The following is a 144179-nucleotide window of genomic DNA, read 5'->3' as shown; positions in this document are numbered from 1 at the left end:
GCACTGCTGTCGATGCAGAATTGTTAACAGCAGAGCACTGCTGTCGATGCAGGATTGTTAACAGCAGAGCACTGCTGTCGATGCAGGATTGTTAACAGCAGAGCTCTGCTGTTGATGCAGGATTGTTAACAGCAGAGCACTGCCTGTCGATGCAGGATTGTTAACAGCAGAGCACTGCTGTCGATGCAAGATTGTTAACAGCAGAGCACTGCTGTCGATGCAGGATTGTTAACAGCAAAGCATCGCTGTCAAGGCAGGATTGCTAACAGCAGAGCTCAGCTGTCGATGCAGGATTGTTAACAGCAGAGCACTGCTGTCGATGCAGGATTGTAAACAGCAGAGCACTTCTATCAATGCAGGATTGTTAACAGCAGATCACTGCCTGTCGATTCAGGATTTTTAACAGCAGAGCACTGCCTGTCGATGCAAGATTGTTAACAGCTGAGCACTGCTGTCCATGCAGGATTGTTAACAGCAAAGCATCGCTGTCAAGGCAGGATTGCTAACAGCAGAGCTCAGCTGTCGATGCAGGATTGTTAACAGCAGAGCACTGCTGTCGATGCAGGATTGTTAACAGCAGAGCACTGCCTGTCGATTTAGAATTGTTAACAGCAGAGCACGGCTGGCGATGCAGGCTGGTTAAAAACAGAGCCCTGCTGTCGATGCAGGATTGTTAACAGCAGAGCACTGCTGTCGATGCAGGATTTCTAACGGCAGAGCACTGCTGTCAATGCCGGATTCTTAACTGCGGAGCACTGCTGCCGATGCAGGATTGTAAACAGCAGAGCACTGCCTGTCGATGCATGATTGTTAACAGCAGAGCACTGCTGTCGATGCAGGATTGTTAACAGCAGAGCATTGCCTGTTGATGCAGGACTGTTAACAGCAGAGCACTGCTGCCATTGCAGGATTGTTAACAGCAGAGCACTGCTGTCGATGCAGGATTGTTAACAGCAAGAGCATTGCCTGTTGATGCAGGATTGTTAACAGCAGAGCACTGCTGTCAATGCAGGATTGGAAACAGCAGAGCATCGCTGTCAAGGCAGGATTGCTAACAGCAGAGCCCTGCTGTCAATGCAGGATTGTTAGCAGCTGAGCCCTGCTGTCGATGCAGGATTGGAAACAGCAGAGCACTGTTGTCGATGCAGGATTGTTAACAGCAGAGCTCAGCTGTCGATGCAGGATTTTTAACAGCAGAGCACTGCTGTCAATGCAGGATTGTTAACAGCAGAGCACGCTGTCAAGGCAGGATTGTTAACAACAGAGCACTGCTGTCGATGCAGGATTTTTAACAGCAGAGCACTGCTGTCAATGCAGGATTCTTAACTGCAGAGCACTGCTGCCGATGCAGGATTGTTAACAGCAGAGCACTGCTGTCGATGCGGATTGTTAACAGCAGAGCACTGCTGTCGATGCAGGATGTTAACAGCAGAGCACTGCTGCCAATGCAGGATTGTTAACAGCAGATCACTGCCTATCGATGCAGGATTGTTAACAGCAGAGCACTGCTGTCGATGCAGGATTGTTAACAACAGAGCATCGCTGTCAATGCAGGATTGTTAACAGCAGAGCACTGCTGTCAATGCAGGATTGTTAACAGCAGAGCACTGCTGTCGATGCAGGATTGTTAACAGCAGAGCATTGCCTGTTGATGCAGGATTGTTAACAGCAGAGCACTGCTGTCAATGCAGGATTGTTAACAGCAGAGCACTGCCTATCGATGCAGGATTGTTAACAGCAGAGCACTGCTGTCGATGCAGGATTGTTAACAACAGAGCATCGCTGTCAAGGCAGGATTGTTAGCAGCAGAGCCCTGCTGTCGATACAGGATTGGAAACAGCAGAGCACTGCTGTCAATGCCAGATTCTTAACTGCAGAGCACTGCTGCCGATGCAGGATTGTTAACAGCAGAGCACTTCTATCAATGAAGGATTGTTAATAGCAGAGACCTGCCTGTCGATGCAGGATTGTTTACAGTAGAGCACGGCTGTCGATGCAGGATTTTTAGGGACTGACCACTGCTGTCGATGCAGGATTGTTCACAGCAGAGCACTGCTGTCAATGCAGGATTGTTAACAGCACAGCTTTGCTGTCAATGCAGGATTGTTTACAGCAGAGCACTGCTGTCAATGCAGGATTGTTAACAGCAGAGCCCTGCTTCGAAGCAGGATTGTTAATAGCAGAGCACTGCCTGTAACAGTAGAGCACGGCTGTCGGTGCAGGATTCTTAACAGATGCGCACTGCTGTCGATGCATGATTTTTAAGAACAGAGCACTGCTGTCAATGCACGATGACTGACAGCAGAGCACTGCTGTCGATGCAGGATGTTTAACAGCAGAGCACTGCTGTCAATGCAGGATTCCTAACTGCGGAGCACTGCTGCCGATACAGGATTGTTAACAGCAGAGCACTGCCTGTCGATGCAAGATTGTTAACAGCTGAGCACTGCTGTCAATGCAGGATTGTTAACAGCAGAGCATCGCTGTCAAGGCAGGATTGCTAACAGCAGAGCACTGCTGTCGATGCAGGATTGTTAACAGCAGAGCACTGCCTGTCGATGCACGATTGTTAACAGCAGAGCACTGCTGTCGATGCAGGATTGTTAGCAGCAGAGCATTGACTGTTGATGCAATATTGTTAACAGCAGAGCACTGCTGTCGATGCAGGATTGTTAACAGCAGAGCACTGCTGTCGATGCAGGACTGTTAACAGCTGAGCACTGCTGTCAATGCAGGATTGTTAACAGCAGAGCGTCGCTGTCAATGCCGGATTCTTAACTGCGGAGCACTGCTGCCGATGCAGGATTGTTAACAGCAGAGCACTGCCAGTCGTTGCACGATTGTTAACAGCAGAGCACTGCTGTCGATGCAGGATTGTTAACAGCAGAGCATTGCCTGTCGATGCAAGATTGTTAACAGCTGAGCACTGCTGTCAATGCAGGATTGTTAACAGCAGAGCATCGCTGTCAAGGCAGGTTTGCTAACAGCAGAGCACTGCTGTCGATGCAGGATTGTTAACAACAGAGCCCTGCTGTCGATGCAGGATTGTTAACAGCTGAGCACTGCTGTCAATGCAGGATTGTTAACAACAGAGCCCTGCTGTCGATGCAGGATTGTTAACAGCAGAGCACTGCTGTCGATGCAGGATTGTTAACAGCAGAGCCCTGCTGTCGATGCAGGATTGTTAACAGCAGAGCACTGCTGTCGATGCAGGATTGTTAACAACAGAGCCCTGCTGTCGATGCAGGATTGTTAACAGCAGAGCACTGCTGTCGATGCAGGATTGTTAACAGCTGAGCACTGCTGTCAAGGCAGGATTGCTAACAGCAGAGCCCTGCTGTCGATGCAGGATTGTTAACAGCAGAGCACTGCTTTCGATGCAGGATTATTAACAGCGAGAGCACTGCTGTCGATGCAGGATTGTTAACAGCAGAGCACTGCTGTCGATACAGGATTGTTAACAGCAGACCTCAGCTGTCGATGCAGGATTTTTAACAGCAGAGCACTGCTGTCAATGCCGCATTCTTAACTGCGGAGCACTGCTGCCGATGCAGGATGGTTAACAGCGGAGCACTGCCTGTCGATGCAGGATTGTTAACAGCAGAGCTCAGCTGTTGATGCAGGATTTTTAACAGCAGAGCACTGCTGTCAATGCAGGATTCTTAACTGCGGAACACTGCTGCCGATGCAGGATTGTAACAGCAGAGCACTTCTATCAATGCAGGATTGTTAACAGCAGAGCACTGCTGTCGATTCAGGATTTTTAACAGCAGAGCACTGCTGCCGATGCAGGATTATTAACAGCAGAGCACTGCTGTCGATGCAAGATTGTTAACAGCAGAGCACTGCTGTCAATGCAGGATTGTTAACAGCAGAGCATCGCTGTCAAGGCAGGATTGCTAACAGCAGAGCACTGCCTGTCGATGCAAGATTGTTAACAGCAGAGCCCTGCTGTCGATGCAGGATTGTTCACAGCAGAGCACTGCTGCCAATGCAGGATTGTTAACAGCAGAGCACTGCCTGTCGATGCAAGATTGTTAACAGCTGAGCACTGCTGTCAATGCAGGATTGTTAACAGGAAAGCATCGCTGTCAAGGCAGGATTGCTAACAGCAGAGCTCAGCTGTCGATGCAGGATTGTTAACAGCAGAGCACGGCTGTCGATGCAGGATTGTTAACAACAGAGCCCTGCTGTCGATGCAGGATTGTTAACAGCAGAGCACTGCTGTCAATGCAGGAATTTTAACAGTAGAGCTCAGCTGTCGATGCAGGATTGTTAACAGCAGAGCACGGCTGTCGATGCAGGATTGTTAACAACAGAGCCCTGCTGTCGATGCAGGATTGTTAACGGCAGAGCACTGCTGTCAATGCCGGATTCTTAACTGCGGAGCACTGCTGTCGATGCAGGATTGTAAACAGCAGAGCACTGCTGTCAATGCAGGATTGTAAACAGCAGAGCACTTCTCTCGATGCAGGATTGTTAACAGCGGAGCACTGCTGTCAATGCAGGATTGTTAACAGGAGAGCACTGCTGTCGATTCAACAGTGTGAACAGCAGAGCACTGCTGTCAATGCAGGATTGTTAACAGCAGAGCACTGCTGTCAATGCAGGATTTTTAACAGCAGAGCACTGCTGTCGATGCAGGATTGTTAACAGCAGAGCACTGCTGTCGATGCAGGATTGTTAACAGCAGAGCCCTGCTGTCAATGCAGGATTGTTAACAGCAGACTACTGCTGTCGATGCAGGATTTTTAACAGCAGAGCACTGCTGTCGATGCAGGATTGTTAACAGCAGAGCACTGCTGTCGATGCAGGATTGTTAACAGCAGAGCACTTCTGTCGATGCAGGATTGTTAACAGCAGAGCACTGCTGTCAATGCAGGATTGTTAACAGCAGAGCACTGCTGTTGATGCAGGATTGTTAACAGCAGAGCACTGCTGTCGATGCAGGATTTTTAACAGCAGAGCACTGCTGTCGATGCAGGATTATTAACAGCAGAGCACTGCTGTCGATGCAGGATTGTTAACAGCAGAGCACTGCTGTCAATGCAGGATTGTTAACAGCGAGAGCACTGCTGTCGATGCAGGATTGTTAACAGCAGAGCACTGCTGTCAATGCAGGATTGTTAACAGGAGAGCACTGCTGTCGATGCAGGATTGTTAACAGCAGAGCCCTGCTGTCAATTCAGGATTGTTAACAGCAGAGCACTGCTGTCAATGCAGGATTGGTAACAGCAGACTACTGCTGTCGATGCAGGATTGTTAACAGCAGAGCTCTGCTGTCGATGCAGGATTGTTAACAGCAGAGCACTGCTGTCAATGCAGGATTGTTAACAGCAGAGCACTGATGTCGATGCAGGATTGTTAACAGCGGAGCACTGCCTGTCGATGCAGGACTGTTAACAGTGGAGCACGGCTGTTGATGCAGGATTGTTAAGAGCAGAGCTCAGCTCCTGACACAGGATTGTTAAGAGCAGAGCACTGAAGTTGATGCTGGATTCTTAACAGGAGAGCACTGCCTGTCGATGCAGGATTGTTAACAGTAGAGCACTGCTGTCACTTGAGGATTGTAAACAGAACACTGCTGTCGATGCAGGATTGTTAACAGCGGAGCACTGCTGTCGATGCAGGATTGCTAACAGCAGAGCTCAGCTGTCGATGCAGGATTGTTAACAGCAGAGCTCAGCTGTCGATACAGGTTTGTTAACAGCAGAGCCCTGCTGTCGAGGCAGAATGTTAACAGCAGAGCACTGCTGCTTATGCAGGATTGTTAACAGGTGAGCACTGCTGTCAATGCAGGATTGTTGACAGCAGAGCACTGTTGTCAATGCAGGATTGTTAACAGCAGAGCATTGCTGTCGATGCAGGATTCTTAACAGCTGAGCACTGCTGTCAATGCAGGATTGTTAACAGCAGAGCATCGCTGTCAAGGCAGGATTGCTAACAGCAGAGCTCAGCTGTCGATGCAGGATTGTTAACAGCAGAGCACTGCTGTCGATGCAGGATTGTTCACAGCAGAGCACTGCTGCCAATGCAGGATTGTTAACAGCAGAGCACTGCCTGTCGATGCAAGATTGTTAACAGCTGAGCACTGCTGTCAATGCAGGATTGTTAACAGCAGAGCATTGCTGTCAAGGCAGGATTGCTAACAGCAGAGCTCAGCTGTCGATGCAGGATAGTTAACAGCAGAGCACTGCTGTCGATGCAGAATTGTTAACAACAGAGCACTGCTGTCGATGCAGGATTCTTAACAGCAGAGCTCAGCTGTCGATGCAGGATTTTTAACATCAGAGCACTGCTGTCAATGCCGCATTCTTAACTGCGGAGCACAGCTGCCGATGCCTGATTGTTAACAGCAGAGCATTGCCTGTTGATGCAGGATTGTTAACAGCAGAGCATCGCTGCCAATGCAGGCTTGTTAACAGCAAAGCATCGCTGTCAAGGCAGGATTGCTAACAGCAGAGCTCAGCTGTCGATGCAGGATTGTTAACAGCAGAGCTCAGCTGTCGATGCAGGATTGTTAACAGCAGAGCACTGCTGTCAATGCCGGATTCTTAACTGCGGAGCACTGCTGCCGATGCAGGATTGTTAACAGCAGAGCACTGCCTGTCGATGCACGATTGTTAACAGCAGAGCACTGCTGTCAATGCAGGATTGTTAACAGCTGAGCATTGCCTGTTGATGCAGGATTGTTAACAGCAGAGCACTGCTGTCAATGCAGGATTGTTAACAGCAGAGCATCGCTGTCAAGGCAGGATTGTTAACAGCAGAGCCCTCCTGTCAATGCAGGATTGTTAACAGCAGCGCACTGCTATCAATGCAGGATTGTTAACAGCTGAGCCCTGCTGTCGATGCAGGATTGTTAACAACAGAGCACTGCTGTCGATGCAGGTTTGTTAACAGCAGATCATCGCTGTCGATGCAGGATTTTTAACGGCTGAGCACTGCTGTCAGTGCCGGATTCTTAACTGCGGAGCACTGCTGCTGATGCAGGATTGTAAACAGCAGAGCACTGCCTGTCGATGCAGGATTGTTAGCAGCACAGCACTGCTGTCAATGCAGGATGGTTAACAGCAGAGCACTGCTGCCGATGCAGGATTGTAAACAGCAGAGCACTTCTATCGATGCAGGATTTTTAACAGCAGAGCACTGCTGCCAATGCAGGATTCATAACTGTGTAGCACTGCTGCCAATGCCGGATTCTTAACTGCAGAGCACTGCTGCCGATGCAGGATAGTTAACAGCAGAGCACTGATGTCGATGCAGGATTGTTAACAGCAGAGCATCGCTGTCAGGGCAGGATTGCTAACAGCAGAGCACTGCCTGTCGATGCAAGATTGTTAACAGCTGAGCACTGCTGTCAATGCAGGATTGTTAACAGCAGAGCTCAGCTGTCGATGCAGGATTGTTAACAGCAGAGCAAGGCTGTCGATGCAGGATTGTTAACATCAGAGCCCTGCTGTCGTTGCAGGATTTTTAAAAGTAGAGCTCAGCTGTCGATGCAGGATTTTTAACAGCAGAGCACTGCTGCCGAAGCAGGATTGTAAACAGCAGAGCACTGCTGTCACTTGAGGATTGTTAACAGCAGAACACTGCTGCCGATGCAGGATTGTTAACAGCAGAGCACTTCTGTCGATACAGGATTGTGAACAGCAGAGCTCTGCTGTCAATGCAGGATTATTAACAGCGAGAGCACGGCTGTCGATGCAGGATTGTTAACAACAGAGCACTGCTGTCGATGCAGGATTGTTTACAGTAGAGCACGGCTGTTGATGCAGGATTTTTAGGGACTGACCACTGCTGTCGCTGCAGGATTGTTAACAGCAGAGCACTGCTGTCGATGCCAGATTCTTAACTGCAGAGCACTGCTGCCGACGCAGGATTGTTAACAGCAGAGCACGGCCTGTCGATGCAGAATTGTTAACAGCAGAGCACTGCTGTCAATGCAGGATTGTTAACAGCAGAGCACGGCTGTCAATGCCAGATTCTTAACTGCAGAGCACTGCTGCCGATGCAGGATTGTTAACAGCAGAGCACTTCTATCAATGAAGGATTGTTAATAGCAGAGACCTGCCTGTCGATGCAGGATTGTTTACAGTAGAGCACGGCTGTCGATGCAGGATTTTTAGGGACTGACCACTGCTGTCGATGCAGGATCCTTAACAGCAGAGCACTGCTATCGATGCAGGATTGTTAACAGTAGAGCACTGCTGTCAATGCAGGATTGTTAACAGCACAGCTTTGCTGTCAATGCAGGATTGTTTACAGCAGAGCACTGCTGTCAATGCAGGATTGTTAACAGCAGAGCCCTGCTTTCGAAGCAGGATTGTTAATAGCAGAGCACTGCCTGTAACAGTAGAGCACGGCTGTCGGTGCAGGATTCTTAACAGATGCGCACTGCTGTCGATGCATGATTTTTAAGAACAGACCACTGCTGTCAATGCACGATGATTTACAGCAGAGCACTGCTGTCGATGCAGGATGTTTAACAGCAGAGCACTGCTGTCAATGCCGGATTCCTAACTGCAGAGCACTGCTGCCGATACAGGATTGTTAACAGCAGAGCACTGCCTGTCGATGCAAGATTGTTAACAGCTGAGCACTGCTGTCAATGCAGGATTGTTAACAGCAGAGCATCGCTGTCAAGGCAGGATTGCTAACAGCAGAGCACTGCTGACGATGCAGGATTGTTAACAGCAGAGCACTGCCTGTCGATGCACGATTGTTAACAGCAGAGCACTGCTGTCGATGCAGGATTGTTAGCAGCAGAGCATTGACTGTTGATGCACGATTGTTAACAGCAGAGCACTGCTGTCGATGCAGGATTGTTAACAGCAGAGCACTGCTGTCGATGCAAGATTATTAACAGCTGAGCACTGCTGTCAATGCAGGATTGTTAACAGCAGAGCGTCGCTGTCAAGGCAGGATTGCACACAGCAGAGCCCGGCTGTCAATGCAGGATTGTTAACAGCAGAGCACTGCTGTCGATGCAGGATTGTTAACAGCAGAGCACTGCTGTCGATGCAGGATTGTTAACAACAGAGCTCAGCTGACGATGCAGGATTGTTAACAGCAGAACATTGCCTGTCGATGCAAGATTGTTAACAGCTGAGCACTGCTGTCAATGCAGGATTGTGAACAGCAGAGCATGGCTGTCAAGGCAGGATTGCTAACAGCAGAGCCCTGCTGTCAATGCAGGATTGTTAGCAGCAGAACCCTGCTGTCGATGCAGGATGGGAAACAGCAGAGCACTGCTATCGATGCAGGATTGTTAACAGCAGAGCTCAGCTGTCGATGCAGGATTTTTAACAGCAGAGCACTGCCTGTCAATGCAAGATTGTTAACAGCTGAGCACTGCTGTCAATGCAGGATTGTTAACAGCAGAGCACTGCTGTCACTTGAGGATTGTAAACAGCAGAACACTGCTGTCGATGCAGGATTGTTAACAGCAGAGCACTGCTGTCGATGCAGGATTGTTAACAGCTGAACTCAGCTGTTGATGCAGGATTTTTAACAGCAGAGCACTGCTGTCGATGCAGGATTCTTAACTGCGGAGCACTGCTGCCGATGCAGGATTGTTAACAGCAGAGCATGGCTGTCAAGGCAGGATTGCTAACAGCAGAGCTCAGCTGTCGATGCAGGATTGTTAACAGCAGAGCACGGCTGTCGATGCAGGATTGTTAACAACAGAGCCCTGCTGTCGATGCAGGATTGTTAACAGCAGAGCACTGCTGTCAATGCAGGATTTTTAACAGCAGAGCTCAGCTGTCGATGCAGGAGTTTTAACAGCAGAGCACTGCTGTCAATGCCGGATTCTTAACTGCGGAGCACTGCTGTCGATGCAGGATTGTAAACAGCAGAGCACTGCTGTCAATGCAGGATTGTAAACAGCAGAGGACTTCTCTCGATGCAGGATTGTTAACAGCGGAGCACTGCTGTCAATGCAGGATTGTTAACAGGAGAACACTGCTGTCGATTCAACAGTGTGAACAGCAGAGCACTGCTGTCAATGCAGGATTGTTAACAGCAGAGCACTGATGTTGATGCATGATTTATAACAGTAGAGCCCTGCTGTCGATGCAGGATTTTTAACAGCAGAGCACGGCTTTCGATGCAGGATTGTTAACAGCAGAGCACTGCTGTCAATGCAGGATTATAAACAGCGAGAGCACTGCTGTCGATGCAGGATTATTAACAGCGAGAGCACTGCTGTCGATGCAGGATTGTTAACAGCAGAGCACTGCTGTCAATGCATGATTGTTAACAGGAGAGCACTGCTGTCGATGCAGGATTGTTAACAGTAGAGCACTGCTCTCACTTGAGGATTGTTAACAACAGAGCACGGCTGTCGATGCAGGATTGTTAACAGCAGAACACTGCTGTCGATGCAGGATTGTTAACAGCAGAGCACTGCGTGTCGATGCAGGATTGTAAACAGCAGAGCACTTCTGTCGATGCAGGATTGTTAACAGCAGAACACTGCTGTCGATGCAGGATTGTTAACAGCAGAGCACGTCTGTCGATGCAGGATTGTAAGCAGCAGAGCACTTCTGTTGATGCAGGATTGTTAACAGCAGAGCACTGCTGTCGATGCAGGATTGTTAACAGCAGAGCAGGGCCTGTCGATGCCAGATTCTTAACTGCGGAGCACTGCTGTCGATGCACGATTGTTAACAACAGAGCCCTGCTGTCGATGCAGGATTGTTAACAGCAGAGCACTGCTGTCGATGCCAGATTCTTAACTGCGGAGCACTGCTGTCGATGCAGGATTGTTAACAGCAGAGCCCTGCTGTCGATGCAGGATTGTTAACAGCTGAACTCAGCTGTTGATGCAGGATTTTTAACAGCAGAGCACTGCTGTCGATGCAGGATTCTTAACTGCGGAGCACTGCTGCCGATGCAGGATTGTTAACAGCAGAGCACTGCCTGTCGATGCAGGATTCTTAACAGCAAAGCATCGCTGTCAAGGCAGGATTGCTAACAGCAGATCCCTGCTGTCAATGCAGGATTGTTAACAGCAGAGCATCGCTGTCAAGGCAGGATTGCTAACAGCAGAGCTCAGCTGTCGATGCAGGATTGTTAACAACAGAGCCCTGCTGTCAATACAGGATTGTTAGCAGCAGAGCCCTGCTGTCGATGCAGGACTGGAAACAGCAGAGCACTGGTATTGATGCAGGATTGTTAACAGCAGAGCCCTGCTGTCAATGCAGGATTTTTAACGGCAGAGCACTGCTGCCAATGCCGGATTCTTAACTGCAGAGCACTGCTGCCGATGCAGGATAGTTAACAGCAGAGCACTGATGTCGATGCAGGATTGTTAACAGCAGAGCATCGCTGTCAGGGCAGGATTGCTAACAGCAGAGCACTGCCTGTCGATGCAAGATTGTTAACAGCTGAGCACTGCTGTCAATGCAGGATTGTTAACAGCAGAGCTCAGCTGTCGATGCAGGATTGTTAACAGCAGAGCAAGGCTGTCGATGCAGGATTGTTAACATCAGAGCCCTGCTGTCGTTGCAGGATTTTTAAAAGTAGAGCTCAGCTGTCGATGCAGGATTTTTAACAGCAGAGCACTGCTGCCGAAGCAGGATTGTAAACAGCAGAGCACTGCTGTCACTTGAGGATTGTTAACAGCAGAACACTGCTGCCGATGCAGGATTGTTAACAGCAGAGCACTTCTGTCGATACAGGATTGTGAACAGCAGAGCTCTGCTGTCAATGCAGGATTATTAACAGCGAGAGCACTGCTGTCGATGCAGGATTATTAACAGCAGAGCACTGCTGTCAATGCAGGATTATTAACAGCGAGAGCACTGCTGTCGATGCAGGATTGTTAACAGCAGAGCACTGCTGTCAATGCATGATTGTTAACAGGAGAGCACTGCTGTCGATGCAGGATTGGTAACAGCAGAGCACTGCTGACAATGCAGGATTATTAACAGCGAGAGCACTGCTGTCGATGCAGGATTGTTAACAGCAGAGCACTGCTGTCAATGCAGGATTGTTAACAGGAGAGCACTGCCTGTCGATGCAGGATTGTTAACAGTAGAGCACTGCTCTCACTTGAGGATTGTTAACAGCAGAACACTGCTGTCGATGCAGGATTGTTAACAGCAGAGCACGGCTGTCGATGCAGGATTGTTAACAGCAGAGCACGGCTGTCGATGCAGGATTGTTAACAGGAGAGCCCTGCTGTCAATGCAGGATTGTTAAGAGCAGAGCTCAGCTGTTGATACAGCATTGTTAAGAGCAGAGCACTGATGTTGATGCAGGATTCTTAACAGGAGAGCACTGCCTGTCGATGCAGGATTGTTAACAGTAGAGCACTGCTGTCACTTGAGGATTGTTAACAGCAGAGCACTGCCTGTCGATGCAGGATTGTAAACAGCACGGCACGGCTGTCGATGCATGATTGTTAACAGGAGAGCACTGCTGTCGATGCAGGATTGTTAACAGCAGAGCCCTGCTGTCAATTCAGGAGTGTTAACAGCAGAGCACTGCTGTCATTGCAGGATTGGTAACAGCAGACTACTGCTGTCGATGCAGGATTTTTAACAGCAGAGCACTGCTATCGATGCAGGATTGTTAACAGCAGAGCACTGCTGTCGATGCAGGATTGTTAACAGCAGAGCTCTGCTGTCGATGCAGGATTGTTAACAGCAGAGCACTGATGTCGATGCAGGATTGTTAACAGCGGAGCACTGCTGTCGATGCAGGACTGTTAACAGCGGAACACGGCTGTCGATGCAGGATTGTTAAGAGCAGAGCTCAGCTCCTGACACAGGATTGTTAAGTGCAGAGCACTGATGTTGATGCAGGATTCTTAACAGGAGAGCACTGCTGCCGATTCAGGAGTGTTAACAGCAGAGCACTGCTGTCAATGCAGGATTGTTAACAGCAGAGCTCAGCTGTTGATACAGCATTGTTAAGAGCAGAGCACTGATGTTGATGCAGGATTCTTCACAGGAGAGCACTGCTGTCACTTGAGGATTGTTAACAGCAGAGCACTGCCTGTCGATGCAGGATTGTAAACAGCACGGCACGGCTGTCGATGCATGATTGTTAACAGGAGAGCACTGCTGTCAATGCAGGATTGTAAACAGCAGAGCACGGCTGTCGATGCAGGATTGTAAACAGCAGAGCACTTGTGTTGATGCAGGATTGTTAACAGCAGAGCACGGCTGTCGATGCAGGATTGTTAACAGCAGAGCTCTGCTGTCGATGCAGGATTGTTAACAGCAGAGCACTGATGTCGATGCAGGATTGTTAACAGCAGAGCACCGCCTGTCGATGCAGGACTGTTAACAGTGGAGCACTGCCTGTCGATGCAGGATTGTTAACAGTGGAGCACGGCTGTCGATGCAGGATTGTTAAGAGCAGAGCTCAGCTCCTGACAAAGGATTGTTAAGAGCAGAGCAATGATGTTGATGCTGGATTCTTAACAGGAGAGCACTGCCTGTCGATGCAGGATTGTTAACAGTAGAGCACTGCTGTCACTTGAGGATTGTAAACAGCAGAACATTGCGCTCGATGCAGGAGTTTAACCGAAGAGCACTGCTGTCGATGCAAGATTATTAACAGCTGAGCACTGCTGTCAATGCAGGATTGTTAACAGCAGAGCGTCGCTGTCAAGGCAGGATTGCACACAGCAGAGCCCGGCTGTCAATGCAGGATTGTTAACAGCAGAGCACTGCTGTCGATGCAGGATTGTTAACAGCAGAGCACTGCTGTCGATGCAGGATTGTTAACAACAGACCTCATCTGACGATGCAGGATTGTTAACAGCAGAACATTGCCTGTCGATGCAAGATTGTTAACAGCTGAGCACTGCTGTCAATGCAGGATTGTGAACAGCAGAGCATGGCTGTCAAGGCAGGATTGCTAACAGCAGAGCCCTGCTGTCAATGCAGGATTGTTAGCAGCAGAACCCTGCTGTCGATGCAGGATGGGAAACAGCAGAGCACTGCTATCGATGCAGGATTGTTAACAGCAGAGCTCAGCTGTCGATGCAGGATTTTTAACAGCAGAGCACTGCCTGTCAATGCAAGATTGTTAACAGCTGAGCACTGCTGTCAATGCAGGATTGTTAACAGCAGAGCACTGCTGTCACTTGAGGATTGTAAACAGCAGAACACTGCTGTCGATGCAGGATTGTTAACAGCAGAGCACTGCTGTCGATGCAGGATTGTTAACAGCTGAACTCAGCTGTTGATGCAGGATTTTTAACAGCAGAGCACTGCTGTCGATGCAGGATTCTTAACTGCGGAGCACTGCTGCCGATGCAGGATTGTTAACAGCAGAGCATGGCTGTCAAGGCAGGATTGCTAACAGCAGAGCTCAGCTGTCGATGCAGGATTGTTAACAGCAGAGCACGGCTGTCGATGCAGGATTGTTAACAACAGAGCCCTGCTGTCGATGCAGGATTGTTAACAGCAGAGCACTGCTGTCAATGCAGGATTTTTAACAGCAGAGCTCAGCTGTCGATGCAGGAGTTTTAACAGCAGAGCACTGCTGTCAATGCCGGATTCTTAACTGCGGAGCACTGCTGTCGATGCAGGATTGTAAACAGCAGAGCACTGCTGTCAATGCAGGATTGTAAACAGCAGAGGACTTCTCTCGATGCAGGATTGTTAACAGCGGAGCACTGCTGTCAATGCAGGATTGTTAACAGGAGAACACTGCTGTCGATTCAACAGTGTGAACAGCAGAGCACTGCTGTCAATGCAGGATTGTTAACAGCAGAGCACTGATGTTGATGCATGATTTATAACAGTAGAGCCCTGCTGTCGATGCAGGATTTTTAACAGCAGAGCACGGCATTCGATGCAGGATTGTTAACAGCAGAGCACTGCTGTCAATGCAGGATTATTAACAGCGAGAGCACTGCTGTCGATGCAGGATTATTAACAGCGAGAGCACTGCTGTCGATGCAGGATTGTTAACAGCAGAGCACTGCTGTCAATGCATGATTGTTAACAGGAGAGCACTGCTGTCGATGCAGGATTGTTAACAGTAGAGCACTGCTCTCACTTGAGGATTGTTAACAACAGAGCATGGCTGTCGATGCAGGATTGTTAACAGCAGAACACTGCTGTCGATGCAGGATTGTTAACAGCAGAGCACTGCTGTCGATGCAGGATTGTAAACAGCAGAGCACTTCTGTCGATGCAGGATTGTTAACAGCAGAACACTGCTGTCGATGCAGGATTGTTAACAGCAGAGCACGTCTGTCGATGCAGGATTGTAAGCAGCAGAGCACTTCTGTTGATGCAGGATTGTTAACAGCAGAGCACTGCTGTCGATGCAGGATTGTTAACATCAGAGCAGGGCCTGTCGATGCCAGATTCTTAACTGCGGAGCACTGCTGTCGATGCACGATTGTTAACAACAGAGCCCTGCTGTCGATGCAGGATTGTTAACAGCAGAGCACTGCTGTCGATGCCAGATTCTTAACTGCGGAGCACTGCTGTCGATGCAGGATTGTTAACAGCAGAGCCCTGCTGTCGATGCAGGATTGTTAACAGCTGAACTCAGCTGTTGATGCAGGATTTTTAACAGCAGAGCACTGCTGTCGATGCAGGATTCTTAACTGCGGAGCACTGCTGCCGATGCAGGATTCTTAACAGCAAAGCATCGCTGTCAAGGCAGGATTGCTAACAGCAGATCCCTGCTGTCAATGCAGGATTGTTAACAGCAGAGCATCGCTGTCAAGGCAGGATTGCTAACAGCAGAGCTCAGCTGTCGATGCAGGATTGTTAACAACAGAGCCCTGCTGTCAATACAGGATTGTTAGCAGCAGAGCCCTGCTGTCGATGCAGGACTGGAAACAGCAGAGCACTGGTATTGATGCAGGATTGTTAACAGCAGAGCCCTGCTGTCAATGCAGGATTTTTAACGGCAGAGCACTGCTGCCAATGCCGGATTCTTAACTGCAGAGCACTGCTGCCGATGCAGGATAGTTAACAGCAGAGCACTGATGTCGATGCAGGATTGTTAACAGCAGAGCATCGCTGTCAGGGCAGGATTGCTAACAGCAGAGCACTGCCTGTCGATGCAAGATTGTTAACAGCTGAGCACTGCTGTCAATGCAGGATTGTTAACAGCAGAGCTCAGCTGTCGATGCAGGATTGTTAACAGCAGAGCAAGGCTGTCGATGCAGGATTGTTAACATCAGAGCCCTGCTGTCGTTGCAGGATTTTTAAAAGTAGAGCTCAGCTGTCGATGCAGGATTTTTAACAGCAGAGCACTGCTGCCGAAGCAGGATTGTAAACAGCAGAGCACTGCTGTCACTTGAGGATTGTTAACAGCAGAACACTGCTGCCGATGCAGGATTGTTAACAGCAGAGCACTTCTGTCGATACAGGATTGTTAAGAGCAGAGCACTGATGTTGATGCAGGATTCTTAACAGGAGAGCACTGCCTGTCGATGCAGGATTATAAACAGCAGAGCACTGCTGTCGATGCAGGATTGTTAAGAGCAGAGCTCAGCTGTTGATACAGCATTGTTAAGAGCAGAGCACTGATGTTGATGCAGGATTCTTAACAGGAGAGCACTGCCTGTCGATGCAGGATTGTTAACAGTAGAGCACTGCTGTCACTTGAGGATTGTTAACAGCAGAGCACTGCCTGTCGATGCAGGATTGTAAACAGCACGGCACGGCTGTCGATGCAGGATTGTTAACAGGAGAGCCCTGCTGTCAATGCAGGATTGTTAAGAGCAGAGCTCAGCTGTTGATACAGCATTGTTAAGAGCAGAGCACTGATGTTGATGCAGGATTCTTAACAGGAGAGCACTGCCTGTCGATGCAGGATTATAAACAGCAGAGCACTGCTGTCGATGCAGGATTGTTAAGAGCAGAGCTCAGCTGTTGATACAGCATTGTTAAGAGCAGAGCACTGATGTTGATGCAGGATTCTTAACAGGAGAGCACTGCCTGTCGATGCAGGATTGTTAACAGTAGAGCACTGCTGTCACTTGAGGATTGTTAACAGCAGAGCACTGCCTGTCGATGCAGGATTGTAAACAGCACGGCACGGCTGTCGATGCATGATTGTTAACAGGAGAGCACTGCTGTCGATGCAGGATTGTTAACAGCAGAGCCCTGCTGTCAATTCAGGAGTGTTAACAGCAGAGCACTGCTGTCATTGCAGGATTGGTAACAGCAGACTACTGCTGTCGATGCAGGATTTTTAACAGCAGAGCACTGCTATCGATGCAGGATTGTTAACAGCAGAGCACTGCTGTCGATGCAGGATTGTTAACAGCAGAGCTCTGCTGTCGACGCAGGATTGTTAACAGCAGAGCACTGATGTCGATGCAGGATTGTTAACAGCGGAGCACTGCCTGTCGATGCAGGACTGTTAACAGCGGAACACGGCTGTCGATGCAGGATTGTTAAGAGCAGAGCTCAGCTCCTGACACAGGATTGTTAAGAGCAGAGCACTGATGTTGATGCAGGATTCTTAACAGGAGAGCACTGCTGCCGATTCAGGAGTGTTAACAGCAGAGCACTGCTGTCAATGCAGGATTGTTAACAGCAGAGCTCAGCTGTTGATACAGCATTGTTAAGAGCAGAGCACTGATGTTGATGCAGGATTCTTCACAGGAGAGCACTGCTGTCACTTGAGGATTGTTAACAGCAGAGCACTGCCTGTCGATGCAGGATTGTAAACAGCACGGCACGGCTGTCGATGCATGATTGTTAACAGGAGAGCACTGCTGTCAATGCAGGATTGTAAACAGCAGAGCACGGCTGTCGATGCAGGATTGTAAACAGCAGAGCACTTGTGTTGATGCAGGATTGTTAACAGCAGAGCACGGCTGTCGATGCAGGATTGTTAACAGCAGAGCTCTGCTGTCGATGCAGGATTGTTAACAGCAGAGCACTGATGTCGATGCAGGATTGTTAACAGCAGAGCACTGCCTGTCGATGCAGGACTGTTAACAGTGGAGCACTGCCTGTCGATGCAGGATTGTTAACAGTGGAGCACGGCTGTCGATGCAGGATTGTTAAGAGCAGAGCTCAGCTCCTGACACAGGATTGTTAAGAGCAGAGCAATGATGTTGATGCTGGATTCTTAACAGGAGAGCACTGCCTGTCGATGCAGGATTGTTAACAGTAGAGCACTGCTGTCACTTGAGGATTGTAAACAGCAGAACACTGCTGTCGATGCAGGAGTTTAACCGAAGAGCACTACTGTCGATGCAGGATTGTTAACAGCAGAGCACTGCTGTCAATGCATGATTGTTAACAGGAGAGCACTGCTGTCGATGCAGGATTGTTAACAGCAGAGCCCTGCTGTCAATTCAGGAGTGATAACAGCAGAGCACTGCTGTCAATGCAGGATTGGTAACAGCAGACTACTGCTGTCGATGCAGGATTTTTAACAGCAGAACACTGCTATCGATGCAAGATTGTTAACAGCAGAGCTCTGCTGACGATGCAGGATTGTTAACAGCAGAGCACTGCGTGTCGATGCAGGATTGTAAACAGCAGAGCACTTCTGTCAATGCAGGATTGTTAACAGCAGAGCACTGCTGTCGATGCAGGATTGTTAACAGCAGAGCAGGGCCTGTCGATGCCAGATTCTTAACTGCGGAGCACTGCTGTCGATGCACGATTGTTAACAACAGAGCCCTGCTGTCGATGCAGGATTGTTAACAGCAGAGCACTGCTGTCGATGCCAGATTCTTAACTGCGGAGCACTGCTGTCGATGCAGGATTGTTAACAGCAGAGCCCTGCTGTCGATGCAGGATTGTTAACAGCTGAACTCAGCTGTTGATGCAGGATTTTTAACAGCAGAGCACTGCTGTCGATGCAGGATTCTTAACTGCGGAGCACTGCTGCCGATGCAGGATTGTTAACAGCAGAGCACTGCCTGTCGATGCAGGATTCTTAACAGCAAAGCATCGCTGTCAAGGCAGGATTGCTAACAGCAGATCCCTGCTGTCAATGCAGGATTGTTAACAGCAGAGCATCGCTGTCAAGGCAGGATTGCTAACAGCAGAGCTCAGCTGTCGATGCAGGATTGTTAACAACAGAGCCCTGCTGTCAATGCAGGATTGTTAACAGCAGCGCACTGCTGTCAATGCAGGATTGTTAGCAGCAGAGCCCTGCTGTCGATGCAGGACTGGAAACAGCAGAGCACTGGTATTGATGCAGGATTGTTAACAGCAGAGCCCTGCTGTCAATGCAGGATTTTTAACGGCAGAGCACTGCTGCCAATGCCGGATTCTTAACTGCAGAGCACTGCTGCCGATGCAGGATAGTTAACAGCAGAGCACTGATGTCGATGCAGAATTGTTAACAGCAGAGCATCGCTGTCAGGGCAGGATTGCTAACAGCAGAGCACTGCCTGTCGATGCAAGATTGCTAACAGCTGAGCACTGCTGTCAATGCAGGATTGTTAACAGCAGAGCAAGGCTGTCGATGCAGGATTGTTAACATCAGAGCCCTGCTGTCGTTGCAGGATTTTTAAAAGTAGCGCTCAGCTGTCGATGCAGGATTTTTAACAGCAGAGCACTGCTGTCGATGCCAGATTCTTAACTGCGGACCACTGCTGCCGAAGCAGGATTGTAAACAGCAGAGCACTGCTGTCACTTGAGGATTGTTAACAGCAGAACACTGCTGCCGATGCAGGATTGTTAACAGCAGAGCACTTCTGTCGATACAGGATTGTTAACAGCAGAGCACTGCTGTCAATGCAGGATTATTAACAGCGAGAGCACTGCTGTCGATGCAGGATTGTTAACAGCAGAACACTGCTGTCAATGCAGGATTATTAACAGCGAGAGCACTGCTGTCGATGCAGGATTGTTAACAGCAGAGCACTGCTGTCAATGCATGATTGTTAACAGGAGAGCACTGCTGTCGATGCAGGATTGGTAACAGCAGAGCACTGCTCTCACTTGAGGATTGTTAACAGCAGAACACTGCTGTCGATGCAGGATTGTTAACAGCAGAGCACGGCTGTCGATGCAGGATTGTTAACAGCAGAGCACGGCTGTCGATGCAGGATTGTTAACAGGAGAGCCCTGCTGTCAATGCAGGATTGTTAAGAGCAGAGCTCAGCTGTTGATACAGCATTGTTAAGAGCAGAGCACTGATGTTGATGCAGGATTCTTAACAGGAGAGCACTGCCTGTCGATGCAGGATTGTTAACAGTAGAGCACTGCTGTCACTTGAGGATTGTTAACAGCAGAGCACTGCCTGTCGATGCAGGATTGTAAACAGCACGGCACGGCTGTCGATGCATGATTGTTAACAGGAGAGCACTGCTGTCGATGCAGGATTGTTAACAGCAGAGCCCTGCTGTCAATTCTAGAGTGTTAACAGCAGAGCACTGCTGTCATTGCAGGATTGGTAACAGCAGACTACTGCTGTCGATGCAGGATTTTTAACAGCAGAGCACTGCTGTCGATGCAGGATTGTTAACAGCAGAGCTCTGCTGTCGATGCAGGATTGTTAACAGCAGAGCACTGATGTCGATGCAGGATTGTTAACAGCGGAGCACTGCCTGTCGATGCAGGACTGTTAACAGCGGAGCACGGCTGTCGATGCAGGATTGTTAAGAGCAGACCTCAGCTCCTGACACAGGATTGTTAAGAGCAGAGCACTGATGTTGATGCAGGATTCTTCACAGGAGAGCACTGCTGTCACTTGAGGATTGTTAACAGCAGAGCACTGCCTGTCGATGCAGGATTGTAAACAGCACGGCACGGCTGTCGATGCATGATTGTTAACAGGAGAGCACTGCTGTCAATGCAGGATTGTAAACAGCAGAGCACGGCTGTCGATGCAGGATTGTTAACAGCAGAGCACAGCGTGTCGATGCAGGATTGTAAACAGCAGAGCACGGCTGTCGATGCAGGATTGTTAACAGCAGAGCATGGCTGTCGATGCAGGATTGTTAAGAGCAGAGCTCAGCTGTTGATACAGCATTGTTAAGAGCAGAGCACAGATGTTGATGCAGGATTGTTAACAGTAGAGCACTGCTGTCACTTGAGGATTGTTAACAGCAGAACACTGCTGTCGATGCAGGAGTGTGAACAGCAGAGCACTGCTGTCAATGCAGGATTGTAAACAGCAGAGCACTTCTCTCGATGCAGGATTGTTAACAGCGGAGCACTGCTGTCAATGCAGGATTGTTAACAGGAGAGCACTGCTGTCGATTCAGGAGTGTGAACAGCAGAGCACTGCTGTCAAAGCAGGATTGTTAACAACAAAGCCCTACTGTCGATGCAGGATTGTTAACAGCAGAGCACTGCTGTCGATGCAGGATTGTTAACAGCAGAGCACTGCTGTCGGTGCAGGATTGTTAACAGCAGAGCACTGCTGTCGATGCAGGATTATTAACAGCAGAGCAGGGCCTGTCGATGCCAGATTCTTAACTGCGGAGCACTGCTGTCGATGCAGGATTGTTAACAGCAGAGCACTGCGTGTCGATGCAGGATTGTTAACAGGAGAGCACTGCTGTCGATTCAGGAGTGTGAACAGCAGAGCACTGCTGTCAAAGCAGGATTGTTAACAACAAAGCCCTACTGTCGATGCAGGATTGTTAACAGCAGAGCACTGCTGTCGATTCAGGATTGTTAACAGCAGAGCACTGCTGTCGGTGCAGGATTGTTAACAGCAGAGCACTGCTGTCGATGCAGGATTATTAACAGCAGAGCAGGGCCTGTCGATGCCAGATTCTTAACTGCGGAGCACTGCTGTCGATGCAGGATTGTTAACAGCAGAGCACTGCCTGTCGATGCAGGACTGTTAACAGTGGAGCACTGCCTGTCGATGCAGGATTGTTAACAGTGGAGCACGGCTGTCGATGCAGGATTGTTAAGAGCAGAGCTCAGCTCCTGACACAGGATTGTTAAGAGCAGAGCAATGATGTTGATGCTGGATTCTTAACAGGAGAGCACTGCCTGTCGATGCAGGATTGTTAACAGTAGAGCACTGCTGTCACTTGAGGATTGTAAACAGCAGAACACTGCTGTCGATGCAGGAGTTTAACCGAAGAGCACTACTGTCGATGCAGGATTGTTAACAGCAGAGCACTGCTGTCAATGCATGATTGTTAACAGGAGAGCACTGCTGTCGATGCAGGATTGTTAACAGCAGAGCCCTGCTGTCAATTCAGGAGTGTTAACAGCAGAGCACTGCTGTCAATGCAGGATTGGTAACAGCAGACTACTGCTGTCGATGCAGGATTTTTAACAGCAGAACACTGCTATCGATGCAAGATTGTTAACAGCAGAGCTCTGCTGACGATGCAGGATTGTTAACAGCAGAGCACTGCGTGTCGATGCAGGATTGTAAACAGCAGAGCACTTCTGTCAATGCAGGATTGTTAACAGCAGAGCACTGCTGTCGATGCAGGATTGTTAACAGCAGAGCAGGGCCTGTCGATGCCAGATTCTTAACTGCGGAGCACTGCTGTCGATGCACGATTGTTAACAACAGAGCCCTGCTGTCGATGCAGGATTGTTAACAGCAGAGCACTGCTGTCGATGCAGGATTCTTAACAGCGGAGCACTGCTGTCGATGCAGGATTGTTAACAGCAGAGCCCTGCTGTCGATGCAGGATTGTTAACAGCTGAACTCAGCTGTTGATGCAGGATTTTTAACAGCAGAGCACTGCTGTCGATGCAGGATTCTTAACTGCGGAGCACTGCTGCCGATGCAGGATTGTTAACAGCAGAGCACTGCCTGTCGATGCAGGATTCTTAACAGCAAAGCATCGCTGTCAAGGCAGGATTGCTAACAGCAGATCCCTGCTGTCAATGCAGGATTGTTAACAGCAGAGCATCGCTGTCAAGGCAGGATTGCTAACAGCAGAGCTCAGCTGTCGATGCAGGATTGTTAACAACAGAGCCCTGCTGTCAATGCAGGATTGTTAACAGCAGCGCACTGCTGTCAATGCAGGATTGTTAGCAGCAGAGCCCTGCTGTCGATGCAGGACTGGAAACAGCAGAGCACTGGTATTGATGCAGGATTGTTAACAGCAGAGCCCTGCTGTCAATGCAGGATTTTTAACGGCAGAGCACTGCTGCCAATGCCGGATTCTTAACTGCAGAGCACTGCTGCCGATGCAGGATAGTTAACAGCAGAGCACTGATGTCGATGCAGAATTGTTAACAGCAGAGCATCGCTGTCAGGGCAGGATTGCTAACAGCAGAGCACTGCCTGTCGATGCAAGATTGCTAACAGCTGAGCACTGCTGTCAATGCAGGATTGTTAACAGCAGAGCAAGGCTGTCGATGCAGGATTGTTAACATCAGAGCCCTGCTGTCGTTGCAGGATTTTTAAAAGTAGCGCTCAGCTGTCGATGCAGGATTTTTAACAGCAGAGCACTGCTGTCGATGCCAGATTCTTAACTGCGGACCACTGCTGCCGAAGCAGGATTGTAAACAGCAGAGCACTGCTGTCACTTGAGGATTGTTAACAGCAGAACACTGCTGCCGATGCAGGATTGTTAACAGCAGAGCACTTCTGTCGATACAGGATTGTTAACAGCAGAGCACTGCTGTCAATGCAGGATTATTAACAGCGAGAGCACTGCTGTCGATGCAGGATTGTTAACAGCAGAACACTGCTGTCAATGCAGGATTATTAACAGCGAGAGCACTGCTGTCGATGCAGGATTGTTAACAGCAGAGCACTGCTGTCAATGCATGATTGTTAACAGGAGAGCACTGCTGTCGATGCAGGATTGGTAACAGCAGAGCACTGCTCTCACTTGAGGATTGTTAACAGCAGAACACTGCTGTCGATGCAGGATTGTTAACAGCAGAGCACGGCTGTCGATGCAGGATTGTTAACAGCAGAGCACGGCTGTCGATGCAGGATTGTTAACAGGAGAGCCCTGCTGTCAATGCAGGATTGTTAAGAGCAGAGCTCAGCTGTTGATACAGCATTGTTAAGAGCAGAGCACTGATGTTGATGCAGGATTCTTAACAGGAGAGCACTGCCTGTCGATGCAGGATTGTTAACAGTAGAGCACTGCTGTCACTTGAGGATTGTTAACAGCAGAGCACTGCCTGTCGATGCAGGATTGTAAACAGCACGGCACGGCTGTCGATGCATGATTGTTAACAGGAGAGCACTGCTGTCGATGCAGGATTGTTAACAGCAGAGCCCTGCTGTCAATTCTAGAGTGTTAACAGCAGAGCACTGCTGTCATTGCAGGATTGGTAACAGCAGACTACTGCTGTCGATGCAGGATTTTTAACAGCAGAGCACTGCTGTCGATGCAGGATTGTTAACAGCAGAGCTCTGCTGTCGATGCAGGATTGTTAACAGCAGAGCACTGATGTCGATGCAGGATTGTTAACAGCGGAGCACTGCCTGTCGATGCAGGACTGTTAACAGCGGAGCACGGCTGTCGATGCAGGATTGTTAAGAGCAGACCTCAGCTCCTGACACAGGATTGTTAAGAGCAGAGCACTGATGTTGATGCAGGATTCTTCACAGGAGAGCACTGCTGTCACTTGAGGATTGTTAACAGCAGAGCACTGCCTGTCGATGCAGGATTGTAAACAGCACGGCACGGCTGTCGATGCATGATTGTTAACAGGAGAGCACTGCTGTCAATGCAGGATTGTAAACAGCAGAGCACGGCTGTCGATGCAGGATTGTTAACAGCAGAGCACAGCGTGTCGATGCAGGATTGTAAACAGCAGAGCACGGCTGTCGATGCAGGATTGTTAACAGCAGAGCATGGCTGTCGATGCAGGATTGTTAAGAGCAGAGCTCAGCTGTTGATACAGCATTGTTAAGAGCAGAGCACAGATGTTGATGCAGGATTGTTAACAGTAGAGCACTGCTGTCACTTGAGGATTGTTAACAGCAGAACACTGCTGTCGATGCAGGAGTGTGAACAGCAGAGCACTGCTGTCAATGCAGGATTGTAAACAGCAGAGCACTTCTCTCGATGCAGGATTGTTAACAGCGGAGCACTGCTGTCAATGCAGGATTGTTAACAGGAGAGCACTGCTGTCGATTCAGGAGTGTGAACAGCAGAGCACTGCTGTCAAAGCAGGATTGTTAACAACAAAGCCCTACTGTCGATGCAGGATTGTTAACAGCAGAGCACTGCTGTCGATGCAGGATTGTTAACAGCAGAGCACTGCTGTCGGTGCAGGATTGTTAACAGCAGAGCACTGCTGTCGATGCAGGATTATTAACAGCAGAGCAGGGCCTGTCGATGCCAGATTCTTAACTGCGGAGCACTGCTGTCGATGCAGGATTGTTAACAGCAGAGCACTGCGTGTCGATGCAGGATTGTTAACAGGAGAGCACTGCTGTCGATTCAGGAGTGTGAACAGCAGAGCACTGCTGTCAAAGCAGGATTGTTAACAACAAAGCCCTACTGTCGATGCAGGATTGTTAACAGCAGAGCACTGCTGTCGATTCAGGATTGTTAACAGCAGAGCACTGCTGTCGGTGCAGGATTGTTAACAGCAGAGCACTGCTGTCGATGCAGGATTATTAACAGCAGAGCAGGGCCTGTCGATGCCAGATTCTTAACTGCGGAGCACTGCTGTCGATGCAGGATTGTTAACAGCAGAGCACTGCCTGTCGACGCAGGATTGTTAACAGCAGAGCAGGGCCTGTCGATGCAGAATTGTTAACAGCAGAGCACGGCTGTCGATGCAGGATTGTCAACAACAGAGCCCTGCTGTCGATGCAGGATTGTTAACAGCAGAGCACTGCTGTCGATGCAGGATTGTTAACAGCAGAGCTCAGCTGTCAATGCAGGATTTTTAACAGCAGAGCACTGCTGTCAATGCCGGATTCTTAACTGCGGAGCACTGCTGTCGATGCAGGATTGTTAACAGCAGAGCACGGCTGTCAATGCAGGATTGTTAACAGCAGAGCCCTGCTGTCAATGCAGGAGTTTAACCGAAGAGCACTACTGTCGATGCAGGATTGTTAACAGCAGAGCACTGCTGTCACTGCATGATTGTTAACAGGAGAGCACTGCTGTCGATGCAGGATTGTTAACAGCAGAGCCCTGCTGTCAATTCAGGAGTGTTAACAGCAGAGCACTGCTGTCAATGCAGGATTGGTAACAGCAGACTACTGCTGTCGATGCAGGATTTTTAACAACTGAGCACTGCTATCGATGCAGGATTGTTAACAGCAGAGCACTGCTGTCAATGCAGGATTGTTAACAGCAGAGCACGGCTGTCGATGCAGGATTGTTAACAACAGAGCCATGCTGTCGATTCAGGATTGTTAACAGCAGAGCTCAGCTGTCGATGCAGGATTGTTTACAGCAGAGCCCTGCTGTCAATGCAGGAGTTTAACCGAAGAGCACTACTGTCGATGCAGGATTGTTAACAGCAGAGCACTGCTGTCAATGCATGATTGTTAACAGGAGAGCACTGCTGTCGATGCAGGATTTTTAACAGCAGAGCACTGCTATCGATGCAGGATTGTTAACAGCAGAGCACTGCTGTCGATGCAGGATTGTTAACAGCAGAGCACTGCTGTCGATGCAGGATTGTTAACAGCAGAGCACTGCTATCGATGCAGGATTGTTAACAGCAGAGCACTGCTGTCGATGCAGGATTGTTAACAGCAGAGCACTGATGTCGATGCAGGATTGTTAACAGCGGAGCACTGCCTGTCGATGCAGGACTGTTAACAGCGGAGCACGGCTGTCGATGCAGGATTGTTAAGAGCAGAGCTCAGCTCCTGACACAGGATTGTTAAGAGCAGAGCACTGATGTTGATGCTGGATTCTTAACAGGAGAGCACTGCCTGTCGATGCAGGATTGTTAACAGTAGAGCACTGCTGTCACTTGAGGATTGTAAACAGCAGAACACTGCTGTCGATGCAGGATTGTTAACAGTAGAGCACTGCTGTCACTTGAGGATTGTAAACAGCAGAGCCCTGCTGTCAATGCAGGAGTTTAACCGAAGAGCACTACTGTCGATGCAGGATTGTTAACAGCAGAGCACTGCTGTCAATGCATGATTGTTAACAGGAGAGCACTGCTGTCGATGCAGGATTGTTAACAGCAGAGCCCTGCTGTCAATTCAGGAGTGTTAACAGCAGAGCACTGCTGTCAATGCAGGATTGGTAACAGCAGAGCACTGCTATCGATGCAGGACTGTTAACAGCAGAGCACTGCTATCGATGCAGGACTGTTAACAGCAGAGCACTGCTATCGATGCAGGACTGTTAACAGCAGAGCACTACTGTCGATGCAGGATTGTTAACAGCAGAGCCCTGCTGTCAATGCAGGATTGTTAACAGCAGACTACTGCTGTCGATGCAGGATTTTTAACAGCAGAGCACTGCTATCGATGCAGGATTGTTAACAGCAGAGCACTGCTGTCGATGCAGGATTGTTAACAGCAGAGCTCTGCTGTCGATGCAGGATTGTTAACAGCAGAGCACTGCTGTCAATGCAGGATTGTTAACAGCAGAGCACTGATGTCGATGCAGGATTGTTAACAGCGGAGCACTGCCTGTCGATGCAGGACTGTTAACAGCGGAGCACGGCTGTCGATGCAGGATTGTTAAGAGCAGAGCTCAGCTCCTGACACAGGATTGTTAAGAGCAGAGCACTGATGTTGATGCTGGATTCTTAACAGGAGAGCACTGCCTGTCGATGCAGGATTGTTAACAGTAGAGCACTGCTGTCACTTGAGGATTGTAAACAGCAGAACACTGCTGTCGATGCAGGATTGTTAACAGCAGAGCACTGCTGTCGATGCAGGATTCTTAACTGCGGAGCACTGCTGCCGATGCAGGATTGTTAACAGCAGAGCACTGCCTGTCGATGCAGGATTCTTAACAGCAGAGCATCGCTGTCAAGGCAGGATTGCTAACAGCAGTGCCCTGCTGTCAATGCAGGATTGTTAACAGCAGAGCATCGCTGTCAAGGCAGGATTGCTAACAGCACAGCTCAGCTGTCGATGCAGGATTGTTAACAACAGAGCCCTCCTGTAGATGCAGGATTGTAAACAGCAGAGCACTGCTATTGATGCAGGATTGTTAACAGCAGAGCTCAACTGTCGATGCAGGATTTTTAACGGCAGAGCACTGCTGCCAATGCCGGATTTTTAACTGCGGAGCACTGCTGCCGATGCAGGATGGTTAACAGCAGAGCATCGCTGTCAAGGCAGGATTGCTAACAGCAGAGCACTGCCTGTCGAAGCAAGATTGTTAACAGCAGAGCACTGCTGTCGATGCAGGATTCTTAACAGCAGAGCACGGCTGTCGATGCAGGATTGTTAACAACAGAGCCCTGCTGTCGATGTAGGATTGTTAACAGCAGAGCACTGCTGTCGATGCAGGATTCTTAACAGCAGAGCACGGCTGTCGATGCAGGATTGTTAACAACAGAGCCCTGCTGTCGATGCAGGATTGTTAACAGCAGAGCACTGCTGTTGATGCAGGATTGTTAACAGCAGAGCTCTGCTGTCGATGCAGGATTGTTAACAGCAGAGCACTGCTGTCAATGCAGGATTGTTAACAGCGGAGCACTGCCTGTCGATGCAGGACTGTTAACAGCGGAGCACGCTGTCGATGCAGGATTGTTAAGAGCAGAGCTCAGCTCCTGACACAGGATTGTAAAGAGCAGAGCACTGATGTCGATGCAGGATTGTTAACAGGAGAGCACTGCTGTCGATGCAGGATTGTTAACAGTAGAGCACTGCACTCACTTGAGGATTGTTAACAGCAGAACACTGCTGTCGATGCAGGATTGTTAACAGCAGAGCACTGCTGTCGATGCAGGATTCTTAACTGCGGACCACTGCTGCCGATGCAGGATTGTAAACAGCAGAGCACTTCTCTCGATGCAGGATTGTTAACAGGAGAGCACTGCTGTCGATTCAACAGTGTGAACAGCAGAGCACTGCTGTCGATGCAGGATTGTTAACAACAGAGCACTGCTGTCAATGCAGGATTATTAACAGCGAGAGCACTGCTGTCGATGCAGGATTGTTAACAGCAGAGCACTGCTGTCAATGCATGATTGATAACAGGAGAGCACTGCTGTCGATGCAGGATTGTTAACAGTACAGCACTTCTGTAAATGCAGGATTGTTAACAGCAGAACACTGCTGTCGATGCAGGATTGTTAACAGGAGAGCACTGCTGTCGATTCAGGAGTGTTAACAGCAGAGCCCTGCTGTCAATGCAGGATTGTTAAGAGCAGAGCTCAGCTGTTGATACAGCATTGTTAAGAGCAGAGCACTGATGTTGATGCAGGTTTCTTAACAGGAGAGCACTGCATGTCGATGCAGGATTGTTAACAGTAGAGCACTGCTGTCACTTGAGGATTGTTAACAGCAGAGCACTGCCTGTCGATGCAGGATTTGAAACAGCAGAGCACTGCCTGTCGATGCAAGATTGTTAACAGCTGAGCACTGCTGTCAATGCAGGATTGTTAACAGCAGAGCATCGCTGTCAAGGCAGGATTGCTAACAGCAGAGCTCAGCTGTCGATGCAGGATTGTTTACAGCAGAGCCCTGCTGTCAATGCAGGAGTTTAACCGAAGAGCACTACTGTCGATGCAGGTTTGTTAACAGCAGAGCACTGCTGTCAATGCATGATTGTTAACAGGAGAGCACTGCTGTCGATGCAGGATTGTTAACAGCAGAGCCCTGCTGTCAATTCAGGAGTGTTAACAGCAGAGCACTGCTGTCGATGCAGGATTTTTAACAGCAGAGCACTGCTATCGATGCAGGATTGTTAACAGCAGAGCACTGCTGTCGATGCAGGATTGTTAACAGCAGAGCATCGCTGTCAAGGCAGGATTGCTAACAGCAGAGCTCAGCTGTCGATGCAGGATTGTTTACAGCAGAGCCCTGCTGTCAATGCAGGAGTTTAACCGAAGAGCACTACTGTCGATGCAGGATTGTTAACAGCAGAGCTCTGCTGTCGATGCAGGATTGTTAACAGCAGAGCACTGCTGTCAATGCAGGATTGTTAACAGCAGAGCACTGATGTCGATGCAGGATTGTTAACAGCGGAGCACTGCCTGTCGATGCAGGACTGTTAACAGCGGAGCACGGCTGTCGATGCAGGATTGTTAAGAGCAGAGCTCAGCTCCTGACACAGGATTGTTAAGAGCAGAGCACTGATGTTGATGCTGGATTCTTAACAGGAGAGCACTGCCTGTCGATGCAGGATTGTTAACAGTAGAGCACTGCTGTCACTTGAGGATTGTAAACAGCAGAACACTGCTGTCGATGCAGGATTGTTAACAGCAGAGCACTGCTGTCGATGCAGGATTCTTAACTGCGGAGCACTGCTGCCGATGCAGGATTGTTAACAGCAGAGCACTGCCTGTCGATGCAGGATTCTTAACAGCAGAGCATCGCTGTCAAGGCAGGATTGCTAACAGCAGAGCCCTGCTGTCAATGCAGGATTGTTAACAGCAGAGCATCGCTGTCAAGGCAGGATTGCTAACAGCACAGCTCAGCTGTCGATGCAGGATTGTTAACAACAGAGCCCTCCTGTAGATGCAGGATTGTAAACAGCAGAGCACTGCTATTGATGCAGGATTGTTAACAGCAGAGCTCAACTGTCGATGCAGGATTTTTAACGGCAGAGCACTGCTGCCAACGCCGGATTTTTAACTGCGGAGCACTGCTGCCGATGCAGGATGGTTAACAGCAGAGCATCGCTGTCAAGGCAGGATTGCTAACAGCAGAGCACTGCCTGTCGAAGCAAGATTGTTAACAGCAGAGCACTGCTGTCGATGCAGGATTCTTAACAGCAGAGCACGGCTGTCGATGCAGGATTGTTAACAACAGAGCCCTGCTGTCGATGTAGGATTGTTAACAGCAGAGCACTGCTGTCGATGCAGGATTCTTAACAGCAGAGCACGGCTGTCGATGCAGGATTGTTAACAACAGAGCCCTGCTGTCGATGCAGGATTGTTAACAGCAGAGCACTGCTGTCGATGCAGGATTGTTAACAGCAGAGCTCTGCTGTCGATGCAGGATTGTTAACAGCAGAGCACTGCTGTCAATGCAGGATTGTTAACAGCGGAGCACTGCCTGTCGATGCAGGACTGTTAACAGCGGAGCACGCTGTCGATGCAGGATTGTTAAGAGCAGAGCTCAGCTCCTGACACAGGATTGTAAAGAGCAGAGCACTGATGTCGATGCAGGATTGTTAACAGGAGAGCACTGCTGTCGATGCAGGATTGTTAACAGTAGAGCACTGCACTCACTTGAGGATTGTTAACAGCAGAACACTGCTGTCGATGCAGGATTGTTAACAGCAGAGCACTGCTGTCGATGCAGGATTCTTAACTGCGGACCACTGCTGCCGATGCAGGATTGTAAACAGCAGAGCACTTCTCTCGATGCAGGATTGTTAACAGGAGAGCACTGCTGTCGATTCAACAGTGTGAACAGCAGAGCACTGCTGTCGATGCAGGATTGTTAACAACAGAGCACTGCTGTCAATGCAGGATTATTAACAGCGAGAGCACTGCTGTCGATGCAGGATTGTTAACAGCAGAGCACTGCTGTCAATGCATGATTGATAACAGGAGAGCACTGCTGTCGATGCAGGATTGTTAACAGTACAGCACTTCTGTAAATGCAGGATTGTTAACAGCAGAACACTGCTGTCGATGCAGGATTGTTAACAGGAGAGCACTGCTGTCGATTCAGGAGTGTTAACAGCAGAGCCCTGCTGTCAATGCAGGATTGTTAAGAGCAGAGCTCAGCTGTTGATACAGCATTGTTAAGAGCAGAGCACTGATGTTGATGCAGGTTTCTTAACAGGAGAGCACTGCATGTCGATGCAGGATTGTTAACAGTAGAGCACTGCTGTCACTTGAGGATTGTTAACAGCAGAGCACTGCCTGTCGATGCAGGATTTGAAACAGCAGAGCACTGCCTGTCGATGCAAGATTGTTAACAGCTGAGCACTGCTGTCAATGCAGGATTGTTAACAGCAGAGCATCGCTGTCAAGGCAGGATTGCTAACAGCAGAGCTAAGCTGTCGATGCAGGATTGTTTACAGCAGAGCCCTGCTGTCAATGCAGGAGTTTAACCGAAGAGCACTACTGTCGATGCAGGTTTGTTAACAGCAGAGCACTGCTGTCAATGCATGATTGTTAACAGGAGAGCACTGCTGTCGATGCAGGATTGTTAACAGCAGAGCCCTGCTGTCAATTCAGGAGTGTTAACAGCAGAGCACTGCTGTCGATGCAGGATTTTTAACAGCAGAGCACTGCTATCGATGCAGGATTGTTAACAGCAGAGCACTGCTGTCGATGCAGGATTGTTAACAGCAGAGCATCGCTGTCAAGGCAGGATTGCTAACAGCAGAGCTCAGCTGTCGATGCAGGATTGTTTACAGCAGAGCCCTGCTGTCAATGCAGGAGTTTAACCGAAGAGCACTACTGTCGATGCAGGATTGTTAACAGCAGAGCTCTGCTGTCGATGCAGGATTGTTAACAGCAGAGCACTGCTGTCAATGCAGGATTGTTAACAGCAGAGCACTGATGTCGATGCAGGATTGTTAACAGCGGAGCACTGCCTGTCGATGCAGGACTGTTAACAGCGGAGCACGGCTGTCGATGCAGGATTGTTAAGAGCAGAGCTCAGCTCCTGACACAGGATTGTTAAGAGCAGAGCACTGATGTTGATGCTGGATTCTTAACAGGAGAGCACTGCCTGTCGATGCAGGATTGTTAACAGTAGAGCACTGCTGTCACTTGAGGATTGTAAACAGCAGAACACTGCTGTCGATGCAGGATTGTTAACAGCAGAGCACTGCTGTCGATGCAGGATTCTTAACTGCGGAGCACTGCTGCCGATGCAGGATTGTTAACAGCGGAGCACTGCCTGTCGATGCAGGATTCTTAACAGCAGAGCATCGCTGTCAAGGCAGGATTGCTAACAGCAGAGCCCTGCTGTCAATGCAGGATTGTTAACAGGAAAGCATCGCTGTCAAGGCAGGATTGCTAACAGCAGAGCTCAGCTGTCGATGCAGGATAGTTAACAGCAGAGCACTGCTGTAGATGCAGGATTGTAAACAGCAGAGCACTGCTATTGATGCAGGATTGTTAACAGCAGAGCTCAACTGTCGATGCAGGATTTTTAACGGCAGAGCACTGCTGCCAATGCCGGATTTTTAACTGCGGAGCACTGCTGCCGATGCAGGATGGTTAACAGCAGAGCATCGCTGTCAAGGCAGGATTGCTAACAGCAGAGCACTGCCTGTCGAAGCAAGATTGTTAACAGCAGAGCACTGCTGTCGATGCAGGATTCTTAACAGCAGAGCACGGCTGTCGATGCAGGATTGTTAACAACAGAGCCCTGCTGTCGATGTAGGATTGTTAACAGCAGAGCACTGCTGTCGAAGCAGGATTCTTAACAGCAGAGCACGGCTGTCGATGCAGGATTGTTAACAACAGAGCCCTGCTGTCGATGCAGGATTGTTAACAGCAGAGCACTGCTGTCGATGCAGGATTGTTAACAGCAGAGCTCTGCTGTCGATGCAGGATTGTTAACAGCAGAGCACTGCTGTCAATGCAGGATTGTTAACAGCAGAGCACTGATGTCGATGCAGGATTGTTAACAGCGGAGCACTGCCTGTCGATGCAGGACTGTTAACAGCGGAGCACGCTGTCGATGCAGGATTGTTAAGAGCAGAGCTCAGCTCCTGACACAGGATTGTAAAGAGCAGAGCACTGATGTCGATGCAGGATTGTTAACAGGAGAGCACTGCTGTCGATGCAGGATTGTTAACAGTAGAGCACTGCACTCACTTGAGGATTGTTAACAGCAGAACACTGCTGTCGATGCAGGATTGTTAACAGCAGAGCACTGCTGTCGATGCAGGATTCTTAACTGCGGACCACTGCTGCCGATGCAGGATTGTAAACAGCAGAGCACTTCTCTCGATGCAGGATTGTTAACAGGAGAGCACTGCTGTCGATTCAACAGTGTGAACAGCAGAGCACTGCTGTCGATGCAGGATTGTTAACAACAGAGCACTGCTGTCAATGCAGGATTATTAACAGCGAGAGCACTGCTGTCGATGCAGGATTGTTAACAGCAGAGCACTGCTGTCAATGCATGATTGATAACAGGAGAGCACTGCTGTCGATGCAGGATTGTTAACAGTACAGCACTTCTGTCAATGCAGGATTGTTAACAGCAGAACACTGCTGTCGATGCAGGATTGTTAACAGGAGAGCACTGCTGTCGATTCAGGAGTGTTAACAGCAGAGCCCTGCTGTCAATGCAGGATTGTTAAGAGCAGAGCTCAGCTGTTGATACAGCATTGTTAAGAGCAGAGCACTGATGTTGATGCAGGTTTCTTAACAGGAGAGCACTGCATGTCGATGCAGGATTGTTAACAGTAGAGCACTGCTGTCACTTGAGGATTGTTAACAGCAGAGCACTGCCTGTCGATGCAGGATTTGAAACAGCAGAGCACTGCCTGTCGATGCAAGATTGTTAACAGCTGAGCACTGCTGTCAATGCAGGATTGTTAACAGCAGAGCATCGCTGTCAAGGCAGGATTGCTAACAGCAGAGCTCAGCTGTCGATGCAGGATTGTTTACAGCAGAGCCCTGCTGTCAATGCAGGAGTTTAACCGAAGAGCACTACTGTCGATGCAGGATTGTTAACAGCAGAGCACTGCTGTCAATGCATGATTGTTAACAGGAGAGCACTGCTGTCGATGCAGGATTGTTAACAGCAGAGCCCTGCTGTCAATTCAGGAGTGTTAACAGCAGAGCACTGCTGTCGATGCAGGATTTTTAACAGCAGAGCACTGCTATCGATGCAGGATTGTTAACAGCAGAGCACTGCTGTCGATGCAGGATTGTTAACAGCAGAGCACTGCTGTCAATGCAGGATTGTTAACAGCAGAGCATCGCTGTCAAGGCAGGATTGCTAACAGCAGAGCTCAGCTGTCGATGCAGGATTGTTTACAGCAGAGCCCTGCTGTCAATGCAGGAGTTTAACCGAAGAGCACTACTGTCGATGCAGGATTGTTAACAGCAGAGCACTGCTGTCAATGCATGATTGTTAACAGGAGAGCACTGCTGTCGATGCAGGATTGTTAACAGCAGAGCCCTGCTGTCAATTCAGGAGTGTTAACAGCAGACTACTGCTGTCGATGCAGGATTTTTAACAGCAGAGCACTGCTATCGATGCAGGATTGTTAACAGCAGAGCACTGCTGTCGATGCAGGATTGTTAACAGCAGAGCTCTGCTGTCGATGCAGGATTGTTAACAGCAGAGCACTGCTGTCAATGCAGGATTGTTAACAGCAGAGCACTGATGTCGATGCAGGATTGTTAACAGCGGAGCACGGCTGCCGATGCAGGACTGTTAACAGCGGAGCACGGCTGTTGATGCAGGATTGTTAAGAGCAGAGCTCAGCTCCTGACACAGGATTGTTAAGAGCAGAGCACTGATGTTGATGCTGGATTCTTAACAGGAGAGCACTGCCTGTCGATGCAGGATTGTTAACAGTAGATCACTGCTGTCACTTGAGGATTGTAAACAGCAGAACACTGCTGTCGATGCAGGATTGTTAACAGCAGAGCACGGCTGTCGATGCAGGATTGTTAACAGCGGAGCACTGCCTGTCGATGCAGGATTGTTAACAGCAGAGTACTGCTGGTCGATGCAGGATTGTCAACAGTTGGGCACTGCTGTCAATGCAGGATTGCTAACAGCAGAGCTCAGCTGTCGATGCAGGATTGTTAACAGCAGAGCACTGCTGTCAATGCAGGATTGTTTACAGCAGAGCCCTGCTGTCAATGCAGGAGTTTAACCGAAGAGCACTACTGTCGATGCAGGATTGTTAACAGCAGAGCACTGCTGTCAATGCATGATTGTTAACAGGAGAGCACTGCTGTCGATGCAGGATTGTTAACAGCAGAGCCCTGCTGTCAATTCAGGATTGGTAACAGCAGACTACTGCTGTCGATGCAGGATTTTTAACAGCAGAGCACTGGTATCGATGCTGGATTGTTAACAGCAGAGCACTGCTGTCGATGCAGGATTGTTAACAGCAGAGCACTGCCTGTCGATGCAGGACTGTTAACAGCGGAGCACTGCTGTCGATGCAGGATTGTTAAGAGCGGAGCTCAGCTCCTGACACAGGATTGTTAAGAGCAGAGCACTGATGTTGATGCTGGATTCTTAACAGGAGAGCACTGCCTGTCGATGCAGGATTGTTAACAGTAGAGCACTGCTGTCAGTTGAGGATTGTAAACTGCAGAACACTGCTGTCGATGCAGGATTGTTAACAGCAGAGCACGGCAGTCGATGCAGGATTGTAAACAGCAGAGCACTGATTGATGCTGGATTGTTAACAGCAGAGCCCTGCTGTCGATGCAGGATTGTTAACAGCGGAGCACTGCCTGTCGATGCAGGATTGTTAACAGCAGAGTACTGCTGGTCGATGCAGGATTGTCAACAGTTGGGCACTGCTGTCAATGCAGGATTGTTAACAGCAGAGCTCAGCTGTCGATGCAGGATTGTTAACAGCAGAGCCCTGCTGTCGAGGCAGAATTGTTAACAGCAGAGCACTGCTGCTTATGCAGGATTGTTAACAGGTGAGCACTGCTGTCAATGCAGGATTGTTGACAGCAGAGCACTGCTGTCAATGCAGGATTGGTAACAGCAGAGCACTGCTGACAATGCAGGATTGTTAAGAGCAGAGCACTGATGTTGATGCATGATTGTTAACAGTAGAGCCCTGCTGTCGATGCCGGATTTTTAACAGCAGAGCACGGCTTTCGATGCAGGATTATTAACAGCGAGAGCACTGCCTATCGATGCAGGATTGTTAACAGCAGAGCACTGCCTGTTGATGCAGGATTGTCAACAGTTGGGCACTGCTATCAATGCAGGATTGTTAACAGCAGAGCACGGCTGTCGATGCAGGATTGTTAAGAGCAGAGCTCAGCTGTTGATACAGCATTGTTAAGAGCACAGCACTGATGTTGATGCAGGATTCTTAACAGGAGAGCACTGCCTGTCGATGCAGGATTGTTAACAGTAGAGCACTGCTGTCACTTGAGGATTGTTAACAGCAGAACACTGCTGTCAATGCAGGATTGTTAACAGCAGAGCACGGCTGTCGATGCAGGATTGTTAACAGCAGAGCACTGCTGTCGATGCAGGATTGTTAACCGCAGAGCACTGCTGTTGATGCAGGATTGTTAACAGTAGAGCACTGCTATCGATGCAGGATTGTTAACAGCAGAGCACTTCTGTCAATGCAGGGTTGTTAACAGCAGAGCACAGCCTGTAGATGCAGGATTGTTAACATCAGAGCACTGCTGTCGATGCAGGATTGTAATCAGTAGAGCACTGCTGTTGGTGCAGGATTGTAAACAGCAGAGCCCTGCTGTCAATGCAGGAGTGTTAACAGCAGAGCACTGTTGTCAATGCAGGATTGTTGACACCAGAGCACTGCTGCTGATGCAGGATTGTTAACAGCAGAGCACTGCTGTAGATGCAGGATTCTTAACAGGAAAGCACTGCCTGTCGATGCAGGATTGTTAACAGTAGAGTACTGCTGTTGATGCAAATTGTTAACAGCAGAGCACTGCTGTCGATGCAGGATTGTTAACAGCAGAGCACTGCTGTCGATGCAGGATTGGAAATAGCAGAGCACTGCTGTCGATGCAGTATTGTTAACAGCAGAGCCCTGCTGTCGATGCAGGATTGGAAATAGCAGAGCACTGCTGTCGATGCAGTATTGTTAACAGCAGAGCCCTGCTGTCGATGCAGGATTGGAAATAGCAGAGCACTGTTGTCAATGCAGGATTGTTGACACCAGAGCACTGCTGCTGATGCAAGATTGTTAACAGCAGAGCACTGATGTTGATGCAAGATTCACAGGAGAGCACTGCCTGTCGATGCAGGATTATGAACAGTAGAGTACTGCTGTCGGTGCAGGATTGTTAACAGCAGAGCCCTGCTGTCGGTGCAGGGTTGTTAACAGCAGAGCACTGATGTTGATGCAGGATTGGAAATAGCAGAGCACTGCTGTCGATGCAGTATTGTTAACAGCAGAGCCCTGCTGTCGATGCAGGATTGGAAATAGCAGAGCACTGTTGTCAATGCAGGATTGTTGACACCAGAGCACTGCTGCTGATGCAAGATTGTTAACAGCAGAGCACTGATGTTGATGCAAGATTCACAGGAGAGCACTGCCTGTCGATGCAGGATTATGAACAGTAGAGTACTGCTGTCGGTGCAGGATTGTTAACAGCAGAGCCCTGCTGTCGGTGCAGGGTTGTTAACAGCAGAGCACTGATGTTGATGCAGGAATATTCATCTTGAGAGCACAGCCTGTCGATGCAGGATTGTTAACAGAAGAGACCTGCTGTCAATGCAGGATTCTTCACAGCAGAGCACTGCCTGTCGATGCAGGATTGTTAAGAGCCAGTACAATGATAGAAAATGAATAAAAGAGTAAATTCAGTGAATTCACTAAACAGCTCACTCGGCCCGAGTCAAGACATCTGTTTCCCTGGCTCGGATTGCAATCCCCTTATTCTGTGAATAGCGATCTGGATTTCACCATCATCTGACAATCAACCGGTGTCATTCCAACGACACGTTCAAATCCGGAAGCCTGGCTCTCCTCTCTTTTCTTCCTTTGGGCCTTTGCACCTCCCGCAGCCCCACCCATTCCTAGATTTGACGCCTCAGGAGGTGCTGGGCTGCTGGTTTGGAGCCACATGGTCCGACAGAAAGATGAGAGTTTTTCCAGGATTGGAAATCGGTATTCTCTTGTAAGACAGCTATTCGATAGGCAGGCGCAGTTTCGCAAGCAACTAATACATGTTCTGTGGCTAGCTAAAATCTTGTCCTTTGTCAAGACACTTGAAGCAAAATTCCCCCAAATATGGCGAACCTCTTTTCCACAATAGCAGCGCTTTTATAATTCCATGAAATGTAATAACAGCCAAAGGCTAGTACGTAGCCTTGATAAACAGCAATGTGATTAGTACAAAGTCCAATGTATAGAACAAAAAAGCAATAATTGAAGTCTCTGTCAATAGTAATGGTATACGCTTGATGGTTTATCTCTCAGCCGTCAGTGGAATGTTTTTCAAATCATTCTGGGTCTCCAAGCACCAGTTATATTGTATTAAAAAATGCCACAAGCACCACTTCTTTACTATAAAAAGGATTGATTTTAATTGAATTTGTTACTTGATTTATTCAATGTTAAATATGTGACCTCCCACATAAAACTGACAGGTTTATGGAGCTTCCTCTTTGACCTTACTCTTCACTGTAGAATGTGTAAGACCGCACTGCACACCCAGAGCATTGCTACAGTCTCATACCCTAGTCACCACGGTGCATCTGTAAATCCAACTGACAATGGCGAAAATGAAATAAAAGGGACCTTGAGTTATGGCCGGACCATTTATATGTAGACGGCATTCTACACATAGTTCAGCAACAGGAAACACAAAGCACACCAAACACCGGCTTTAAACACATACACACACACAAAAAAAATCACTTGCTCTGCAAATACTGCAACTCCACATCTGCAAATGCTGAACGGCTGGCGCCCCTCGGTGGCTCATTTTGGAGAAGTTGTGTATCTTCTCTGTCAGCTCAAATGAGCAGTTGCCCGAGTGAAACATGACGTTGCTGATAAAACGTTATTGAACTCAATATCTGTAATATTTACGATGCATAAAACCATTACATTGAGATAATTTTTTTAATCAACAGGTTTTCAAATCATAAACTAATTATATGATCTGGCGTTGCTACTGAATTTAGCGTGCACCTAGACTGCATCCTGCCCCCTGAATATGGCGTGCTTTTGTAAGTGCACATTAAGGATTGGCCTGGTCAGTTAGAGTCGCTGCGCTGACAATATTGAAGTCAACGTTTTTGGCACAGGCACAGTCAATATTCTGGGCCTGCACCCATGTGCCCACGAACTTTTAAAAAAGGATACATTTTACATTGGAGGAAATGACTAAATAAATCTTTAAGGATGTCACAAAATTTGATTGAAATCAGATCACTCTTAACAAACAAGTGACAATCACTATGCATGCCCCGTCTGTGCTGTGTGACTGTACGGCTAGTGATGGGAAGTGAGATTAATATAGATGCATCAGCGCAGACTCGCTGGGCTGAAGGCCTTTTTCCGTGGCGTACGATTCTACAGTAAAAAGCATAACAGTGCAGATGCTGGAAATCACCAAGAATACTAGAGAAACTCAGCACTCTGCTGAAAATGTGTTGCTAGAAAAGCGCAGCAGGTCAGGCAGCATCCAAGGAACAGGAAATTCGACGTTTCGGACATAAGCCCTTCATCAGGAATGGCTTATGCCCGAAACGTCGAATTTCCTGCTCCTTGGATGCTGCCTGACCTGCTGCGCTTTTCCAGCAACACATTTTCAGCTCTGATCTCCAGCATCTGCAGACCTCACTTTCTCCTCAAACTCAGCACTCTGGCAGCATCTGTGGAGGGAGAAACAGTTAACATTTGGAAACTCTTGTTCAGAACACACAGCAATCATTTTTACTGATTCAGTAAGTTTTGTATGAGTGTTTGCTGCAGCAACTCAGGTTGTCTGATGTTGTACTGCTGCCTTTTTCACTGCAATGGGGCAGGATACGTTCTTGGGCAAAATGCACTCAACAATCAGAATCGAGAGTTTAGCGCTGGAAAAGCACAGCAGGTCAGGCAGCATCCGAGGAGCAGGAAAATCAACGTTTCGGGCATAAGCCCTTCATCAGGAATGAGGTTTGATCAGAAGTTGAGTCTTTGGCTAAATTTGCAGACCCTGCATGCAATCAAAATGGTTGGCCATTGCGTTCACAATAGTTGGCTATTGATAAAGGACTTGTATTTAAGAACAGAAAAGCATAAAAATTCAGAGCCCTTGGCCCCTCAAGCCAGCTCCACAAGTCCAAAAGATCATTGCTGATCTGAATGCATCCTCAACTCCACTTTTGTACCTGTCCCCATAATCCTTGACTCCCTTAACAATTACAAATCTATCTAAATCAGCCGTGATATTCATTGACCTAGCCTCTACTGTTTTCCTGGAATTCTAAACACTACATCCAAGAGAAAAAAATTCTTTCTCATCTCCATCTCTATGATGGGTTCCTTATTTTGAAACTGTATGCGCTGCTTGCACATTCTACTGGGAGAGGATACGTCCTCACTGTAATGACCCTATTAGGCCCTCTTAGAATTGTATATGGTTTGTTAAGATGGCCTCCTATTCTTCTAAACTCCAATGATTGTATGCCCAAATCACTCCCTCTTTCCTCATAATACAAACCCTGCATCTCAGGAATCAGCTTTGTGAACATTCACTTTGAATTATTTCCAATACAGCATGGCCCTTCTTATGTAAGATGACCAAAACTGTACAAAATACTGGTCTCCCTAATGTCCTTTTTACATTCTACACCTCTTTCAATAAATGCCAACATTTGCATTCTTAATCACATAGCTGCAGCATTCTGCATTCTCTCGCCATTTAAATAGTACTATGCTTTTTGTTTGTTCTTCCTGCCAAGGTAGACAACCCCACATTTTATGCGTTACACTCCATCTGCCAAACTTCTGCGCATTCAACTAACATATTTATTTCCCTCTACAGAAACTTGGTAATCTTCTCAGAAACTACTTCCCTACCTATTTTTGTATCATCCGCTAATTTTGTCAGCAAATATAGTCAGCTGTCCCATCCCATTCAGTAAAATACATTCTAATTTGTAGAGGTCCTAGTAACAATCCATGTGGCAAACTACTAGTTACAGGTTGCCATTTATCCCAACTCGGTTTCCTAGTGGTTAATCAGTCTCTAGTCATGCTAATATATCACACCCAACACCATAAGCTCTTGCATTGTAAACGTTTATATATCTTCTTATCAAGTGTCTTTTATTTATATGTAACAGGAGCTCAAGACATATCAAAGCAGTTGACACACAACAAAGTCCTTTCAATGAGTAAAAACCGAATGAACTGCAGATACTAGAAATCAGAAACAAAAACAGAAATTGCAGGGCTGGCAGGATTTATGGAGAGAAATCAAAGTTGGGTCCAGTGGCCCTTTCTCAAAACTGATGGCAGCTGGAAAAAAGTTAATTTTTATGCAGAAGACAAGGTAGGGTGAGGAGGGAATGTGCAAACGATAGGTGGAGGTAGAGCCCAAGGAGAGAGAAGAACAGTTGGACAGACGAAGGAATGGAAAATGATTAGCCAGGAGAATGAAAGCTACTAATGGGGATTATTAGTGGCAAACAATGCGTTGTGTGTAATAATAGACCATGTGATAACAAGGCCTCATGTATAGAGGTTAGGGTAAGGACATGGGAGAAGGTCCTCAAGCCTTACAATTGTTGAACTTGATATTAAGTACAGAAGGTTGTGGAGGTCCCAAACGATAAATGGGGTGCTGTTCTTCCAGCTTACGCTGAGCTTTACTGGAGAACTGCAGCAAGTCTGAGACAGAGATGTTGGCCAGGGGACAGGGTGGTGTGTTGAAGTGGAAGCTCAGAGTCATTTTTGTAGACAGAATTTAGGTGCTCTGTGATCATAGATCACCCAGTCTATGCTTCGTTTCCCCAATGTCAAGAAGACCACATTGTGAGCAGCGAATGCAGTAGACTAGATTGAGTGAAATGCAGGTAAAGCATTGCTTCACGTGCAAGGTGTGTTTGGGCCGTGAATACCGAGGAGGGAGGAAATAAATGTGCAGGTGCTACAACTTCTGCGGTTGCAGGAGAAGGGCCATAGGCATGTGTGTGTGTGTATGTGTATATGTGTGGGTGTATCTGTGTGTATGTGTGTGTGTGTGTGTGTGTGTGTGTGTATAGGTGTGTATGTATGTTTGTGTGTATAGGTGCATGTGTGTATGTGTGTGTGTGTATATGTGTGTATGTGTATACGTGCATGTGTGTATGTGTGTATATGTGTGTGCATATATGTGTGTGTGTGTATAGGTGTGTGTATATATAGGTGTGTGTGTATGTGTGTGCGTATAGGTGTGTGTGTGTATAGGTGTGTGTGTATATGTGTGTGTATAGGTGTGTCTGTGTATAGGTGTGTATGTGTGCGTATAGGTGTGTGTGTGTATATGTGTGTGTGTATAGGTGTGTCTGTGTATAGGTGTGTCTGTGTATAGGTGTGTGTGTATAGGCGTGTATGTGTGTATGGGTGTGTATGTGTGTATATGTGTGTGTGTATAGGTGTGTGTGTATATAGGTGTCTGTGTGTGTGTGTGTATAGGTGTGTGTGTATAGGCGTGTGTGTGTATGGGTGTGTATGTGTGTATATGTGTGTGTGTATAGGTGTGTGTGTATGTGTGTGTGTTGGGGAGCATTGAAAGTGAAGGAGGAGTGGACCAGGATGGCCTGGAGAGATCGGTCCTTGCAGAAGGCTGACAAGGGAGGGGAGCAGAACATGTATCAAGTGATGGCATCCCGCTGAAGGTAACAGATTTCCTTTCAATGTGTAGCCATTTTGTAGCTGTGTTACCCTTCCTCTGCTGCAATTTGAAGATGCTCCTTACGAAGATCAGATTTGTTTGTGTTTGAGCTTGTTTCTCATATAGCAAGAGAATCTGCTGAAGGAAAAGAAGCTGCCACAACCTCCGCGAAATCTTCAGACAGGGACAGAAAAATGAGATAGAGAATGGTAGGGCACTTCTGACTTTGAAACAGTATAAATTATAAAATGATACAGCGTTAAGTGATTTCTGTGCTGGACAAATGTTAAGGTATTTTAAATGATTTTATGTACAAGCAAGGGAATTCAGTTTCCATTCAGACAGAATCACTGAATATCTCAGTTGTATATCAATTTATCTTAGTACTGGTATTAGCTAAGGAAAATGACAACTCTTCCACATTCTTAGCACAAAAGGATATGGGCTTGCTCAATGGAGCTATTTACAATCCCAGTAACTCCTAGATGAACACTGATTTGGTAACACTGTTTAATACTATGCACCCAATTTGGCTCACTCAGCAGAAAAGATTGGTTTTCTGGTCAATTTGCTCAAAACATTAGCACAAGATGGACAACTCTTCTCTAAACCAGTTCAGAATGTTGTCAAGAGTGAGGTTCTGGAAGAGCACAAGAGGTTAGGCAGCATCCGAGGAGCAAGAGAATCAACATTTCAGGCATAAGGCTCTTGCCCTGATACTGCCTGACCTGCTGTGCTTTTCCATCACCCCACTCTCAACTCTGATCTCCAGCATTTGCAGTCCTCACTTTCTCCGAGTTCAGAATATTGTCATTCAGAGCTTTCTTAAATGTTTTCCTCTCAGAGCAGAAACTAGCTCTGCTGGAGATAAGTTGGCCCCTATCTCCATAAACCATGCAGTAGAGGACACCCTCAGTGTAGGTCCTTCCAAATCCTCATCAGTTAGGAAATTGCAAACCTGTAAATAGAAAAAGGCAGTTTAATTTTAACAGACAGATCATGTCACAATATATACAGTAGTGTAATATTTCTTATGAAGTAGTTATGATCCATTTTGTTGTGACAGTAAAGGTAATTGCCATGGTGGTAGAGTACTTCATAAATATACCTGTAATTTATTTTAGAATACTGCACTTAAAGTTTTTATTTAAAGGTTGAGTCCAGATGATTTTTACAATATAATTTTAGATTTAATTGACCAGTCTCATGTTTTATATTCTTAAAGTAAATCATATGTATATTTTGATTTCCCTTACCACAGTACCCTTTTAAACCCCTTCCTTACCAATGGTGTATAGTGATTGGAATGAGAACTAGGTGGACCTCATTGACTATGAGGTCCTTGATTGGGTGTTTTAACCTGGGCCAATCAGGGAACCCTGACTGACAGATATAAACAGAGAGAAGGGCATTGCTTGTCACTGGCCACTCTGGTGTTTCTTTTCTTCCTGGTGATGGAAAATGAATAAAGATTGATTCTGTTGTCTTCCATTGTGTCTCGCACCTGCACACACACAACATGGGTGCTGGGGAAAAAAATAAGCTGTTAGACAGTAATGTAGGGAATAAAATAAACAATATATAACCAGGAGTTTCAGAATTCCCTCTGTCAAGGGGAAAAAAAATAAACAGGAGATTCAGATAGCCTCCTCATTCTAGGGACTGGCTCTGAGCAAACTAAGCAGAGACCACGTGCTCTGCATGTTTAAATAAAAATTGACGTGGTGATGGGATATTTGCCTTTTTGGAGTTATTTCAGGTAAAATCACAGTTCATTGGTTTACTCACTCCCCTTTCTCATAGGTTACTTGTGCCTCCTTCCAATTTGTTACAAGTTTTGGAATGTTTTCATGTGCTGTTTTCTATTTTCTCAGGTGAGGTCCTTCTAACAATATGATGTAGACAATACTCCCCCTGTGCAATTTGCTGCAGAAATCAAAATCCCCTTTGCAAATGTTACACTTGCATCTCTGTCTTACTCCAGAACAACATGCTGTTTTAAGAGTTTTTTTTGCATTAAACATATTACAATTTGTACTAGTCATCAATATTTATGTAAAATGCCTCAAGATAAAGTACTATGGGCAAGAGTTTTTGAGCTGATACATTGATATGACTTATTCTGTAGGTATCTGATAAGGTCTTGTTCAAGTATAATTTATAATCCATGTTGAGTGTTTAATGCAACTGTTTGAAATTTGCAACATGTCTAAAGTGATTGAAATTTGACCTTGAATTCCCAAAATAAAACATTTTTTGAAATTTTTGTAGTAGGTTCTCTTTGTAGTAAAAAGTGAGGTCTGCAGATGCTGGAGTATCAGAGCTGAAAATGTGTTGCTGGTTAAAGCACAGCAGGTCAGGCAGCATCCAAGGAACAGGAAATTCGACGTTTCGGGCATAAGCCCTTCATCAGGAATGAGAAAATGTGTCCAGCAAGCTAAGATAAAAGGTAGGGAGGAGGGACTTGGGGGAGGGGCGATGGAGATGTGATAGGTGGAAGGAGGTCAAGGTGAGGGTGATAGGCTGGAGTGGGGTGGGGGCGGAGAGGTCTGGAAAAAGTTCCTGATGAAGGGTTTATGCCCAAAACGTCGAATTTCCTATTCCTTGGATGCTGCCTGACCTGCTGCGCTTTAACCAGCAACACATTTTCAGCGGTTCTCTTTGTAGCTCAGGGTTGTGCAATTTTGGAAGACACTAGGTCTGTGACTTAACCTGTGTTTTGTTAGTAAATTTCACTATGGTGAGGTCAGGACTATGACTTCCCACAGCAGCCAGGGCAGCTGAGGACAAAGCAAGCAACAGTATTGTTAGATGTGATTTTGCAATTTCAGCAATTGTGCACATGGGCTGCCAAAGATGAAATGGCTTCCACATGAAAAAAAACCAAGGTGGCAAAATTCTACGAAAGAGCTTCTGAAGGCAAAATAGAAAATGGAGTAGAAGTGATTGTGTGATAGCTTCATTGAATTACTTTACAACTTTAACTAAATTGGACTAGACTTACTCATAGCTCAAAATATGCATACCAAGTATAATGCACTTTGGAATAAAGGAAAAGATGACACTCTATAAACTTTAATGAGATATAGAGAACACATATCTGATCTGGATGGAGCGAAACATTTGAAGTACAGAAGTGGGGCATGTCAAAACCAAAACTGGACAAAGTGTGATTTCCTGGCAAAATGCGCCGAAGGCAAATAGTATTAAAGAATATATTGACAATTAACCAATTACGCTTAGCAGAAAAGCACAGTTCACTAACCTTGCTATCCATTCAATAAAAATTCTAATCATTCTCTCTAGAAATGGATGGTTTGAACTAAAAGTAAATATGGTCTAATCCGCAGGGCAATAAGATGAGTGGGAGAACAATAATTTTCATTTTATACCTTTAATATAGTGAAATGGCTCAAATTACTTCATCAGGAAGGGAGGGGAACTTGGACCAATGCAAGAATTGGGGTAAAAGTAAACGGATGCTGCTAATCATTGATGAAAGAGGTGAACATTAAATGGTTTTTAAAGGTGGAACAGTTTAATAAAGGAGCCATTTACTTTTTTGTAAAGGCAATACGTGGATAAAGGATCTGCCACTAACTGACCAGAGGAAGGAAGGGATACATAATAGGCTACACTCAGAAGAATAGACAGTCCTAGATCAGGTATAAGATTGAAGATGCCTACATATGCAGAACTGTGCTAGTCTGTGATGGGATTCATGATCAAAGGTAGGAATATTAGAATGTATACTCAGTATACTGAGTGTTGTGGTCAGTTGTCAAAGACAGGGGTGATAGGTAGATTAAACTTAACTGAGCTGTCAATGATTTGGGTGATAATGCATTGGAGGTCATCCAACAAACACCGTTCAATGTAAAGCTGGGGACCGTGTTGAAGAAGTCAGTTAGAGGTATCAAGATAATTAATGCAGATTTAAGTATGTATAGGGATGAGGCAGGGAATTGTAAATGATTTGGCAATGGACAGTCTTGGTGATGGATCAAGTGTGGAGGCTTGAAGTTAGGGTCTGGACTGAAAAGGACATTTGAGTTCCATGCTATTAAATTCAGCATGAACAAGCACCTGGGAAGATGCATTAAATCAAAGGCCAATACAGCTTCTGGCAGATATGTTTAAATTCATTCTTGGGATGTGGATGGCACAGAGTAGGTCAGTATTTATTGCTCATTCCAAATTGCACTTATCAGGTGGTGACCTGATGAAGGAGCAGCGCTCCGAAAGCTAGTGCTTCCAAATAAACCTGTTGGACCATAACCTGGTGTTGTGTGATTTTTAACATCAAATAAGAAGATTTAATTTAATTTAGATTATAATTGCAGAATTAATACTTGATCATGGCAAGCATAAGTTTAACTCTTTTTTTAAGAACAAGATTTTTAATAGACAACTAGTCAATTTCCAAAAGTGTGACACATGTGTGGAGCTCAGGTAAAGACGTTTTAAGGTTTTGGTGTGTAGGATGTAATTTAGCCATGATTTGAAATCATAAATTTTTATTGTCTTTACTATTTTAGTTTTAGATATTTGCTGGTTAAATGACAAACTAGCCAAATACAGCACATTGAGAATTGGAAAATTCGTTTTCTGGAGTGTAGGGGATTTTACTGCAATACAAGTTGAGAAGATTGTAGACAAAATATATCAGTAGCACTGGCATTATAGTATAATAATAATGGCAAATTCCTATATGAATGTAGAGAAAAGAATTTGAATTGGAAAATATTGACATGAAAGCGAGGCAAAGTGATTACGTAGTTAAAATTCTGAACATGATCTAGATGTATTACATAGCTTTGATAAGCTATAACTCACACAATGCCAGGTTATGGTCCAACAGGTTTATTTGGAAGCACTAGCTTTCAGAGCACTGCTCCTTCATCAGGTGGTTGTGGAGTAATGCTTTGAAAGCTAGTGCTTCCAGTTAAACCTGTTGAACTATAACCTGGTGTTGTGTGATTTTTAACTTTGTTCACCTCAGTCCAATACCGGCATCTCCAAATCATGATAAGCTATATCATTTTAAAGAAATTAAGTCTCATTGTTGTTGAGTGTAAACAGGAAACCATGGATGACTCAGAACATATAGAACCTGAAAAACCCAGGAGTGAGGCCTTCAGATCAGGAGACCCACTCAAATATAAGGAATCCAAGTATGACCTTCGCAGAGTCATTAAGGCAGCCAAGGACCAATACCGATCCAAACTAGAGACCCATCGACTATGGCAAGGACTGAATGACATTGCAGGTTGTAAAAGGAGACAGTGCAAGATAGCAGACAATGACAAATCCCTCCCAAATTGTCTCAACGCCTTCTAAGCTCACTTTGAGCAGAATTTCGGCGGAAAGGCAACACCTATTCCGATAGGTCTTGACGAACCTATCCCAACAATCACTGCATCAGAGGTCAGATCAGTTTTCCTTCAGGTGAACCTAAGGAAAGCGATGGGACTAGACAGAGTATTAGGCCGTGCAGTCAGAGCATGCGCAGATCAACTGGCAGAGGTCTTCTTGGACATCTTCACCCTCTGCCTGCAGAAGGCCACTGTCCCTGTCTGTTTCAAGAGGGTCAACATCATCCCTGTACCTAAGAAGATCATGCAGCATGTCTCAATGACTACCACCCAGTAGCCCTAACTTCAGTGGTCATGAAATGCTTTGAAAGGCTGGTTATGGCATTAATCAACTCCAGTCTCTCTACTACTCTTGACCCACTCCAATTTGCCTATCGGACAGATCCATGTCAGATGCCATATCACTTGCCCTTCACTCCTCCATAGAATATCTTGACACTAAGAATAGCTACGTCAGAATCCTACTCATTGACTACAGTTCAGCCTTCAACACTATTATCCCCTTAAGACTGATTACTAAACGTAGTGATCTTGGACTAAGCCCCACTCTCTGCAACTGGATCCTCAGTTTCCTGACCCACAGGCCACAATCAGTGAAGACTGGGGTCAATATTTCATCCTCATGAACAACTCAATGCTGGAGCCCCCCCAGGGATGTGTACTCAGCCCTCGACTGTACTCTTGACTGCGTTGCCAAATACCAGACTAATGCCATTTACAAGTTCGCTGATGACACCCTCATAGTCGGTCAAATCTCAAATGGCGACGAAACAGAATACAGATGGGAGGTGCAAGACCTGGAAAAATGGTGCACTGAGAACAACCTCGCTCTCAATGCCAGCAAAACCAAGGAGCTCATTATTGACACTCATGCACCCCCCCCTCCCCCAACCCCTGCACATTTGCAGCACAGAGGTGGAATGAGTGGAGAATGTCAAGCTCCTGGAAGTGGTCATCCACCACAAGCTTTCTTGGACTCTTCATGTGGATGCACTAGCTACAAAGGCCGAAAGTCTCTTCTTCCTCAGGCAGCTGAGAAAATATGGCATGACAGCGAATACCGTTGCCAACTTTTATAGATGCTGGATCAGTGGTGCTGGAAGAGCACAGCAGTTCAGGCAGCATCCAAAGTGCAGCGAAATTGACGTTTCGGGCAAAAGCCCTTCATCAGGAATAAAGGCGGTGAGCCTGAAGCGAGGAGAGATAAGCTAGAGGAGGGTGGGGGTGGGAGAAAGTAGAATAGAGTACAATGGGTGAGTGAGGGAGGGGATGAAGGTGATAGGTCAGGGAGGAGAAGGTGGAGTGGATAGGTGGAAAAGGAGACAGGCAGGTCGGACAAGTCCAGACAAGCCATGGGGACAGTGCTGAGCTGGAAGTTTGGAACTAGGGTGAGGTGGGGGAAGGGGAAATGAGGAAACTGTTGAAGTCCACATTGATGCCCTGGGGTTGAAGTGTTCCGAGGCGGAAGATGAGACATTCTTCCTCCAGGCGTCTTGTGGTGAGGGAGTGGCGGTGAAGAAGACCCAGGACCTCCATGTCCTCGGCAGAGTGGGGGGGAGTTGAAATGTTGGGCCACGGGGCGGTGTGGTTGATTGGTGAAGGTGTCCCGGAGATGTTCTCTAAAGCGCTCTGGTAGGAGGCGCCCAGTCTCCCCAATGTAGAGGAGACCGCATCGGGAGCAACGGATACAATAAATGATATTAGTGGACGTGCAGGTAAAACTTTGATGGATGTGGAAGGCTTCTTTAGGGCCTTGGAGGGAGGTGAGGGAGGAGGTGTGGGCACAGGTTTTACAGTTCCTGCAGTGGCAGGGGAAAGTGCCAGGATGGGAGGGTGGGTTGTAGGGGGGCGTGGACCTGACCAGGTAGTCACGGAGGAAACGGTCTTTGCGGAAGGCAGAAAGGGGTGGGGAGGGAAATATATCCCTGGTGGTGGGGTCTTTTTGGTGGTGGCAATGCGCCATTGAGAGCATTCTGTCTGAATGTAAGACTACCTGGTAAGGCAACTGTACCATTCAGGATTGGAGACGATTACAGAGAGTGATGAACTCGCCCCAGACAATCACAAAGGCCAACCACCTATCTATAGAATCCATCTACCAGGCCCGTTGTCAAGGAAAGGTCATCAGCATTCTCAAAAGTCCATCTCATCCTGGTAATGTTTTTCTGTAACCTCTACCATTAGGGAGAAGGTACAGAAGCCTGAACACACGCACCAGCCGGTTTCAAAACAGTTTCTTCCCCTACTGTTGTTAGAATACTGAATGGACTCACAAACTCTTAACATTCACCTATACCTGTGTTTTTGTTTTGCCGCTGTTTACCTATTATTTACTTATCTGTGCTACTTAACTCTGTGACCTGCCTGTATTGCTCACAAGACAAGCTTTTCACTGTGCCTCAGTACACGTGACAATAAATTCAATTCAATTCAATTCAATTCAATTCTGACCATTCAGTGTTCAATTACTGTTTACTAAAGCTCTGAAAATTATAAAGAGCTTTTTACTTTAGACAAAAGTTAAAGAAATCAGCATTAAATAGATTTATAATGTATGTTTCATGCTATGTCATCTGAACGTGATCTCTCTTTTTGCTGACATGTCATATATATTATGGATCTACTATGGTGGTATTGACAATAAAAAGTTACTCATTTCAAATGGGCTGCTGAAATATGTGGGTCAGTGAAAAGTGAGATTCAGGTTCTTCTTTAAAATAGGACACTACAGTAAGTGAACATCTATGCAAGCACTAAGGAAACCCAGCTTTCATTAGATGCCAGCTTGTTGGAAGAGTCCATGACCTTAGTATACAAAACAATGTTGAATGACTTTGTAGCACTTAGTCACTCCTGAACCATATGGAAACACTAAGGATAGAAACAGTAGAGATCTCAGTGACAGAGGCACCAAGTGCTTCTACTGAAATGACCTTATCCAGCCTCAATAAGGATTGTGGTTGGATTGTAAATGAACATCACACAAGGCCTTATTCATATTATCGAAATAAGTTTTTTTTCTTCAAGATGATGGCTGTATGGACAATGGCAGAACAGAAATATTCGTTCCTGGAGGTGTTGTCTTTTAGCCCCCTTTAAAGCGGGGATCTGTTGCAGAAAGCAAGGCAGAACTAGATGCCAACACAACAGCTCAAAACAATAGTTACCACAAGGCAAGAACTCATTCAGTTCCGAGAGTCAATAGTAAGCGACCATTCAACTATCTCACATTTCCCAAATACTGAGGTGGCACCTGGAGAAAACATGAGGGGCTGCTCTCCAGCCAACACTATTGCAAGAAGAAGCACATTGACAAGAAAAACCAACCACAAATGTCTTATCATTATAAATATGTTATGGTTTCAGTCAAGTTGTTGTGCAAAGAGCTGTCATTCTTGGTGAATAAATTGGAAGCTGCATTCATCAGGTGGTGTATATTCATCTCTGACTGAAGATGGAGGTGTATGGGGGCTGAAATGGAACAAAACATCAAGAGAATCTATGCAGATACAATCTAAAAAAAACTAGCAAATCAAGTGCACACTGGTATCTGTAAAGAAGGGCATCTTAGAAAAAGACACAAGAGGATTAATAATTTATTGTATTTGTCTGAAGGTGGTTGGAAATACTTCAGCCTCGTCCAATCCATTTATTTTCTGAGCACTGCCAACACTGAATATGGAAAATGCTTATGGAGTCTCCTCCGGCTGTTCATTGCTTAATTGCACAGCACCATTGGATGCAACAGGATTCAGTTGGCTGTAGGACAGCTTAGCTCAGAAATGCTCTCCTTGAAGTGATACAGTTCCTCAGCAACAGGTTCCATGTTTGCCTATTTCTCCCTATATTATGTTGGTCCCATTTTTTTTTTAACATGAGTGTGTCCTAGCTTCACCAGATTGGCACTAGTTCTCAGGTATGTGCAATGCTGGCTTGCATGACAGTTTTCTGTAGCTCTCACTCAGTATTTTCATCTAGCTTGATGGCGATGGGGGAGTGAGATTTGAGGTTATGAGGCTATAAATTGTGGTGGAATGTAATTCTAACTTTGCTAATGGACTACAGTGCTTCACGGGGACTAGGTTTGTGCTACTGGATTGGTTTCTTAATCTATTTCATTGATACCAGGTATTCACAGCCACCAGTGAACATGGGAAGTTTGTTCCTGACTCTTGAAATGATGTTCTTTCCTGGGTCAATGGAAGTGAGTTATACAGTCATAGACCTGTACAGCATGGAAACAGACCCTTCAGTCCAACTCATCCACACCGATCAGATATCCTAAATTAATGTAGTCCCATTTGCTAGTATTTGTCCCATATCCCTCTAAACCATTCCTATTCATATGCCCATCCAGATACCTTTCAAATTATGTAATTGTCCCAGCCTCCACCATTTCCTCTGGCAGCTCATTCCATACACACCACACTGCATGAAAAAATTGTCCCTTAGGTCCCTTTTAAATCTTTTCCCTTTCATCTCAAAGCTATGCCTTCTATTTTGGACTACCCAGTCTGGGGAAAAGACCTTGACTACTGTATTTACCCTATCCATGCCCCTCCCATGACTTTATAGACCTCTATAATGTCATCCCACTGTCTTTGACGCTGCAGGGTAAACAGCCCCAGCCTATTTGGCCTCTCCCTGTAGCTCAAACCCTCCAACCCTGGCAACATCCTTGTAAGTTAGCGAGCTTTGAGAAGATTTGTAGCTCGGGTTGAGGTTTTGGATGTAGGTTTGCTCACTGAGCTGAAAGGGTTAATTTCCAGACATTTTGTTACCTTACTAGGTAACATCTTTAGTGGGCCTCATGCGAAGCAATGCTGAAAATTCCTGCTCTCTATTTATATGTTTGGGTTTCTTTGCAGCACCTCACATTTATCTAAATTATCCAAATCAAAGAAACCCAAACATATAAATAGAAAGCAGAAATTTTCAGCATTGCTTCGCATGAGGTCCACTGAAGATATTACCCAGTAAGGTAACAAAATGCCTAGAAATGAACCTTTCAGCCCAGCAAGCAAACCTACATCCAAAATCCTTGTAAATCTTTTCTGAACCCCTTCAAGTTTCACAACATCCTTCCTGTAGCAGGGAGACCAGAACTGCATGCAGTATTCCAAAAGTGGTTGAAGCAATGTCCTGTACAGCTGCAACATGACGTCCCAACTCCTATACTCAATGCATTGACCAAAAATGGCAAGCATACAAACACCTTCTTCACTATCCTCTCGAACTGAGACTCCACTTTCAAGGAACTATGAAACTGCATTCCAAGGTCTCTTTGTTCAGCCACATTCTCACGGCCTTATCATTAGGTGTTAATAGTCCTGACCTGATTTGCAGCACTTCACATTTATATAAATTAAACTCCATCTGCCACTCCTTGACCCACTGATCCATCTGATCAAGATCCCATTGTAATCTGAGGCAACCTCCTTTGCTGTCCACGACACCTCCAGTTTTGGTATCATCTGCAAATTAACTAAATATACCTCCTATGTTCACATCCAAATCATTTACATAAATGATGCAAAGCAGTTGGCCCAGCACAGATCCTTATAAAACACCACTGGTCACAGGCCTCCAGACTGAAAAACAACCATCCACCACCACCCTGTGTCTTCTACCTTCGAGCCAGTTCTGTATCCAAATGGCTAATGCTCCCTGTATTTTATCTGATCTAATCTTCCTAACCAGTCCCCCACGTAGAACCTTGTCGAAGGCCTTATTAAACTCCATATAGATCATGTCCGCCTCTGTGCCCTCATCAATCCTCTTCATTACTTCTTCACAAAAATCAATCAAGTTAGTGAGACACAATTTCCCATGCACAAAGCCATGTCACTATCCCTAATCAGTCCTCGCATTTCCAAATACATGTAAATCCTGTCCCTCAGGATTCCCTCCAACAACATGCTCATCACTGCTGTCAACGTCACCATCTACAGTTCCCTGGCTTTTCCTTATGACCTTTATTAAATAATGGCATCACATTGGCCACCCTCCAGTCTTCAAATACCTCACCTGTAGCTATTCATGATACAAATATCTCAGCAAGGAGCCCAGCAATCATTTCCCTAGCTTCCCACAGTGTTCTAAGGTATACCTGCTCAGGTCCTGGGGTTTATTCACCTTTATGCACCTTTATGCAGCACCCCCTCCTCTGTAATGTGGACATTTTCAAGATTTTGCTATTTATTGCCCCACATTCTCTATCTTCCATGTCCTTCTCCACAGTAAACACTGATGCAAAATACTCATTTAATATCTTTCCCATCAACTGTGGTTCCACACATAGGCATCCTTGCTGATCTTTAAGGGGCCCTATTCTCTCCCTTGTTACTCTTATATTATCAGTGATATTAGAAAATGAGACAGATGTTCGAGTTGAGTCCCAGTCATTTACATGCCCAGTTATCTGATATATGCAAATACAATAAATTGAATATGGAAAGTCCAAGGCTACATTTCAGACCAGTTCATAAGTTTCTGAACTAAATGTCATTGAAACTGGAAGGTTTAAATTGTTTCCTCTTTCTGAGGAAACAATTAAAATAGTGAGGTTCAAATTTCATGCTGTGCAAGTGAATGGATTTTGAGTGAGTTTGAAATAGAGTCTCAACTATAGTAATGTGAAAGTCTACCATTTTACCTTCAATCTAATTGGAAATCTTTTACGCAATGAGGAAATTAACTCTTCTACTTTCACTCAGGAAACATTACTGATAAATGCAATGGAATTGTGTGTACTTGTTCAGATTGTTGTGATTTTCCCTACAACCATCTTATAGCATGGAGCAAATTTTCAACTCCAATCTTAAGCGTTGCAGAGATACTGCCCTCTAAGTAACCTTAATATCAATATAGAAACAGGGCAAGGTCATTCAGTCCCTTGAGCCTGCTCTATGTTTCTAGATCATCACATTTCAATGTTATTTTTTCAAGTAGTCCCATATTCCTTGATGATCTTAGTACCTATAAATCAATCATTCTCCATCTTGAACATTCACAATGACGGAGCTTCTACAGCCCTCTGAGGTAGAGTTCCAAAGATTTCCCACACTCTGAATAAAGAAATTCCTCCTTCTCTTAATCCTAACCAGCCTGCACATTATACTGAAACTCTGATCTCTGACTCTCAGTCCTACCCTCAACCAAGGGAAACAATTTTCCGGCATCAGTCCCCATCAAACCCTTAGAATTATTTTATGTTTCAATGAGATCATGTGGAATTCTTCTAAACTCCTGAGATTAAAAGCCCAGTCTCCTCAATCTCTCCTCATAAAACAATCCCACCATCCCCGGTATTAATCCTTTTGTAGAGAGTGTGACTTTCCTTAAATAGGAGGAACAGAACTGCATACAATATTTACAGATGCAGTATTATCAAGGTTTATGTATTTGAAGGAAGACACCTCCTACACTCAAATCCTCTTGCGATCAAAGTACAAAAGATAATTTAATGACTTAACTGTGAAATATTACATTTTTCTAATGTTTTTAACATTATAGCCAGATTTTGGCTAGTCATTTCGGGAATTGCTTAGTCTGTATGATCGTCCTTCTACTTCTTATTAAAATTGTACATAACCCATCATAATTAATTGTCCAGGTTCCAGAGATGACAAATTCAAATATGATGTATCCCACCAGCCCTTATCTCATGGGGAACTCTGCCAATGCTCAGGAATTGGGAGTTTTATAAGCAGTTTGCCCACTTACAAGAAACTCCCTTGAATTATCCTCAGTATGGGCCCATGTAGATCACAAGCCTCTGTAAATTGCCTGTCTGTTGGAGGGACAGGGGAAGCCAGGTATCTGTTTCGGCATCAAATGTGTTATCCAAACCAAACCTAACAACAACGATTCCAGTGAGATGATGCTGGAGTTTATTAATTCGTGCAAGTTTATCAACTTCGACACCAATTTTTGTACTGGCAGCTAATCATTTGGATTTATTTAATCTCCAATATCTCCCATTGCATGTGGATCTTAAAATTCCCTTCTTCTGAATATGGCCCTATTTTTTTTCTACCAATCATTCCCTCAATATTAATTTTGACTTTGTTCAATGCAGCAGAAGGGAGCCTGGACTTTGGGCAGTTGGTTGTGTCGGCCAGGAGCTGCTCTCTCCTCGGTAATGGGGACAACCGTTCCAAGGTGCAAGAAAAAGTCGAGAAAAGTTGCAGATTGGTCTTTTTCTCTCACCAGAGCCGATAAGTCTCTGAATGCTTTAAACTTGACCACATCCACCAGTCACCTTTAGCTGGGAGAGAGCAGCAAATGGAAGGAGAAAATAAAAATCATTTTGCTACCACACTGAGAGGACTTGTGCAAATATTGATCTGATCTGGATTGGCGGTGGAACATCGTTATCAGCCCGTGCCCAGTGTTAGACCCAGTGACCGAAGTTCAGGGCGCTGAACTGCTAAAAGGCACAGTCTGGTAATTGGACTTCCTTTAACAGCAGAAAGTCCAGGGAGCGACAATGGAGACACAGACCCAGAAGCACAGCCTGATAGACAAGTGCAAACTGAAGAATAGGTGGATTAAAGAAGGGCTCGCCGAATTTTTGGGAACATTTATACTGATTGTAAGTATAGCACTGCTGCGTTTCTATGTGATGCTACAGCACCTTCTAGCCCAGGCACCTGACACAGGGTTAAACAGACTTTGGTGGATTTGGGAAGTTCTCTTTTAACCGCTAAGACATAGCCCAAGTCCAGTGATGTTTCATGAGGGAGGAAATATTAAGTAGGCACATGCAGGTGTTGTCTTCTGCAAGGTGCAAGAAAGAACCGCCAGGATATTTGAAACAGAGAGCAAACTAAACAAAATAAGGAACAGATCACTGTATATTAATGAGTTCTGTTTTATTATCAGAAAGAATAGAGCCAAGTTGGCGAACTGTGTATGCATTTAGCGAACAACCTTGGTGCTGTAAGAACTGAGGCACTATTCCTGATTTCCTCGGTGTAACGGAATATTGCCAAGAGCATAAAGAAAATATTTTGAAATTGTTTAAACGCGCATGGCTGCTCGCACTGCCTGCACGTCGTCAGATAACGGGAGCAAAATTCAGGGTCAGTTCAAGAGAGAACGAAGTTGCATTTATATAACGCCTTAAATCTCCTCAGGATGTCCCAAAGCGTTTCACAGCCCGAACACAAATACTTTCCCAGCGTGGGCTATTCTCACGAAATCGCACAGCACAGAAGGAGACCATTTCATTCGTGAAGTCCGTGCTGGCTCCCCTGCTATAACCTTAGTTGAAACAAAAATGATATGTATAAGTTTTCCACCTAGCATCTACATTTCCTGCTCTGGGTGGGGGAAGGGGGGAGAGGTGACAGCATTGGGTGACATTCTAGATCAAAATACAGGGCTTTCTAATAAGACAGCCCCCACTTCTCTACTCCCCAGTTCCTCACCCATCCCCTGCCCTTATTTTACAGGAATAAATGCAATGGGTGAATGTCCTTTAAATTCTAATCAATTTAATGGAAGCGGTCTGGTTTGTGCTTAGGACCTTGTACAATTTGCACTTGGTTATGCTTTCAGTGTCCTTTAAAAAAAGTTAAAGATGATATTTATATATCTCCAACCATCCCCAGCTCAAATAGTTTGATTGATCCACTGTTTTACTCTGATGCTGAAGGTGGAGTTAGCATGGATCTATGGAAGGTGACAATTTCCAAGATGTCTCTCTCAGTTGGAGACTATTTTCTAACAACGATTATCCTTGATATGATAACCTGTGGCCTTAGTCTGGAATTTGGTACATTACAGCAGTCAATGTGTTTGAAAAGTATTTCTTTGGGACTTGCTGTGATCATGAAAGGCTTTATATAAATACAAATACATTTATTCATTGCTTCGCCCTCTCTTTCACTCTCTCCTTATCTCTTTCAGCTCCACTTCTTTACTCAACCTTTTTTTGTAACTCTTTCTTGTCATCTTTTAATGGAGATACTAATTCATTTCATTTAAATGTGTTTTATGCAACAGTAAAAATGGTAGCCACATTCATGTTAATATGTCAAATGTTTAACGTTTCACAACTTTATGCACATTGACGAGATTTTGTTACAACATCTTCCACAGAATATATTTTAAGCAATAGCATTGTAAATTTTGCTCAAAATTCTGTATGTTGCAGCTGTTTGGTTGTGGTTCACTTGCCCAATCAATACTGAGCAGAGGAGTATATGGCAATATGCTGACAGTTGCCATTGGCTTTCCATTTGGGATCACCATAGCTGTTTATGCTACCATAGGAGTATCAGGTAAGTGCTGAGCATTATCCTGGATACTGTGAAAAAAAACTAGGCAATTTGAAATGTCAACACAGAAGGTAAATCCATGCTTTCTTACTCTACTATAGCCCCTAAACTATTAGCAATACTGAAGATCATTTGAAGGCAGCTTCAAGAACAGATACAGCCCTCAATATGAACAGATCCAGAAATAAGCATTTTCCTTAACTAGCCAGTTTCTTATAAAATGTTCAGGTCATACATTTGCATTTTAATAAAAAATAGATTAGATTTCTGACAGGCCCTTCAGCTCAACACCGATCCTCCAAAGAGTAACCCACCCAGAGCCATTTCCCTCTAACTAATGCACCTAACACTGCAGGCAATTTAGCATGGCCAATTCACCTGGCCTGCACAGCTTTTGGATCGTGGGAGGAAACTAGAGCAAAACCACACAGCCACAGGGAGAATGTGCAAACTCCACACAGACAGTTACCTGAGGCTGGAATTGAACCTGGGACTCTGGTGCTGTGAGGCAGTAATGCTAGCCACTGAGCCACCTTGCCACCTAACTTAAATATTTCAAATAACTCAATGTATCGTTAAATTATTTACAAAACAAAACAGATCTAAAAGGCTATTTTCAACAGTTGGATGAATGTTTCTCTTGATTTCATTTACTACGTTTCTTTCAACATATTAGGCAGTAGTTTACACTTTGCCTGTAAACTTTCCATGGAAATGTTCCAAGTTGGTGTCAGCAGGGTACCACATTACATGACACCTGCATGAACAACTGCACGTCTCCTTAAGCAGCCAGTTTCAAAGAACTGAAATTAACTAGAGGTCGAATCAAGTCAGTATCGAATCATGTACAGAAAGTAAAAACAAAAGAGGGAAAGCAAAACTGGATCAAGAGAAAAAGATAAGAGATTGAAAGACAAATTGATATAAAATAATAGAATCCCTACAGTTTGAAAGGAGGCCATTCAGCCTGAGTTTCCATTGGCCCTCTGAATAGCATGCCACCCACCCACCCTATTCCTGTAACCCTGCATTTCTCTTGGCTAATCCACTTACCCTGGACACAATGGGTAATTTTGCACAGCTAATCCACCTCAACTGCAAATCTCCAACAATAATTAAAATCAGAATGCAACAAATCTCCATACTTGTAAAGTTAATTTTCAGCATGAGGAAAATTCATTTGGCAGTAATTGAAACTACCATGCTATTGAACTATATTAAAACAGGAATGGGAAAGCCCTAAATTTCTGTGGCAGGTTTAATGCTTCTCGACAATATCTACTCAGGAGTTTCAGACTGTTCAGTATTTTTGAACTGGGTGTCAAATGACAAAGTACTTTTTTCATGCACATCATTTATGTGTGAGACATCTGAAGCAGCAACTTTCAGATGTTTGCATTAATTCTACCTGGGAACTGGATGAAGTTGTTGTCCAATATGAAATAATGCAGAGCACTATTTGTCCCACTGTTAATAGTATGGCAATTATTTTACATGTTTTACATCATTTAACCTGATCCATCATAATACCGATTCAAATCTTATTTGAACTGAAAAAAAGAAAAGCCTCAATCTGTTACAATTTCAGTATCTTTCAAAGCCCCTGTTCACATCTAAAGACATAAGGCAAAAGCTCTCAGGAAGTCCACACCCTGTTTATTCCAAGATGCTTAAACCTCATAGATAGAGTGAATTATCCTTTGTCTTGAGTTATGTCAGTGAAATGATGCACAGGTATGCATCATTTCATCCTGAATACTTTGATAAATACAGAGCCATCTGCTGACAAAATGTATTTTTAGGCTGAGCTAAAATTCAATGTACATGGAAGCAAAATAGAAATAAAGTATTGGTCTTTCTTTCACACTTTAATGGATTATCTGAAATTAAAAAGCTTTTTTTGGAATTCTAGATTATTTTTCAGACTCCTTTAAATTTGACCTCAAACTAATTTTCAGGTGCTTCAACTGTGGAGTTCAATCCGTTGCGAGGATATAAGTTTAGTTCAGCTTAAGTGAAATTTTAAAAACCAGCAAAAAACTACAATTATTAATCTTGGTAAAATCAATGACTGCAGATGCTGGAAACCAGATTCCAGATTAGAGTGGTGCTAGAAAAGCACAGGAGTTCAGGCAGCATCCGAGGAGCAGGAAAATCGATGTTTCGGGCTAAAGCCCTTCATCAGGAATAGAGGCAGAGTGCCTGCAGGGTGGAGAGATAAATGAGAGGTGGGTGGGGGTGGGGGTGGGGGAAGGTAGCAAAGAGCACACTGGGTGAATGGGGGTGGGGATGAAGGTGATAGGTCAGAGAGGAGGTTGGAGTGGATAGGTGGAAAGGAAGATAGGCAGGTAGGACAAGTCATGAGGACAGTGCTGAGCTGGAAGTTTGGAACTGGGGTGAGGTGGGGGAAGGGGAAATGAGGAAACTGGTGAAATCCACATTGATGCCCTGGGGTTGAAGTGTTCTGAGGTGGAAGATGAGGCGTTCTTCCTTCAGGAGTCGGGTGGTGAGGAAGCGGCGGTGGAGGAGGCCCAGGTCCTCCATGTCCTCGGCAGAGTGGGAGGGGGATCGATTTTCCTGCTCCTCGGATGCTGCCTGAACTGCTGTGCTTTTCTAGCACCACTCTAATCTGGAATCTGGTTTCCAGCATCTGCAGTCATTGATTTTACCAAGATTCATAATTGTAGTTGGGCCACAGGGCGGTGTGGTTGATTGATGCGGGTGTCCCAGAGATGTTCCCTACAGCGCTCTGCTAGGAAGCGTCCAGTCTCCCCAATGTAGAGGAGATCGCATTGGGAGCAACGGATACAATAAATGATATTGGTGGATGTGCAGGTAAAACTTTGATGGATGTGGAAGGCTCCTTTAGGGCCTTGGATGGAGGTGAGGGAGGAGGTGTGGGCACAGGTTTTGCAATTCCTGCGGTGGCAGGAGAAGGTGGGTTGTAGGGGGGCGTGGACCTGACCAGGTAGTCACGGAGAGAACGATCTTTGCGGAAGGCAGAAAGGAATGGGGAGGGAAATATATCCCCTGGTGGTGGGGTTCGTTTGGAGGTGGCAGAAATGTCGCTGGATGATTTGGTTTATGCGAAGGTTGGTAGGGTGGAAGGTGAGCACCAGGGGGGTTCTATCCTTGTTACGGTTGAAGGGGTGGGGTCTGAGGGCGGACGTATGGGATGTGGACAAGATGCGTTGGAGGGCATCTTTAACCACGTGGGAAGGGAAATTGCGGTCTCTAAAGAAGGAGGCCATCTGGTGTGTTCTGTGGTGGAACTGGTCCTCCTGGGAGCAGTTACGGTGGAGGCGGAGGAATTGGGAATACAGGATGGCATTTTTGCAGGGGGTGGGGTGGGAGGAGGTGTAATCCAGGTAGCTGTGGGAGTCGGTGGGTTTTAAAAATCTCGGTGTCAAGTCGGTCATCATTAATGGAGATGGAGAGGTCCAGGAAGGGGAGGGAGGTCCAGGTAAATTTAAGGTCAGAGTGGAATGTGTCAGTGAAGTTGATGAATTGTTCAACCTCCTTGTGGGAGCACAAGGTGGTGCCAATGCAATCATCAATGTAGCGGAGGAAGAGGTGGGGAGTGGTGCCGGTGTGACTGCGGAAGATGGACTGTTCTACGTAGCCAATGAAGAGACAGGCATAGCTGGGGCCCATATGGGTGCTCATGGCTACCCTTTTGGTTTGGAGGAAGTGGGAGGATTCGAAGGAGAAATTGTTAAGGGTGAGGACCACTTCAGCCAAGGAATGAGAGTGTTGGTGGAAGGGTACTTGTTGGGGATGCCAGGAGAGGAAGAAACGGAGGGTTTTTTTGGCCCTGGTCATGGTGGATGGAGGTGTAGAGGGATTGGATATCCATGGTGAAGATGAGGCATTGGGGGCCAGGGAAACAGAAGTCTTGGAGGAGGTAGAGGGCATGGGTGGTACCTCGAACGTATCCTGGACCGGGGAGATAGGACAGTATTGAGGTAGGTGGAGATGAGTCGAGTGGGGCAGGAGCATGCTGAGACAATGGGTTGGCCAGGGTGGTCAGGCTTGTGGATCTTGGGAAGGAGGTAGAATCGGGCAGTGTGGGGTTCCCGGACTATGAGGTTGGAAGCTGTGGGTGGGAGATCTCCTGAGGTGATGAGGTTCTGTACGGTCTGGGAGATGATGGTTTGGTCATGGAGAGGATGGGGTCATGGTCGAGGGGGTGGTAGGAGGAGGTGTCTTCAAGTTGGCGTCTGGCTTCAGTGGTGTAGAGATCACTGCATCCCCTTTCTCAGCGGGTTTGATGGTGAGGTTGGGATTGGAGCAGAGGGATTGGAGGGCTGCGTGTTGTGAGGGTGAGAGGTTGGAGTGGGGGAGGGGGGTAGACAGGTTGAGGCGGTTAATGTCCCAGCAGCAGTTGGAAATGAAGAGGTTGAGGGTGGGTAATAGGCCAGCACGGGGTGTCCAGGTGGATGGGGGTCGAGGCAACTTCTGATTTGTTAACAACAAACAAAAATTTACTGTGATTAATGATCTTTTTGGGGAGGAGACATCCAAACATTTTCTTGACAACCGGCCATCAATATTCATTCTTTCGTTCTTTGTAACTGGGTATTAAACTACACCTACTCTTGCTGTTTGATAAGCTATGCCAAACTAGAATTGTAATGCTATTGGAATGTAATATCTACACAAGCTCCTTGTCTAAATGTCTTCAAGTATCATCCACATTGAATATCATACAAATCTATTTCATTAATACATAGTTTGTCCAGTCAGAAGTATACACTTGTTTGATGACAATTTCACTGCTAAAAGAGACAAAGGAAAATAAATGTTACTCCCCAATGGCTTTAACTCAAAGGTTTTCTTTTGTTATTTGATAGCTCAATACTTTAACACACCTAAATCTCATCGGGAAATGATCTAATTATGTTATTATGCAGACAGGATTTGCCATTATCATATGATCCTTGTCTTCCTACCACTTGAAGGCTTCCAATCAATTTGTTCACAAGAGAAACTAGAAAATTGGGCCGTTTTTGATGAAAACCACCACTAAAGTATGTTTTTGTCAGCAAATCAAAAGAGTAAGGTATAAAGATATGAAAGATCAATCTCAGGATATAAGATCAAATTCAGAAGGATTGCCATTATCAAATAAACTTGTTCAATAAGCAGGAAAAGTGATCAGGTTATTAACTTTGATGAAATTCAATTGAGGGAGAGAAAAAGCATTCCACTTGCTTATTTGATTTTCAATGTGCTTTTTTTTGTGTTGGACTAACCCTGGCTATTTCTTTTAACAAACTTATTCAGAATGGTAGCTTAATTTACACTGCCAAGTGATATTCGGATTAAAATGAACATATCATCTTTGCTTAATCTCTGCAATTGCTATGGAGACTCATCTCTGTTCTGTAGAAGAGGCAATCAGAAATGCAAAAGATTTGGAAGTGATTTTTTTTGTGACTGGCTTCATTTAGCCTCACAAAAATGGTGGATTTATTCAGGTTGTTTTTTGAACAAAATAGCTTATTGTAAGAAACTCAGAAATGTTCTTCAATGTCTTCCCAATGTCACTCAAATATCAAAATATAAGTGCTGAATTTTGTTATTGTATGGTAAGTAGTGACATTTATTTGATAAGAGATTTAATTTCCCACACTAAGATGAGGAGTAAATGGTTTACAGGGAATCTGAATTCTTTTTCCCCACTAGGAGGAAGAGGTAGAAATTTGGAATGTGCTGTTTGAGGGAATAGTGGAGGCAGGTGCTCTCACAACATTTAAGAAACATCTGAGTGAGCACCTAAAATGCCAGGGCAGAGTGGGCAATGGATCAAGTTCAGATAAACAGGATTCATCAAGTTTGGCGTTTGTTGATCAGAATAGACATAGTGGTCAAAGCGCCTGTTTCTATGCTGTATAACCGTGATGAGCAATAAAATTTTGACTACCTTGTCAATTGACTTTCTATTTTAATCCCAAACATAGTCCATTCTCAGAGGGTTATGATAGTGATCTTTTCCTAAACATGTAGATGATTTGACAAAGACACATAGCTTTATCTTATGAATTATGATATGTCCGCACCCATTAGATAAGTTACACAGAATGGAAATTACCGTGTGGACAGTCATGAGTCACCTATCAAACAGGCAAACACTTGTGGGGACAAAGTAACGTAGTACTTTAGCACACTGTTCATTCACCTTTGGAGTTTAAATCCAATCAATAGCACTTCCCTCACTGTGCAGACTCTAAGCCTCTTTAGTGATTATCCAATTCTTTGCAGTGACAAACCTGAACACATAAATAATTGTGTTTAGAGTCTACAAATAGACTGTGTGTCTGCAAAGTAAAATTTAAATTCATTTTCTTATGTACTTCGTATTCTCCTCACACTTCTTTTCTCACTGCATGTGCAGATCCTTGTTTAGTTCTTGCCCTCACAGCAGGTTGGAGTTTGGTTTCTGACCCCTTCCCAGATCTGGGAATCGGTCAGTAGAATTGTCATACTGGCGCTCCATCCCATTTTTTTGAACGTGATGTAGAAAAAATTCCTTCCTGCTTATTTCAGATTTCCTTTGTCTGTTCCAAGCCTTTAATAATTCTGACATGATACATCTTCTCTCACCACTTCCATGATTTTGAGACTCCTTTTCCATGCTTTTCAGAGATCTGTCTTCCTTCAATAAATCAGCAATTCACATTTCAGTATCTCCACAGTGTTTTTTGCTCTGTTTTAGAAACTTTAGTTAGTAAACTTCACTTGTACTGTTGATGCATGTTTCAGAAATCCAAGATCAGCAAAAGTTGAGCAACTATACATCAGCTTCAGCACTCAGTTAATGAGATTGCTTGAAACAGAGTTTTACAGGCAGAAGTAGTAGTAAATGAAGCTTTACACTGATCATTGGAGTTGGTTATGCTCAGTTAGCTGGACTGTTAGTTTGCTAAGTGGTATGATGACGATAGCGTGGGTTCAATTCCTACACTGGCTGAGGTTACCATAAAGGATTCTCCTTCTCAACCCCTCCCTTTCCCTAAGGTGTGGTGACCCTCAGGTTGAATTACCACCAGTCTTCTTTCTCTAATGAGAATGCAGCCATATGGTCTGGTAAGACTGTGGCAACTTGATACTGATTGTCAATTTATATTTGTATAACAAATTGCATTTGTTGTAATGCATCAAAATTGCAGTGTTTACATAACTGCGTATTTCTGCAACTGCTCAAAAAAGGAGGCAATGTTATCCATGTCTTATTGCACAATCAGACCTTAGAGAATGGATTTGTATAAGTACAAGTAATAGCATCTGTTATAAAAGCCCTTGAACACATGAGAAGTCCACATGAGAAAGGATAAAAGTTAATAAGCATTGTACTAATAGAGTACAAATGGTTCTTTTGATTGTTATTTGATAGAATACATATCTTCTAAATAAACACATCGAAATTCAAAGAATCCACTCATCTTAGAGCATCAACAGTGTAAAATAGTTCGTTGCTGGGTCTATGTCATTGTATTGCGATGACCCCGTAACTTGGATTAATGTTCCATGGAGTTAAGTGCATTTGTTTTAGAAATGTTCTTTTACAGAACAAATGCTTATGACATGGTTACTTAAAGGGTAAATGATGCTTGCAATTCCAGCAATCTTCTTTGATAATGTTCTATTAATAAGTTCAATGCATTGAAATTCTTCATGGTTATGTGTTCTATGAACAACCACCTCTTATGCTTAGAGTTGACAATTTATCTTAGCTATAGGGAACAGTACAATCCACTCTATACATTTAGTACAAGGTACAATATTAATCTTTGATAAAGTGGAATCCTATTCTGATAGAATATCAAGACACTACAATAATCAATCTACTCCCATAAGATCTATCTCAATTACTACCAAGTGTCCCTTTCACCAATTTACAATCACTGTTAAGTTCCTTAGCCATTGTAATATTTTTAAGAACATGTATTGATAACTGAACATTTTACATAGATGTAAAAATGAATGTAGCAGTGTGTTTTCATGCCACAGAACCACACTTCTGAGCTTACAATGATATTCTTAAACTCTTGGAACTCATTTTTTTTATCATTTAAAGTGACTGTGCTGAAAAACATGTCACAGCATGGATGGCTTTGAACCTAAGGTTCTCAAAACTTTCCACCAGTTTATCTCACATCCAGACTCGGGGCAGACTAATTTGGGCCAATTCTTGACTTTGTGCAATAGTGTAAAATTGCCAATTGTAAATCATCGACATGTTCTGCAATTTTCTCATTGTATTTCTATGGATATTGTGGAGCTAGTTAAAAATGAAAATCAGGTTCACTCTAGCTTTTATAAAGATTGTCTAATCAACCTGTTGAGAGATGTTATTGTACACCCCTGGAGTAGACGGGACTTGATCCCAGGTCACCTGGCTTAGAGATAGGTGCAGTACCACCGCACCTCAAGACTCTTCCAGTTAGCTTCTTGATGGCAGTGATCTTGGCAATTTCATTGATTGATGCAAAATACTTAAAAAAGTAATAACTAATCCATAACTCCATAAGATATAGGAGCAAAATTAGGCTAATCAGCCCATCAACTCTGCTTTGCCATTCGATCTTGGCTAATATGGTTCTCATCTAATATGTTTGGGCGGCACAGTGGCTCAGTGGTTATCACTGCTGCCCCACAGCGCCAGGGACACGGGTTCAATTCCCACCTCAGGCAACTGTCTGTGTGGAGTTGGCACATTCTCCCCATGTCTGCGTGGATTTCCTCCAGGTGCTCCAGTTTCCTCCCACAATCCAAAGATGTGCAAGTTAGGTGAATTGGCCATGCTAAATTGCTCAGGGAATGGGTCTGGGTGGGTTGCTCATCGGTGTGGACTTGTTGGGCCGAAGGGCCTCTTTCCACACTGTAGGGTATCTAATCTTATCCCAGTCTCCTGCCTTTTCCATGTAATATGTGATCATCTTATTAATCAAGAACCTATCTATCTGTCTTAAATACACTCAATGACTTGGCCTCCACAGTGAGTTTCACAGATTAACCACCCTCTGACTGAAGTGATTCCTCTTCATCTCATTTATAAAGGGTTATTCCTTCATACTGAGGCTGTGCCCTCAGGTCCTAGTCTGGCCAATTAGTAAAAACATTCTCTCCATGCCCTCTCTATCCAGTCCTCTCAGTATTCTGTAAGTTTTAAATCAGATCCTTCTAAACTCCATCGACTCAGGGTCCTCAACCTTCCTCTTATAACAAACCCTTTATCCCAGGGATTATTCTTGTAAACCTCCTCTGGACCTCCTCCAAGACCAACACATCCTTCCTTAGATATGGGGCCCAAAACCCTGCTCACAATATTCCAAATGTAGTCTGACCAGAGCCTTATATAAGCTCAGTTGTACATTTCTGCTCTTGTATATTATCACTTTTGAAATGAATGCTAGCATTGTGTTTGCTTTCCTAACTGCCGACTGAACCTGCATGTTAACGTTAAGAGAATCTTTAACTAGGGCTCCCAAGTCTTTTTGTGCTTCAGATTTTCAAAGCCTTTCCCTGTTTAGAAAATAGTTTACGCCTCTATTCTTCCAACCGACCTCATTGTATTCCATCAACACTTCTTTGCTCATTCTCCTAGCCTGTTCAGGCCCTTCTCCAGCCTCCCTGCTTCTGCAACACTACCTGTCCCTACACCTATCTTTGTGTCATGTGCAAATTAGCAACAATACCCTCAGCTCCTTCATCCAGAATGTTAGTGTATAACATGAGTAGTATGGTCCTAATATAGACCCCTGAAGAACTCCACTAGTCGCCGACTGTCCTTCTGAAAAAGTATGCTTTATCCCTACTGTCTGGTTCTGTAATTCAGCCAACATCTCCATCCCTGCCAGTACCTTGCCCCAAACACCATAGGGTCTTATTTCATTTAGCAGCCTCCTGTGCAGCACCTTGCGAAAGGCCTCATTGAAATCGAAGTAGATCATACCCACTAGCTCTCCTTTGTCTAAGGAGCTTATTCCCTTCACAAAGAATCCAAGCACATTTATCAGGCATGACCTCCCCTTCTTGAAGCTATGCTGGCTCAGTTCTAATTTACTCTGCACTTCCAAGTCCTCCGCAATCTTATCCTTAATCATTGACTCTAAAATCTTACCAACGACTGATGTCAGGATAACTGACCTGTGGTTTCCTGTCTTCTGCCTCCCTCCCTTCTTAAACAAGGATGTTACATTAGCCATTTTCCAGTCCTCTGGGACCCTCCTTGACTCCAGTAATTCCTGAAAGATCACCACCAATACCTCTACAATTTCCTCAGCTATCTCCTTCAGAATTGGGGTTGCCTTATTAGTAAGAAATGAAATTAAATCAACAATAAGAAACAAAGTAGAGTCAGATGGTGTAGAAGCTGTGTGAGTAGAATTGAGAAACCGCAAAGGCTAAAAAACAAACATAGGTGGAGTCATGTACAGGCCTCCAAACGGTAGTCAGGAGCTGGGACACAAGATACGCCAGGAGATAGAACAGATGTATAGCAAAGGCAAAGTTACAGTGATCATGGAGGATTTCAATATGTAGGTGGACTGTGAAAATCAAGTTGGTAGTGGAACCACTCGAGAACAGGCAATACTGAATTTAGTGCTGTGCAATATGGCTGACCTAATAGGGAGCTTATGGTGAAGGAACCCTTAGAAAGCAGTGATAATATTTACTCTGCAATTTGAGAGGGAGAAGATAGAATCGGAGGTGATGGTATTATCGCTGAATAAAGGCAACTACAGAGGCATGAGGGAGGAGCTGGGTAGAATTCACTGGAAAATATAGTGTAACAGTAATGGCAGGTGTTTCTGGGAGTAATTCAGGAGTCACAGCAGAGATTCATCCTGAGGAAAATGTAGCATGGTACAGGTAGGATAAGGCAACCATGGCTGACTAGGGAAGTCAGGGATAGCATAAAAGCAAAAGAGAAAACATATACTGTGGTGAAGGTCAGTGGGAAACCAGAGGATTGGGAACCTTACAAAGACCAACAGAGGGCAACAAGAAAACAAATGAGGAGAAGATTAACTATAAGGGAAAGCTAGCCAGTAATGTGAAGGAAGACTGTAAGAGCTTCTTTAGATCATAAAGGGCAAGAGAGAGGCAAAAATAGACAGTGGACCTCTGAAAAATGATGCTGGAGAGATAGTAGTAAGGAACAAGGAAATGGCTGAGGAACTAAATAATTACTTCATGTCAGTCTTCACAGTGGAAGACACAAATAATATCCCCAAAATTCAAGAGAGAAAGGGGGCAGAGCTGAGTAAGGTGGCCATCACCAAAGAGAAGGTACTAAAAAAACTGAATGACCCGAAGGTGGATAAATCACCTTGACCTGATGGACTACACCTCAGAGTTCTAAGGGAGGTAGCTGAAGAGATAGTGGTGGTGTTAGTGGTGATCTTTCAGGAATCACTAGAATCAGGAAGGGTCTCAGAGGACAAGAAAATCGCTAACGCGTCACCCCATTTAAAAAGGAGTAAGGCAAAAAATGGAAAATGACAGACCAATTAGCATGGTTTCATCAAAGGGAGTTTATGCCTGACAAGTCTTCTAGATTTCTTTGAGGAAGTAATGAGCAGATTCGATCAAGGAGAGCCAATGAATGTTATCTACCTGGATTTCAAGAAGGCCTTTGACAAGGTGCTGCACAGGAGACTATTGAGTAAGTTAAGGGCCCAGGGTGTCAGAGGCAAGGTGCTGGCTTGGATAGAAGCCTGGCTGTCTGGCAGAAAGCAGACAGTGGGGATAAAAGGGTCTTTCTCAATATGGCAGCCAGTGACAAATGATGTTCTGCAAGACCCAGTGTTGGACCACAACTTTTCACTTTAGACATTAACGATCTAGGTGAAGGAATTGAGGGCATTCTGGCTAAGTTTGCAGATGATGCAAAGATAGCAGTGAAGATGTGGGCAGGCTGCCGAAGGACACATTAGGAGAGTGGGAAAATAAGTGGTGGTTGAAGTGCAAAGAGACTTGGGAGTTCAAGTCCAGGATTCTCTCAACGTAAACCTGCAGGTTGAGTAGAAAGGCAAATGCAATGACAGCATTTATTTTGAGAGGACTTGAATATAAAAGCAGGGGTGTACTTCTGAGGTTCTATAAGGCGCTGGTCAGACCACATTTGAAGTATTGTATGCAATTTTGGGCCCCATATGTCAGAAAGAATGTACTAGCCCTGGAGTGTGTTCAGAGAAGGTTCATAAGAATGGTCCCAGGAATGAAAAGCTTAACAAATGAGGAACATTTGAGAACTCTGGGAATATAGTCGATGGAGTTTAGAAGAATGAGGAGGGATCTAATTGAAATATACAGAATACTAAATGGCCTGGACAGAGAAGGTGTTTGGAAGATGTTTCCATTGGTAGGAGAGACTAGGACCCGAGGGCACAGCCTTAGAGAAAAAGGAAGACCTTTGAGAACAGAGATAAGGAGAAACCTCAGCCAGAGAGTGGTGAACATATGGAATTCACTGCCACAGAAAGCTGTGGAGGCCAGGTCATTGAGAATATTTAAGACTGAGATAGATAGGTTCTTGAGTATCAAGGGGATCAAGGGTTACAGGGAGAAAGTGGGAGAATGGGGTTGAGAAACTTATCAGCTATGATTGAATGGCGGAGCAGACATTATGTAAAACTGTTAGTAAAACAAATTAGAAAATTGTAAAAAGAATTTCTTGTTCAAAAATGAGAACAATTTACTGAAGAAGCTGGAGAACTGAAACAAAAACAGTAAATGCTGGTAAAACTCCACAGGTCTGGTGGCATTTGTAGAGAAAGAAACAGGTCTAATGTTTAGAACTCAATATAACTCTTCTTTGGAACTTCAAGTGATTCAGACTTGTTTGAAAATGAAAAGAAAACAGGTTTCCAAGGTAGCTTAAACACTTTAAGTTGTTCATCAGAACATGTTTGCAGGAAGTGAAATACACTTCAAAGTCACCCCTTTGTCCTGCACATACCCCAATGTGGTCCTCTGTGTGAGCACTGTTATTGCCTACCCAACATTGTGCTCCCTCCCCACTGTAGGGAGGGATATTGTAGATATTGTAGAAATGTACAGATTCACAACAACAAATAACTTTATTCAATTGCTCAACTTTTATTCAAACCTTTTCACGCACATCCATATTCTAAGCATAAAGGTGCAAACTGCCATATGATTATTTCAAAGTTTGTGGAATTTACTATCCCATCTAATTTCATTCACATCATATTATAAAGACATAACATACATTTGTCAGAACCATAATATTTCACAAGCACACTTTGCAATGAGATTCTTTTCATTTCATGTGCTGCTGTCATAGCAGTGTTTTATAAACTGTTGGCATTCATCAAAGAATTCAAAGTTCATTCTTTCTCTGATTCATTTATAATGAAAATAATCCACATCATATAAAAAAAATTACATTTCCTGTACTGGTTACATAGTCTTTAATCCTTGTTCTGACCAACTCTAATTTTTGCCTTTGCAAAAGATTTATATTGGGACAGATAATCGAATGAGCTCATTGTTAAGTTTGATTTGTCTTATGCTATTTGTCTTTTACTGACTTTTGATGCTGCACGGAAACCCTTTGTACTCAAAAGATCATTTAGTGTTTAATTTCAGATGCCAAAAACTAGTCTAAGCCCAGTTTTAATTCACTTATCGGTTTTATTTGTATTATCCATTCCTGGGATGTTGGCATTACTGGAATTGTCAGCAATTGTTGTCCATCCTTGATTGTCAATGCAAAGGTGGTGTTGACATGCTTTCATGAATATAATTGTCAGGCTTGCTGAATCATTTCAGCGGGCAGTTAGGAATGAAGTACATTGATCTGGTGTCTTACATTAGTCAGTCTCAGTAAAGACACCAAATTTCCACTTTTCCATTCTCCATGGAATTAATGAATTAGATGGATGGACTTGATGGAAAATTATTGATAGAAAATGGTGGTGATTTTATTACAAACTAGAAGTATATCCTTTAGTTTGAATAAATGAAACATTGCGCGGGTTGTTGGCCAGATAAAACTATGGGAGAAAGTACTAATAAAAGCTACATTTAGATGTAGTGGATCAAAACATTTAAATTTGAAAGCCAAACATTGTTATGGGTTCAAAGATAAAAGATGTATTGCCACCTTTATGAAGAAAATCAGGCAACTGAAACGACAGGATGGAGTCTCACCGTGAAAGCACTCTGGTACATAGGCACTAGGAGATACAACTTTGATTATCACCAAATTACATGATTCTCAGACAGGATTCAAGGATTGGTAGATTTTATTTGAATTTGTTTCAATACTAATACCCATTCCACTTACTTGAGAAGGAATGAGTTTCTTGAATAACCACTTTGGACAAAGCAGCATTAATGAGTGGTGTTTTTGTCATAACATCATTTGACATCTCAGAGTAATATCAAAAATGTTGTCAAGGTACTGCAACTTATTCAATTGAGCAAAAACCAACCAATAAATCAAACTAAATTAAAACAGAAACTTCTCAACCTATTCAACTGCTCAGGGAGCATCTATGGAGAGAGAAGCAGAGTCAATGTTGCAAATATTGATGGTTTGTCAGAATGTAAAATGTTGGAAATGGAACAGCTTTTAAGCAAATAAATGGCATGCAAAATGGGAGTCAGATCTTGGAGAGGAGCTGAAGGGAAGGTCAGTTGTAGATTGGGAGGCAGAAGAGATTAAATGACAAATGGATGATCTTATTATGTAAAACGAGATGGCAATGGGACAGGAGGCTGTAAAGTTCTTACTTTAAAATGAGGTTCAATTCTTCAAGCTTACATTGAGACCAGTGTAGGAGACAAAGGTCAAAATGGGAGCTAGGGGAGAAATAAATTCAGAGACAACTGGAAATGCTTTAAAAATAATTCCTCTCAGAGAACATATTAACCTTAACATTGTACATTCCTAATCTTCAAAGCTTTACGTTAGGAATTAGCTCATTGCTTTGTCAGTTGAGGCCAGTCCATTGAGAGGAAAGACTGCCGATTACAAGGAAGTGATTGTAGGTTAGCATTACAAATAAGAAGTTGTTGTAACATCTGAATTATAGATAATTCTTTTCAAATTTGGCTTCAATTTAAAGTAGCTGAAAATGTGTTGCTGGTATAAGCACAGCAGGTCAGGCAGCATCCAAGGAACAGGAAATTCGACGTTTTGGGCCAGAGCCCTTCATCAGGAATGAGGGGCTTCATCCTGATGAAGGGCTCTGGCCCGAAACGTCGAATTTCCTGTTCCTTGGATGCTGCTTGACCTGCTGTGCTTTAACCAGCAACACATTTTCAGCTCTGATCTCCAGCATCTGCAGACCTCACTTTTTACTCTTCAATTTAAAGTAGTTAACTTTTGAAGTTTTTGGTCATGTTTGAAAATATAGCCCTCAAGCATTTCTGAAACTTTTGGTATGGTCTCAGTGCCCTTACCTGGTGACTTTCTCAAAGAATGCAAACATTGGTACAAAATAATTAAACCACTTTAATAAGAAATCATCCTCCACATATGTTCTGCAGAGTAAGCTCCATCAAGTGTGATCACTGTAAACAAAAATAGACAGGAAAAGAGAACAATCAGAAGAATTATGTTGAGGCAACAAACCAATTAACTTAGATATTTTCCATAATTAATTGATATTTAACCAGTTTCAGAATACTATTGCATAAATGTAGGTATTCTATTCTATTGTCCATTGATGTTTCCTCTCCTCAGCTCCTCACCTTAAAGTTGTCAAATCAAATGCCACTGTAGTATTCATTCCTTTAATAACTTTAACAAATATTTGGTTGAAGTGCCAGAAGAGAAAATGATAGATTTCAGAATCAATTAACTTCTTATGAGAACAAAGAAACTCAGGGCTGAATTTTACCAAAAGTTAGGGATTTTCATGGTGGGTTTCACTCTGTGAGCTCCAGATCATTATCTCATGAAATTCCCTGTTGCTCTCTTCATTATGTATCCACACCTGAGCTATCATGTGTTCACCAGCGGAGGCTGTACTCACCACTGCCAGGACCTCCCAGAGTTTCCGCAATCACAAGGAGCCCTTCACAGTACACAAAGGAAATGAAAAGTCTCTGAAGGCACTTAGATGGCAATGGATAACTCTTCATGGGAGACAGAATCTCCCATTCACAAATATATTGTTACTTTACATCATCACCTGTCATTGTAACTGCTGTATGCTGGAGAAACTCAGCGAGTTTGCCAGCATCTGTAGAGAGAAAAAGAGTTAACATTTTGAATCCTGTAACCCTTCATCAGAACCAGTGACATAGGGTAACTGGATTCGAAACATTAACTCTGTTTTTCTCTCCACAGGTGCTGGCAGAGCAGCTGAGTTTCTCCAGAGAAAAGCTACATTTGCTTCTTGGAATAAACTGGGGTTGTTTGTCTTTTGAGCAACAACAAATTTACAGTCAATGAAGGATCACCTCACCCAACATGAACCTATTGGAAGTGGGTGTCAGTTAAGTCCTGTCTGGTTTGTTGCACCCAACGCTGTCTCATTTTATCACTGCTGAATGTGATATTCTTCCTGATCCATACTCTCATCCTCATCCTCAGAAGACTGCTTCCCCAGGTATTCAGTGACGATCACATTCCCTCTTCACCTGCTCCAGTTTTATGCAGCGCATCATGCATTCTCTATGGAATGTTTGGAAAGCCTCCACAAACCAATCAAACATCTGAACATTATCTTCAGGAAGCCTCTTGCCTGTTGCAACATGGCTCTGGTGAATGCATGGACTGCATTGTATCTACATTTGGCTCAGTCAGAGAGTTATGGAGTCATCAGCCACGGTTGCAGTGGGTATTCCTTGTTTCCCTCTAATCATTGTTGTAAGGTGTCTGGCCCCTGAAATGAAGCAGGAACATGAAAGGTCTCAAGGATATTGCCATCATGGTAATCCATCAGGTAGTTGGCCCAGCCCTTTAAAACGTGATGCCAATGATAAGAGATGACATCTACATGATTACTGGAACCCTTCTCTGTTGATGGAGTCAGCTCATTATCATTGATGCAACGTGAGTGCAGTCCACAGCATCTGTGCCTGGGCTACGTCAGATACGTTGGCAAAGCCTCCTGCCCAGGCTGCAGCATTAACCCCCTCATCATGGGGATGTGAAATCAAGCAATGTGATCTGGCACAAATTATATCGGTAACAGCCTTTGTCGTTTGAGAATTGAGAGATCTCAATGGATCCTTGAAAGCGATCAGTTGCAAAATGTTTTAGCCTTGATAGCCATGGGGGTAGGCTGGTCATCCACTCCGTCAGGTTAAAGTTCTACTTCAATTGATGAAGCAGTGGTGTAATGGTATAATGTAATATTCTCAGTCTGCAGTGGCAATCAGCATCTGGAGAAAATCTCACTGAAGACAATAGATTCTGGGCCTCCTGTACCCTCACTGTATCCTGAGGGGACCTTCAACTGTGAACCCCTTCTGTGGAGACTGTTTGGTGGCCGCGAGAGGTAGTTGCTGGCCTTGGGGCATGTGGAGTATCTGTTCTTTGTCCATTTCTCTGCGCCTTTGATTCACCGACCCCCTTTCATCACAATTCCAATTGATCAAGTGAAGAACAGAACAGGGTCTCAGTAAAACGAGCAATCAGCTTGACATTCCACACAGTTAGAGTTAAACATAGTCAACAAAGCAATGGGACATGGATGTCTCTGACAAAGAGGGCTATACCTGTGAATGGACCTTTGACAATGTGGACTCTATTCTCATATATACTTTCCAAACTAAGTCATACAGATTTAATAGGAGACTGTAAGTATAGTATGAATACTCAAGCCATTGTTCCCCAACCTCCACTCCTTCACATCACTCAAGAAAGGCAGCATTGCATTGAACAGATGTTTACAAATCCTCACAGCTCAAGGTGAAAGGAAACCAGCTCCACCTCCTCGTGCAGCATATAAGACCCTGGATTGTCTTTGCAAATTGTGGCCCATTGGGGAATCTTTTAACGTCATCTATGATTACATCTGCATCACAGAGATGACTATGATCAATCTGAATTGATTAGTGACGCGATTAAAATTACATTTGGACAGAATTTGTATCCCACGTATTTATTCATTGAATGTTGTTTACATTCAGAATTCTATGATTCCATGTGTTTTTAACCCATACTGTGAAAGTGCCTGACTCTTGAATAGCCTCACGTTGCTCACAAGCACAGTCCACCTCCTCAGACAGAAAAAAAACATTTACTTCTGCCCACTTGGGATCTGGTATAAACCATTTACGTTTCCATTGCACATTTGCAATTTGAATTGGACACTACTGCAGAGTGAAACACAGGTTTGGTTTGTTAATCTAGGTGACCCCTGAACCTTCATGTTCCTTTCTTCCTTGCAATCCCTATTGATGCCATCAGTTCTGACCTTCTGCATATTTCCACCATACTCTTTCATTTATGTTTTCATTTCCCAGAATTTTTGCTTTAAAGAGGAAGAAATTAAAATAGATTTTGAAATGTGCAAAACTAATGTACCAGTCCTTTGGTCAGTGTGCTAATTTATTAGTGGCAACATGTAAGATAGCCAGAAGTCCAGAATTCATCATTTTGATGATTCATCAGAAAAGTGACCTTTGCAATGTTGCAGAGTATTTACTCAGGGTATGAAGAGATTTGTTTGTAACTAGCTTACATTAGTTTTAATTCCTGGTAGTAAAATTTAGCAAAGAGGTAAGTTTCAAAACATTTTAAAGCTCCCTGCTCTGAGAAACATCCAACAGCTGATAATCTGATGCTAATAACATCTGATGTGATCTCTGGAAAACTGAATGCTCAGGGCATTCAGTCCACTCCGGGCTTGATGCCAACATACAAAGAGTTCTCGAGGGTGTTTGACAGATAAATTGAATTGAACTAAGGTGCACACTCTGTGATATAGTTCAAATACTGTTTGCAATGAATGTTGAAGTAGAATCCCTTTTTATAATTAAAAAAAATGCGAGTATCCTTGGCTTTTTCCCTTTGCCTTGATGTATTGTATGCCCATTGCCCCCATAATTCTCCGTGCAGCCTTTCTTCCAGCCAAAAAAAAGTCTTGCAAGCAGCAAGCAGCCAGAAACATTGCACTGGCTGTTTTTTGACCCAGTAATGCAGTTCTAGGATTCTTGGAGTGTCAACAGAGTCTAATTTAGAAAGCTATCCGTAATCATTTGTCTAGCAATTTCCAGTGTCTTTGGAAAATTACTGTGTTTGTGAAGTGGTCAGTGAGAAACACATCTTAACAGTTAAAGCGTATCTCAGTATCAATATTATGGTGCACTGCTGACCCTATCTGAACAGTCATTCTGGCATGGAAGCATGTTTTTTTCCAGATACTTTAAAAAGTGATTGATAAAAGGCCAACGTCTGCATGGACCATTGACCCCTGCAGAAAGAAATTATTCACAGACAGAAAAGTGAAGCACCACATTTGGTAAGATAGAACATTTCATATTTGGAAGTGAAATAAAACTTTCAATTCTAGTTGCTTTTAGAAAACAAAGGTGGACAAACATCTCTTGACTCATCGCAATGGCATTAAGTAATGATCAACTTAACAGAACCCTAAATGTGCCCTTTACTGGTTTGAACCTGTCCACATTTCTGTTCAAGTGTCATCGCCTTAATTTGAAGTTTTATGTCAAATATGTTTTTGAAATTATCACACCACTAGATGATATGTCAACCTGTACTGCTGATATTTCAGAAGAAAAATAGCAGGAAAAAGCTCCCGCTTCTGGACTCATTTTGATTTCTCTTATTATTCTTATAAGTAACTGGTTCTAATATCTAACAAGAATACATTTAAGGCAGTCCACTGGAATAAAATTACGCTTTTTCACAACAAGATCCTGATATGGAGTCCATGGAGAGATTGTACGTGGTAACTACCACAGTTCAAGCAGAGCAAAAACAAAGCTGTCCACCCATATATCAGAAGGATTTACAAATTGACACGGTTGAGCCACATTATGACACCCCTTCCACAGCCAAAAGCACCTGAGCTAGGTCTTCAACCTCAAGTTTCTGGCCTACTGGTAGGACTCTATCCACTGAGCTACAAGACCACTGCATCTAAATGATTCTGATGTCAAATTGATGAATCTGTAGTTGCCTGAATTTATTCCTATGCATCATGGGTGCTATTTTTTATAAAAGGACAAAGAGCATTTGAGCACATTTTCCTCTGATGATACCATAATTGCAAGATTATACCTATTGTAAAATATTTAACAGCTTAAAGCTTTTTCCTTGAGACAACAAAAGGCTGAGGGTGATCTGATAGAGGTATTTACAATTATAAAAGGATTTTATAGGGCAGATGTGGAGAAGATGTGTCCATTCATGGGTGACATCAAACTCAGGGGCCACTATTCTGAGATAGTCAATAATAAATCCAGTAGAAACTTCTGGAAAAATTCCTTTCTCCAGAGAATGACTAGAATATGGAATGTTATCATAAAGAAAAATTGGGATTGATGCCTTAAAGGGAAGTTGGATAAACAAACAAGGAAAAAAGTTAGAAGATTATGCTGTTGAATTAAATGCAAAGGATGAAAAGAGCCTTTTATGGAGCATTGTGTGACCTGCTTTTGTAGCCTCATTTTTTATATGGCTATCCTGTTCAGTTCCTGGTCAATAATAATGCGGGTGCTGACCAGGACATGGGGATTTCAGCAATGCTAATGCCATTGAATGTCAAGGGGTAATGGTTAGATTCTCTCTTTTTTGTTGGAGTTGATCGTTGCCTCGCATTTGGTATGATGTGAATGTTATTTGGCACTTGTTAGCCCAGGCCTGGATATTGTTCAGGTCTTTGGGCATGAACTGCTTCAGTATCTGAAGGATTGCGAATAGCGCTAACATTGTCCAATCATCATCAACATCCCCACTCCTGAACTTAAGATGGTTGCAGTTGGGTCATTACCCTGAGGAACTCCTGCAGAGATGCCCTGGAGTTCAGATGACAGATCTCCAACAACCAGAACTATCTTCCTTTATGCCAGATTCTAATCAGCAGAATGTTTTTTTTCCCCCTGATTCACATTGACTCATGCTTTGTTAGAGTTCTTTGATGCATCATTTAGTCAAACACAGCCTTGATATCAAGGGCAGTTACTCTTGCCTCTTTGTCAGTCTGCATCCTTGTCATGTCATCTTCACAATAAAAGTTTGTAGCCTTCTTTGAGCCATCTGCAAATTTAGCCACCATACCTTCAATCCCCTCATCTACGTTACTGATATAAATTGTTAAAAGTTGAGGGCACAGCAACAGCCTCAGCAAGACCCCACTAGTCACATACAGCCAATCTGAAATCGACCCATTTATACATACTGTCTGTTTTCTGCCAACAATTTTGCCCAATACCTTTTTATGTGGAATCTTGCTAAATGCCCTATGGAAATCCAAATATAGGACATTACGAGCTTAGTATCCCAGTTCACTTCAACAAACTCAGCTTTAATGTCACATTGGTGCCCTTTAAGTTTAAGTTTAAAATGCTAAGTTTTAGACCCACTCTTCTCCCTTTCAAACTGGATATAACATTCAATCTTATTATAATCATTGGAGTACCTTTACCCTAAGGATATCATTAAGCCCGTCAGATGACAAAATACTGAGTGTAGGATAGACCTATTCTAATCCGACTTTTACGGTTTAAACATACATTAAAATCATCCATAATTATTGCCAACCCTTGATCACCCATTATTTCATCTTCCATGATTTGTCCTACATTGTGATTACTACTCAGGGACCAGTAGATCACTCCCACAAGTGACTTCTTTTCCTCTATTCCTCATCTCTACCCATGCAAATTCTACGACTTGATCTCCTTAGATCCATTGATCTCTGTTGCACCAATGTCATCTTTGGTTAGGACTGCCACCCCTCTACCTTCACTTAACTTCCTATTCACGAATGTCATATACCCCTCAAAATTCAGAACCCACTATACCAGCAATGATGAGGAACACCTCAGAAATCTCATCCTTTGTCTCAAATAATACTCAATGATAAAAATGATCATTATCAGGCTTTTGTTTGCTTAAGTGTTTGTAATGTGTAAAGACATCCATTTTATTTAATTTTAAATTTGACTTTAATTTGACTTAAAATGCAAAAGTGACTATTAATACAATTCCTATCTTTTCCAGTGAATTATTTGAAGAAATATTGAGCATGTTAACTATTTTATGCTTATTCTTAGTTTCAAATCTTTATGCTTCTCTGACTTTACAGGGTTCTAAAAAATATTACATTCTGTGTCTGTAGTTATACTCTCCTAAGAGTCTCAGTTTTCCCCTTTTTAATCTTTTTTAAAATCCCTTTTAAATTGTGCACTTACGTTTCTATATTCATCCCCCATCTTTCTTTCTGCTGACCTGTACAGGCTGTTTACTCAGTCCTTCGTTCTAATTGAGTTTTTTGTCCATTTAAAGTAATACTTGTTTAGTCTATGCTTGCTAATCCTAGATAGAAATTGACCCTGCACAGTCTACATTATGCCTTAAAGGCATTCCATTTGTTCTCTGCTGAAGTTTTGTAAAGCAGTTGAACCTCCACTCAATTGTTTCAACACTTCCTTCATATCTTTAAATTAGCCTTGAAGTTTCATGTTGGACATAATTGACAATCCAGGCACAAATTACAGTTGAAACATAGAAAATAGAAGTAGGAGGCCATTCAGCCCTTCAACCCTGCTCGGCCATTCAATATGATCATGGCTAATCATCCAACACAATATCCTTTTCTTGTTTTCTCTTTGGTCCCTTTAACACGAGGAACTACATCTAACTTCTTGAAAACACTCAAAGTTTTGGGCTCAACCACCTTTGTGGCAGAGAATTCCACTCTCGGGGTGAAGAAATGTTTCCTCATCTCAATCCTAAACGGCCTATCCTGTATCTTTAAATTGTGACCCCTTGTTCTGTAATCACGAACACCCTTTTTGTATCCATTCTGACTAATCCTGTTAGAATTTCATAGGTTTCTATAAGACTACCCTAATTCCTCTAAACATGTTACGGACTAGATGAGACTCTCTCAAAATACATTAAAAATGTAAACTGGACCCTAAGTTTTTCTTATTTCAAAGGTAGCGTGAGGTGCTGTGTTCTAGATACAATTTGACTGCTCAAATTACTTGATGCTAAGCAAAATACAAGTTATTCAAGCAGTATAATTAAAATACAATAAAAGGAAGATGAACTTGGAATAACTTAATTCTATTGAAAGATTTAACAGAATAGTGGATTATTTTATTCCTAAATAGTAAATGTTCCAATATATCAAGATCCCATAAACACACCCTTGGCAAAAAGGCAAATTCAGAAAAACAGATTGTCTCATGTGCAATCCTATCAGTAGGTAATGGATACATGCAGCAGCTCCCCAGAGAGAGAGAGAGAGAGTGTGTAGCAGCCGCAGGAGAGATTCACTGCTTTTCAACCCTGCCTGAAACCCCAACAATAACTACCAAAAAGCTAACAATCTGTGTGAGCTTGACCACAAACATTCAGGCTGGTTCTATAATTCCAACTTAAAAAAAAATCCAACGCCTTGGAAGTTGTTTATCTTCTCATAGAATGCCCAGCATTCTATCTGTCCTCCAATCTCTCTAAAAGAAATCGGGACAAAATACACCTCTTAAAATTAAAGCCACAGCATCATCACAAATTCCAGTGAATATAATTCTAATTGATCCAATCTCTCTTCATGCATCTGTCCTCCATCCCAGAAAACAGCCTAGTAAATCTTTGTTGCACATCCTCCATGATCAGAACATCCTTCCTCAGATAAGGAGACATTAAGCTATACACAGTACCCCAGGCATTGTCCCACCAAGGCCGTCTAGAATTGGGGCAAGACATCCCTGCACCTATACTCGAATTCTGTCACTTTGAAGGCCAACATATCATTTGTCTCTTCACCCTGAGCTGAGCCTGCATGCTTACTTGAAATCTGGCAGTTTTTCCAAAGTGAAGTTATGGTGCAAATTTCTGTATAAACTAAGCTGCATATGACTGAACATTATATTTCTGTGAGCCAGTGCAAGTGGTCAGAGTAATAAAATGCAATCTTTCATGTTTTATCCTTAGCACTACATAATATTCCTTAATGTATTAGATTAGATTAGATTAGATTACTCACAGTGTGGAAACAGGCCCTTCGGCCCAACAAGTCCACACCGACCCGCCGAAGCGCAACCCACCCATACCCCTATATTTACCCATTACCTAACACTACAGGCAATTTAGCATGGCCAATTCACCTGACCCGCACATCTTTTGATTGTGGGAGGAAACCGGAGCACCCGGAGGAAACCCACACAGACACGGGGAGAACGTGCAAACTCCACACAGTCAGTCGCCTGAGTCGGGAATTGAACCCGGGTATCTGGCGCTGTGAGGCAGCAGTGCTAACCACTGTGCCACGGTGCCGCCCACACGGTGTATTAAACAGCTGCAGTTAGATTTAGTATAAAGCATAAATATTTTTGGGGTGTCAACTCCTCCATCCGTGAGGAACCTAATTTTAAATAATTGAGGATGGCTTTACAAATAGATTGTTTCTTAATAAATTATTTTAATATGTAAAATCTATAAAGCTCACTTACTGGTGCATAAAAATGAGTATGACTTGAATATTCTCCTCTAGTAGCTACAAACTGGTACAAATTAGTGAAAATGTTCTATGCCAGTTATTCCACGTTAGGCTGTTGCCAGTTTTGTGGGCAGGACCAGCTTCGAGAGCAATGTATACGCAATCATCATTTTAGTGATCACAGAAACTCCAGTTGCATTGGTCATACCTTAAATTTAAAATTCCATGATATTTTTGACCATGGTTTGAGATTAGGTTAGATTCCCTACAGTGTGAAAACAGGCCCTTCGGCCCAACAAGTCCACACCGACCCTCCGAAGAGTAACCCATCCCCTAACCCTACATTTATCCCTGACTAATGCACATAACACTATGGGAAATTTAGCATGGCCAATTCACCCTAACCTGCACATCTTTGGATTATGGGAGGAAACCCACGCAGACAGGGCCAGAATGTGCAAACTCCACACAGACAGTCACCCGAGGCCAGAACCGAATTTGGGTCCCTGGTGCTGTGAGGCAGCAGTGCTAACCACTGAACCACCATGCCGCCCACAACTTGTGCTGAGAAAATCAGAATATGCCAATCAAAACTCGATCTATACCTTTGATTTTGGATCTATGGTGCTTCTGAAACTCACAGATGTCGAATTTTATCTTTTTGTGATCATCATCTCCAACTATACCATAATTCTCATTATATAATGCGCTACTTACTGCTAGCAAGTCAAAATGTGTGGTGTCTCTCCTAGCTTTGCTGTCATACTGGATCGTGGAGCAATTAGCCATTATATTTGCCAACTCAGATTCTGAACCTCTTGGGAAATCACAGTTTAATTTGATTGATTGAAGGAGAACGAGGGAAGAAGAATCTTTGCATTTGCATAGCAGTGTTTTTTGGTCTTAGACAATGTTTTTAGTTTATTTGTAGATGTGATATTGCTGTTACAGTCTAGAACAGTATTTATTGCCCATTCCTAATTGTCCTTAAGAAGTGGTGGTGAAACACCTCCTTGAACTATTGCAGTTCTTGGAGTGTATGTAAATCCTCAGGAATGTTCGGAATGGAAATCCAAGTTTCAAATCCAGAAATAGTGAAGGAACAGTAATGTAGTTCCAAGCTGTAAGGTTTGGAGGGGAACTTGCAAATGTCCAATGCATCTACTGCCCTTGTCCTTCTACTGGTGGACATTATAAGATTGGAGGGCATTGCAAAAGTACCTAGGTGAGTTGCTACAATATATCTTACAGGTAGTACACACTGCTGCCACTCTGCATTGATGGTAGAGGGAGTGGAAGTTAGTGGTTGGGGCACCACTCAAACAGGCTGCTTTATCTTTGTCGGGCTTGTTGAGTTTTGATGGGATTATTATTGGGTCATATTCTGTTGTCATGTAAACAATTACAGCAGCCAGTTTGAAAATTGTCCCATAGAGCAGGAAGAACTGAAACAATTTAAATTTTTAAGGAAAATTGATTCAGGGATAAATCTTGCCCAGGAAACAGAGAGAGCTCTCAGTTCAGTGTTGTGCTGTCAGCTGCAATGCTGGACTATAGTTTGTGCATACAAAGATGAATTAGGAGCAGGGGTAATCCACTCACCTTGAGCCTGTTCTACCATTTAATAAGATCATGGTTGATCTGTACATGACATTAAATTCTCATTCCCTCCTCCTGACAATCTTTCACACTCTTGCTTAAAAAGAATCATCTACCTCTGCCTTAAAACTATTCGAGGACTCTGCTTCCATCACTTTTTCAGGCGAGAGTTCCAAAGACAACACTGAAAGAGAAAAAAACACCTTAAATGAGTAACCCCTGATTTTTTAAACAGTAACTCCTAATTCTAGATTCTCCCACAAGAAGGAACACCTTATGCACATCTATGCTGTCATGATCCTTCAGAATGTATAATCTTAATCAAGTCACTTCTTGCTCTTCTACCCTCCACACATTGGGGAGACAGGACGCCAACTTGCAGAATGTTTAAGGGAACATCTCCAGGGCACACACGCCGAACAACCTCAGCACCCTGTGGCCAACCACTTCAACTCCACCTCCGACTTCGACAAGGACATGCAAGTTCTGGGCCTTCTCCACCACCAAATCCTAACCACTTGATGCCGAGAGGAAGAACACCTCATCTTCTGCCTTGGGACCCTCCAATCACACGGCATCAACGTCAACTTCACCAGTTTCCTCATCTCCCCTCCCTCTACCTTATCCCAGATCCAATCCTCCAGCTCAGCACCTACCTCTTGAACTGACCTAGCTGTCCATCTCCCTTTCCACCTATCCTCTCCACCCCTCCAATCTATCACCATTACTTCACACCTGCATTGACTTATCACCTTCCTAGCTACTTTTCCCCCACCTCCACCCCACTACTTATCGCTCAGCCCCCTTTCCCCACCCCACATTCTTGATGAAGGGCTCATGTCCGAAATGTTGACTCTCCTGTTCCTCGGATGCTGCCTGACCTGCTGTGCTTTTCCAGCACCACACTCTTTGACTACCCTCCAGTGGATACAAGCAAAATACTGCAGATGCTGTAAATCTGAAATAAAAAAACAGGAAGTGCTGGACAAACTCAGCAAGTCTGGCAGCATCTGTGGAGATAGAAACAGAGTAAACATTTCAAGGTCAATATGTGTTCTGATCCAGCATGTTCCATTTTCATTCCAGCACAAAGAAGCCTACCCTGTCCAACATTTCTTCATAAGTTAACTCACCCATCCCAGATTTTAGCCCAGTGAACTCATAACCTTTTGACTCAGAAGAAAGCATTTATCACTAAGGTTTAATGAACCCTTAGCTAAATTAATTGTCCTGTTACCACACACCTTTACCTCTTTAACCTTATTCTGAAAGATGTCAGTACTGGCAGAGAAGTACAATTTGGAAAATGGAGCCTGTGATCTGTTTCATACAAAAAATGCTGCTGAGTTGAAAATGTTTCCAGGAACACCAGGTAAATCCATCTCAACAGATTTCTGTCACAAATTGTGCATGTTACTCCAGAACACTGGCCATGTGAGAATAATTTAATAGTTGAGAGGAAGCACATCCCAGAAAGCAAAGTTCTGTCTACTATGGATTATTTGGGCTTGCTGCCAATTTAATATCAGTGCTGAACTTTTGCATATTTACATAAATTTCATCCTGTTATGATATGCATGAAAATCTTGGCAGAAAAGCATATATAACAGCTAAGTTTGAATTCTAATATTGTCCAGATGATATGGGTTTGTCTCTCTCATTCCAATAATCTACCTTTTTATACTCCAGTTAACCCCTTCAGAATTTGACCTTTTAGATCATGGCAATGGGCCCATTAACTTTGCTAGTCCAATTATTTTTATTTGTTGGATATTAAATATAATTGTTCTGAAGTTGGTATACACCATCCATAGTCATCTCAGCTTACTAATCAAACTATTTTGTGGGCGGCACGGTGGCACAGTGGTTAGCACTGCTGCCTCACAGCGCCTGTAGACCCGGGTTCAATTCCCGACTCAGGCGACTGACTGTGTGGAGTTTGCACGTTCTCCCCGTGTCTGCGTGGGTTTCCTCCGGGTGCTCCGGTTTCCTCCCACAGTCACAAAGATGTGCGGGTCAGGTGAATTGGCCAAGCTAAATTGCCCGTAGTGTTAGGTAGGGGGTAAGTGTAGGGGTATGGGTGGGTTGCGCTTCGGCGGGTCGGTGTGGACTTGTTGGGCCGAAGGGCCTGTTTCCACACTGTAAGTCTAATCTAATTTCAGGAAATGGGACTTGGGTTACAATCCAAGAATTTGCAAATGTTGAATGTGCACTCCAATAAAACCCAAGTTATTCAAACCTGATTATCTCCGTTTGAATGAAATAGCAAAAATATTTGTTAAAATTTCTAAAAGCAGTTGATGAAATTAGAGTTTGAAACTCTGGAAGTGAATTTGGTTTCAGCCGGTTGAGGAAAATGAAGTCAAAGTAAATCAGCAGCCCACTTTCAACCATGCCTGATCAACTTGACTTGGATGTATATTGTCTACTATTACTGCCATTAAAAACATCACCAAATCTATGCTCACTGCACTAAAGTCACCATGGTCTTGCCAGACATTAGGGCTGCTCTCTCATTAAAGAAAGACAACTGGTGGTATTTTAACCTGAGAGTCATCATAGGTGAAGGCAGAGAGTGAGAAAGAGAAGTGGCTGGGTAACCTCGGCTGGTCAGGAATTAAACCCACGCTGTTAGTGTTACTTCACATCACAAACCAACCTTACAGCCAACTAACCTAAACCGACCATAAAACTGTTGACGGGCAGACAGCTCCATTCCTAGTTAGATTATGATAATGGGAGTCAGGAATGTGGTACTGGAAAAGCACAGCAGGTCAGGCCACACCCAAGGAGCAGAAGAATCAACGTTTGGGGCAAAAGCCCTTCATCAGGAATTCCTGATGAAGGGCTTTTGCCCAAGACGTCAATTCTCCTGCTCCTTGGATGTTGCCTGACCTGCTGTGCTTTTCCAGCACCACGCTCTTGACTCTAATCTCCAGCATCTGCAGTCCTCACTTTCACCTAGACTAAGATGATGGTGAGTCTGCATGGTGCAGTTTTAAATCTGGTGACAAATCATTACAGGAATTCCAAATTCAGTTTTGATTACAACTTCCGGCTTTCTGCATGCCAGTTTACTTAATTTGGAAAAGATACAGAGCAGATTGTCTTTCAATCAGCAATACTTTTGGATTGCTGGGGACTGTTGTCTTCTTGGGTTTAAGAATGTAGACATTGAAAGGCTATTTCCCCACGGTTGAGGAAAACATACAGAAACAGTCTCAGGATAAGGGTCCAATCAGTTAAGACGGAAATGAGAAGCACATTTTCACTTAAAAGGTTTGTGTCACTTTGGAATTTTCGATCCGAGTGGAGTGTGACTACTCCATTGTTGAACACATTTAAAGCTGAAAAAGATAAACCTTTAAGGGAGTCAGGAGTGTGGGGCTGGAAAAGCACAGCTGGTCAGGCAGCATTCATAGAGCACGAGAATCAACGTATCGGGCAAAAGCCCTTCATCAGATATGAGGCTGCGAGCAGAGGGGGTGGTGAGATAAATGGGAGGGGTGTGGGGCTGGAGGGAAGGTAGTTTAGGGGATACAGGGATATGGGGACCAGGCAGGAAAGTGGAGAAAAGCCAGAGATCAGCTGCAAGTATATTGAATGGTAACTCAATGATGGTTTGATGGCTGCATCCACTCCTACGATTCCTTTTTCTTATGATTATCAGGACTGGTGGAGACAAATAACAAAAGTTTAAGAGGAAACTGGAGAAGCAGATGGGTAGTAAAGTACTAATGTGGCCCTATCAGGCTAAATAGTCCATTTCTGTGCAGCAAATGCTTTATGGTAACAATACCGTCAACTTATGTTCTAAAGAAGTTCAACTTGCATTAGCGATTGAGTTTGAAATAAATACGCTTACGAGTTAGAAGAAGAGCAATGCCCCTGAAGACAAACATTTAAATCCACAGGCTCATTGATTACCTGTAGACAAATATGATCCATCATGTGTGCTGTATCTCAAATTGATGAATGAGGCGAGTAAGTGTTTAATTGTTGTGAGGCAATTTTGTAGCTCTTTGGCATTTCCTTTGAGATAACTAAATAATCAATTTGTATTAATTGAGCAGGGAGAGCGTACTATGGTTTTAAAGGATGTTTATCTAAGATATATGCTCATACCAGAGGGTACATTGAACTCCACTTAAGTTTTGCATGTGTTTTAGTATAGATTCCTTGATACGTCATAGAAGCTCAAAACAGACTTCTGGTTTACTATTTTTAAACACATTTATTAACAGTCTACATAGCAACATACACTGAATTAAACAAGTTCCAGCCTTTTAACGGAGTCTGACCACACAACTACTGAAGTCACAGTTTAGGTCAATGGTTCATCTGCAGCTTTGTTTAACCCAATCTTTATATCTCCTTACCACAGTTCATTTTCAATCGCCAACATTACTAACTAAAAGTAACATTAACATTATTGCCTGAAATGGAGTAGAGTAGTTAGGAAGAAGCTGTTCACATTTGTAAAAGGAAAAAGGAAGCAAGAGGACATAGGTTTAAAGTGCAACCAAAACAAGTGTGATGTAAGGGAAAATTCTTTTCTTTTCTGCGGTCAGTGTAAACTTTGAGACACACAGAACATCATTCTCATGCTTCAGTATTTCTGAAGAATATTCCTACACATACAGAACTTTCTGTAATCTTAAACAATCTCATAAGTGCTGTTTGTTTGATGCCAGTTAAAAGATCCTTGTGGCTAACTTGGAATGCTGAAAGTACAGGGACTTGTATCACATCTAGCATTGGGGTGCTTCTTAATTCATACTGTCGGCCACTAAGCTGGCATCACTAAAACACAAAGTGAATAATTGTTTTGGTACTGATCTGCAAGAGTTGAAATAATTCCACAGAGGCCAGTATCCTGTCAGAGGACCAACCTTTATTAGCTAGTGGAAAGTCCCTGACACTGATCCAGCTCTGTCAGAGCCAGCTCTCAGAGTGAACAGAACCTCTGACACTTCTGCTTATATCTGTCAGCTGGGGCTCCCTAACAGGACCAGTTCCCTGTTGGGGAACCCATATTCTACGATGTCCACCTGGTTAGACTCGTTACAGTCATTACATTCCTCTCCCTCTGAGGACATAGGCCGGTTATTTTTTATTGTAGGCTTTCCTATGGCATTTTAACCCACTAGGTCCAACACTGCCTCTGGTATGGGCAGCGTGTAATGCACGGTAGCTTGCATCTTGTACCTGAAGCATTTCAGAAGAAACTCATTCTCCCTTCAGGTGGTAAAGGTGTTGAGATGGTGATATCCACCATGTCCACCTGAGATTCCAAGGTATCTTCAATACTTGATGGAGAATGAGAACCCACTGGTTCCAGAACAGTCAGAAAGGCACTCAAGCAGTCAGGCACATTTTGCCTCCACACCGTTTGCAATGTTGCAGCTTTCATTTAGTCCATGAGTTTGTTCAGGGGGGTCACACTTATCCGAACATTATAAGTCACTGGACCTGACCTCGTGTTGACCATGCCGCTTTCTCATGAAGGCCCATTTTCTGCCATTTCTCCCTCCTTCCTCAGGTCCAGGTAGATCAGATTTAACCTAGTGTGGACTCATCTCCCCATTAGTAACTCCGCTGGAGCTATCCCTGTAATTACATGAAGGATAGTCCTCTAATCAAAAAGGAACTGGAACAGTTTGGTATCTAGTGAAGCTGTGAGCAGTTTGTTTAAACCTACCTTCACAGTTTGGACCGCCCTTTCTGCCAGACCATTGGGTGATGGATGGTATGCAGCTGTCCTTATATGATGAATACCATTTGACATTCGGAAATACTCAAATACCCTGCTGGTAAACGATGGCCCACTATCTGTGACCAACACTTCTGGCTATCCATGTATTGCAAAAGAAGCTCGCAGCTTTTCCATTGCCTTCCTATGTTTGATGAATGAATTCTATGCATGTCCAGCCATTCTGAGTGGGCACCTGTAATGACTAAGCCCATGAAAAGACCTGCGCAGTTGATGTGGAACCAAGTCCAGGGTATACCTGGCCATTGCCTCGAATGTGGTGGAGCTGCTGACAATAAGTTTTGTCCTTGTTGGTATTCTAGGATAGTTCCATCAATGCTGCTATGTCTGCATCCAATCCTGACCACCAGAGATAACTTCTTGCTAAAGTCTTCATCTTGGAAACTCTGGATGATCCAGGTGGAATTCAGCTGGTATCTGGCAGCGAATGTTGCTCAGGACAAGCACTCTTGTTCCCATATTAATATGCTGTCCTCTACTGTGATCTGGTCTCTCTGGGTCCAAAAACATTTCAATTCTGGTTGTGATGAGTCTTTGGTTTCGTCCATCACCAGTAGCTGTTTCAGTTTTGCCAGGACCACATCCAAAGTCTGATATTGTCAGCTGTGACTGGAACTGTGTCCAGAAAATTTAAAGCCATCCGGACTCTACCAGTAGCAGTATCACCAATGGTGTATTGGCCAGTGGGAGGTGGCTCAATGCATCTGCATTTGCTTCTTGGCCTCCCAGTTGGTGTTTCAACTTGTAATTATATGCACTTAGTATTAGAGGCCACCATTGAATTCAACCTGAAGCTATGGATGGCATTGCCTTGTCCTCTTTAAGTAGACCTAGCAGAGGCGTGTGGTCTGTTATTATTACAAATTTACATCTGTAAAGGTATTGGTGTAACTTCCTCACTCCAAATATGACCATCAATCCTCCCTTCCCTATCTAGGGTGTATTTATGCTGTGCATTAGCCGAAGTCCTGGATGTATTTGCTTTGGGCGTTCCTCTCCATTGGGTCACCTATGAGCTAATATACCCTGAGGCCATGAGGGGAGGCATCACATGTCAATACCAGATCTTGCTTGGGATCATAATGTGCCAGCACCTTACAGGAAATTAGCTATTTCTTCACTTCCCTGAAAGCTATGGCTTGGTTACGTGACCATTTCCAAGGCTGATCCCTTTTTTTTCAAATTGATGCAAAGGTGCCAGGCTGGTGTCTATATATGAACGTTCCATAATGGTTCACCAGCCCAAGGAAAGACCTAAGCTCCAGTCAAGACATGGGAGTCAGAGCACCTTTGATCACCCTCACTTTATCTTCCAATGGATGTAACCCAGTCTTGTTTACTCTATAGCCCAGGTAAGCACCACTTGGAATATACATTTTTCACTTCTCAGGCATATGTGTAAGGACTATGTCCAAGTTATCTAAGTGTTCCTTATTGGTCTTCCCTGCTATTAGCATATCATCCAAATAAGTGGTGACCTTGTAAAGTGATCTCCTTGTCCCCTGAAAAATTGCACAGGCTGACAATACCCCAAATGGCAGTGTCATATAATGGAACAAACCCTGATGGATATTAATAGTAGTATACTTCTGGGAATCCTCATCTAACTGTCATTGCAAGTACACATGGTTCATGCCCAACTGCTTGAAAGACATTGCATATAAATCCTCTATGTGAGGGATTAGGTATTTAGCAGTTTACCATTTATTTAAAATGACCACAAATGCAAAACAATCCATTAGGCTCCACAATCGGTATGACTGGAGGTGCCCATTCCACAAGCTGGACTGGTTTGATGATTCCTTCGCTTTCCAGCCTTCTGATTTCTGCATTCGTTTTTGTCTATACGGCAAATGGCACTGGGTCGGCCTTATGGAATTGTGGGATTACTTCCTGGTGAACGTGCTAGGTAGCTTTGACTCCTTTGATACTCCCTAGGCCTTCCTGAAAAAATGTCCGGGCTTTTAATTAGGACTTCAGTCAGGCAGCCATTTTCTAATCGAAAAATGTTCAGCCAATCTGGGTGAATCTTTCTCAAACAATTTTGCCCCTTCAAGCTTGGGCCCGGGTCTTTTACTACAATCAGTAGTAACTGGACCAGCTGCTTCTCATAAGAGACCTAACCTGAAGGTGTCCCCTTAATCTATAAAGGATCCCTGGTATAGGTCCTCAGTCTAACTGAGGTCTTGCACAAACTTAAGGGTTGGAGTCCAGAGCAAATTTGTTTAAAGACTTGTTCTGTGGTAACTGAAACGGCTATGCCAGTATTGTAGTGCATTAGAACTGGGTGATCATTTCATCTGACATTTATTTTGATTGGTTCTGATTTGGATTTTAACTGTTCCGAACCAAATTTAGATAGACTTTCCAGTGTGCGCACTCTCCTGGATACCGGCCTATGAGTGCTCTTACTCAATTTAGGCCCAGTGGGACTCTTGCTGTCTTGCATCTGCTTCCCGTAACAACTATAATGAATTGCTGGCCTGCACCCTGAAGAAATTTGAACCATTTAGCCGAGATTTGTCTTTGTTTTGGGTTTTGCTGTGGGCAAACCTAGAGTCCCTCAGTCCAGGACGTATCCCGAGTGAGACTACACAATTGCCTTCCCTCAAACGGTGTTCTCCAAGCTCTGGTGAGACTCTCCACCTCCATCGGAATACCATGCAACTCACACGCGCCATTTGCCGCATTTTCCAACGGTAAAGCCAGTTGAAGAGCTTGTTCCAATTGGGCTTCAGCTAGTGGGTGCTTTTGCATCATTACATCGTCAATCTCACTCTTGTTGCCACCGAAGTAACTCCACAGAGGCCGGTATCCCACCACCAAGTCACCCTTTATTTCCATGTGGAGAGTACTTTACACCGGTCCAGCTCTCTCAGAGCCAGTTTCTGGAGTGAACAGATCCTCTGACCTTCCTGTTTTTTTTTGTCTTCAAGTCCCCCTTTATTTACATGTGTATAGTACCTAACACTGATCTAGCTTCCTCAGAGCCAGCTCTCAGAGTGAACAGATCCCCTGTTTGGATCAGTCAGCCAGAAGTCCCTGATTGGGGCTGTTAATATTCCATAGGGTCCACCTGGCTGACCTCATTACAATTAGTATCAGAGGGATCTTGGCACCTCAAAGACTGAATGGTCGTGTACCACAGAATTTTCCTTCTGAAATAACATAACTGATCCTGATGGTAACATGCTTTTAGGTTCACCTGAATGTCTGAAGAAAAAGGCTTTTCTTCCTCTTCCATGACTGGAGGAGGATCATAAATCTGAATGCACTCTTGAAATTAAAAACAGGAAGTGCTGCTGAAATTCAGCAAATCTGGCAACAAGTCTGAAGAAGAGTCATGCTGGACTCGCAAAGGTGAACTCTGTTTCTCTTTCCAGACTTAACCTTTTGAGTCCAGTGTGACTCTTCAGACTTGCCTCCAGACCTACTGAGTTTCTCCAGCATTACCTGTGTTCAGTTTAGATTTGCAGCATCCACTGTCTTTTGCCTTTATTTGATGGACTCTTCCTGACTCTTTTTGACTTCTGTGTCTCTTCTGTTTCTGTTTTTGCTTCAGAGTTTCAGCATCTAGTATTTGCTTTTATTTGAAAAGCTGAGAAAATTCTGTACCTGATGGTCAGGCATCAGAGCACGAATCTCTGTGCTACACTAGATTCCAACCTTCTAGCAGAGTACTAGCACATGATGATTGAAATTGCTATTACATCAGAGCTGATTTACATATTCATTATGGACTATTTCCACTGTATGCTAGCACTTTGGTTAGAAGGTTTCTTGCCTTTGTTGTTTATCCTTTATGAGGAAATAATTTTGGAAGTTAGGAAAATAGTACTGTTGAACAATGGAATGTGCCCTCACTAAAATAATTCTACAAATTGTTACACAGTCCCAGTTCCTAACTTGCTATCCATGATAATTGATGTGGAGGAGGCAGTGTTGGACTGGGGTGGGCATAAAGTTAAAAATCACACAACACCAGGTTATAGTCCAACAGGTTTATTAGGAAGCACTAGCCTTTGGAGCACTGCTTCTTCATCAGGTAGCTGTGGAACAGGATCATAAGACACCTTTGACAACCAGCTCTTCATTAAGACACACAGAACAGCCATGGGGACCAAACATGCACCCCAAGATGCCAACATTTTCATGCCCAAGTTCGAACAAGACTTCTTTGTTGCACAGGTCCTCCAACTAGCACAATACACCAGATACTGTGATGACAATTTCTTCCTCTGGACCAATAGTGAGGAGCTACTAAAACAACTACATAGTGATATCAACGTGTTTCATCCCACCATCGGACTAACTTTAGTATCTGTCTCATTCTTGGACACACGCATCTCCAACAAGGACTGGCGCCTCAGTACCTCACTCTACCGCAAACGCACGGATAACCTCATGATGCTGTAATTCGCTAGCTTCCACCTGAAACATATTAAAACAGCCATCCCCTATGGACAAGCCATATGCATACACAGGATCTGTTCAGATGAGGAGGAATGCAACGATCACCTGAAGGGTCCGATGTTCAATTCATCAATCACCAGTTCAGACATGCCATGGTAAGAAGGGCATGGTGGATCAATGGTTAGCACTGCTGCCTCACAGCACCAGGGTCCCAAGTTCAATTCCAGCCTCGGGCAACTGTCTGTGGGAGTTTGCACATTCTCCCCGTGTCTCCGGGTGCTCTGGTTTCCTCCCCACAGTCCAAAGATGTGTAGGTTAGGTGAACTGGCCATGCTAAATTGCCCGTAGTGTTAGGTGCATTAGTCAGAGGGAAATGGGTCTGGGTGGGTTACTCTTTGGAGGGTCGGTGTGGACCTGTTGGGCCGAAGGGCCTGTTTCCATACTGTAGGGAATCTAATCAAAAAAAACCGTAATGACCTCCTCAAGAAACAGACAAGAGCTGCAACCGATAGGGTACCCTTCATTATTCAGTACTTCCCGGGAGCGGAGAAACTATGCCATCTTCTTCGCAGCCTGCAACACATTGTTGATGAGGATGAGTACCTCGTCAAGACCTTCCCTATACCTTCACTTCTTGACTTTAAACAACCACCAAAACTTAAACAGATCATTGTTTGCAGCAAACTGTCCAACCTTCAGGACAACATCGACCACAACACCATACAACCCTGTCATGGCAAGTACTGCAAGACGTGTCAGAGAGTTGACATGGATACCACCATTACATGTTGGGACACCACCCACCATGCATGCACCAGGTACTCATGTGACTCAACCAATGTAGTGTATCTCGTACTCTGCAGACAAGGATGCCCCGAAGCATGGTACATTGGCAAGACCAAGCAGACGCTATGACAACAGATGAATGGACACCACACAACAATTGCCAGACAGGTGTGTTCCCTCCCAGTCAGGGGACACTTCAGCAATCTGGGACATCTGGCTTCAGATCTTCGGGTGACCATCCTCCAAGGTGGACTTCGGGAAACGCCACAATGCAGAGTGGCTGAGCAGAAGCTGATCGCCAAGTACGGTACCCATGAGGATAGCCTCAACTAGGACCTTGAGTTCATGTCACACTACAGATGACCCCACTATACTATACTCTCTGTCTCTCTCTCTCTCTCTCTCTCTCACACACACACACACAAAACTCTTATATTCTCACATACTCATGCATTTCCTCTCATACATACGAGTGTATGTATGAAGGGTCTATTTCCATGCTGTACATCTCTATGACTCTATGCTGTTAAGTCTTTCATATTTTAGAATGGGTTGAACGTTTCTGTTCATTAATATGTAAATCCCAGAACTTCTTTTGAGTCACATTCTCGAGATAACTTAAGGTTTTATAAAAAAAAGGTGACATCTCAGCTCAGACAATGCATTAAAGCTGTGAGGTTAGAGTCTGTCTGTATTCTAATCTTGAGTCAGACTGGTTCTATTTCCAAAGTAGGAATTTATAAAATATTATGTGGATTGACTGCCTGCATTGAATGTCTGCAGGTTGTGCACTTTTTGAGCAACATGGAACACTTCTCCAAATGCAAATTCACCCCACAGACTTACGTGTGTGTGTGTGTGTGTGTATGAGAGAGAGAGAGAGAGAGAGAGAGAGTGAGTGTGTGTATGTGAGTGTCTGAGTGTGAGTGCATGCGAGACAGTGTGTGTTTGCATACTCAGTAAGATGTGTGTGAGTGTGATGGAGTATAAGCCTGTGAAAGGATGTGTGCGTGGGTGTGAGTGTGGGGTGTATATGTGTATATGTGTGTGTGTATGAGATTTGCATTTGGAGAAGTGTTCCATGTTGCTCAAAAAGTGCACAACCTGCAGACATTCAATGCAGGCAGTCAATCCACATAATATTTTATAAATTCCTACTTTGGAAATAGAACCAGTCTGACTCAAGATTAGAATACAGACAGACTCTAACCTCACACCTTTAATGCATTGTCTGAGCTGAGATGTCACCTTTTTTTTATAAAACCTTAAGTTATCTCGAGAATGTGACTCAAAAGAAGTTCTGGGATTTACATATTAATGAACAGAAACGTTCAACCCATTCTAAAATATGAAAGACTTAACAGCATAGAGTCATAGAGATGTACAGCATGGAAATAGACCCTTCGGTCCAACCTGTCCATGCCAACCAGATATCCCAACCCAATCTAGTCCCACCTGCCAGCACCCAGCCCATATCCCTCCAAACCCTTCCTATTCATATACCCATCAAAATGCCTCTTAAATGTTGCAATTGTACCAGCCTCCACCACATCCTCTGGCAGCTCATTCCACACATGTACCACCCTCTGTGTGAAAAAGTTGCCCCTTAGGTCTCTTTTATATCTTTCCCCTCTCACCCTAAACCTATACCCTCTAGTTCTGGACTCCCCGATCCCAGGCCCTCATAACTTTGTAAACCCCTATAATTCAACATATCATTTCAGTTGCATGATAGAGTAATCTTTTGCTATAAATTCTGTGGCTTAGGATCCTGTTCCACAGCTACCTGAAGGAGCAGCGCTTCGAAAGCTAGTGCTTCCAATTAAACCTGTTGGACTTTAACCTGGAGTTGTGTGATAATTGAGTTTGACCAAGCTGTTTCCAATTTGCCCCAACATACCTTATGGTTGAAATACTTAACCAAACTTTTGTGTACGTTTGAAACAAAACAGAAATATAAGAAAAAAAGCCTTGCTGAGTGGGACTGGGAGCTTGGTTAGACAAGGAGATGGTGAGTAGATCGGGGACATTTTGCTTGAATCTATTTTCCTAACTGTGCTGGTACAACGTCAAATCTCTTATTTGCATTTTCATTTGTGTTCCTCAACTCAGAGAAAACAAAAAACTTTCTCCCCAATAATAATATGTTCAACATTTTATTATCTTGCAGTGTGACAGGTGTGTTGATTGAGGATTGATTTAATTTTGCGTTCCTTCAACAACTATGTGAAGAATATCTCCAACAGATTTTGCTCACAACTATGCTTGAACGGTGACACAAGCTCACTTACCCCATTGTGGCTCACTTTGCCCTAAGTTTCCCCCACAATCTGCACTCATTTGTTCATACACAAGCACATTAAAAGGAAAATCTGCAAATCTTTTCTTTTAGTTCTGCTTTCAGTCTTGCAAATCTGTTTGAGTGTTAATGGACTCATAACCTGGCTATTGGACTTTCTAAGCGTTATATAAACATATGCTGCTTCAGAGACATTTCATTTTAGCTGTGCACTTAAGTTAGTTTTTGCTCAGGCTAAAGGTTAATGAAACCACTCTTAAGCATAGATTTTATGGCCGAATGATAGCCCAATTACATCAATTCACCTAAGTTGGTATCAGAAGGTTGCATTGATATGAACATTTACAAGGTACTTTGTAAGGGTTGTAGTCAAGAATGTTTTTTTACAGCTTGTTCATAGATTGAAAGACCTATAAACTTAAGCAAAGAATACAATGGGAAGGAAAATGTTTATCTGGCAGATTAAAACATCCCAAGATTTGTTTCAGGAACACAACCTAACGCTTAAGCCAAGGGAAGAAACTTCAGGGAATGGGTGATCAAAGGCTTAGTCACTTTCAAGCATCATCTTAAAAGTGATATGGAGGAGCCAGTGTTGGACTGAGGTGGACAAAGTTAAAAATCACAGAACACCAGGTTATAGTCTCACAGGTTTATTTGAAAGTAGAAGCGTTTGGAGCGCTGCTCCTTCATCAAGTAACTAGTGGGGCAGGATCATAGGACACCGAATTTATAGTAAAAGATCAAAATGTCATGTAACTGATGTGCTGGATTGAACAAACCTAGATCGCTGTTAAGTCTTTAATCACTTAGAATGGGGAGGCAACTTTTGATTGATTAATATTAATGAATCAAAACCTGCATCCCCATTCTCAGTGATTAAAGACTTAACAGCAATCTAGATTTGTTCAATACATCGCATCAGTTTTATGACACTTTGATCTTTTACTATACATATTGTGTCCTATGATCCGGCCCTACTAGCTACATGATGAAGGAGCAGCGCTCCGAAAGCTTGTACTTCCAAATAAACCTGTTGGACTATAGCGTGGTGTCCTGTGATTTTTAACTTGATCTTAAAAGAGCAGAGAAAGGGAGCCGAAGAAATTTGCTGAGAGAATTCCAAGGCCTTATTCCCAGCTGCAAGACTTTCACTGGTGGAGCAAAGGAAATGGGGAATCGGTGAAAGGTCAAAGTTGGAAGAACTCATGGTGTTCCAGGGTTGTATGTCTGGAGACATGCAGGAATTGGGCCATGGAGAAGTTTGAATATGAAGATGTGAATTTTAAAATCTAGGTGTAGGTCATCATGCATGGTGATGGGGGATAGATGCTTGAACAGGAATGGATGTGAGCTAGGTTATAGATGTTTAGCTGAGTTGGTGTTATGAAGGGAAGAAGAAGAGAGATCAGCCAGGAGAAGATCTGGCGTAAAAGCAGGAGATTGGCACACTTCCTTGAAGAAGCTCTCTTCCTCCCTCTTCAAAGGAATCCTCTTGCAAGGATGCCTTCCTTGAAGAAGCTCTCTTCCTCCCCCTACAAGGCCCCAAGTCCCTCCTCCCTACCTTTTATCTTAGCCTGCTGGACACACTTTCCTCATTCCTGAAGAAGGGCTTATGTCCGAAATGTCGAATCTCCTGTTCCTTGGATGCTGCTTGACCTGCTGCGCTTTTCCAGCAACACATTTTCAGCTCTGATCTCCAGCATCTGCAGACCTCACTTTCTCCTCGAAGATTTTAACCTACTGCGAATCCTCTTGCAAGGATGCCTTCCTTGAAGAAGCTCTCTTCCTCCCGCTACAAGGATTTCAGTGAGTCCCTCTCTCACTGCACACCCCAGGTCATCTCCTCTGCCCAGAAGTTCTTCAGCCACGTTCTCAAACAGACTCACTACCACAGCCACATCTCCTTCCTCAGCAGCTGCCTACGGAACCGACTGATCCCACACGGACTCCGGACTACATTCCGACCGACAAAAATTTGGACCCAACCAGGACAACCAGTACCTACAACACCCCAAGTCCCTCCTCCCTACCTTTTATCTTAGCCTGCTGGACACACTTTCCTCATTCCTGAAAAAGGGCTTATGTCTGAAACGTCGAATCTCCTGCTCCTTGGATGCTGCCTGACCTGCTGCGCTTTTCCAGCAACACATTTTCAGACTAGATAATGATGCTCATTTGAAGAGCTGGAGCAGGCACAATGGGCACAATGGCCTCCTTTTGCACAGTAACAACTCTGCCATGTTTAGCTTGTCCTCAATTCCATGGGATTCTTAGTTAACAGTCTCTTATGTTGGACTTTATATAATGCCTTCTGGAAGTCCAGATAAACAACATCCATAGTCATTCCCCTGTCCACTACCTTCATCACTGTTCAAAACATTCAATGAGGTTTGTCACGCATGATCTACCTGTCATGAATCATGCTGACTCTCACTAATTAACTGAAACATTTTCAAGATACTGAGTCACTTCTTGATTATCAGCTCCAACAAATTTCCCACCACTGACGTTACGCTAATTGGTCAGTAGTTCCATGTGTTTCCTCTTTTTAAAAAAGTGGAGGGAGATGTGCAATTTTCCAATCCAGAGGGATAAGACCTGAATCTAGGGATCTCTGAAAGATTATAGTTAGGGCATCCACAGTGTGGTCCCCACGTTTGTTAATTTTATTCAGTCCCGGTTTCAAATCTACTATTGGTTGGGGAGAGAAGCTGGAGATTTACTGGCGATGACTGGATGGATTAGAATGGAGCTAGGCAAGGTTAAATCCAACCATCGGAACAACAAGGAAGAGGCATCGGAGAGGCAACACTCTATGAACAGGTCAAAAGGATGAATGCAGACAGTTCCCTGTGATCACGGAGTGTTGTCACTTTGATCAAGCTGCATTTCAGTTCTGCAGCAGGGGTTGAAAACCAAGTGAGTGCTTCAGACATTGAATTGAAAGAAAAATAGGCATGAATTTTGAGCTAACAGCAAGGACTTTGGAGAGGAAAGGCAGTTGGAGATGGAATTGTATTTAGCAAGGACAGCTGATAATGGAAGATTAGAAACTGAGTGGATAGTGTCTGGAGAGAGGGAGTCATTTACAAGAATAGCAACATGGGAGCCAGGAAGGGAAAATGAGAAGTCAGCAATTGAGAAGGTATTGGATTAATAGAGCAGGTGGTTGGTCTCATGAATAGGATCTGTTGGAGAGGGTGTGAGGAGAGTAAGAAGATAGATTCATCTCTAAAGTTAATTAATTGGCATTTATTTCTGTCATTAATGCGTTCATCCTTTTTGCCAACTTTATTAATTAATTTCTTTAATACATTAATCACAGCAGTTACAGCATAGAGCCCATGGTTGGCTCACCAGTCTGCAGTGAAATGGAATAGCTCAATCACAGGATGGGCAATTCAGGCAAATACAGCCACAGAAGTTTGATTTGTTCTCAGCCGCATTCCAAGCAGAGAATGGGCAGAGCGACAAGCTCCACTGATTCAACTGTCACCTTTGGACCTCTCCAGATCCAGACCTGGTTTGGACGTGCTCTTTTGTAGAACTTTCAACTGACAGCTTTAAATAAACAGTAATCAGCTCCATTGCGCATATGTCTCATTCACATGTAGCAGAAGCTGTCAAATCTGTGGTTATTAAGATGGAAAGGAGCTGCCAAAGCTGGGAAAATGCTTGGAATATCTTGCATTGCACAGATGGTCGTCATATTCTTGGTTTCCTTGCTGTGTTTCTGCTGTTCCAGAATATCCTAGTATCTCGCTTTGTAAGAGATTGTACGTTAGGCTTTGCATCCAAGCCTTCCCAGTTATAGGCTTTATTTCTGCTTTCCCTAGCTTTGAAGGTAGGGTGGAGTTTAATCCAGTTTGTCAGGGTGGGAACTTTGGCAGCCAGGCCCTCTTCATTGGGGATGAAGCCTTGCCCTGTGTCAACTTCCCAGCAACACCAAAACCTCTGCTGATTAAGTCGGAGAGCTGCTGTGACTGAATATATTCTCTGAATAAATGTCTCCTCTGGAAAGGGAGATATACTTCTTGCTGATTAGACAGGTTTCTTTATTCAAAAAAAAAGGTTATAATGTAAATTTAGTATCTTGAAAACCAACTGACTAACCCAGGCTGGGTTGGGAGGTCTGCATGGACGGGTTGGACTGAAGGGCCTGTTTCCATGCTGTACATCTCTATGACTCTATGCTGTGGACGTAGTGTGCATATTGTAGTACTAAGGAAAATTTGGATACATTTGAATCTGTCCCTGAAAAAAAACACAACTGGCTGAATTTAGAGTGTTTCCCATCTTCTGCTAAGATGTGCAATTGTACAACAGAATAAGAAGGCTGCAGCAATTATATTGATGAAAATATGATTAGCATGCTTTGGGGAGGAAGTGGTAATGTCATTGGATGAGTAACCCAGAACTCTAGGCTAACATCCTAGAGATATGGACTTGAATTACACAGATGTGGGAAAAAAAACCCCAACGATCTGTGGTTGCTGGAAATGAGAAAGAAGATCAGAAATTGTTGGGAAAACTTGGCAGGTCTGGCTGCATCTGTGTAGAGAAAGTAGAGTTAACATTTTGGATGCAGTGACCCTTCTACAGAAAGGGCAGATGTGAAGCTTAATTTCAATAAAAAAATCCTGAATTTTGAAACAAGTTAGTCTAATGGAAACCATGCAACTATTGCCATTCTTTTTAAATAAGCACATCTTGTTCATTAATGTCTTCAGGAAAGAAATCTGCTGTCCTACCTGGTCTGAATTCAGACCCTCTGCGATGTGGTTGACCTGAGCAATTAAGGATAGGTGATTAATGCTGGCTTAGCCAGTGCTGCCCACATCCCATGAAAGAATAAAGAACACCATGATTAACTACCAACGTTCACAATAGCAATTGTGATAATTTGGTTTAGTTGCTTGATAGATCTAATTCAAAGGATTTTTTTTCTCTCGGTTAGACACTAACTTTTTAAAATGCTTCAAAGACTTGACACATGGCTAGACTTCTGGACCAAGCTGCAAGATTAGATTACTTACAGCGTGGAAACAGGCCCTTCGGCCCAACAAGTCCACACTGACCCGCCGAAGCGCAACCCACCCAGATCCATTCCCCTACATTTACCCCTTCACCTAACACTACGGGCAATTTAGCGTGGCCAATTCACCTAACCTGCACATCTTTGGGCTGTGGGAGGAAACCGGAGCACCCGGAGTAAACCCACGCAGACACAGGGAGAATGTGCAAACTCCACACAGACAGTCGCCTGAGTCAGGAATTGAACCCGGGTCTCTGGCGCTGTGAGGCAACAGTGCTAACTATTGTGCCACCGTGCAGCCCACAAATACTTTGCCATGAGCATTTCCCACTGCCCATTGATTTCACTTGAGCGGAGAGTGAACATGGATACTGCAGAGTTAAGCAGGAAAATATTGATGTGAATTTTGTATCATGTAAACACCCCCCCCAAAAAAAATCATCCTGTCACTGTTCCCTTTGCAGTTTCTGCCCCTCTCTCATCATCTCTCTCTTTTGCATTGTCCTTGCTGACTGAATTCCACAAAAAGACCTCTGTATTTCCTGAGATCAGTGATCTCAGAATGCTAGATAATAAAGGAGAAAGTGAGCACTGCAGATGCTGGAGATCAGAGCAGAGCATTTTCAAGAACTAACAATCTTTTCTAGATCTCCATCATTTAGTGGCTAAGTATCTCATCCAGTATCGTCCCATCCTGGACCATGTACATTGCAGATTCAATTGGCTTTGGCCGGATGAATTGGTTGATGTCACAGGACAGCAAGGTCTTCTCTATGACCTCAAGCAGTCTTTGACGGGATGTGATATGAGTGTCAAAAGACTCATCCAGTGTTCCTACACTCGATCACTGTCCATGGACTCCTAGAAAATGTGAGCTTATATATCATATAATAGAGGGGCAGGATTCAACAGTCACAATTTGCCAAGAAGTTTGCCAACGTTCTGTGTGGACAATCAGACAAGTAATAGCTACTTGTGAATTATTGTGTGCAGTCCTGGTCTCCTTACTTAAAGAAGGATATACTGGCTTTGGAGATGGTGCAGAGGAGGTTCACCAAGTTGATTCTGGAGATGAAGGGGTTACCTTGCGAGGAGAGGTTGAGCCACTTGGAGCTGTACTCACTAGAATTTAAAAGAATGAGAGGGATCTTATAAAAACATATAAAATGCTTGTGGGTAAGACTGGGACTAGGGGCTATGGCCTCAAGATTAGGGGGGGGGTGGTTTTAGGACAGAGATGAGGAGGAACTGCTTTTCTCAGAGAGTAGTGAATCTATGGAATTCTCTGCCCAAGGGAGCAGGAGAGGCAGCTTCATTAAATACATTCAAGATACAGTTGGATGGGTTTTTGAAAGGTAGGGGAATTAAGGGTTATGGGGATAATGCAGGAAGGAGGAGCTGAGACAATGGATAGATCAGCCATGATCTTAATGGACGCCGGAGCAGTCTCGACCGGCCAAGTGGCCTACTCCTTCTTCTATTACTATGATATTATGACTTTATTTCTTGGGTAACCTTAATTAAGCATGAATCAGTGCTGAAAAGAGAGCAGACAAGAATATGGAGACATTGTAAACATTTTACTTCGTTAGTAGTGAATATAGTGAAAGATCATCTTTTCTAGGAGTACCAAATAAGGTGATTGTAGAGTTGTTCTGGGATGTGCCTCCTTTTTTATTGCGAAAGATTAGGCTTCATGTATTTGTACTCAAAATATGAAATGTGATTGCCCAACTAAAGTGCCATAATGAAGTAAAGTACATCAGGAAGAAATCTAGGCACAGCAGTTGATATAAAATAAATGGAAGTGTCATTTAAGTATTTGGCAGCAGTTAACGAAGATAATAAAACATTGGAGTAAACTTGTACCAGTGGTTTCACTGGCTGTAAGTGAAAGCATTTGAAACTGACACTCCATCAATTATCAGTGAAATGAGGAATACAGGTTTAACATCCTTGGAGCATTTGTTTCACTGTAATCCTGTTTCTCGTCCTCACAGTATTCAGTTAAAAGTTTGATGATGGTGTAACTCGCCTGGTAGGTCTCTTGCTCCTAAGGCCCAAGGTTCAGATCTTGACCCAGGGCTTGAGCACAGAAAAACTACACTGACCCTCCAGTGCAGTACTGAGGGCATGCTGAGCTGTCTTTCAGATGAGTCATCAAACTAAGTTCATCTGCCAGTTTGAGTGGGTGTAAAAGTTCTCAAGGAATTACATTGAAGAGTAGAGTTCAACCACAGTGTTCTGACCAATGTTTAGCCCTTAATTACTGTCACACCAATATAGATTATCTGATTGCTATCATATTGCTTTATCTGGTTGTTATTATGTTGTATTTTTGTGGCACCTGGCTTCAAAAAGTACTTCATTTGACTGGAAATCACTCTGAGACATTTTGTGATCCTGAAAAGTGCTATGTGAATGCAAGTTGACTGCTCTCATTCCTTGATCAGCAGTGATGGTAGTGTCACTGAACTGATGTTCTAGAAATTCAGGCTAAAATTCTGTGGAGGTAGTAAAGGATGAAATTTTAATTCAATGAAAAGCTAGTGTAATGGGGATCATGTGACCACTGTTCATTGTTGCACCAAACCCAATGGGTGCAGTTTAGATTCACCTCAAATTTACAGGGAATAGAATGTACAAGACTATCCGGAAGTTCAATCCAATAACCTAGAAACACAGGCAATGATGTCATGTGTTTGCACGAAATAACCACCTGACGCTCCTGGAAGGGATTGGCTGTCATGAATGATAAGGGTGTGAGAAATAGTGGCCCATGCCTTGCAACAGCGCCAGAGACCCGGGTTCAGTTCCCGTCTCAGGCGACTTACTGTGTGGAGTTTGCACGTTCTCCCCGTGTCTGCGTGGGTTTCCTCCGGGTGCTCCGGTTTCCTCCCACAGTCCAAAAATGTGCAAGTTAGGTGAATTGGCCATGCTAAATTGCGTATAGTGTTAGGTAAGGGGTAAATGTAGGAGTATGGGTGGGTTACGCTTTGGCGGGTCGGTGTGGACTTGTTGGGCCGAAGGGCCTGTTTCACACTGTAGGTAATCTAATCTAATCAAAAAAAACTCTCTGCTAATTTGAAGAATGGAGAGTCACGTGCATGTGGTGCCTGTGCTGAAAATGTGTTGCTGGAAAAGCGCAGCAGGTCAGGCAGCATCCAAGGAACAGGAAATTTGACGTTTCGAGCGTAAGCCCTTCATCAGGTGTAGTTAGCTCTCAAATTCTTCTGTCCACCTGGTGGAAAGAAGCATTAATATCTTTATGTAAGTAGGGAATATGAATACACTCATATGATGACATTGTTGACAGCAATTTGTAGGTTAATAGAACAAATCAATAGTTCCTTGATTTTTTTCTCTCATAAGATAATGTATTTGTCCAAATAGATGGCCTGTTCATTGCATCATTTATATATCAATCCTAACAGACTCTGGTGCACCATTCTGATACTGATACTGTAAGTCAAAGTTTGCAGAAATTACACTACCGCAGACTTTGGATTAAGGGATCTACATTATCTGAACTAAAATAGGATAAACGTCCCTTGAGGTTTATTTTACTACACTGTAGTTCCCTGGGGTTGAGAATAGCAGAGTTCAAACGCAGATACTCTCTCTTTTATGGTTACATCCTTGCTTTCAACTCCCTTTGTGCACCCCTCTCTCTGTGAAGTCTTCCAGTCCAAAAATTCTTTTGGGATCTCTGCAGTTCTCTGATTCAGGTCTTTTGCATGTTTCTGGTTTTCAGAGTTCAACCATTAACAGTTGTCCCTTCAGCTGTGTGGGCGCTTGGCTCTGGAATCCTCTCCCTTAGTCTCACTATCTCTCTATTATCTCTCCTCCTTTAAGACATTCCTTAAAACCTACCTCCTTCCATGTTAATATCTAGATATATTGTTTAATGTCATTCTTTTTTCTGATAAAGCTCCTGTGTGGTGACTTGGGAAATGTTACTATGTCAAATTAGCATATAAATGCAAGTTGACATTTATAACATAAACCCCTTGGTGTGAGAGGTACCTTTCATCCAATTATTACAGGAGTGTTTTGAACCACAGCCTCTGGGCACGGACAAAATTTAAAGGGTACAAAGGCAAAGTCCTCACACCTTTCTGTATTTTCTGGGTTATGGTGTCCTTTTCCATTTATATGGGTAGAGTTAGCGGTAGTTGGGGGACTAGGGTGGGGGGACTTCGTGACTTGGGGGCACACTTTTACGGTGAGAGGAGAGAGATTTAAAAAAGACATGAGTGGCTAATATTTCACACAGAGGGTGGTTCGCTTGTGGAATGAACTCCCTGAGGAAGTGGTGGGTGTGGGTACAATTACAATGCTTCAAAGATCTTTGGATAGGTACATGAATGGGAAAGGTTTGGAGGGACGTGGGCCAGGAGCAGACAGATGGGAGAAGTTTACTTTGGGATTATGTTCAGCTCGTTGGGTCTGTTTCCGTACTATATAACGCTAATCTGTCTAGTCTAAACATTCCTGGACACTATGGGCAATTTAGCATGGCCTAACCTTTAGAGCAGGAGGTTGCATACCTTGAGAACATCAGAGATCTTCCATCAGCACTGTCTCAGAGGCTGATCTGATTGACTGAAGGTTGAGCAGACCTAGCAGGTTCAAAGTCCTAGAGTTCTGTACCAGTATGTGTGGAGGCAAGAGACAGGAGGTGAGGCCCAAAGGGTGTGGTGAGCATCAAGAGGTGGGGTTCCTGATAGTCTGTGATGGGGTAGAGGGGATGCAATACAGAAGGTACAAGAGTGTGGAGGGGGACAGACCTTGTGGGAGATGGTTGCCTGATGTTGAAATTAGCTGTTGAAAAAAGTACCTCCGAAATGTGGACTTCCCACACTCCTGCCCGTCTGACAATTGAAGTCTATTAGGAAATGGCCCATAAGTAGTCATCAAGTGTCTACATAAGTGTCTCAGTTGAGACAATGGCAGCAAGTCAGTCTATCTATCCTGCTGTAAAACATTGGACAGGATGGAAATGGGAAAACTATCCAGAGAACACACACACACACACACACACACACACACACACACACACACACACCCCTCCTCTCCCTGCCAACCGGGAAACCCACTGGTGGATGTGCGTTGAATTTCAGGCCCATATTGGTTTCCTTTCATAGAATCCCTACAGTATGGAAGCAGGCATTTGGCCCATTGAGCCTCTGAAGAGCATTGCACTCCTCTACCCTATCACTCTACATATTCCATGGCTAATCCACCTAACCTACACATCCCTGGGCACTATAGCCTGGTGAATCCACCTAACCTGCACATTCTTGGACAGGGGAAGGAAGACAGAGCACCAGAGGAAACCCACGCAGACACAGAGAGAATGTACGCACTCCACACAGGCATTCGCCTGAGGATGGAACCCAGATTCCTGGTGCTGTGAGGCAGCAATGCTAACCACTGAGCCACTGTGCCACCCCATGGAATCTCTACAGTGACAATGCAGGCCATTTAGCCTATCCAGTCCACACCAACCCTACGATGATCATGCCACCCAGATCCACTCTCTTACCCTGTATTTCCCATGGCTAATCTGTCTAGTCTAAACATTCCTGGACACTATGGACAATTTAGCATGGCTTAACCTTTAGAGCAGGAGGTTGCACATGTTCTGACATTTTGTGGTGCAGTCAATGATCAAACACAGAGGTTATCATAGCAGGCAAGACAATATCGGTCTACAGTAGGCCACTGAGAATTTATGGATTCAAAACCAGCTAAAACACAGAAAACAATCAGCTTCATTCCCAATACCATCTCATACAGCAGATAAAGAAGCTTTGCTGCTTCGTGGTTCATTTTCTGTTTGCCAGTCAAGATCAGGGACCAATGTTCTTTAACAGTTTGCACCACAATGTTGTTTGAAACACTTTTGGTGATGCCCTTATTAACCTCTTTAGGATGTCTAAATGTTCTAATTAATGCACTCCACATGAAAGAAAGTAGGAGAGGTGGTGTTAGAAATGGAGCTAGAAGGGCCAACTCAGACTGTTGTTGAATAATGTTGCTTTCTATTGGTGTTTGAAGCTCAGGAGAGATTGGGCAAGTGAGTATAAATAGAGATGGGCTTAGCAAAAGATACTGTCAACAATGTCGTGGTCAAGCAGCACATCATAGGACAGAAAGTGAAACCTAGGAAATTGACTTTTTTTATTTAATCATGAGACACGGGATTGCTGGCCTGGTCAGGATTTATTGCTCATCCCTAATTAAGAGTTAGCCACATCACTGTGGCTCTGGTGTCACATGTAGGTTAGACAGGTACAGAGGGCAGTTTTCCTTCCCCGAAGGACATGAGAGAACCAGATGTGTTTTTTTTCAACAATTGACAATGATTTCACAGTCTTCAGTAGATTCTTAATTCCAGTTTTTTTTACACTTGAAGTCACATTCCACCATCTGCCATGGTGGGATTTGAACCCAGATCCTCAGAACATTAATTTCTGGATTAATAGCCTAGCGATAATATCACTACCTTTTAAGAGGGTACATATAAATCTAAGGATTCTCAACCTCACCTAAAGCCTGGTGCCAATGAGTTAAACTCCCCACCAGTTATCTCTATTTTTAGTGGGAGATCATAGAACATAGAACATAGAAAAATACAGCGCAGTACAGGCCCTTCGGCCCTCGATGTTGCGCCGATCGAAGCCCACCTAACCTACACTAGCCCACTTTCCTCCATATGCCTATCCAATGCCTGTTTAAATGCCCATAAAGAGGGAGAGTCCACCACTGTTACTGGCAGGGCATTCCATGAACTCACGACTCACTGAGTAAAGAATCTACCCCTAACATCTGTCCTATACCTACCACCCCTTAATTTAAAGCTATGCCCCCTCGTAATATCTGACTCCATACATGGAAAAAGGTTCTCATAGTCAACCCTATCTAAACCCCTAATCATCTTGTACACCTCTATCAAGTCACCCCTAAACCTTCTTTTCTCCAATGAAAACAGCCCCAAGTGCCTCAGCCTTTCCTCATACGATCTTCCTACCATACCAGGCAACATCCTGGTAAAACTCCTCTGCACCCGTTCCAGTGCCTCCACATCCTTCCTATAGTATGGCGACCAAAACTGCACACAATACTCCAGATGTGGCCGCACCAGAGTCTTATACAACTGCAACATGACCTCAGGACTCCGGAACTCAATTCCTCTACCAGAGGAACAGACCTATCGTATTCTGGACCTATGGTGACTTTACCATTATAAATCTAAGGATACAATTTTCCGAAACTCACCTTTCTTTAACTTTCCTTACCATAGCCCTTATTGATCACTTTAAATACAATCCAATCCAGATACAACAGAACAGAAATGCATCCTTGTTGTTTCAGTTTACTGGGTAAAAAATAAAGGAATGTTTTTGTCATGCACCCAAGCATTCAAAATGCTTCTGTTCCATATTTGGTACGGGGATTTCTTTTTACAGGCATCCTGGCCAACATATAAGTGTGCAATTTTGCAAAGTACAGATTACTTCAGATGGAACAGTCTCAAGCCCCAGGTGGTAGGAGAAGAGGGGATGAAGGGGATGGGTTGGGGGAAGGGAGATCCATATTTTCTCTGCAGTTATCATTATCAAATCTGGAAGTGTATATGAGATGTGCATTCAGGATTAAAATCACATTGGTGTCCAGATAGTGGTATCTGATCACAACATTTAAATTTAAAACATTTTTGGTGCCTGTAATTGGTGTCTTTTGGGGCACTAAAATGAGCAAATATTGGGAATGCATCAGGTAGCACTTGACAAAGTGGGCGGGAGTGGGATCTAATTAAATGAGGTGCTAATGAATGGGTGGGAGAATACATCGAGGTAAGCCAGGGGACCAAGGATGCCCAATCTGTCGACAGGATTTGCTGCCCCACGGTGATTTAAACAATCTCTTGAGGCCACAAGCAGCATCTCATACCCCTGCTACTTTGCACCAGCTTTGATACCCTCAGCTTGTAGCACTGGTAGTGACTCTTGATGACCCATGACTAATATCAATGAGTAATTGCAGTATTAGCAAGGAGGGGATAACACATAAGAGGAAATTCAATGGTTACAGTACAGACGTGAGGAAGAGAGTGAGGAAATACCAACGTGAGTGTCATAGAGAAAATAGATGGAAAGTGTATAAAGAGAATGAAGAAGAAAACTAATGGGTGGGATAGGTGTGGTGACCATGAATCCATTGTTGATTGTCAGAAAAACTGATCTGGTACTTGGTGGCACAGTAGTTAGCACTGCTGCCTCACAGCGCCAGAGACCCGGGTTCAATTCCCGCCTCAGGCGACTGACTGTGTGGAGTTTGCACATTCTCCCTGTCTGCGTGGGTTTGCTGTGATTTCCTCCCACAGTCCAAAAATGTGCAGGTTAGGTGAATTGACCATGCTAAAATTGCTCCTAGTGTTAGGGGCAGGGGGAATGGGTCTGGGTGGGTGCGCTTCGGGGGGTCAGTGTAGACTTGTTGGGCCGAAGGGCCTGTTTCCACATTTAAGTAATCTAATCTAATGTCCCTTCGGGAAGGAAACTGCCATCCTTACCTGGTCTGGCCTACATGTGTCTCCAGACTCACAGCAATATGGTCAACTCTCACTTACCCTCTGGGGCAATTAGGGATCAGCAATAAGTGCTGCCTAGCCAGTGATGCCCTCATCCCATGAATGAATTTAAAAAGTACAGGAGAGGAGGGGAAAACATATTTCTCCCAAGATATATTGAAGCCGGCTAGAAAGCTAGTTGCAGCTGTGTCCGTATCATGAATGAGAAGTCAGTAATAGATTCAATCAAATTTAAGTTACCTACATGAATTCTATTCTATGGTTGAAATTCAGTCTTGGACTCTTTCAAAAAATGCCATGCTATTTAATTCCACTGTATGGCCAAATTGAGCTCAAAGTCCTAAACTGGGATTCTTAATTAGTAGCTTTCGCCATCATTCTGGTGGATTGTACTATTGGTGCTGTCAGGGCTGGGAATAGTCGAGTAGATCCCAGGCAGTGTCAGAATTCTCATTTCCCACAATTCAAAAAAAAAGGTCAGCTAAGCACTTATCACCGCTACACAGTTCTGTGGTAATGTTAACTCGATATGCCAGAGATTCCATCTTTACCTTATGTATGAGACTTCTATTTCCCTCAAGGGGCTGAGTAACATTTTTACAACAAGTGTGCCTGCATCAAGAACACACTTTCCAGGCAGAGAATGAAATGCCTAGTGCTGTTTTAAACAGACCCATGAGACTATACTTTTATTGTTGATAGTCATGTTTGATGCCATGTAAACTTTGAATTTTCTACATCTATAAAGACACTGTTTAATCTATGGTATTTAGGTTTTGGACCATTTTGGAAATGTAAATGAGCTGCTATAGTCATAATTCACATATCATACATGGAGGACCCAAATTTCCATTCCCAGTTCAGAGGGACAATGCAGTATGAGGGTAGTGCTGTAGTAATGAGTTAGAATATTGGGGTTAACTCCTTTGTAGAATTTACCAGCATACAGGTGTGTCATTTTCTATTTTACTGATGCATTGTCCTTTAATATTGTGAGACCTCTGTGTTCTCTGTGGATTCTCAGTAATCAATAGGAGGCAAGTAAGTATGGTGAAAGTGACTCACTGGAGAGATTTGAGCACATAATTGCCATTTGGGTAAAGCATGGAATATCATGGCTATTGACCTACAAACTGTAAATGTGTCTGCTACTATTGTTCCAGGAGCACATCTGAATCCTGCTATTTCCCTTTCTATGTGTGTTCTTGGACGGCTTCAGTGGTTGAAACTGCCGGTCTACTGCTTTTCTCAGCTAGTCGGGGCCTTTGTTGGTTCAGCAGCTGTTTTTGGACTTTATTATGGTAAGTTTTTCACTTTTACATTTGCATTTAAGAAGATGGAAATTGCTGCCGGTTGCAACAATCTTTTTCTCTTTCTAGATGCCTTCATGGCTTTTGATGATGGGAACTTCGCAATAACTGGTCAAAATGCAACAGCACAAATCTTCTCCTCTTATCCAGCCTCACATTTGTCGTTTGCAAATGGCTTCGCAGACCAGGTAAACATAAATGCTTCCAAAACACTTGAACTGGCTTTAATGTGTTTCCGTTTTCACAGAAGAGTTTCAAAAAATACTCTGCAGTTGATAAGTCACTTTAAGTCCTTGAACACTCAATCATTAGAAGCTGTATGAGTTCGAGGTGGATGATGTGTACATTTGCCTTCCCCATGTATCCTTTGGAGTGCAGTGTGTTACACTGGAGATGTGGAATCCTCCCCTCCCTGTGCTCCATATTCTGCTCCATACAAATTAGCTATCATATTAACATTCCAGCGTAAGACATTATTTGGGATGTACTTTGACATGAAAGGAACTGTTTAAATGCAAGATCTTTACTGAGGTACTGATGCTTCATCCATGAGCATCTCATCGAAATTGCATTGGTAATATTCCCAGCTGCTCGAAAGCCCATTTTATTAAACAAATTCAATTAGAATATAACAACTCACTCTTTTGAATGTTTAGATTGAATCACAGAATAATTTCATCCTACAAATATGCATATGTTATTTTGAAAGAAAACTGCAATAATAAAACTCATTAAAGTGTGGTTATTAATTTATGGAATACATCAAATCATGATCATTTGTCCAGGGGGAGGGAAAATATTCAACCCAGTTGACAGATTCAATTCACACAACAAAAGCATGAAAGAGCAAAAGACAATATTAAGATGGAATAATAAGCAGAAGGAGGTTTCAGGAGCTCAGGAAAACCACAGCTGCACTGCCTTCAGTTTGTCTCCATTGGCAGGGATTCCCAACGCTGCTGCACACTTAGAAAATTAATTTCAACATTCCCACCGGTGCTGAATAAGAGATCAAAGAAAACTGCATGACAAGAAACAATCAAAGGCAGTGAGACAACAACACAATTACGACTCAGTTTGGCGGGGTAGACTGATTGTTTTCTTTGTCTCGCTATTCCAGTGGTCACAAGGAAATTTGAATTTATCAAGATGGCATTGCCAATTACATATTAAACTGTACATAGCTTAGTATCAGAAACATGCCAGCTCAGTTCAAGTTGTTTGAGATTTTGAGGGACTTTCACCATGAGACTTGTGAATTTTCTTGGTGTATCTTACTAAACTCTCCTTATTAGTTATTCAACTCACCTAATAGTGTCCGTCACTTCTGATTCTAGCACCATTGTATCACATGCCATTCCTAGAACAGCTCACTCCTCAGTGAGTCTTGACTGAAACACTGGTGTGCCTCGCATCTGCACTATCATTGAAATGCTACTGTCTACTCAATGAGTGTTGGCAATTCAGCCTTGCTCTACACCAGCCATGTTCCTGTTAATGGCATTGCAGCCATGAAGCCCACTGCTCACAGCACATTGCCAGCATGGCTGACCCTCACTTGCATATGCAACCCCATTCTCTAATCCTAGTCTGTCCAGTCACCACTAAATCACCGCTACTTTGTCCCTATTGCCCAGTGTACAGCCGCAGCTTGTCCAGGAGGGGAACATCACCTTGTCATGGGGGTCACAAAATTATCTGGTGTGATATTGCACAGATAGCATGGTTGTTCTCCCGATGCATCTGTGGGAGCACAACTGAGAGATCCCCCACACTGGTCACTGATCACTCCCTGGAAAGAACCAGTCGCAGAGGTGTTAAAGGCAGCTGTCACCTTCACTGCCTCCAGGAAAGGATGGCCTCCCATTCCTGCAGCCTTCAGATCCCACTCCAGCACCTGGCACAGATCTGTCACTGGGTCTCAGGACTTATGGAGCCTGTATTGGCATTGCCCTTTGCTCAGCCCCAGGAAATGGTATTGGAGCTGGAAAACTCCGGGCCTCCTGCACTCCCACGAATCCCATGGGCTCTACTAATGTGACCTGGATGCTCCTCATCCTCCTGCCAGCCTACTCCTCATCGTGGTTTTGCCATCAAACCTTTCTCCTCCTGTATCCATCTTTGCCTTCTTAGGAAGGCAGCCAAGGTGACCAACAGCCCATCAGCATTGAGCAGAGGACTTCTGCAGGATGACCTTTGTTGGGAATATCAGGAATGAAAGAGGTTCTTGTATGCCAGAAGAGTCATGAGCATATTATGTAGGTGAGGGCTGAGCACACAGTGGACATGCTGCACCCTGATATGTCTCCATCATTCATCCAGCATCAGGCTCGGAGTGTGTAACAACATGGTCAAGGTTGTACTGGATGAGTGACCAGCTGATTACTGACCGGCAGCATGTTGAATCCCTTCCTATTCCAGACCCACATCAATCGTTCCACTTCTTATTGCACTCAGTACAACCCATTGTTAAACTTAGATGCCAGATGATGAAGGCTCCCACAGCACTCTTGGATGCTGGGTGAACATTGGTTCATTTTGGGGTTTTGTAATGACATTGCTGCCAACATCACCTTCATTGAGATGACAATGTTTATTTTACAAATACCTATGCATGGTGCAGATCACCTTTTGACCAGCATCTGATCTCCTAGGCACCTTCACTCTGCATACACAGCGAATTGTCAATGAAATAATTGCAAATTAAATGTAGCTGGGATTTGCAAAATGCCAACTTCACATATGTGCCCCTATCATCCAGTGGATAGGAATCCTGTGTTTTCACCCCTCAAACTGACTGACCTGGTTCACCCTCAGTACTTTCCCAGTCATTTTCAAGCAGCATTTCACTTCTGGAGAACGGCAAGTGATGGCAGGGGAAACAGCTCATGGTGGACAGTCTCTTTATGGCCATTCCAAATGAGGAAGTTTTATAAGTAAGTTGAACTGATTTATGCCATTTAGCCCCTCTCTTAAATAGAAAAAAGACTTTATTCTTACTTTTACAGAGGTATATAAATCAAAGGAAACATTGTTTCCAGACCAGTTCTCAAAATACTTTGAGAAGTTGTTGATACCTGATAAAGCAATCTGTGAACATCTGTATTTTCTCAGATCAACTTGTGATAAGCATAATTATGTCAATTAATTGACTTTGTAATATTGTGTAAAATCAACTGATAACGGAAGTTTAGCCACAAGTAACACTGTGCTGGTTCCAAAATGACAGCTGTAACTGTTCATTAGTGTTCACAGAGGATATAGAAAGTCCAGGGTGTGCAAAAGATGTTAGAAGACACAAGAGAGTGGAGATGAATTTCTCAACTCAACTTCACTCACTTGAACTGCCTATTTTGACGATGAGACACATTATAGTGTAGGCTTCTGCAGATTTGAACATCAGTCTGACTATCAAACTGAAAACTATACAGCAATAGTTCTGCCTACTCTACTGCACACACGTGAAACAGACTGAATACCATCGCCACGCCAAGTAGTTCAGAAAGTGAACTGATCTTGCCATATTAACATGGTGGTTACAACAGCAGATCAGAGGCTAGGAATGCTGCAGCGAGTAACTCAACTCCTGACCCCCCAAAGCCTGTCCATCATCTACAAGGCATAGTCAGGAGTATGATGGATTACTCCTCATTTGCATGGGTGATTTCAGCTCCGGTAACACTCAAAAAGCTTGACAGTATCCAGGACAAAGCAGCCTGCTTGATTCGCACTGCATCCACAAACATCAATTCCCTCCACTCTTAGTGCATCCATAAGATGCACTACAGAAATTCACTAAGGTTCTTTAAACAGCAGCTTCCAAACACATGACCAACTTCCACTTCGAAAGACAAAGGCAGCAGATGAATGGGAACACCATCCCACCTGCAAGTTTCCCTCCAAACTACTCACTATTCGGACTTGGAAATATATCACCGTTCCTTCAGTGTCGCAATGTCCAAATTGTGGAATTCGCTCCTTAACTGCATACTTATAGGACATGGACTGCAGTGGCTCAAGAAGTCAGCTCACCACTACCTTCAAGGACATCTAGCAATAGGAAATAAATGCCCAGCCAGTGATGCATACTTGCCCTGAATGAATAAAAAAAACGTTTATCCATTGTTACTTGAGCTTAATTTTAGAAACATCTGATGACAGGATACAAAACCAGACACTGACATGCTCACCCAAGCTAGCTTTGCCAAGCACCCGCACTAGATGAAGGTCGTCACAACTGAGTTGTGTTGCTCCTGTAGTCAGAATGGATGACATTCGCTTAACAAAACAAATCTTTTATCCAGTACTGGAGTGTATTTTCATGGCTATCAAAGGAAATGGAATAAAGACACTCTGAAGCCTTCACACCTAGGTGTTAAGGTAGTGATATTGAGTCTCCAGAGAACCTACACCTTGTACAACCAAATGAAAAATGATGCACTCTTCAAAGTCAAACGCAAATCGAAGGCGGAGGCAAATCGGAGACTGAAGGGGAAGTCCAGCAGCTCGTCAAAAACGCAATCATTTGCTATTCTGTCCTATATGCAGCAAAAATGTCTGTGTGTAAATTCTCTTTAGAAAACATCTACATACCAACAGGAATCCCACCAAATACCCAGATGTTGAACACGGTCATTGTTACCTCAGAGGGCAAATAAGAGAGACTTCAGCTCATCTTCCTGCAATTCAGTCACCACATAATGAAGATTCAGAGGAGCAGATCCTCCCTTCTCCAGAGCTTTGAGTACAAAGGGAAAGTTTAGTCAAGGATACAATACTTCATTGTGTCCCCATCCTTAGAAAGCACCAGACTTGATTCTTCCAATTTTTCAGTGTAAGTTAAAAGAAAGCAAGAGTCATCTGCTGCATGTCAATCTTAACTTATATTGAAACATGATCTCCATGTCCCTTTCCATCAGATCAGGATTCATTTTGGAAGATAGCCATCCTGCCTTAGCTTCAACAATATACCACCACACCTATTTGTGACAAATTCCAGTTCTTTGGAACATCATATATTTTTTACTGACATGCATGTGACTTACGATAGTAATGATACTTCATTTAATTTTAATTTACTTAGCACTGTAAATATCACTGTTTGTATAAAATATTTTAATATTCTCTTAAATAAAAGGCTTATTTTTGTTATCCCTTTGTCCTGTGCCTCATTTTTAATTGAACAATGATAGTACTGAAATTGAAAATTTATGAAGTTTTTACATGAATTCCAGCTTGTATGTATTTATTGAAGAAATTTCAGAATAAGCCAACCCCATCTGGTCTGATTTTTTGATCCAGATCCTGCTTTCACTTAATATTATTTTAGCATGTGGTTTGGATTTCCATTTGTCTGCAATAATGATAAATCTCTATTACATTCTACAAAGATCCTCTTAGCCTTGGTCTCTGGGGAGAGAATTTCTTCTTCAGTAAGTGTAAGCATCTTGTTGGAATCAAAATCCCTATCTTACAAGCAGACACACAAGCTGCTCAGAATTTTAACAAATGGAAAGTTTGGAGCACCTCATGCCCAATTTTATGCAATTGTTTTTTGCCCTGGTAAGCTCTTTGCTGTGATTATTTAGATTATTCACCAAGGATCAAACTGAAGTCCTTCCACATTCGTATGACTTACTACTACTACCCCAAGGGATGCACTGAACAAGTAAATTTCTGAGCATGCCATGCATTCGGAAGGGTACCTTCATACTGGACTATTTCAGTGTTATAAGGTAAAAACAATGACTGCAGATGCTGAAAACCAGATTCTGGATCAGTGGTGCTGGAAGAGCACAGCAGTTCAGGCAGCATCCAACGAGCAGCGAAATCGACGTTTCGGGCAAAAGCCCTTCATCAGTGTTACACACCATGATAAGGAGAATTACACCTATTGTTAATTTGGAAAGGCAATGGTTACTCAAGAGTTTCCTGTGCAAGCTCATATGAATACTGTCGGAGTAGCCATTGATGTAAATGCCATGTAAAATTAGTCTAATCGACTGCAGTCCATTGAAATCAGAGCAGATTCTTTAAAAGGAGTGTTCAGAGGGATGGGGTGATCACAACGACAGGAAGAAACAATGCTTGACTCACTGAATTCTTAGAACCTTTTTGGATCTTTTCATCAAGCTTTCCATGATACTTGGGAGCACTTGCACTGAGTAAATGCAGAAAAAGGCAGCACTTCAGCAAATCTGACCTTTAACCTCACTTTGAAAAAACTGCAAGTCATAACAAATAAGTGCTGTCTGCATATGCCAACAAGCCTTGCTCCAGCTAAAGGAGGTGACGCGGGCAATGTGTCTTACCTTCAGGACAAGAGTTTAGCACAACAGGAAGATCTACGGCCTCACCATGACAATTAAGAAAAAAGACTGGGAACTGCTCCTTTCCCTCCTTGCCTACCAGCACATACATTAAGGTAGCATATGCATAATTAACCCATCAAAGCACTCTCTTGTTCGTGGAGGCTTAACCATGTAATTTTATGACAGATCCAGCTATCTCCCCTACCAATGCCTTGAGTCGGTTGACATCGCTTCTTTCAGCAATTTTGTGTCACTTGGCACACACTGCTCAGCTGGGGGGCTTCCCTTATTTACTCTGTCTTATTGCAGGAGAAAGGGGAACCCAAAGCATGACCAAGACAGGTCAGAAGTGGGGCATCCCCATCTTAAATGCCCTCTCAATACTAGAGGAGAAAGCTATGGAGTTGGTGAGGATGTGTTCTGTTCTTGCTGTGGGAGATGGTGAATTCAATGGCAAATTACTATTGCCAGTGATAGACACACTGTCATCCTAATATTCTTAAATTATTCTCATTTTCTGCAGATCCAACATCATGATGCAGACAAAAGATGATGATGAGGGGGAGCATTAGGGATGAAGTCCTTTGTTCACACATTATAATGTGATGTAGTACTAATTCCTGAAGCATGACTCTGCACCATATTTATTTCCTCCATCTCTGTCTTTTTCACATTAGATTAGATTACTTACAGTGTGGAAACAGGCCCTTCGGCCCAACAAGTCCACACCGACCCGCCGAAGCGCAACCCACCCATACCCCTACATTTACCCGTTACCTAACACTACGGACAATTTAGCATGGCCAATTCACCTGACCCACACATCTTTGGACTGTGGGAGGAAACCGGAGCACCCGGAGGAAACCCATGCAGACACGGGGAGAACGTGCAAACTCCACACAGTCAGTCGCCTGAGTCGGGAATTGAACCCGGGTCTCGGGCGTTGTGAGGCAGCAGTGCTAACCGCTGTGCCACCGTGCCGCACATGTTGTGAAATTCCTGAAGTATGATCCTGCACCATATTTATTTCCTCCATCTCTGTCTTTTTCACATGTTGTGACATGACTGCTCCCATAGGCCCTGGCACCAGTGATTTCCATCCTGTGGCTGTTAGATAGGGCTGGTGTGGTGCAGCAGAAGGTACAAGTTGCTGGAGGAGTGAGAGTGGAACACCCTCCAAAGGCTGAGGTGAAAGCTGCCTGTGGTTCAGAGGTGAGAGATTCAGAGCTCTTGGATATTTATCTGAAAAGAAGGACCTTCAAGAAGTGTTTGTAGGCAGGGACTGGGCTCTGTGGCAACTGACAGATGTGCCTCTAAAGTCCACATCTCGCCTTTGCAGCAATATCTCAGAAGTTTGTCTTTGGTTTGGGAACAAATGGCAACTCACCTGAGTCAGACCCTCAGCTAAGAACTAACCAATGACTTATTTTTGCCCCATCTTCACTTTAGCAGAGACTCCTGCCCAAGTGGTAATAGTGGAGGGAATGCAGTGTGCATAATGGCTTCCAGATCACAAAGAGCTGTCTGATAATGTACAACAGTTACCTGGAGGCAGGGCTGTTAGATTATGAGCTGCTGTACTGCTCCTGGCCTGGGTGCCTGGCAGCACTCTGTCTCCTGACCTTTGTCCCCCTCACCCCTCCCCAGTTCCTGACCTGAGCACAGTAGCCTACTACTCCAGTTATAGGGCCCTGATGTATTATCCCCCACCCTGCCCCATGCCCTGCTTGTAGTCCAGTGCATCCCTCTAATCATTGACGCCACATTTCCAGAACTCAGTAAAATAGTGACAACTAGAACTCATTGGCTGATTTTGCTATCTCTTGGATCAACAGCTTCCTCCCTCAGAGCACAATGGTGGCTTTTTAAAGAGCGACCAGCAGCCTCCAGAAATGCAACCAGAAGCAGATCTTCTTCAATCAGAAAGGAGAGCCATTTTGATCCATTACTATTTTCTGGAGAATGAGGAACAACTATCCCCTGTGATCCTGGCATCTAGAATTGCTACAGCAGGTGACAGAAAATGCATGTAGGCATCTTGGGAAGCATAGTGTTTTTAAAAAAGACTGTTTACATATAGTTATTGGATCAAAAGGCAAGGGTCACTTTATTTGTGTGGATTCATTCACTCAGGTGATGACTGTGGACATATTTACCAGGTGTGAAAAAGACAGATATATTATTAGGTTATTCAATGGGGAATTAGTTGAATGATCCTGCACAATAAGTAAGTCAAAGAGAAGGATAAAAAATTGTAGTATCAAAAATAGATTGAAGAGAAGCCTTCAGTGATTTGATGTGCTCTGGTGTAGAGCAGATCATTATGATGGTGTCTGCATGTTCTGCCCCAGGCAAAAGTGAGGACTGCAGATGCTGGAAACCAGAGTTTAGATCAGAGTGGTGCTGGAAAAGCACAGCAGGTCAGGCAGCAGCCGAGGAGCAGGAAAATTGACTTTTCGGAAGGGCTGATGAAGGGCTTTTGCCCGCAACGTCGATTTTCCTGCTCCTCGGATGCTGCCTGACCTGCTGTGCTTTTCCAGCACCACCATGTTCTGGCCCCAACAGAGTCAAAACCTTCTCACCTGTAGTAACAAATGCCAGTTTTTAATTTTTAAGCAATCATGGGATGTGGAAGTCACTGGCTAGGTCAACATTTATTCCCATCTCTATATGTCCTTGAGAAGGGGATTGTAAGCTGCATCACCCAATGCCGGGAGGGGTGTACAATGCCTGTTACAAGCCTATGCATGTAGAACAATCACAGTGCTGTTAGGAATGGAATTCCAGGATTTCAACCTGAAGGAACTGAAAATAGTTCCAAGATAGGATCAGTCTTGGCTTAGTGAGGAAGTTGAAGCTGATGATATTCCCATGCATCTGCTGCTCTTGTCCTTTTAGGTGGATGATATTGAAGGTTTGGGGGATGCTGTTAAATGACATAACAGGTATAACTATTCATAGGACAAGATGTGGAAGTATTGCAAAGCCCCTCCTGATCCTTTAAGCAAGTGATAGTATTTCTTTAAAGATCTCATGGACCACCTGATGATACGCATGGTTATAATGCAGTATAATCACTTTCCATTGGAGAATAAGCTGAAATCATCAGCTGGCGTAATTTACATTCCTAAGATGATCAGGCAGTGCTTAATTGCCAAGGGTGGAGATATCTTGACACTTTACTGACTTATTGGAGACTGAAAAGTAAGTTATTCTGCATGTAACTTTACCCGGAGAAATAAGCATTCCTATAAAAATAGATGGCCCAATGTCTTTTTCTGTCTTGCAGGGAAGTCAGAGGTGGTGATTTTGCCAGCTCTCCTGAATCAGTAACCTGAATTATGCATGACTGGACTGTAGAGTGCACCGGTAGCTGTAAGACATGAAGTAGAATGAAGTGGTTTCATTCACATTGCCATTGAGACTAAGTAGATCAGTGGCTGCTGCACATCATTCAGTACAAGACAGAACCACCTTCTTGCAAATTCGGTGAAATGCACTACATGTTTCCTGAATAAAACTTTCAGTTGACATGTGCTGGCTGTATGTTCTATAGGAGATCTAATGTCTGTTTGAGCTGCAGTCTTTTGAAATGCTGACGGGTTCTACTTTGTTTCATCCTCCTACTCCTTCCTATTGGAATACCCAGGTTCTCATCCCTGCTGCTAAGAAGCTGTTACATTGACGTGAGATTAGCAGGACCACTTACATTCATCCCAGCTTCAAAGATCTATGTATAAAATATGAAATGTTTCTAATTGCACGGTGTGCTCTTTTTAACCATTGATTCTTATTACTTTCATTGGTAGTTCAGAAATGAATATAGATCCTATGGTGTTGATTTGCCCAGGCTAATGAAGTGATTCTAGTTTATTGGTCTGTGTACTTCGGCTGCCCATTCAAGGACCCCCTTAAATTATACCAGCAGTGGCGATTGAGTCAATTTGATTTTGCAACTGACTTGGTTGTGCCAAATGGGGAAGATTAGAATTTACCCCAGAATCATATTAGGCCAATGTTGCATAAGTCCTATTAACAGCTTTATGTAAATTGTTGCCTTTCGAGTTACAAAATCAATATTGATTCGCACTTCCTAGCTACCAGGTAGAACACTACTGAACTGGAAGCCAGAGGATGGGACAATTGCACTCTCCGCGCAGTACATTCTGGGGAGACATACACAGGGAAGCAAACAAAGCTTTGAGCTATTCAATGAAAAACCTTAGTTGCTTTCCCATTTGCCAACAAATCTTGAAGCTATACAGCAACAGGAAATGAGAAACACACCAATGCAAGGCAATGCTAAAGCCAAAGATAATCAGAAGAAAAACTCTGGCATGAAAACCAAGCACCTATAAAAATGGAGAGAATGAATATGCAACCATCAAACTCCAATGCATTTCCATGTACCATTTCTGGTCTGAGATGCAATGATTTTTATTTCAGTCATTTATGATTCTGATGTTGTCATAATGCATCAAGCACATGCTCAAGTAGTTCATTTGTGCATGTTATAAACATGAAAGTAGTGGTTTCATTAAATAAACTTAACCTGTGATGCAAAAATGTGCAGTATCCATTATTCTTTGGACTGGAGCTTGTGATTCCATGACATACTTTTGATTGATTTCCAAAAAGCAGTCCTAGGAATTTTCACCTGTCAAAGAATCTCGTTAAGTCTTCAAAATACAATTGCAAGTATGAACCTCTTTGCAAACATCAACATCAATTCAGATGCATGTCAAATTAAAGAACTGAGCCTCCTTGCATCTTGTCTTGAAATCATTTGGGGAAAAAAATAGGAAATCAAATCTGTAGGATTCCTTTTCCATGTACATTGATGAAAAACTTGAAGTTGTAAATGGTATTAAGCAAGTAGATAACTAATGAAGATTGCTGCATGAAAATCCAAAAATACTGGGAATACTCAATAATTTCTGTGAAGAGAAAAAAGTTAGTGTTTCAGGTTGAAACATTATTTGCATGGATTTCAGATCATCAGGGCCTGGAGGATTTTATTTTTGTATTAATGAAATATGCTTCTGTGTTGAACAGATGGTGGGTACTGCTGCCCTTCTCTTCTCCATTCTGGCCATTTTAGACTCTAAGAATAATTGCGTCCCCAAAGGTTTGGAGCCAGTGGTGATTGGCCTCATCATCATGGTCATTGGTATTTCGATGGGGTACAACTGTGGTGGTCCCATCAACCCAGCTCGCGATCTTGGACCACGACTCTTCACAGCCGTGGCTGGATGGGGACTGGAGGTTTTCACGTAAGTGACAATGAACAATTCTAAACTGTGCCTAAGTGCAAATCTAATTTGAAGACACTCCTCATATGCTGAAAAAACAGGTGCACTTATTACTTGGGCATGGCCAGTTTTGTGGGCAGATCCAGTGGTCAGCTAAAATCCCTGAACTTTGACTCCTATGATAAATGGATTGCCTCATGAAAAAAAGGTTGTGCTAGTTTGGTGACAATGCATTGGAGCTTAGAGATTGAGGAGTGGTCTTCTTAAAACAAAAAAATTCTGAAGTGATTTATTAGGATAGACACTAAGAAGATGGTTCTGTCATGGGGGAGTCTAGAATTAGGATCACAGTTTAAAGTTAAGGGACCTTCTATTTAAGATGGCAATGAGGAGCAATTTCTGCTTTCAGAGCATTATTAATCTTTGGAATTCTCTACTGCAGAGAACTGTTGAAATTGGGTCACTGAATGTATTCAAGGTTGAGTTAGACAGATTCTTAACTACAGGGAGTCAAGGGTTCTGGGGATCAGCCAGGAAAGTGAAGTTGAAGCCACAATCAGATCAGCCACAAACTAATTGAATGGCAGAGCAAGCTCAAGAGGCCAATTGTTCCACCTCTATTTCTTATGTTCTTAATTAAGCAAATTTGAACCCCCAAGGTACAAGTAGTTCTGCCTTATTCCTATAAACTTCAGAATCAACTGTGTAAGTTCCACAGCCCAGACATTCCTTTCTCCCTTCTACAATGCAGCATATTAATCCTGCAGCTAATCATGTTTTACAGTTACATACAAAGCAGAATTCTTCCTGATTTAATTAGTAGCCTGGCCAGTGAAGTCTTTCTAAGCTTTCAATATTTGCATGAGCCATCGTCCCGGGAGCATTGTGTTTTGATTTTATTTTCCATAAACAGTTCACTGCATAGGACCATATCTGCTACGTCAACGGCTCAGATCAGTTAAACTTGCTGGCACAGAACAGATGAGTCAATTTTCAACTCCTGAACCGTAGAGTCTTCAATGAGCTGAAACAATTTCATGGGGATATATTTCCTCTATATTACATCTTAGTGATATCGCAAATTTGATTAAGAGCCAGGGAACTTCAGCTTTAGAATTGCATGTTTCTCTCCCAAAATCACTGACTTGAACAAAATGCAAGTCTTCTCTCGATATACTTCAAAATCCAACAGTACAGATGCCCCAACACTTAGTTTACTTTTCCAACTTTCACCCGTATTGCTACTCACCCTCTAATTTACGATTTCTGTATCGACAGGTGGCAGAAGTGATATCTTATTAATGGCTTTGGAATGGAGTCATAGAGTTTTACAGACAACCCTTCAGTCTAACTTGCCCATGCTGAACAGACATCCCAATCTGACCAAGTCCCATTGCCAGCATTTGGCCCATATCCCTCTAAACCCTTCCAACTCATGTACCCATCCAGATGCCTTTTAAATGTTGTAATTGTACCTGCCTCCACCTCTTCCTCTGGCGCCTTTTCCACACACGCACCACCCTCTGTATGAAAAAGCTACCCCCTTGGGTCCTTTTTTAATTCATTAAAATCATTCTCCTCTCACTTAAACCTACACCCTCTAGGTTTGGACTCCCCAACCCTAGGAAATAGGTCTTGGCTGTTCAACATATCAATGCCACTCATGATGTTATAAACGTCTATAAAGGTCACCCCTCAGCCTCCAACATTCCAGGGAAAAAACCCCAGCCTATTCAGCCTCTCCCTATAGCTCAAACCGTTCTGGCAACATCCTTGTAAATCTTTTCTGCACACGCTCAAGTTTAATGACATCCTTCCTATAGATAGGTGACCAGAACTGAACACTGGTGTTTTAGAAGTGGCCTCACCAATGACCTGTACAGCCACAATGTGATGTCTCAACTCCTGTACTCAATGTTCTGACTAATGAAGGCAAGCGTGCCAAACATAGTCTTCACCACCCTGTCTGATGGCAACTCCACTTTCAAGAAACTATGCACCTCTTTGTCCGGCAACACTTCCCAAGGCCCTATCATTGAGTGTCTAAGTTCTGCTCTGGTTTGCCTTACCAAAATGCAACACCTCACATTTATCTAAATCAAGCTCCATCTGCCATTCCTTAGCCAATTGACCCATCTGATCCAGGACCCATTTTACTCAGAGATGATCTTCTTCACTGTCCACTACACCACTAATTTTGGTGTTATTTGCAAACTTACTAATTAAAATGAATTTTCAGTTTTTCTAATGCTGACCATAGTAAAGATGAGGACAAATGATTAATTATACATTTAGTACTAAGGAAGTTTCTGATTGAAAGATGCCATATGGTGCCATCTGTTATGTTGGCAGAAGGAGATGGTTGACAGCCTTATCCTCCAGAATCTAATGCAAGTGATGATATTATGAGTTGCTTTGTAGCCACAACTGACATAAGCTCAGCTCCTCAGGCTTGTTTAACCTGGCAGTACACCCTCTGATTATATCTATTCCTCGGTACCTGATGTGCTGGTGGATAAACAGAATGTGTGCATGCCAGGTACTCCTCGGTGCATGATAGAAAGAGGCACTATGTACTGAGATTGTGCAAGTTCTGAGCTCCAAAGAAAGAGTGCTCAAATTGCATTCATAATGCCCAAACTAACAGTGAAAATTATGTGTATTCTTTAATACATTTCAAGCCCCTTGCATAAATAAGACAAAACAAGGATGTTAGAATCAATTCGTAATGACGTGTGGTCTGTATATGCACAACAATTCGATTTTTTTTGCAACTGTGCTTTTTAGTGAAGCTCTTGAGTACAGTACTGAGGGAGTGCTCTGCCATCAGTTTTGCTGTGTTTAGATGAATTAAACCAAGGCCCTCTCTGGCCTCTTAGCTCAATATGAAAAATCCCATGACAGCATTTGAAAAAGGGCAATGGAGTTCACTTACTTTCCCTCGACCAACATTTGAAACTCGTAACCCAGTCATTGTCAAATTGTTGCTTGTGGGAATTTGCAGTGCATCAATTGGCTGACTGATTTAGTTTTTGCAATAGGAAAACTTTATGACTGACCTCCAACATTGACCCTATGGAGAATAACAAACTGTGTAGTACTTAGGCCGCTTGGCAAAAGAGAGTTCAGGATCAGTAAACAAGACTGTTCCATGCTGGAAGGAGGTACTCGATCAGACTGAAGAAGGAGATGACAGTGAGACAGCAGAAGCACTGAATATTTTCTGTTGTTCGGAATGTTTTTTTCTGTTGTTTTATATTTTTGATATACTCCCTGAGGGTGTGAGCACAGGTAAACAGGTAGTGAAGAAGGCGTATGAGATGATTGAATTCATTAGCCAGTGCTTAGAATATAGGAGCAAGGAAATCTTGTTGCAATTTTGTAAAACGTTATTCAGGCCACAGATGGAATACTATGTCCACGTCTGGCCAGCACTGTATCAGAAGAACATGATTGCACTGGAAAGGGCGCCAAGGAATTTCACCAGGATGTTACCTGTGATGAGAAGGACAGTTTGGATAGGCTGGGGTTGTGTTCACTGAAGCAGAGGAGGCTTATGGAGGATTTGATTGAGGTATACACAATTATGAGAAGTAAAGATAAAGTAGACTGTGAGAATTCCTTCCCCATGTCTAGGACTAGAGGGAATGAGTTTAAACTGAGAAGCAACAGGTTTAGAAGAGGTAAAAGGAGGAATTGTTTTCACCCATTGGGTGGGATATATGAAAGGTGCTACCTGAGAGGGCAGGGAGGCAGATACTCCTTAGAATTTAAAAAGCATCTGGAGGAGTACGTATAATGCCAGGGCACAGTAGGCTATGTACCAAGTTCAGTTTGGTGTTTGGTGGTCAGCATAGACATGGTGGACCAAAGGGCCTCTTTCTATGCTGTATGACTTAATAATTTCCTCACTCTGAATTATACTTTGGTTGCATGTGGTGGGCTTGAAACTTTGATGATTAGATTGTTCATTGTGACTGCCTTTTAATAGAAACATAGAAAATAGGAGGAGACCGTTTAACCCTTCGAAGCTGTTCCACCTTTTAATATGGCCAACGGCTGATGATCCATTTCAGTACCCTATACCCGCTTTCTGCCCATATCTTTTGATTCCTTTAGCCCTAAGAACTATGTCTAACTCCTTCTTGAAACCATTCAAGATTTTGGCTAAAACCACTTTCTATGGCAGGGAATGCCACAGGCCCACCACTCAGTGGGTGAAGAAATTTCTGCTAACCCATATCCTTAAACTGATCTGCCTCATGCTTCTCTAGTTGAGATATGAGCTGTTTTGTGAAAATACTGCAGGAAGAATCCCATTGTGTTTGGTGGAACAATGGGTTCTTTGCATCCAATCCCAGTCCAGACATCAGGAGTTGTCAGACTAAAAATTACAAGAATTGATCCAGTGGTGCAAACACTTAGTGATTGTATGACATTTATAAAGTTCAATAAAAGTCGACTTTTCTGAACATCACTGAACCTTCAAACACAATGAATAACTGTGTGAATACTGCAAACAGTGTCAAATTCTTAGCAACATTGGCCAAGTCTGAGACAATCAGTCCCCCACTCTATCTGGTATTGATTTACTTATTGTTTGCCCACACAGAGCTGGGAATGGATGGTGGTGGGTTCCTGTCATCGCACCACTGATTGGAGGAGTTCTCGGGACTGCCATTTATGTTCTGATAATTGAGCTGCACCACATGGACACAACTCTGAAGGAGAACCACTGTACCTCAGAACAACAGGCGGAAGCGAAGGCAAAATATGAAATGATTTCAATACCTTGCAACAAATAATGCTGACCATTGAAGTAAGGAGGCATCTTCTATGGTCCGGATATGGGTCTGTGAAGAGAATATGAATTAATTTCATAAAGTACTCCTGACAAATGAGTTCTAGGAACATGATTCTAATTTTATTGATAGGGGACAGAGGCATCAATCATACGAGCTATTACACAAGAAGCCTAATATTAGGTAGTGATATTTTGATAGGCTGTTTGGCACCCAAATAGAGACCAGTCAGAACTGAGACTAGTGCAATATTCAGTGAGGAAAGCCTGACAATTCATGAGTCACAAAATCACAATTAGGTTTTTTAGAGAATCCTTATAGGGAGCAGGTCAATGTAACTCACAAGTATAAAATAAAGCAACTCATAGATGTGAATGAGTTATGCCAGCTGATTTTTGAATCTGTATGTTAAAGCACCTTGTACCTCTGTGTAATCTGCAATATCACACGAAAACATTTATTTATAGTTGCTCGATAGTACAAAACTTGAATATTGCTAAAAAGAAAGCCATATTGGTGAAGTTTTTAGTCTTACACTCATCAGGACAAATGCAACAATGCCAAATTCCAAACTATCACAATTTTGAGCACTTGAAATGTAGTATTCTTGCACCTGTCCTGATGAGTGCAAGGCAAAAAGCTTCACCAACATGTCTCTCTTCCAGCAATATTTATTTATATATCTGACTTTCACACAGAATCATATCACAACAGTGATTAACACTGATCTGGAAGCTGTAAACACTGCACAAAAGAATGGCACACTGACTAAAACATGAATAATTGTAAAATAAAACATATTGTGTATTAGAAAGATACATTCACATTTATCAACAGTATTAATGCTACATTTTATGTTTCTAGAAATCTCATTGAAAACACATATATTGTGTTTAATATTTTTATTTCCACAGGCCCACACTGAAGTGCTTCCTTATGTGTTGCTTCACCGAATAACAAATACATATACTTGAATAAATTTTGTATCAATTATTATTCATCTGCTTCTGTGGTTATGCTGTATTTTAATACTGTGCTGTGCTATTTCCAAGACTGACTTTACAAATCAGCAGGATAATATGGAGGATCCTAACTGTGTCTCTGTCATATCTTTGTCCAATTTTCATTGCCCCTGTGGAGTGGAGATGCAGGCTACTGCACTTAAAAAATTCTAATGAAACAAGTAACTTTCATTCATTTAAGTGCAGTTTATAGTACTCTGGTTTGCCCACAATAAGGTCCTCCTGAAAAACATGATAAGGCGCTAGAGAAATTAAACTTTGCGTTTTTGTGCTAAGTTTTACTAGCTAGGAGAAAATTCACTGTAGTTTGTAACAATTTCTGTCCTAGACTGAATTTATAGACTGGATTTCGATTGAACGTTTTGTTTGCGAGTAGAATTTTAAACCCCAAGAGCTGATGGGTTTGGTCTGAATGGAATATAATTATTTTAAAAATATCAAGCTTCAACCTAACTTGGCTGGAACCCACACATTTTGGGTCTACCAGAGGTGGGGCCAATAGGCAGACATCCAGAATGTGCATTGCTCATTTAAATGTTTTTATGTAGCTGCACGCCTCAGATTTCATTGTTCTTCCAGTTTTAACCTCCAGCTGGAAGGAGACAGAAACAGTGCTATGGAAGAAATTAATGCTTTTCCTGCTGTGCATGTGGGACCAGGAGGGAGCAGAAGCGTTTCTTTGAGCTAACCTTCTGTCCTTCTTATGCTCAGACCCACCAGCATTGCTGATAACACACACATCCAGCACGGTGCTGAAGTATCAGCCTCAATTTAGTTCACAGTCCTGTGGTGATTCACAGGTGTGTGACCAATGAGGATTATATTCCAATCAATAAGATGAAAATACTGTAGGTGTTAGAAATCTGAAACATGTACACAGACAATGCTAGAGAAACTCAGCAGTTATGACAACATCTGCGGAGAGAGAAACAAAATTTGTGCTTCGATTCATGTGACTCTTCCTTTAAAGACTCAGAGCATTAACTCTGTTTCTCTCTCCACATATGCTGCCTGACGTGCTGAGTTTCTCCAGTACTTTCTGATTTTATTTCAGGCTGCATTAAGGAATTTATGGAGCAGTTTGCAGGAATGAGTTCACACCCGGGTCCAGAGGCTCAGTGATGCAGAAGCAGTTCACATGTGCAGCCAGGATCTCTGCGATGCTTTGACCCGTATCAAGGTTTGTGCTTTCAGCTCTCAAACAGGGAAATATCATAGGATAATACCAACTTACAGATACACAAATTAGGGAGTGAAGGAGCCTAGTCAGCCTTTCAAGCCATGGGTGATCCAAATCCACATTCCCATCTGGTCAGTGGGCTGAGATGTGGCAGATGAAGTTTAATTTAGATAAATGCAAGGTGCTGTATTTTGGAAAAGCAAATCAGAGCAGGACTTATACACTTAATGGTAAGGTCCTAGGGAGTGTTGCTGAACAAAGAGACCTGAGAGTACAGGTTCATCATTCCTTGAAAGTAGAGTCGCAGGTAGATAGGATAGTGAAGAAGGCATTTAGTATGTTTCCTTTATTGGTCAGAGCATTGAGTATAGGAATTGAGAGGTCATATTGTGTCTGTACAGGACGTTGGTTAGGCCATTTTTGGAATATTTCATGGTATCCTTCCTATCCGAAGGATATTGTGAAACTTGAAAGGGTTCAGAAAAGATTTACAAGGATGTTGCCAGGGTTAGAGGATTTGAGCTACAGGGAGAGGCTGAACAGGCTAGGGCTGTTTTCCCTGGAGCATTAGAGGCTGAGGGGTGACCTTATAGAAGTTTACAAAATCATGAGGGGCTTGGATAGGATAAATAGACAATGTCTTTTCCCTGGGATGGGGAGTCCAGAGCTAGAGGGCATAGGTTTAGGGTGAGGGGGAGAAATATAAAAGAGACCTAAGGGGCAATTTTTTCACACAGAAGGTGGTGCATGCATGGAATGAGCTACCAGAGGAAGTGTTGAAGACTGGAACAATTGCAACATTTAAAAAGGCATTTGGATTGGTATATGAATAGGAAGGGTTTTGAGGGATATGGGCCGGGTGCTGGCAGGTAGGACTAGATTGGGTTAGGATATCTGGTCGGCATGGATGAGTTGGACTGAAGGGTCTGTTTCCATACTGTACATCTCTATGACTCTAGGAATCTATATTCGAGCTGCCCCTGTAGACTGGCACTAGAAACATTTCGTTTACAGTGCTAATTCAAAATGAATCATTGATTAAAACTGTCAAAGATTGTTGGGCTTTCATTTTTTTTTATTAAATTCATCTGCACGGAGATTCCTTTCCTGAAAATTTTGCAATGCCAAGTTCTGCCGCTGATTTGTTTACTATCTTGTTGCCTGGAGCTGCACACTGGCATGTCTCCACCTATGAACATTTGTGCGGCCCTTTGATCTGTGTTTATCAATCCTACACAGTTGTATTGCTGTAACCTAGCAACCAGCTCAATCAGTTGAGTTAGTTACAGTTATAGAAAAAAATGCATTTACTTTTCATCCAAATATACTAGTTGAGTTCCATGCATTTTCAATCTAAATTGTTTTGGTTATATCATGTTTAACTGTAATGGCACTGCAGTGGGATATTTGCATAAATACAACCATTAGCTTACAAATCAGACACCTGGACCTTATGAGGAAGAGGACAGGACTCAGCAACTATTTTTTTTAAAGATATTTTTATTAGAAATTTAATATTTTGACAGATTTACAAAAATAAACAGAACTTTCAAGCACAAACATTAATATAAAAATAGATCTTAAATATATAATCATCAAAATTCAAAGGAATGATACTAAAGAAGAAAGAAAAACAATGAAACTCAGTTAACTACTAATCTAATCCACAATTATCCAGAGTGTATAGTTGAGTCACTTACATCCTTCAAACAAGAGAAAATGTTCTCTAATACACTCATAACAGTATAATAAAAAGGAAACTATTTCCAAACAATAAGAACAAAAAAAATAAAACATGTTTGAATGGAGATCCTCCCCCTTGTTCTCAGGGGGCCTTACTTCCTTTCTAAAGGTCCACCATATCCTCTCCCAAACAGTGTCCCACCCTTGACCCGGGCGCTCCTTAATAGGATTTAGATATAATACCGAGCTAGAGTTAACAGTGAGCGCCCCACCCCCACCCCTCCCCACCCATACCTGAGTATATCTGATAGCATCAATGCCACGTACAAACACACATAACTATAAAATTACAACTCCAACAGATTAAAGTTAAGTATAATAACATAAAATAGCAAGGGAAGACAACCCTGCTCCCAGAAGAAAAAGTAAAGTATCCACTTCTCCCCACGGAGTGTGGAAGAGGCAAGCCAACATAAATTGTCTCTTACGATTTATTTAAACGAGTCTAAAAGTTCCTTAGCCTCTTCTGGTGATCTAAAATTATACTCGGATCCTTCGTGGGTAAAGCATAACGTCGCTGGGTAGCGTAAAGTGTATTGAATATTTAAGTTCCTTAGACATTTCTTCACCTCATCAAATGCCTTCCTCCTTCGTGCCAAAGCCGGGGAGAAGTCCTGAAATAACATAATCTTGGATCCTTCATGGATCATGGCTTTAGGATCCTTTCCAAGCTTTCTGGAGGCATCCAGGAGTATCTGCCTCTCCCTATAACTCTGCAGCCGGAACAGGACTGGGCGTGGGCGCTGGTTTGGGCCAGATCCGCGTACTGCGACCCGGTAGGCCCACTCCACCCTTACCCGGTCAGTTTCAGCCCCCAGGTTTAAAAGCTGGGGCAGCCATCGCTCCAGAAATACTGCTAACTGTCCTTTCCCTTCTTGTTCAGGGAGGCCCAGAAGACGGATATTCTTTCTCCGATTTCTATTATCCAGGTCATCCATGTAGATTTCAAAGGCCCGGACTCTCTGCTCCAGAGCTCGCACCTGTTCTGCAGCTGTTTGAGCTGCAGCCTCGGAGGTCGTGGCCTTTAGCTCCGCCCCCTCCACTCGGCCCTGTAATTCCTCGAGAGCCTGGCTGTGCTTTTGTAGCTTTTCTTCGAATGCATTCCATCTCTGTCTGGATTCTGCAATGAAATTGACGAGTGTCGTTTCCAGCCTGGCAATCATCTCTTCAAGGCCTGTTTTTACATCAGCTGCAGCCGGAGGAGGAGAGGAGGGTGGGGGAGGGGTCTTTGTTTTCTGAGAGGTGTGGGATCCCTTTGGTTTACTCATTATCCACTTAATATTAAACTGCTTAAATATAATAGTAAACAGCTAATTAAGGTTAGAAAATTTTTTTTGGGTGGTTTGGTAAGTGTGGTGGGAGTGAGTAACTCACTTTACCCAGGTTTTGGGAAGAGCTCTGTAAACTCAGACTTGCTGAGTCGCCGCCATCTTGGATCTCCCCAGCAACTATTTAAACATGCTATAATATCTACAGTACAAACGGGAAGGCAATTATGATAGTATATCCGAGTCGACAGTAGATCTCAAGCACACAGATGGTCACTTTAAAACTCCAAGATCATGTTAAAACGCCAAGCAGGTGAGAGAAAATCATTTTGTGTGATACCCTTTCAATGCTAACAAGAGAAGCTGGCTTCCTTTTAAACATACAAAAAAAAACAGATTAGGAACGTTTACTTTTAAATTGGAAGTAATCTTCATATGCACGAACAAGTTACATCATTGTTAAAATGTTTAAAATCAATGGGAACGTCGTTGGGGTTCAGGTTAAGGTGAGGTTTTTAAGAATGGTCAAGGAAAGGAGTTTACAAGAGATAGGAAAAGAAGTGGGGTGAAGACATGAAACAAAATCCACTGCAGTGGAGACTAAGTTCAGCAAACTGTGGTGGAGCTCACAAATGTGGAAGAATAAAGTGTGAATAATGGGTTGGAGAACAATAGGGAAGTTGTACAGAAGTAGACCAAAACAGGATGGGAAGATATGGGGAAGAGGCTTGAACTTGATGGACAAGAGAATATTGCCAGTGGAAAGCAATCAGGATGGGGGAGGGCGAAAAGTTTGGTGTGCATGAGTTTGAATGAAACAGGATATGGACCTCAGAATTGTAGATGAAATGGAATTTGTTTAAGATGAGTTAGAGAGATTGGTGAGATGACCATTTGAAAACTCAAGGCCTTATGTGATGTTGGTATAAATAGGGGTTTCAACAGTGAAGGGGCTTTCAGTAGAAACCATATTTAAAAATGGAAAATTAGGCTGTCTTTGCAAAAGAGGATTTAATGATAGATGTAGAATCGAAATTCAACTCAACATCTAACAGGACATTATAAGAAGTATGTCATTATGTTCATCCTGAGCAAACAGAAAATCAGAAAAATGGATTTGGAAACTGAGGTGCAGAGTTTCTAAGGAGAGTTATGAAGGGATGATTTCTGCTTGGATGATAATTGAACTGAGGGAAATACTTCCCCATGCAGGATATCAAGTAGCAAACAGGAAATGTAAGAACATTGCCCTTCTATTCTGAAAGCCAGCTAAAGGATAGTACTGGAGCCAATCTTTACACAATTGTACATTTTTAGTGTTAAGTTTACAGAGATAAATATTACAAGTAGCTGCTTCCTAACTTAACCCTACATGTTAATTTTGGTTAGTGGCTCCTTAAATGTAGTCAAGAGAAACTCAATGAATAGCCTGCATATATAAATAAATATGACTAATGTACAATAAATTATACAGGATTCAAAGTGAAGAAAGAGGCAAATGGAAATAATACCATTTTAGTAATACAGCAATCTTTACTCAGACTTCTAATTTAGGAAGATTGTAAATTAGACCACGTACATTGTAGGAGTGATTTTCATAGGAAATTTTTAGTTTCCAGAATTTCTTGGTTATTGTGGAAGTGACTGAATCAGCCTTTGACAACATCTGAATCAGAAGCAACAGCAGACCAACTAACGTAGGCCTCGAGATATCAACTTGGCAAGCTTCATTAATGAGCTATATAACTTGATTGAAATACCCAAAACATCAGAAACCAATTCAGCACCTCAGTTTAATCCCTCCTTTACAGGGCAGCTGTTTTGAAAATGCAGTACTCCCACTATACTCTCATGAATTATCAACCTGGGCTAGGAGATTGTTGTTAGGATCTGAATTAGAACTGGAGGACATGGTTTAAAAATAAGATGCTTCTGATTTTTCATGGAAATGAGCAGAATTTGTCTCTTCAGAGGGTGAGAGTCTGGAATTCTCTTCCACAGAAAGTGGTAGAGGGAATGTCAGTGAATATTTTGTGACCAGAGATAGCCAGACTTTAGAGTAACAAGGGATTCAGCCTTAAGCTAGGAAGCAGAGTTGAATCCATATCAGAGTTGAAAAGGATGGCACTGGAAAAGCACAACAGGTCAGGCAGCATCCGAGAAGCAGGACAATCAATATTTTGGCCATAAGACCTTCATCAGGAATTTCCAGTACCACACTTTTCGACTCTCCAGCATCCGCAATCCTGACTTTTTCCTTGAAACCACATCAGATTAAGCATGATCTTTTTGAATGGCAGAACAAGTTTGAGGAGCTGAATGGCCTTATCATGCTCCTAATTTGTGTGTTTGGATATAATCTGTGTTTGTCTAAGTGGAGTTTGAACCCACAACATTCTGACTCAATTCTGAGAAAGTTTCCAACTGAATCAAGCTAATACATAAATTCTGCAATGTTGTGATCCCAGCTGATGATAATACTGGACAAGTCAGCTCCAAGAGTGATAGATTATGGGTGTATTGTTCACTTTGTTACCATGGTGGTTAGTCACTGAACATATTCATGAATATGCTAACATTCTTTGAGAACAGATCACAAGTTTACTACACAAGAGGCAAAAAAAAAGGTACATTTATGACAGATTAGAAAGACCTTAACACGAATGAAGAACAAAGTTTTGACTTCCCTCCCACAATATCCTTTACAGATACACAATCCCAGTGAGGTATCATTCCTATTGTAATTCTTAAACTTCTTACTTAACAGTCTTTTTCCATCTCTGATAGACTGAACCTCATTTTAATTCTCATAGCTTGAACACCTCTGTACAAACTTTCACAACTTGGAGACTTCACAAACTAACCTGCAGTTCTCTGGGGTCAAATTGTTCTTCCGAACCGAAACCTGACTATTACTGAACCCTGAACTGTTTTCTCAATATATCAAAAATGTTCAACAGGGTAAGCGCTTCATCAAGTAATGCCACAGTTATCCTGCCATAAAGTTAACTTAAATCATCTGCCTTCTTAGAAATTATATGTTTAGTTTGCAGTTCCAAATTACTTAACAACTCTTTAAAAAAATATCTTATGGAACTGAAACCAAACATCTATTTTATCTCAATTTTATAATCCAAATTTCAGACAATATAATATATACACCTAAAATGCAACAGTGAAACCACAAGGACTCACACCTCAATGACATGAAATTCCTTCCATTTCTGTGGAAATCAACAACCATTCCCAATGGCAGAATAGCAAATTTCATAGTACGATGCCTATGATACACTAAAAACTGACATTGATAAGCTAAATCTATGTAAATGTATAGAAACAACTCTGATGGCCAACAGGAGCTGAGTTACAGCCCAACAGAGTTCAAAAACAGGCAGCACTGAGCAAGCCATCATTTATCATTGGGGTTTCCCTGTGATCGGACGTATCAAGTCAGTGGCTGACCGAACCCTGTGAAAAGGTTCAATGTGTTGTCAGTTGAAGAGAAGTTCAAGTTGATACAGTGAATGAAAATTGTGACACAAAGTGACAAGCAGACACTCTGAAGAAGTAGGAAACTTTACTGTTGAGTTTGCAAGTCGTTATAAAACACAAAACAAATGGCGAAGAGCAGTCCAGCAAGGAAACATTTTCTCCAACAAAGAAAGAAGCTCTGCCTACATAGTCCATCTGGCGCAGAGAACATAATCCTGGAAAAGAGGCTGTGCCAGAAAGAGCTCACCTGCAGCCCTGCGTGGCTGGATTGAATGAGGACCGGCCGCAGAATTTTGATCTGCAGGATTATCAGTGAGGGAGCAGCATTTGCAGCCACAATGACAAATGATTGCTCTCCATAATGGTCACACCCATGTTCTGAAAGATCATTCACCAAGAAACATTTCCAACATGGATGAAACAGGACTATTTTGTCGTCTATTGTCAGGCTATTCTTTAATGTTTAAAGGTAAAACCTACAATACTGGAAAGCGGAGAACGGAACATGATACTGCACTGCGTTTTTTTTTCGCAGCTCCTCCTGGGGCATTTTAGCACTGGGTCGGGTTCCTCCAACCCTGCCTCAGATACAGAGAGCATGTAACACACAATAGCTTGCCCCTTGCATCCGAGCATCTGGGAAGAAAAGTATTCTCTTCTTCATGTAGTAAAGGCATCGAGGCAGTGGCATCCATGTGTCCATCTTAGATTCTGAGTTCTCTTGACATAGAGGGAGAACTCAAGAGACCTGATAGCCTTTCCAAGGAGGCAGGTGCATTTTGCTCCGACCTTGTTTGAGGCTTTCATGTGGTCCACATGCTTGTTCAGGACTGTCACACATAGCCGAGACATTGGAGCTGACTGCACATTGACTATACTTCTTACCCATACAATGCTATACACATGGCTCCAATGTAAAACTTCATTCTCCTGAAGTAAACTGTCTCTCTCGCTTAACAGATGCTTTTGTCTGGCATTGATGTTCACCCTCCCAAGATCCGGGAAAAGCAGCTTTAACCTGGTCCTATAATCAAATAGGGACCGGGACAGTTTGGTATCTAGTGAAGCTGAAGGCTGTTTCTTTCAGTCAGCTTTCAAAATTTGGACGGCTGTTTCTGCCAGACAGTTGGATGATGGATGGTATGGAGCTGTCCTTCCACATCAAATGCCATTACTCTGCTGGTAAATGATGGCTCATTGTCTGTGACCAACACTTCTGGGAGTCCATGTAATGCAAATGATGAGTGCAGTTTTTCTGTTGTTGCCCCCGTGTTTGACAAATTAAATCTGCACATCAAGCCACTTTGAGGGGCATCCACAATGACTAATAACATCGAGCCCCTGAAAGGTCCTGCATAGTTGACATGTAACTGAATCCACGATTGACCCAGCCATTCCTGTGAAGGTAGGGGAACTGCTGGCAATACCTTTTCTCCTTGTTGGCACTCTGGGCGCTGGCCCACCAACACAGCTATGTCTACATCTAATCCTGGTTACTAGACATACCTTCTCACCAACACCTTCATTTTGAAAATCCCTGGGTGACCCTGGTGGAGCTCAGAGCAATTTTTTTTAAAGACTGGTTCTGCAATAATTGAAATGGCCACACCAATATTGACCTCCATTAGAATTGGGTGGCCATTTAACCAGACATTTATTCTGATTGGTTCTGATTTGGATATTGCTAAGCAATTTAACTTTTCCAAACCAAATGTAGGTGGCCTTTCCTAGGTGTGCAGTCTCCTGGATACCAGCCTATGAGTCCTCTTATCCCATTTAGGTCGAGTGGGACTCTTTCTCTGTCTCGAGTCCACACACTGGCAACAACTACAATAGCTTGCCAAACCGGATCCTAAAGGAATGTTTAACCATTTCACCAATGCTTGGATTTTTGGGGGGGTTTTGCTGTGGGTTGACCTAGAGTCCCTCTGTTCAGGTTATCATAGACTCCCTTTAGTATGGAAACAGGCCATTAGGCCCGACAAATCCATACCAACCTTCCACAGAGTTACTCACCCAGACTCATTCCCCTACCCTATTACTCTACATTTACCCCTGACTAATGCATCTAACCTCCTCGTCCCTGAATATTATGGGCAATTTGTCATGGCCAATGACTGTGAGAGGAAGCCCATGCAGACACGACAGGATTTAGGGATTGTGTGCTTTTTTGACAAGTGTGCATGCACACGTGCAGATGATATTTAATCATATCCCATCCCAGAGCATCCAATCCCACTAAATCCATTTCATGTATTGAAGTTCTGAGATTCTGGATTAGAGTGGTGCTGGAAAAGCACAGCGGTTCAGGCAGCATCCGAGGAGCAGGAAAATCGGCGTTTCGGGCAAAAGCCCTTTATCAGGAATACAGCTCCTGAGGATGTAGTACAGAAGGGGTCCTTTGCAATTCTGAGAGAGTGTGGCCCTCAGCTGAGGCAGGGCAGACTGTAGAGAGGTTAGGTGCCGACGCATTGCTGCGAGCGTGGAGTGGAGGATCTTGAAGGAGAACCGTTGCTGGTGTTTTTGAATCTGTAGTCTGTACTGTTTGACCTGTTCAGATCCAAACTCTGCTGGTTTAAAGGTGGTCCAGGGTCCATGTGGCTATGGAGGCAGGCACTGAGGAAGCAAACGTGGCTGTAGTAGTGAGTTTGTTTCAGGACATGGTTGAAGGATGCTATATTCCTGATGAAGGGTTTTTGCCCGAAACGTCGATTTTATTGCTCCTCGGATGCTGCCTGAACTGCTGTGCTTTTCCAGCACCACTCTAATCTAGACTTTGAAAAAAGCAAATCAGTGCAGGACTTAGACACTTAATGATAAGATCCTGGGGAGTGTGGCTGGACAAAGAGATTTTGGGGTGCAGGTTCATAGTTCCTTGAAGTGGAGTTGCAGGTAGACAGGATTGCAAAGACGGTGGTTGGTATGCTTAGGGAGACAGTAAGGGCTGCAGATACTGGAGATCAGAGTTGAGAGTGTGGTGCTGGAAAAGCACAGCAGGTCAGGCAGCATCCGAGGAGCAGGAAAATCGACGTTTTGGGCTGGAGCCCTTCATCAGGAATGAGGTTTGGTATACTTAACTTTATGGTAAAAAGATCACATGACATCTGGTTATAGTCCAACAGGTTTATTTGAACCCACAAGTTTTTGGAGCCCCATTCCTTCTTTAGGTAGCTCACATCATGCCTTGCCTTTATTGATCAGCACCTATGTATAGAGTTGGGATGCCATGTTGCGGCTGTACGGAACATTGGATAGGCCACTTTTGGAATACAGGTGGTTCTGCTATAATGTGCATTTCATTAACATAAATTGGCTATAACACAATTGACAAATTGGGAACACTGTTTCTAATGCGCAAAGTTTTAAAGCGTGTGCTAGTTATAACACGATGTTGGCCCCATTAGTTTAAATGGTGCTGCTATTACATGATTTTCTTGTAACACAGAATTGCACGAGAACAGAACTACTGCATTATAGCAGAACTGACTTATACTACATTTAATTCTGGCTTTCTGCTACAGGAAGGATGTTGTTAAACTTGAAAGGGCACAGAAAAGATTTACAAGGATGCTGCCAAGCTTGGAGGGTTTGAGCTACAGAGTAAGGCTGAATAGGCTGGGGCTATTTTCCCTGGAGCTTCGGAGGCTAAGGGATGACTTTATCGAGGTTTATAAAATCATGAGGTGCATGGATAGGGTGAATAGAAATACATTTTCCCCAGATAGGGGTCCAAAACTAGAAGGCATAGGTTTAAGGTGAGAGGAACGATTTAAAAGGAACCTAGCCAGCAACTTTGTCACACAGAGGGTGGAGTGTGTATTGAATGAGCTGCCAGAGGAAGTGGTGGAGGCTGGTACAGTTACAACATTTAAAAGGCATCTGGATGGGTATATGAATAGGAAGGGTTTAGAGGGATATGGGCCAAATGCTGGCAAATGGGACTAGATTAATATAAAATATCTGGTCGCCATGGATGAGTGGGATCAAAGGATCTGTTTCAGTTCTATGACTCTATGACTGAAGTGTTACCACAGATCACCTTTACAGATTCTAGAGAGATCATACATTCAAACAATTCCAAACATTGAAGTCAGAAATCAAACCAAAGTCCCATTCGTTGACATGTGTTTATTGTTTCCCTAGGATGTCCAAAAAGTGGTGGGGCACCATCACTCCTGCCCCTTTCCCTCTGGGTCACCAATGGATGACAAGCCATGTGATTCATCAATCCGTGGAGTGGCTGCACAGTGGCAGAGGAGCCAGAGCGCCATCCTGTGGACACCAGCAACACAGCAGGCTGGCGGCAGCAGGATCAGTGGCAAAGCACTGAGTCCAGAAAAGCTGCAGAAACTGCTGCAGCGTCTGTGCTGCAATGCAGCCGAGACAGCCGGTGACCAACGTCAGGTTCCCCGGGGGCAACTCAGAGAGGCGGGCATCCTCAACTCATACGGGTGGAAGGGATGGAATTAAAACATGGCTTGCCCAGAGATTGATTACTCATGCATTGCCGGAAATTGTCTCCCAGGATTTCAATACAGTACAAAAAGTGAAAAAGAAGCAAAGGGGTGTGAAAATAATGTTTTTGTACGCCGCAAAGTAAATTTAGAACTAACATTTGGAAATAGTTTTATGCATTTGCCACGTCGAAATTAAAACGTATCGAATACAACATTGTTGCATGCAAGTGTACCTTTCATATACCCCCAGTCTTTCGATGGCTTTTTGCCCAGGCGCTGACTGGCGGGATGAGTTGAGTTTTTATCCAGGAGGCAGGTGATACTGTAAATCTCTGCGACAAGCAACGTGAAGCCTCATCCCATTCTCACCTTTATTCCAAAGACATGGTCAGGCTTGTAAGGGCTAACTGCAGATGGCACGTTAAGGCCAAATGAATTTCCCACTCTCTCACGAAATTGGGAACGGGTTAACTGTCCAGGAGGGAGGTCCCATCCGAAAACCAGAATCACAACCATGGGCCGCCTGGTAAACGTGCTCCCTTCCGTCATAATGGCCCGGCAACTGTGGTCATTTTCTCAATGAAATATTTTAATAAGGCAGAGAGGGCACCGAAAGAGGGAGACAGTTTCTCTCATCCGAAAAGCAAGCTTCATCTGCTTCTGAGATGGAGATGTCCTGTCAGCCCTCAGCCACCCACTGACCTCAATGTGATAACAAGTGCATCCCCTGGCTATGAACTGGACAATTCCAGGGAGCAGAAACAAATCATTACCCCCTAACTGTTCCCCATTCAATCAGGGCCAGTGCCCCCACTCTACCCCAAAGGGCTGCTTGTAATTAGAGTGTACTTAATAAAGCATCCTCTACAGCAAGTCAGCAACTGATGTGGATAGGCCACAAAATTTTGAAGGTATTGGGCAAGAATTTTCAAAAGCTGATTGGAGGTAGATGTTCACGGATAAACGGACAACTGGAAAATGGGAAGCCTTCAGAAATGAAATACTGAGAGTCCGGAGACAGTATATTCCTGTTAGGGTGAAGGGCAAGGCTGGTAGGTGTAGGGAATGTTGGATCTCTAGAGAAATTGAGG

At 43.6% G+C, this 144179-nt stretch overlaps 1 protein-coding gene across 1 annotated transcript; it reads left to right on the top strand.

Annotated features, from left to right (window-relative positions):
- The first annotated feature begins 57317 nt into the window (after positions 1 to 57317).
- Positions 57318 to 125149, top strand: LOC132834392 (aquaporin-9-like). Its single transcript, XM_060853264.1, has 5 exons — positions 57318 to 57422; positions 58989 to 59115; positions 113415 to 113552; positions 113631 to 113749; positions 124928 to 125149. Exons 1-5 carry the CDS (start codon positions 57318 to 57320, stop codon positions 125147 to 125149), a joined length of 711 nt encoding a protein of 236 aa, XP_060709247.1.
- The last annotated feature ends 19030 nt before the right edge of the window (positions 125150 to 144179 follow it).

Source organism: Hemiscyllium ocellatum, chromosome 39 (assembly GCF_020745735.1).
Source record: "Hemiscyllium ocellatum isolate sHemOce1 chromosome 39, sHemOce1.pat.X.cur, whole genome shotgun sequence".
Classification (NCBI taxonomy): domain Eukaryota; kingdom Metazoa; phylum Chordata; class Chondrichthyes; order Orectolobiformes; family Hemiscylliidae; genus Hemiscyllium; species Hemiscyllium ocellatum.
The sequence above is the reverse complement of the archived record's forward strand: the minus strand, read 5'-3'. Positions and strand labels throughout refer to the sequence as shown.

Coding starts and splice junctions, on each gene's coding strand:
- LOC132834392 (XM_060853264.1), top strand. CDS start 57,318: ATGGAGACACAGACCCAGAAGCACAGCCTGATAGACAAGTGCAAACTG. Junction 57,423..58,988: donor TGGGAACATTTATACTGATT/GTAAGTATAGCA, acceptor TGTATGTTGCAG/CTGTTTGGTTGTGGTTCACT. Junction 113,750..124,927: donor CAAATGGCTTCGCAGACCAG/GTAAACATAAAT, acceptor TGTGTTGAACAG/ATGGTGGGTACTGCTGCCCT.